Source organism: Lissotriton helveticus, chromosome 12 (assembly GCF_964261635.1).
Source record: "Lissotriton helveticus chromosome 12, aLisHel1.1, whole genome shotgun sequence".
Taxonomy (NCBI): domain Eukaryota; kingdom Metazoa; phylum Chordata; class Amphibia; order Caudata; family Salamandridae; genus Lissotriton; species Lissotriton helveticus.
In genome coordinates this window covers 807037156-807169903 of record NC_136073.1, presented here as the reverse complement: position 1 = coordinate 807169903, position 132748 = coordinate 807037156, and the positions used below count along the sequence as shown (strand labels likewise).

The window sequence follows — 132748 nt, the reverse complement described above, 5'->3', positions numbered from 1 at the left end:
AGCTTTTACAATAGGAAATCAAAGACACTAAGGCCATGAATATGGTTTCCGTAATTTGGAAATCTGTATACAAAGGCTCACTCTATGCAATGGGAGCCCTCCCTCCATCTTGGACTATCTGCGCACAGCTAACTCAGTCTCTTTAGATACTACCCCAGCCAGAAAGCCACTGATGGTTGTACTCCGGGCAGGTGCCGGGCGAATAGGGATTTGGCAGGGGTAGCCTTTCTTTTCCCTATAGTACGAGTGCTGCCCAAGTATAAAGCACTCTGGGAGAAGAAAACAAGAAGACTGTAAGGTTGGATCTGCAGTTATCAGATTCCTGCCACAGTCAACAAACCAATAGGGGCTAGTGGGCAACCTAGCCCAACTTTTCTCAGGCACTGCAGGCACCGCAAGTGATGTAATAGAGCTATATGGGTTGCAGCCTAAGAGAACTACGGAGGCCCCTTACACAGGAACTGAGAACCAGGCAGTGGCAATGACCAAGGTCCTGGCATGCTGGCTGAACAGCAATTCTAAGAGGCAATAGTTCAGAAAGGTTAAGGCGACTGAAGCAATGGCCTAAGATACCAAACAACTCCAAAACAGCCCTGCACATTACAGGTTAATGGGGGTGTTTTGTATTACTGCATCACTGTAACTGCATATGCAGTAGTAGCTTGATCACAAACCTCCATCCCCTGGACAAAGCAGATAGCTGCCGCCATCCCCCACAAGCCCCAGCCAAAAGCGTTGCACAGTGATATTGTCTGCTTCTTTTACTCTTGAGTAGCGATATTTCTGAGCCCCCAATGCAGTGGCAGGCACTGATTTGTCCTCTCGGTGTCTGGACCAGATCTGCCTTCAGGATCAGTGTAATAGGAGAAAGAAACTGAAATGAGACCCCTGCCACCAAAGCCTCACCTCTGGTAACCTAGCCTCCCAGCCCACAGCCATCCCGGCCACCATCCTGCTGCACGCCTCTTAATTCACCCGGCTCCCCAAGGAAATTGAGTGCAGTGATGGTTCATGAGCAACATGGTGAGCTGAGCAGCGCCTGCAGAGAGCCACACGCAGACCTGGGGTGCTTCAGAGACAGTCCCGTATGTTATGTAGGAAAGTGAGTTTCTGTTGCAGTAACCCACCCACTTTTTGCTAGAATACTGATGCACTTTTTCTTGGGGTGTCCTGGGTCCCTGCCAATCAGGTTCCCAGGGACTGTGTTCTTTCCCCAAAACTAACACAATTGGCATCTCTGGCCATAGGTCAGCCCCTGGTAAATGGTACCACAGGTACCCAGGGCACTGTGACCAGGGAAGATCTCTGAGTGCTGCAGCACCTATTGTGCCACCCTTAGAGGCCCTGTACCTTTACACACACACACTGCCTTTGCAGGCTGCGTGTTTTGGTGCAGAACAAAGTGAAGAGTCAACATGGTACACCTCCCTGTGTCCCTGGCCTACAAACCACTGCCCTGGCATAGATATGTCACCCCTCTAGCTGGGTGCCCTACACCAGTGGTGAGGGTACTGGTACATGAGCCTTGTACGCCTACAGTGTATAAGCCCATTCTTAGACGACATTGTAAGTGCAGTGCTGCCATTAAGAGTATATGGTGCTGGGAGTTTGTCATTACGAACTCCACAGCACCATAATGGCTACACTGAAAACTGAGAAGTTTGGTACCAAACTTCTCAGCACATTAAACCCACACTGATGCCAGTGTGGGATTTAATGAAAAATGCACACAGAGGGCATCTCAGAGATGCCCCCTGAAAACTAACCCACCACTAGTGTCCAGGCTGAGTGGCTGCTTTCAGCTGCCACCACCAGACATGTTTCTGGACCCCTGTGTCGAGAGCCTGCTGCTCTCTGGGGCCTGAAACAATGCACATCCTGGGACAAAGTGCCAAGCCTCCTCCCCCAGGATGGGCAGGGTTCACAAAGGGGAAGCTTCAAAGGCATGCCACCTTTGTGAGCCTCCCCAGACCATTTTCTGCTTTCAGCAACTGGTCTCCACTGGCTCTACCCCGAATTTGGGCAGGAGAATCGGTGGGAAAAACAAGTGAGGGAGAGAGGTGTGCCCACCTCTGCCAACTCCACCCCTCAGATGGGGGAGGTGAGGTGAAGCACAACTCCGAGTCCAGGCCATCTTGAGAACGGGGGGACCCAACCAACCAGGGACAGGCTCCTGCCCTCCTCCCACTGGAGGGTGGCACAATAGGGGGTGAACCCACCCAAGGGAAGGGACCCATTGGTCCCTGCCCTTTACCTACCTGTAACGCCCCTAAATCACCCTGAACCTTGCTTCCTCAGATCTAGAAACGACAAGAATGAAAATAAGAAGGACCAAAGAGCTATGCAGAGCTAACGAGGACAACGCCCACTGACCTGGCCCCAGCCCTACAGGCCTGTCTCCCCTTGAACCTGGTCCTGTGAAACCCCGGTGTGTCCTGCAGCCAGCTACCTCAAAAACCCCAGAGGACCTGCCTGCCTGCCTTCACTTCCAAGGACTGCTTCTCCCGTGAACGCCGGATTTGTTCAATTGCAACCTCTGGCAGCAGCCGGAAACCACTAATCCAGCCCACTCTGCACCCGCCGAACCCGGCCAGAGCTTGAGTGGAAAAACACCCCTAGGAGGTCACCCCTGCGATCCTGAACCAAGATCCGGCGACCCCTGACCTGCCTCAAGCCTCTAGCCGACGCCTACAGCCTAAATCCAGAAGGCCCCCCCTAACCACGACCAGGAGCTGGTAAGAAGATCCGACCCCAACAGGCACCCCTGCACCAGACGCCCCATGGCCTTGTGTGCCCCAACCAACGGTGCCTAACCAACCCTTAACTTCCCAACGTACCTCTCGAAGTGGTGATCGACCCAGAAGTCCTTTGTTTCACTGCCTGCAGTGCTTTTGCAAACAGGAGTTTCTCCATTGGAAACCACAGGGTGCCCGACGTCGAAACAGCACTCTGCACCCGGCAGCCTCAGTGCCAATGAGAGTGCACCTTTTGTGCTACTTTGTTTCTCCATGTGCCAGGACCTAAACTCTAGGAGCTTTGCTCCCACTGTCCTGTGGCCTGCTCGTTAGCAGCCACCAACCGGAGGCCCCCTACCCCCCACTGGATAACATTGGGCCTCAACACTGGGCACCCGGCTGCCCTAGTGCCGCTGAGGGTGAAACAACAGTGTATCACTGACCCTGGTGGACCCCTGAGTCTAACCCCAGAACCTTAACTACCACAGTCGATAACTTACATGTGAACCGATAACCTGTTTTTCCTCCATAGGATAAAATTGACAATTTTCTTCCAAAAAGTTTTTAAGTGTGGAGTTGTAAAATCTAAAAATATTCTTTAAAAATCGCACGAATACCCAAAAACGTATTTACTTACCTGTTTGCAGGAAATGTCTCTGTGCTGAATCAAGGTATCCAGCACTGAGTTAGAAAAATAACTTAAAAAGTAACTTATCTGTAATTTACTGAAAAGGCCTATTCATTTCAATGTACTGTATTTGCCAAGTATTGCAACTTACAGCATCTCCTGTAAATCAAACAAAGTACAATTCCTATTGCATTTTCAAACTGTTCTACATTCAGCAACTTATTACTGTAAAGTAGTTAATGCTTACCTGTGCCAAGCTTGCTTGGTTCTAAATGAAAAAAAAACAGTATATTTTAACCTTTTCGATGCTGATGACGGAACCGCTCCGTCATCAGCCGCGGTGGCGCTGTGCTGATTACGGAGCGGTTCCGTCATGGCCCGCCCGACGCGCCTGCGTGGCGCTGACTTTCGCGGCTGCGCGGCGTGTTCTTTTGAGCGGGCGGGGCCATGACGGAACCGCTCCGTCATGAGCACAGCTCAACCGAGGCTGGTGACAGAGCGGTTCCGTCACCAGCATGGGCGCGCTGCGCGGCCCCCCCACCCCCTTAGCGCTGCGGCGGAATAGCCGCCGCAGCGAAGGTGTTAAAACAATTGGCCTAGAGTTCAGTTCTTGAGTGTGTGAATTCATTTGCTGACTGAGTGTATACATCAAATGCTTAACACTGTCCTCTGGTACTGCCTTACTTCTCGACCAATCTACCACAAATAGAGAATAAGGTTCTATCTAACTCTAACCTCTGCCTACCTCTTGGGTCACCTGGACTCTATACACACTATACCTCATTTTGGTGTAGTTATATAGAGCCAGTTTCCTACACCGTAGTCCTGCAACAGCCTCCTGTGAAGTTTTCAGAGCAGTTCCTGAGCTCGTTTCCCAGCCCTTGACCAGAGCAGGAAACCCGACACAGAGGAGCGAGACAGCATGGCTGTGGCGTATTGGCAACTTGGCAGCAACTGGCCTGTGGGCTGGCACGAGCTCAGCAGCCTGGTCATAGTTTGGGAATCCTCATAAAAATATAATGCCATATACTCTGAAAGTTGAATTCCTTAAAAGTTTGCAGGTGACAACAGGCTGCATTTTACAAGTATTCATAACAGTCAAAGCTAAGACATTCACAATATATCTCACAGAAGCTGAGGAAAGCTGCTCTCCACCGACTGCGTCTGTGCATGCAGCAACCTGTTCATACATACACAATTAGTAAATCCTCAGAATCTCAAGGGAAAATGCCAGCCCTAGTGGGCAGTTCACCCAATTGTTCATGACCACATGTTTTCACGATCTCGGCCTTCGTCAGGACCTGGGAGAGCTGAAACGCTGTGAATCGAAGGGTGAACCACATAAAGGAGTGCTGAGGTTTTTCCATGCGATTCTAATGATTTATTGTGTGTGTTTGCGTATACAAGAGAAAGAATATCATGATTTAGTAAATAAGTTGCAATTGAAAACAAAATTGTGTTGTGATGAATTCTGACAAAGGTGGCAATATAGTGCTATAGGGGAAAGCGGTTTACATGGCAGCAGCATAATGCCAACTTAATGAAGCAATGTGTTACTGTTTAGTCGCAAGGCAAGCTATGGAAGGTTCATGACCTAAAGATGTATTCTAAACTGCAACAGTGGAGCGATCAGGATCTCCTTAGTCGGGAGGAATATCGTTTTTGTAAAGAAAGATCATCCTGTCACACTGGTGTTTATTTGATACCAAAAACACAAAAATAAAGTTAATCCCCCATGGCGCCTGATCATTTCTGCAATTGACAGCTGTTTGGAAAATGTGTCCAGATACATTGACCACTTTTTGAATGAGAAGGTTAAGAGCCTTCTGTCTTAGGTACAGGACACAGGTGATTTTCTAAAAAGGGTATATGACCTCCTGTGGGATGAAGATTACATCCTGCTTACAGTAGATGTCACCTCACTGTACACGAGCAGTCGTTACACAGATGGTATGCAAGCGGTTAGTCATTTCCTAGGCACCAGACCTTTGAAATATTGGCAGCGTACTAAAATGCTGCTAGCAATGATTGAGCTGTCTTTGGCGCTCAGGTAGGAACTGCTCAGCTCACCATGCTGCTCACGAACCATCACTGTGCTCAACTTCCTTGGGGAGCGGGGTGAATTAAGAGGCATGCAGCAGGACGGTGACCTGCACCCATCACGGCCAAGTGCCCCTGTTTTCTGGCGGTTTCCTACATAGTGGGACAATTACCCCATTCTACTCTGTTCATAAGTATTCATCTAGGGGCAGGGACACTGCAGTCCTACGGGTGTGTTCTCTGGTGTCATTCCCCTAGTTGGGTACTGAGTGCTCGCCCCACGCTTTGTTTTCATGTAACCACACAACATGCGCTGCTCTGTGGACTACTTTCTAAGTGGTCGTGTGCGGGTATAACTCAGTGGTCAGACGACAGCCTCGCATGAGGCTAGTTGGATGGATAAACTAGCGTGTTATTTTGGAGCGTTTACTTGTTTACGTGGTGGTTTGGCCGAGTGGAAGCGGTCATCGCTACCGCTACGTGCATTCAGCAGTGTTTGTGTTGCTCGCTGCAGCGCTGTTTGTGCGGGGCCCGGTAAGAGGACCCCGTGATGGAACGCTCGCGCGCCTCTGAGGGGCCGCGAGGCAGCTTACTGCTGAGCTCTAGAGCAGGTAGCATGCGCTGCGCACAAGGCACTACAGTGGGTGCAGCTGTGGGTGCAGGGCTTTGGCTGAGTCTCTCTGCCTCAGTACACTGGTGAGGCTCGTCGTGCAGGGAACGGCCCTGATCGGATACCACTGCACCGAGCTGCAGCGAGGTCTTGCCTTGCAGCGCCGAAAGCAAGGGCATGCCCTTCCCGCAGGTCACCGAGCCAGAAGGTTGCTGCCAGGCCAGCTCCGAGGTTAGCGCTCTCTAGTGGACACCGTGCCCCACACCTGCTCAGGTGGCACTCTCTTGACACTCCTGGGCATCTATCTCGGAAAGGTCCACTCTTTTAATGGTTTGTATTGTGGTTATTTTGCTATAAGGTGCATTAGCCGTGGAAGTCTGGGGGGGTGTGGGTTTACATTATCCGAGCCTCGGCGGCCCCTACAGCGCTTTCCCCATAACAAATGACCTTTCGGCTCTAGAAGCGATGAGAATTTCTTGATAGGCAGACGGCCCAGATGGGATCAGTCAGCTTTTAAGAGTTGTTTAGGGTTAAGGAGCAGGATGTTACTGGAATGTAAGGGAACTGCCAGTCCATCTACGCATGTCGTGAAGCACATGGCTTTCTCAGTGTAGGTTGTTTGCTTCTGCACGCTACCACCCCCCACTGCCCCACCCCACTACTTGTGACAAACACCAGAGTCTATTACTTAGACTTTCCTTAAAGAAAGGTTGCACTCCCTGCCCCAAGTCCTGCAAAACGCAGAGTAGTTCTCCGTTCTACAGGCGTAGAAATCTAACCCGTCAGCACACATTCTCCAACATCTTCACCCTAGAAAGAAGGCTAAAAGATTACACACTTCTCGCAGCCAAGTATGGGATGGATCATATTAAACACTCGACATAAAAGGCACGTGCATCACTTCTCTGCCAGTTAACACGGCATTAACGTACTTTTGTTTTTCACAAATGAGGATATAAAGTGATGACCAACATCCACACTTTTTTTGTTCGTTATTTGCTAATGGAATGCATCTTAGTTTTTACAACTTGAATTGTTTTATAGTGGATTAAGACTATCACAATATTGAATACGTTACCAGTTCATTAACCATAACATCGCAGATGAGGCTTCTCTAACATTAAAGAAATTAGAAACATGGCTTGTCACTCGTCTGAAGAAAATTACATATTTATATGTATTTGTGCCCCACGCGCTACCCTCTCACCATCTGCCATGTTGAATAAAAACCCCTGCATTACTTCACATTCAGAGGCCTTATTTCTCTGTCACCAGGCCCCTCCATGCCAGACCCTGAAAAAGGCACACGTTACATTTCTCTGCAGCACATTTGATATTTTTTGAGCAGTCACAGACAAGAGCCCAGCCCGGGGTGTCTTAACAGTGTCAAACAAGGGTCGACCTGATAAAGCTGCATTCCGGCCCCGAGCAGGAGCCGAGCAGAAGCCCATCTGCAGAGATAAGGCCCAGTTTTGCTGTCGGCTCTCAGAGATAAGTGGGGCCCATGTCAAGGGAAACCTCCAAGACAGTTACACAAGGGGTGGACAGGAAGGGCCAAACCAACTGCTAGTATGAAGCAGCAACACTTCTACAGATGAGAGCAATCTGCATGCTGCCCCGAGCTAGAGATAAGACCAGACATGCTAAGTCACTCTGACACACAGGGCCCTCACTAACCAACAGAAAGGAAACAGCCCTCGTGGAAGGGTCTGATAAAGTTACACAAACAGGCAGTGCGAGTTTTAGCTGACCTTGCAACCCCCTCTCTGCACCCACCCACCTATGACTCATTACAGTGAACGCCTACATGCTCATATCTTTTTCTTACCTTCTGCTTGGAGGGCTCCTCCCTATGTATGCAAAGAATGTATAAATATTGTACTCTGTGAATAAAGCCCAGAACTCTCCTGTGCCCGCTTGGCGCTGGAGCTCTCCCTTAACTCGAGTTAATGCAATAAAGCCCATTGACTCTAATACCACGGACTCTGCTCCTCATTTATGCTTGACCCTTTTGATATTTATTTATTTATAGAAATTATGATAGTGTAAATAATTTATATACGACAATCTGGCGCCCGAACAGGGACGCATCCCCTTCCCCACGCGCCGGCGATGTAGGTCCGGCCCCTGCCCCCTTCTACAGCCTAGACGGACTTCAAGTGTACACGCCAGCGGGACTTCCCGCCAACTCCCTCGGGCCCACGGAGGAGGCGGACTGCGACCAGACATCCACACGAGGCGGTGAGGAACATTGCGGAGCGTCCTGACCCAGAGCCCAACCCGTGAGAGAGCCGAGTCCGAGGTCTTCAGAGGTCCGCCATTCCTGCGCAAGCGTCAAGCGTCCGATGACCAGGTCTTCAAGTTCTGCTTCCCGGTGAGTACCACTGAGAACGCATAAAGACGGGTTCATTTAATGAACACGGTAAAGACGTGTCTCCTTCACGAGACCGGTATGGTTGTACTGTATTCCAGTACATAAGTATATGTTGTATATGTTTTGAGTTTGAAATTGTTTTAGTTAGGTTCCAGCATGCCGTTGTTTTCAAAATTGCGTAAAATAGGCACTAAAAAGGGAATATTAGAAGAGGCAGTTAATGTCCCGCCAAGAGATACTCCCGGCCATTTTATGTATAACAAACATGGCATCAGCGCTATTCTCTATTTAGACCTCTGGGTAGATTACACAAAGGATCTAGAGACGGTGCATAGATGGCCTGCGACCGGCACATGGGATTCAGAATGTATTATGAGAGTAGAGGAACAACTATGGAAAAGGAAGTCGAGGCCCTCGCAGAAAGAGGCCATTGAATTATGGCGCAAAGAGGCTAATAGGAGGGCCCTGAAAGAACTTAACAAAGCCGAGAAAAGCAGGCAAATGTCAGAACAGGCAAAAGAAAAGGAGTTACTAGAAGAGGGTGAACAGGTTCGAGTGGAACAAATGAATAGGGAAAGAAATGCTCTTGTTGCTGGTATCTACCCTGTACTCTCAGAGGAGATTGCAGAGGAAGTTCCCCAAAATGTACCCCTTAAAATTAAACCAACGGCACCAGAGGCGTTCCTTTCCGCCTACCTAGCAGAGCCACCCCCAGCCTACATAGACGCACCATTTCCCCCGCTCCCACCAGAGGCCGCGCCCCAGCCAGTCCAAGACCAACAACAGGCTTCCGGGGGTGCGGAAGGGGGGGGGGGATAAGGAAATAAAGGATGACGTCGAACTCCCTAGATGTATATATGATTTGCAGCCAGGTATTACTGGTCCAATGCGCGCCATATCAATACGAGTAAGGCAAGCCATCGCAGAGCTAGATGGACTGCCTGATATGAATACACATTTAGATGCCTTGTATGAGTTCATCAGAACAGGACAGAACCATGAATGCGTAGCTCAAGCTATGGAAAATAGAAAAGTAAAAGCTAAGAACAACATCCTCCGCTTTATTATCAACTGTCTGATCAGGGAACTTGATGAGGGTGATGGGGACGTGGAGGCTAGTTTAATAGAGTGGAGCGACAGCATCAATGACGGTAAACATGATAAGGTAGCGCAGACAGAAGCAATGACTAACAAGATTAAAAAGAAAATACTAGCAATACGCAACGCTGAGAAGGAAGGCAGGGATAGTGTGTCAGAGGAAGGGGATAACAACGAGGCGGCAGACAAAATGAATTTTCGGGGCGTAGCACGGCACTGTAATGGCGCCAAACACCATCGACCTCAGAAAACAAGGGTTAACCAGGAAACATACATCTCTCCTGAGGATTTGTTTCAAACAACTGAAAAGGCCCTAGACCATTGGATGGACGACGAGCCACCCCTCACGCCACATGAGAGGGAGTTGGCTCGGTCGGCCACCCAGTGGGTGTCCCAACATCATGTATATAATCCCGACATAGTGGCCCAGATGTTCCTGAGCCTCCCAGCACTCGAACAACGCCTGGCCAGCATCTATATGGTCCAACACTTGATCACGTTGTATGAGAGCCAATATCACCACCCTGGCAAATTATATAAAATACTGGAAAAGGTAATACTAGATAGATGGATGAAACAGGGCCCAGAACTGATTAACACCATTTTAGACTTGCGTCTCCAATATGAACAATTCCTGTCCGCCTCAATGACACCCGATCCTCGCCCCAGAGGACAGTACCCTCTGCGAGAGGTCCACCCCATAAGAAAACAAGATGGCTCTGTCCAGCGGGTATATGTCTATACCCCTCTCACCAAGCTAGAAATACTGGAAATGAAGAGGTTGTTACCTTCCCATGATAAAGACCCGGGGGGGTTTCACAGAGAAATAAAAGATATACTCCGTATAGGAGACTATACTTACCCTGATATCCTAAGGTTACTAAAGGTCTTGATACCAGCAGGCATTTACGAGAAACTTAAAGAGAAAGACTGGGATGTGGGAGATAAAACTTTGAAATGGGCAGAGTTGCAAGCTGAAGATGCAGGTAGGGCCCCGGGGGATGGCCTTGGTGACAAAATTAAGGAGCTCCCTGAACTCCTTATACAAATTTTACCAAGACTATTGACGACCAAAAAGGAAGACTGGGATGCAATTTCAGCATGTAAACAGAAACCAGAGGAAGACACGAGCGATTACTACACTAGGTTGGAGAAATGCTTTGCTGTCAACAGTGGTTTAAAACACAGTAGTGAGGCCTATCCCCACCTTTTTGTGACCAAACTGGTAGATAACGCCCTTCCTCAGATTAGAAATAGAGTGCTGAAGGTTGAGAGTACTTGGCAAGCAAATAGCCCCTCGCAAATGTTACAGATGTTGCAATACCACCAAAATAGAATAAGGGAAGAGCAAGAACAAGAAAAGAAGCGCATGAAGGATACAAAAATGAAGATGCTAGTTGCCCAAACAGTACCTGCAAACACGAACAAGAATGGTACCGCACCCACTAAAGGGACCTGCAATTATTGTAAACAACAGGGTCACTTTGTAAGGGAATGCCCTGTCCTAAAGCACAATATAGCCACAGGTAAAACAAAGGAACGGCCCTATACACCCAGACAGCACAACACTCAACAGACCCAAGCCCCCACCCTGCAGCAGGTCCAGACACCCGCTGCCGCTACACCTCAAATGTATCAGTACACGCAGTCAGACTACCTAGAATACCAATCTTTTTCATGAAACAGCCTCGAGAGGGAAGACTGCTTGCCCCTTATCCCAGTTCCTGTGGACCAAGAGGGTCCTTATGTACATGCTCGTTTGCTGGGGCAAGATAGAAAGTTTCTGATTGACACAGGGGCAAGCAGGACTACCATCAGTCATGACGAGGTCCCAGGGGCACCTCTCTCGGGCTCACAGAATATATCCCTGGGATTTTCTGGAAAGCCAATTGTCAACAAAGTATCAGAACCACTCTCTTTAGGGGTGGGTCCACTGACACGCACCACAGACCTACTACTCACTAAAACATGTCCAGAAAATTTACTAGGTATAAAGACCCTAAAAAAACTGGGAGCAGTTATCTGTTGGTCACCAGAAGGAGTAAGACTGTTTTTGCGTGATTTCAAAGGGCATTTCACGGTTAGAGATTTTGATCTCAGACTTCAGGATGTCCCACAGTATCTATGGGCACAAGGTTCGACTGACGTAGGTTACATGGATATAACACCACACGAGGTCACTCTTAAGGAAGGAGTAGTCCTACCCCGAATACGACAGTACAGGATTCCACCTGAGGCTGAAACAGCCTTATTAAAAATAATTCAAGAACTCATTGAACAGGGGGTGGTGGTGGAGACAGACTCGAATGTGTGTAACCCCCCCGTCCTCCCTGTTCTTAAACGCACAGACCCTCAAGCACCCCCAGTTTACAGACTAGTAGTTGACCTTCGAGAACTGAACAAATGTGTGGTCCCACAATACCCAGTGGTCCCAGACATTTCCTCATTATTTACTGCCATTGATTCTGAGGCAACATTTTTCACGGTCATTGACCTGAAGAATGCATTCTTCAGCATTCCAATACATCCTGACAGTCAATATCTTTTCGGATTCAGTTTAAAAGGACGCAGCTTTAAATTTACAAGAGCTCCCCAAGGCTTTACAGAAAGCCCAAGTGTTTACAGTCAGGCATTAAAGAGACAACTTGACAGTATTGGTATGCCTACTAACACAGCATTAATACAGTACGTGGATGACATTCTCATCACAGCAAGATCAGAAACTGACTGTGAAAAGGCTTCCCTCACGGTCCTTCATTTTCTGGCGGACAAGGGGCACAAGGTGTCCCCTTCAAAGTTACAGTTCTGTGAACAGCAAGTGGCTTACTTGGGGCACTTGCTGTCCAAGGAGGGTAGGCAGCTGACACAAGAACAAATTAAATTGATTTCCAACATTCCACAACCCAAAACACAGAAAGAAGTACGTGCATTCATTGGCCTTACTTCCTATTGCAGACAATGGATTCCCCAGTATGCCCACATAGTCAAGCAACTCATACAATTGACTACATTGGAGGCGGCCACCTCTAACGTCCTCCCTTGGACATCAGAGCACACTCTAGCATTTGAGGAACTAAAACGGGCATTATGTCAAGCGCCAGTTTTAGCCACTCCTGATTACAAGAAACACTTCACCCTGTTCGTAACAGAGCGGGATGGAACAGCACTATCTGTTCTCACACAAGACCAAGCAGGGAAACACAAGCCATGTGCTTATTTTTCTAGTGCACTGGACCCTGTAGCACAGGCTCTGCCAGCATGCTTGAAATCTGTGGCGGCCACAGCTTTGGCCATAAGACAAAGTGACTCGATAGTGCTGGGACACTCTCTGACAGTACAAGTACCACACGCAGTGGAAGTTCTCCTGAATAGGACACAGACGCAACACCTGACTGTAGCAAGATTGACAGGATACGAGCTGACACTATTTCAACCCCACATAGAGATTAGAAGATGTAACATACTCAACCCTGCCACTCTTTTACCCTCAAGCACAGATGACGCCACACCCCATGACTGTGTGGAAGTAATAAATGTAGTGACGAAGCCAAGACAAGACTTGACAGATGTTGCACTCCCAGACCCTGACATAACGTTTTATGTAGGTGGATCATGCATGAGAACAGGGGCAGGAGAATTAGTGGCAGCATACGCCGTAACTACTGACCATGAGATCATAGAGACACAAAGAATAGATATCCTGTCAGCACAAGCAGCAGAGCTCATTGCTTTGACGCAAGCCTGTAAACGAGCAAAACAGTTAAGGGTTAACATCTACACTGATTCACAATATGCGTTTGGGGTAGTTCATGACTTTGGGGTACTATGGAGGGAGAGAGGTTTTCTGACCTCACACAGGGCCAAGATACAGCATGGCCCTCTCATACAGGCCTTGTTAGAAGCAATACACCTACCTACAGCCATAGCGATCCTGAAATGCAAAGCACACACCAAGGCCACAGATGTCATTTCCCAAGGTAATGACCTGGCAGACCGAACTGCTAAACAGACAGCTCAGACTCCAATTGACATAACAAACTCACAGGTATTACCACTGACAAGGACTATGACAGTCAGGGATCCCTCCAAAGATGTACAAGATATACAGACCCATGCCACTCCAGATGAAATAAAGAAATGGATTGAACAAGGAGGGGTCCAGACTCACCAGGGTTGGATGACTAAAAACAAAAAGACATGGTTCCTCCCAGACTCTATGGTACAGGTGATAATAGAGACAGCACATAGCCCGGCACACTTGGGAGAGAAGGGAATGTTGGATGGCCTGCAGAATATCTGGTTTAACAAACACTTGCGAGCGGCAGCAAAGCAGAAAGTGAAGACTTGCATGATTTGTTGCCAATTCAACCCTGGAAAAGGCATCTCAGTGGAACAGGGTGGATTTCATCCCCCTGATCACCCTTTTGAGGTTCTCCAAATGGATTATATCCAAATGGACAGATGTAGAGGTCACAAGTACGTCCTGGTAGTGGTGTGTGCCCTAACCAGATGGACAGAAGCTTACCCAGTCCCAGATTATACTGCAGTTACAACAGCCAAACAGTTAGTGAGGGAGTTCTTCCCTAGATACGGGTTGCCACATGTCATTTACTCAGACAATGGCCAGCCCTTCTCCTCTGAGCTCATGAAACAGGTGTCCCTTCTGTTGGGTTATACCTGGAAGTTCCATTGTGTAAGGCATCCCCAAGCAGCAGGTCTAGTAGAGAGACATAACCAGACCCTCAAAACAAAATTAGCTAAAGTATGTGCAGAAAAGGGCGTGGATTGGATGGCAGCCTTACCGGTTGCCCTCTTTTACATGCGCATGGTAGCTCATTCTAGAACCGGCCTATCCCCATATGAGGTGGTCTTTGGAAGACCGCCGAATATGTGGGGTACACCAATGCCTAAAAGAATAACTGATGTTGACAGTACTATGCTCACAGATTACCTGGCTTCCTTGATGTCTGCACTACTCTCTTGCCGTTCGCAGGTTGCCGCTGCCTTCCCTGACAACACCCAGGTCGAGGACCATGCCATAGCCCCAGGGGACTGGGTGCCGGTAAGGAATTTCGACCGGACGAGCCCTCTGGACCCCAGGTGGAAGGCACCAAAATTAGTCCTGCTGACGACGAGGACGGCCATCAAAGTCGAGGGAAGAAAAGGGTGGCTGCATGCCAGTCACTGTAAAAAATACTTTGGGACTACCGGAACATTTGCTAAAAACAAAGACAGTACAGACTTTGAGCCCCCCTTTTTGGAAAAGACTCCCCAGCAAGAGTACACTTCCAAACTGAGATCTAGAAGGTCAGTCGACGTTTGATTGTCTAAGTCCACTCGGTGGTGAAGCGGTTGAACATGATGTCTGACTTGAATAAACTAGTGAACAGTAAAGAAAAAAGGACTAATATGAGAAAGAAATACTGCAAGCTATTACACAGCAGATGTATAGTGTCTCTGATTATTGTACTTTTTATGAGCATTGTGGTAATAAGTATTGGCTGGTTCTTACATGTTCTCTATCCACCTGCTGTCTCACAGAACGCCACCATAGTACACTCACATGTTGAGCTCCCAGTACACTTAGAGAACAGAAGAAATGAATTTAAGAACAATACTTTCATCACCCTTTTACAACAACATCAACTGGCCATAAACACATCCAACAGCTGGGTGTGCGGTCTTCCCCATACAGTTGCCAAAGGCATGCCTTTCATCACTCTCCCTTTTTCTTATGAAGGCTCTTGTACAGGTTGGTGGGAAACAAACAAAGCTTCCTATATGGCCAATACGGATACAAAAGAGCAGTCTCAGCTCAGATATCACCTATACATTTTATGTTGGCGAGGTGAAAAGAACAGGGCATGTGGTACCCCACTAGAGCAGGAAGCCTATGCTGACCACGGTAACAGATCTAATAAGTTATATTATCAGTATATGGACAGGAGAAAAAGATCCGTTTCACCTGTTTTTGTGGCATCAACGAAAGCCCCTTTTTGTGTCCAAAGTAAAGGAAAGATACGTATGGGTGATAGCATCTGCAATCACACAGTCAATTTGAATGGAACAAACAATACACGGCTTATAGCCGCACAGGGCACCTACTTCATATGTGGGGATAAAGGTTATACATGGCTCCCACAGGGCTGGTCCGGCACTTGTTACATTGCTTTTCTCCTCCCCCCCCCTACACTGCCCCTGCGGACTATCATGAAATTGAGCCTCTGACTGTCTATAACAGACGGCGAAGGGGGGTCATAGATACAGAAGATACAGCAGGGCAGGAGGCGGGAGACTTCTTTGCCGGAGTCATTCCATTTTGGGGTCCCATGGTAAACAGCAGGAACATCCGCCACCTCACACGAGTGGTGCAAAACACGATAGATGCAACGGCAGGTGCCCTCTCTAATCTCACAGCCGAGGTGGTCGCGGACAGACTCATGACCCTACAAAATCGCATTGTTTTAGACATCGTTCTGGCTGACCGTGGTGGTGTATGCAGATTGATCTCCACGAGTTGTTGTGTGTTTATTCCAAATAACGCACCTACGGTATACCAAGCCATTGCCAAGCTACACAAGATGTCAAGTCAGCTAGACATGGATAAAGGAGAATGATCCTTAAGCAGCTGGTGGTGGGCATTAGTATCAACATGGGGATGGAAAGTGTTGACTGTAGTAGGATCAATACTGTTTATCATCTTCAGTTGTTGCCTCTGCTTCCAATGCGGCCCGGCCATCTGCGGTCTGTGCGCCACTGCCTGCATTCCCCGTCCACATGTGCAAAGCAGAAAAAATGAAAAGATCATGTTGCAAGAACACATTAACGGCCTGATGAAAATAGAGGTGTATTAGAGGGGTGCGCTTGGGGACAAGGAGGGAATGAAGAAAATTACATATTTATATGTATTTGTGCCCCACGCGCTACCCTCTCACCATCTGCCATGTTGAATAAAAACCCCTGCATTACTTCACATTCAGAGGCCTTATTTCTCTGTCACCAGGCCCCTCCATGCCAGACCCTGAAAAAGGCACACGTTACATTTCTCTGCAGCACATTAGATATTTTTTGAGCAGTCACGGACAAGAGGCCCAGCCCGGGGTGTCTTAACAGTGTCAAACAAGGGTCGACCTGATAAAGCTGCATTCCGGCCCCGAGCAGGAGCCGAGCAGAAGCCCATCTGCAGAGATAAGGCCCAGTTTTGCTGTAAGTGGGGCCCATGTCAAGGGAAACCTCCAAGACAGTTACACAAGGGGTGGACAGGAAGGGCCAAACCAACTGCTAGTATGAAGCAGCAACACTTCTACAGATGCGAGCAATCTGCATGCTGCCCCGAGCTAGAGATAAGACCAGACATGCTAAGTCACTCTGACACACAGGGCCCTCCCTAACCAACAGAAAGGAAACAGCCCTCGTGGAAGGGTCTGATAAAGTTACACAAACAGGCAGTGCGAGTTTTAGCTGACCTTGCAACCCCCTCTATGCACCCACCCACCTATGACTCATTACAGTGAACGCCTACATGCTCATATCTTTTTCTTTCCTTCTGCTTGGAGGGCTCCTCCCTATGTATGCAAAGAATGTATAAATATTGTACTCTGTGAATAAAGCCCAGAACTCTCCTGTGCCCGCTTGGCGCTGGAGCTCTCCCTTAACTCGAGTTAATGCAATAAAGTCCATTGACTCTAATACCACGGACTCTGCTCCTCATTTATGCTTGACCCTTTTGATATTTATTTATTTATAGAAATTATGATAGTGTAAATAATTTATTTACGACACGTTGCTAAAGACACTGTCTCAAAAGAGAGCTATATAATCATCCTTCACACATGCAGAATAATTGTAATAAAAGGCGAGACCTATCGCATTTTTAATGCTTGTTTTGTATCTCATCAAACAAGATACTTTGAGAATGAAATCCCCTTTATTGCCAGATGGTATATAAAGATTAACAATCATTGGCATAGCCAATAGTTCTCGCCTTTGGGACCTTATAAATGTTTAGCCAGAGATATTGACTTTGCCTATGTCTTTAAGCTCTTTCTCTCACTGTCTTTCTTTCTCACTGACCGATTCTTTCACTGACTGACTCTCTCACTGACTAATTGACTGACTGACTGTCCCTCTCTCTCTCACTGACTGACTCTCTCACTGACTCACACTCTCTCTGACTGACTCTCTCACTGACTGACTGACTCTCTCTCACTGACTGACTGACTCTCTCTCACTGACTGACTGACTTCTCTCTCACTGACTGACTGACTTCTCTCTCACTGACTGACTGACTATCTCACTGACTGACTCTCAGTGACTGTCAGTCTCTCTCTCACTGACTGACTCTCTCACCGACTGAGTGACTCTCTCACTGACTGACTGACTAGTCAGTGAACATGCAGAGGGGCGACTTTTGAAAGTATCTAAAGCAGTGTGTGGTAGCACCCTGTCATTTACGGACGGCACATTTTCCATTGAAATGGCCACTAACTTTGCACAGACATACAATTTTACTGATAAAACTATATAGCACACAAATGACAAAGTGTGTAAATCGGCTTTCTGTGAACATTTCTCATGTGCGCATCTCCAAATAAAGTGTCTTGATTTGATCCTATTAAAATCTGTTTCCACCACACTTCAGATTTACAAACAAGCATTGGCAAAGACAATAGGTCTTGGCAACCCAAGAGCTATTGGCATTCTCAATGTTTTTAGCCATGTGTTATGGAGTGGCTGTATGTGGTGTGGAGCTGAAATATGTGTAGTATAAATATGTGGCATTGTGTGGAGTGTAATTATGTTGTATGGTGTGGATTTATATGGAGTGGCATTGTGTGGCGTGGAATGTCATGCAGTGGAGTTGAATTATGTGACATGATGTGGAATGGATGTGTGTGGTGTGTTGCGGAATTATGTGGAGTGGAACAGAACTGCATGGAGTAGAATTCTGTGTTGTGGGATTGTGTGGCATTGAGTGGAATTATGTGGCATGGTGGTGTTCAGTATTTATGTGGAGTGTTGCTATGTGACTTGCTGTGGATTTATGTGGTGTGGAATTATGTGGAGTTATATGGTGTTGAGTGGAATTATGTGGTGTTGAATTGTGTGGACTGTAATTATGTGTTTTGGAGCAGAGTGGATATATGTGGAGTGTAATTATATGGCATGAAGTGTAATTATGTATGATGAAGTGGAATTATTTCTAGTGGAGTGTAATCATGTTGTTTGGAATAGAGTGGAATTATACAGTGTGGATCTGTGTATTGTGGAATTGCGTGACACTTATTTTTGTGGTGCAGAGCTGAATTATGTGGAGCTGAAGACTTGTCTTCACAGGACAGTGAGGGCCACAGTCTGCATCAGTAGGCTATATTGTCTAGTCATGTCTGCGGTGCTTAGGTTGCTATTGACTTGGAATGCAGGCAGCATATCTACTACTGCGCTGAGGGAGCCGTCTTCATATGAGGTGAGACCATTTTGTTTCTCTTTTCTGTCCTCTCATCCCCTGAAATTGCCTAAAATAGTGTGAATGCCATCCAGCAACTGTTGATGCCTCCCATGCAAGAGGTTGTGTTTCGGGTGGTTGGATTGGTCACTGCATTGAAGTTTCATTCAACGCATGCTCGGTGGGGGGGGGGGCATGGTGATTAAAGGCGGCTTGCTGAGTCCTCTGTATTTACCCAGCGAGTGGGTGGCCTTTCTGCAGCTCTTCTTTCTAGTAGCATGTTTATTAGAAACGTGCATCAGCATGAGGGCCAGAAATAGTCTTTCTATTCCTCCTGCTAGACCATGGCAGCAGCTTGTCTGCAGTGATGGTTTCTTGGATGTCCTTTAAATGACCAGCATCTGCAGGGGCAGCTATAAAACAAGAAACAAAATAGTTCGTCTGTAGAGGTTTTTCGATTTCCTGTCCAGAAATGGCACAAAGGTAGGTGGGGGAGTAAAGAAACATGAGCACGGGCAGGGGATAAAGAAAGACAGTCATTACAGCATGATCTATGGAGGGAAAGGGGCAGGTGGGAGGAGACTGGGGGGGTGAAAACACAAGCACTCCTGTGGAGTGCTCAAAGTCAAAGAAAAAAATAGCTCCTAAAACGGGAGCAGTGGATGGACACAAGTACTTGGTCCATACTCTAGGGGAGGGCCAAACCCAAGAAGGGGCAAGACACATGCATGCCATGGACAAATGGGAACAATGAATGAAATGAAATGAAATGAAATGAAATGAAATGAAAATATATTTATTGAGCGCGATTGCTGCCCGTGGGCGTCCAAGCGCTGGGTTGAGGCGGAAATGACGGGGAGGAGGAATTTAGAGCACAAAGGATTTAGCAAACAGTAGTGTCTTCAGGTTTTTCCGGAATACAAGCAGATTTGGGTTAGACCGGAGTGAGAGGGGGAGGCCATTCCAGAGCTTGGCGGTATTCAAAGAGAACAACCTTCCGCCAGACCTGGCTCTCTTCACTCTGGGAACAACAGCAAGGAAAGCTTCCATCGACCGAAGGTTCCTGTTTGGGTGGTAGGGGATAACAAGGTCGTTGTTAATGGCTGGGCCCGTTTTCCAGAAGGCGTGATGCGCCATGCATAGCGCCTTAAATGCCACTCTCTGTCTCACTGGCAGCCAGTGGAGACACTTCAGAGCAGGTCTGGCTGACTGGGTTCGCGGGATCTGCAGCAGGGTACGTGCTGCGCAGTTTTGTACAACCTGCAGTTTACGGAGGGTCATCTCGGGTGCCCCAACATATAGGGCATTGTTTGAGTCCAAACGGGACTGGATGAGGCCTTGTACCGCCACCTTTTTGGCCTCTAAAGGCAAAAGCGGGAGGATCTTCCTCAGGATTCTGAGAAGGCCAAAGCATGTGGCGGACAACTTAGTGGCCTGGGTGGAGAAGGACAGTTTGTTGTCCAGCCACACTCCTAGGCTTTTAACACTCTCCTTGGGGGTGGGGGGGGGGCCCAATGTGCGGGGCCACAAGGAGGTGAAAGGCACTGGTGAGGCTGGGCCTAGGAGCATGAGCTCCGTTTTTCTCCGTTCAGCTTTAGGGAAGAGTTGGTCATCCACCCCTTGACGTCCTCTAAGCATTTTAGCAGATCTACCGGGGATTGCCTGTTGTTCCCAGTGGCCAGCGAAACCACTAGCTGAGTGTCGTCGGCGTACGACACGATTTTAATGCCGTACGGTTCGACGACACCCGCCAGCGGCCTCATGTACACGTTAAACAACACAGGGCTCAGGGAAGAGCCCTGCGGTACTCCGCAGCTAAGAGGTTTCCTAGAGGACACTGTCTCGCCGTCGAAGATCTGAAAGGATCTCTCAGACAGAAAGGAATCAAACCACCTTAATGCGTCACCTGAAACTCCGATGTCATAGAGACGGTCCAGCAAGGTGGTATGGCTGACCGTATCGAAGGCGGCACTTAGATCAAGGAGGATCACTGCCACTGATCCCCCCCGATCCAGTACCCTTCGAGACTCTTCGGTGACCGCTAATAAGGCGGTTTCAGTGCCATGCTTCGGTCTGAAGCCTGTCTGGGATGTGTGTAGCAGAGAGTTGTTCTCTAGGAACTGAACCAGCTGGGCATTTATATACTTCTCTAGGACCTTGCTAGCCCAAGGGAGAAGTGAAATGGGGCGGTAGCTGGAGTGATCATCGGGGTCTAGGCTGGGTTTCTTCAACAGCGCCCGCACCATGGCTTGCTTCCAAGCTATGGGAACTGAGCATGCAGATATGGACGAGTTTAGAAGTTCCAGCATTACAGGCAGGGTGGCTTTGCTTGCCTGCATCAGGACTTCTGGAGGAGCAGGATCACATGGAGAGCCCGACTTAACTTGGCGTGCCACGCTGGCTAGGGTGTCGAGGTCCATAGGAGGGAAGTGCTCAAGGGAAGGCTGTTCTGGGTGAAGAGGCGATCTGGGGGGGGGTGGGACAGTCGCATCCCGATTTGTGGCTACCGTTGGGAATGTAGAGTAGATTTTTAGTACTTTATTATGAAAAAAATCCGCAAGCTCATTGCATTGGTCCCGGGTTTTATTCGGCGGGGATGCAGTGTTAGCACTGGTACATTGCTTTATTATATGGAAAATTTCCTTCGGCTTTGATTTAGCTTCAAGAATTTTAACTGAGTAGTAGGTTGCCTGAGCCGTCCTAATCCCTTCTCTGTAGGTTTTAATCGCCTCTTTGTAGGAAGCCTTTTTATCTGGGAGGAAGTCTAATCGCCAGGCTCTTTCTCGTTGCCTACAAAGGCGTTTTAGTTCTCTTAGGGAATCGGAGAACCAGGGAGCTGATTTCTGCATTTTCTTTGAAGAGGATCTGCGAAGAGGGAGGATCGAGTCTAGCGAGTGCGTGATCCAACCTACATAGTTTCCATTCCCCACATTGGGGTCTGGGCAGGGTGGCGGACGGGTGGAGTCCAGGTTGTGTAACCAGGGGTCCAAGGGGAGCTTTGTCCAATTCCTCCTAATAGTAACTTGGGGAGGTAGCTGAGGTGCTTTTTGTGTAACCCAGGTAAACGGGACCAAAAAGTGGTCCGACCATGGGAGGAGGATGGGTTGGTCAACCGTCAGATCGAAGCAGTTGCTAAATATAGGGTCCAGTAAATTGCCCTTTTCATGGGTCGGGGCTAGCACCAGCTGGGACAGTTGAAGAGCTCCGAGGTCATCTATTAACTCCTTAGCGATATGGTCTGAGGGGGAGTTAAAATGGAGATTTAGGTCCCCTAGGACCGTGTGGTTAGCAGAGGCCAGAATTCTTTCCGCTATAATCTCTGGAAGAGACCTATGGAACACTTTTGCTGGCTCGGGGGGGCGGTAAATCAAGGTGCCAGAAAAAGAGCTATTTGCATTAAACTCTATGCAGAATGCTATACTCTCGCACTCAGGGATAGTTTCTGTTGAGGTACGGCATCGGTACTGAGTCTTCAGTATGATCGCCAGACCTCCACCTCTCCCTTCCGGTCTGTCCAATCTGAAGATATGGTAACCTATGGGTAAGGCTAAAACCACATCTGGCTCAGATTGAGCAGTGAGCCACGTCTCTGTCAGAAAAACCGCATCTGGCTTTTGCTCCTCGAGCAACATGGCAATCTGAGTGCTATGTTTGGGTAAAGAGCGGCAGTTTAGTGCAAACATACGATATGTTTGTGCCCAAGGCGACGTGGAGATATTGCGGAAGGAGTGTTTGCAGGCCGGACATCGGGCGGGGAGCTCTGTAGGAGCATAGAAGTGGGTGCACTGGGCAACGGCTCTACTACCTATGCTATGTAAGACCGCCGAGTTATATGTCCTGTCCTGGGTAGTGTGGGAGCCAGGACTTGTGGCCCCTGGCCCCGTCTGGTCGGGGACGGGTGCAGACGGGCTTGCCTTAGGCGCGCCTTCGGCGCGCAAACGGCGCTCCCGCTGCGCTCGTCCGCTGCGCTTCCTCCAATGGCACATTTTTGTAGTGTGGGGAGGCGGGGGGGCGTGGCCAGAGAGGGGGCGTGGCCTCGTTGCACGCCGTCAATGGCGGCGGCCAGAGGGCGTTTTTGTGAGGCGAGGGAGGCGCTGCTCGTGATCAGCAGGCTCCGAGGTCAGTGTCAACATGGACTGAAGGTTTGGCTGCTTCAAGTAAAATACACAATTATTTACACATTCAAAGGTTTAAAATTTTAAAAGTGCTCGAGGAATACAACTCCCGGCTATCCGCCTCAGGAGTGGAAGTCTTACAAATGCGCTCTCATTCAGCGCTTTTAAGCTCGGCGGGGGGGCGTGGCCAGAGAGGGGGTGTGGCCTCGTTGCACGCCGTCAATGGCGGCGGCCAGAGGGCGTTTTTGTGAGGCGAGGGAGGCGCTGCTCGTGATCAGCAGGCTCCGAGGTCAGTGTCAACATGGACTGAAGGTTTGGCTGCTTCAAGTAAAATACACAATTATTTACACATTCAAAGGTTTAAAATTTTAAAAGTGCTCGAGGAATACAACTCCCGGCTATCCGCCTCAGGAGTGGAAGTCTTACAAATGCGCTCTCATTCAGCGCTTTTAAGCTCGGCGGGGGGGCGTGGCCAGAGAGGGGGCGTGGCCTCGTTGCACGCCGTCAATGGCGGCGGCCAGAGGGCGTTTTTGTGAGGCGAGGGAGGCGCTGCTCGTGATCAGCAGGCTCCGAGGTCAGTGTCAACATGGACTGAAGGTTTGGCTGCTTCAAGTAAAATACACAATTATTTACACATTCAAAGGTTTAAAATTTTAAAAGTGCTCGAGGAATACAACTCCCGGCTATCCGCCTCAGGAGTGGAAGTCTGAATAGGAGAGCAACGTTGAAGCGAACAAATGATAAGCCTATGGGAGTGTTATGCCCACTGCCACCGATTGTAAATAACATGTCTCGAAGAGACATTGCATGCACTGTCTAGCCAAGACCTAAAAAGAAAAGATGTGCTTCATTTTTGCTTTCCTACTAGCTGAATGCATACAGTTACTTCACAGGTATTTAGTTTTTGCTGTGTGTTGCAAAAAAAACAACAACAACATCCTACGGCCAGTTCTTTCACATTCCCGGTACTCCAGCAAGATTATCACATAATTCATTTTAAAACTCCTCTCACTTTGTAGTCGGAGAAAGAAAAGAAAATACTAATACCGCAGAAATGTGTCAGAAGGCACAACCTGACGTTTGACCTCCGTCTTTTAAGTGCTGGAATAAGCAACAAGATAAACACGGAATTTAATGGCATCTTTATTTTCTGCTCTGACTTTCCTGACCCACCACAAATTACCCACAGTTTGGGATACACTGTATTAGAGGCTAAATATAATGTAGTTGCTTATATTAGGTCTATGTGGCATGTTATTTAAACAACCAACCTCTTCAAGTATAAACTTTTTGAGCCAGATCTGCATTTCTGTCAGAACAGTTTTACTCACCACTGCAAGAAGATTAGCGAGTGGGAGATCAGTAGAGCACCTTTTAGAGAGTTCCTTATGGATTTGTGCTTCTATACAAACTACAACTGGATTATGAGTTAGTTTGGTATGGAAAACATCTTTGAGTCAATTGCTGATTTGATCAGAAGACAATGTTTTCTTCGTCTATTCAACAGGCTCTGTCCTTTTCATTACAAAGCAACCTGCCTAGCATGGACCGATTGACCTTCCATCACAGTCTAATCAATAATAGTCCTGCAAAAGTTTTTTTTATACTAAGCAACTAAGGACTCCATCAGAACATTGCCTGCACCATATAATTAAAAGCAGTGCAGTCATGTTTAGTCTGAGTCTCACTTTAATTAATCTGTTTTTTATAGGATGAGTAGTAAAAGTTAATTTTGGGTCAAATTTTTTCACTTTTGATCTTACCTCTAAAGGAATATTTAAAGCAGATAACATTAGGCTTTGTGAAAATATAGTAAATACATTAAATCAGAAACTAAATTGGGAAGAATGATGACACCAGGACATAAACCCTCAACATTTGGAACAAGCATTTGCAATGCTATAGGTCTCGCATTTACGAGAGTTTGAGCTATTGGCACTGTAAATGACAATGCCTTTTATATATGTGTTGATTTTAAAAACATAAATAAAAGGCATTGCTATTTACAATGCCAATGGCTTAAACTCTCACAAATGTGAGACCTATTGCATTGCAAATGCTTGTTTTTAAAGGCAAGCACAATGCAAGTGGTTCCAGAAAGGATAAGTGGTGTCTGCTGTGTGATATTGTTGCTCAGTATAATATTCAACACACTGCACGCGACATGTGCCAGCGATGGGGATCACCAGTTCCACTCCCACACCCACTGATTGAAGCACAGATTGGGTAAAAGACTGAGCTTACATCCGTGTTTGTGCACTTTGAGTGATGGACACTTCATATGTGTGCGCCTGGCGATCAGTTATTGAGCATACTCAGTTCTAAGCCAAAAGATAAGCATAAGTTATTTTTACAAATGTGCGCACAAATCCAGTGTGACTCAGACTCAAGCATCAATTTGAGAACGGAAATATAACATATGATAGTACCACCCCCGCTCTTTTATGACTGTAGCTATACCTGGCTTTAAGCAACACAAGGTCCCTGTCAGTGAAATCTGGCACGCAAAGCAAAAATAACCTAGGACAACAGTACAAAGCATTCGGTTTTAATCCACACACGTTAGTTAATGTCAGCGCTGCAATGTTTGCTTTGAGTAAAGAGCGGCTGCTGAGGGCTTCCTCCTCTTTGTGCCTTTGATTAAATGATGACTCCCCCATGCCCCCCCCCTGCTGCTCGGTCTTGGAGTATATTAACCATCAGGAGGTGGGGAAGTCCATTTCATGAGACCCACCTCCCTGTGATCAACCACAGGAAAACCTTTCCCATACTACAACTTCTCCAGCTGGACTCCTGCAGGGTTTCCAATGCAGGCAGCATGTTGGAGAACTCCCTCGTGATGGCGGATGGGCACCCCAAAGCGGGAACCCCGGTGAGCCCCAACTGCACCCCTGTGCCTTTGATGCCGCCGCTAACCGACACCAGGGACAAGTGGAGCAAAATGATGTATTTCCTGATGCCTGTAATTGGATTTGCTGTTGACTTGGGCAAATTCTGGAGGTTTGATCGCAATGTATGAAACAGTCCTTTTGAAAACATGTTATCGGGCCGTCCGAAAAACATATAGACAAAACTCTATAACAAGTTACAAATAACATGACAGCCGTTATGAGTCTTGAAGCTACCGCAAGGTTAAACAGCCAATACACACATGGTAAACAAGCACTGGCGTTGCCAATAGGTCTCGTAGTAGGAAAGTTGGAGCTATTGGTTTTGTAAATGACAAAGCCCTTTATGTTTTTAAAATGAAAACAAAAATAAAAGGCATTGTTATTTGCAATTGTAATAGCTCCAACTTTCCTACTGCGAGACCTATTGTGAGGGGGGGTGAGAGGGTGAGGGGGTGAGAGGGTGAGGGGGTGTGAGAGTGAGGGGGTGTGAGAGTGAGGGGGTGTGTGAGGGTGAGGGGGTATGTGGCGGTGTGAGGGGTGTGATGGTGAGGGGTGTGAGAGTGAGGGGGGTGTGTGAGGGGGTGTGGGTTCTGAGGGGCTTTGTATGTACATCCGTCTCATTACTAGTGCAAACACAAAAGTTTCACCTTTTTAAAGCACATGGATGGATGACAGCCAGCAACACATGATTGGGGGTAGGAGGAGTAGAGTGTGCGTGGGGGGGGGGGGACACACGACGTGAAGGGTGGAAGCAACAGGGTTGACCAGAAGCTACACGGATGGCATGTGTGGAAAGGGAAGAAGCAGAGGGCCTCATGCCCAGTAGTCCGAACAAGAAGTGTGTGTGTCAGTCGAACAAGTTTAAACAAGAAGGACTGGGCGAGAAGGGAGGGGGGGAATGGCAGCAGCAGATGAGCCTGATTAAAGCTGATGAAAAGGGAGGGGGAGGAGGGAGTGCGATGCGAGCAGCAGCAGGGAAGGGGCGGAGAGGAGGCTCTGATGGAGAGCGACGCAACCACGACCATAGAAGCCCTGCAATATAAAATAATGAATCACGGAAAGCAGGATGCAAGGCTGTGACTTTCAGTGTTTGAAAGTGAACTCTACAGTTCTGGGTGGGCAGCTCTGAAAATTACGAACAGGGTACATAAACACATGAATACCAATGGTGTGACTAAACGTACACGCCAACAACCCTTTGGCTGCAAGGGTGCACCCCGGAATTAACAGATATAAGATGTGAATAGAGCACCCTCCTCAAGTACTATACCCAATTATGCTCAAACAGTGATGCTCACAAAACACTAGACCCGTTTTTTCACTGCTGAAATCCTAAAATAATTCCCACAAGCATAGACTATTAGAGCGAAAGGGAGAAAGAACGCGAGCCAGTAAGACAAATTGGGAGAGTAAACAAACGATGCACGCTCTGTGCTGGGTGAGGGGAAGGGCCATTAGCCTGTAAGAACTCTGGGCGAGATCAAAGGAAGGGTGGGAGGGACATTGGCGAGCGAGGGGTGAGGGGGTGCAGCCTGGTGAGCTGAAGTGACAGCAGCGAAAACACAGATGCAAGATTTACAAAAGCCAAACATTATAACAATCTGGGAATACTCGTTCTCGAGTGCGTTGCAGCTATCACGGACTGCATTTGTGCTGAAAGAACTGTTCTACTATTGTTACACATAACACATGATTTACAAATATATCTGTATATTGTACATTGGTGGGCCACTTGCGAGATCAAAAGATGCTTTAAAGACGAGCAGCGAAATTGATTTATGCCCGGTTTCAGTAACATTCAGCTATTGCAGACACGAAAGTTAAAGTGCGGCTTTATATACAGACACAACATTGGTGGGCCACTTGCGAGATCAAAAGATGCTTTAAAGACGAGCAGCGAAATTGATTTATGCCCGGTTTCAGTAACATTCAGCTATTGCACCACTTAGGTGACAGGATAAAACAAGCAACACACCAAGCAGATGAGCACAAAGTAAAAGCGGCGCTGTTATTTAATAAAGGCCTAAGGGCATGTTGTGTCAGAGGTGGGAGGTGTCTGGAAGCGGCACTGTTACTAAATAAATCAAGGAGCACAGGCATGCTGTGACGGAGGTGTGAGAGGTCTGGCAGGGAACAGATGGCCTGGCCGTGAAGCAGGGGGCGGGGCAGCGCTGGGGAAGCCTGTGGGATGGTGATTGATGCCTTTGATGTGGGGAGGGAGGAGAGCCTTTTGCGAGCCTTGTGCAGGAGAAATGAACAGATGTCCGTGAGGTGTGGGAGGAGTGCCTGATGCACGTGCTTGTGTTTCACGTGAACTGAAAGAAAACCGCGGCTGAAAGCCCTTTGGTTTGACGAGGATTTTGCCGACTTGAATTCTCGCTCCCTCAATGCGCTTGCGCGCATTGTAGGTCACGAGACCTAAAAAAAGTGCTTACCCAATAATAAAGGAGACAGTGTAACGCCGCAAGGAAACGATCCAGTCCGGATGGGCCGTTCGAGAAGGAGACAGGGCGGTAACCAAAAAACCTCCTTTTCAATTGGAAGCCAGCGTTTAGCATAAACGCTGATGCGACCCAATGAAAATGATGGGCGGGGCTTAAACGGAACTTCCAGAAAATCCCAACTACAAGAAGCCTCGCAGAGCGAGCAGCGCATGTGCGCTGAAACGCTAGGTGAGACCTAACAAGAGTCCAAGACTTTAAACTATCTGAAACAGGTACCAGACACACTGTCACGGGCGTTGAACAGAATGCTGCAAAATGGCATGTAGTTTATTTATTTGGGGTTTTGCAGACGACCGGAATGCAACTGAACAAAGGGTAGTTTTATAGCACTTAGACAAAGCATTAACAAGTAGGGCAGACTGTAGCCGGTAGAGAAAGAGTGGGCCTTTGTGAGCTTACAAAATGCGTACAATGAACAGTTGTTTTTTGCAAAGACCCTAATAATGGGTTCCAGAGACCCGCACTACAAAAAAACAATGTAGGCTACTTGGTTAAAAAAGCAACAGTGCTAGGATTTGACGAGAAGTTTAGGGGGGCGTCCCTAGGCTGGAACTGGAGTTGCAAAGCCTTTGAAACTACTGAAGTCTGTAAGGAATTTTAGATTCTAAAGAACCACTAAAATACTGGCTTGGGAAGACTTTTTCTTTTTGACGACCCCCAAAACATTTGAACCCACACTTCAACTCAGTAAATTTACCTGTGATCCAGGAAATCACACAGAACATTAAGCAAACAGAAGAGCAAGAATTTAAACTTTTAGAAATCTATAAGCAGACAAGCAACCCAAAACTATATTGGGTGTCCTGGTTAGACCATCATATTATTTACTTTGTTATCCATCTAACAAAACAAGTTTAGAAGCGGTGGTGAACAAAACAATTGTGTCTGCTTAGCCCAGTCAAATGGATTAGATATGATGACACTAATCGCTCTTGGAGTGTAACTTTGGTTCCAAACATCCAACATGCCCATTACATTTACTGTAGCCTTCATTAAATTATGATTTACCAACCTCCCTACCAAATGTTACTCCAAATAAAAGTGTTATGGACACACCTCAACACTTGATATTTACATCTTCTCATGAAGCCCTCTTGTCTTTCAGGAAATGCCCGATTCAGTTATTGAGCATATGGAGAAACTATTTTTCAAAAGAGACATGCAAGAGGGACCAAACTACTGACCTACTGTGAAGTGGCAAAAAGATACTATTTTAGTCACTCTCTTTAAAATATTTCCCAGCATTGCAAATTTGGATTTCATTAATGCAGTTCCTAACGGCTCTCAAGTCGCTTGTAATAATGTCCATAAATGTTATCTGCAGATTATAAATAATGGACAGGGATTTGTTCTAGTAGTCTCTTGTCCTTTCATGGCATAATCTTAACTTGCTTTTGCCTGAAGTCTGTTATCTGTCTTCTCAATGAAAAAGCGGAAAATTATGTGAACTCTAAGCTCAGCTACCACTCCTTTGCACCATTACCTGCTTCAAATGATTAAATGCCATGTAGACAAGCATAGTCCAATTCTCAATTCTTTATTTAATCTATTCTTTAAATAAGGAGTAGAACAAGAAACAAGCATTGGAAATGCAATAGGTCTCGCAGCATTAGAGTTAGTGCTTTTAGAATTGTTTATGGTTTTTTTTTGTAAATCTTTAGCATTTTTGTTTCCTGTAGGCAATGCTAAAGAATTACAAAGAAAAAAAGCCATAAACAAATGTAAAAGCTCTAACTCAAATGCTCCGAGACCTATTGCACTGTGTGAGGGTGAGGGGTTGAGGGTGAGTGAGGGTGAGGGTGAGTGAGAGTGAGGGTGAGTGAGGGTGAGGGTGGGTGAGGGTGAGTGAGGGTGAGTGAGGGGTTGAGGGTGAGTGAGGGGTTGAGGGTGAGTGAGAGTGAGGGTGAGTGAGGGTGAGTGAGAGTGAGGGTGAGTGAGGGTGAGTGAGGGTGAGGGTGAGTGAGGGTCCTGACCAGACAGTGGATGTAGGTGGATAAGTAAATAGAGTGGAATCATAAAATGGGGAGCACAGTTGCTTTACGACTGGTTAGCATGAGTAAAGTGCACAGAATTTTACAGCCAGCAAAAACAGAGCAACAATCTGGAGTACACCACACAATAGATGGTTATTCCCTACATCGACCCTATAAGTATCAAACAAGTGATTAGTAGCACTATATGCATTAAAAAAAATACAGCAGTGCAGTGCGCTTTCTACAAGAATTTGTTTTGTAATTTCTTTTTAAAACAGCTTTTCCCTTCCACTCTGGAAATTTCTGACCAACAACCCATCGGACAAAATTTAAAAATTTACTTTTGAAGTTTGTATTCAGCACTATATGAACATGGGATGCTGGATATAGCACGCACAATGAAAATGGCTTAAAACTGTACATCAAATTTAACAAAATTTAACATGAACCTAGAATCTACCGAGGCTGTGCCTCAAAAAGGTGAAAAGTGACTTAGAAATAATGTGGGTGCGTGCAGACAGAACAAAGTCATATTCAGCGAATGCGCGGAAAACACAACAGAACGTACATCATGCACAAAGCTATCATGAATACATATTCGGATGCTTTGCGAACCAAACAGGACGCACAGTAAATTGTCAAAAAAGTCAGTACAAAGCTCAATTCCTTATCCATCGCAGACTAGTGAACCTGATTGAGCTAGCGCTATTAAGCAATAATGATGGTATTGCGCGCTATACAAATGCCAGTTACAAACTGGTCTCAAATGTACTTTCACACAGCTGAATGCGCATGGATGAGAAGAGTACTTCCAAAGCTCTAGGAGAGGCCTGGTAAGAACAAATTAAGAAGTCATTTACAGAAAGGTCATTTATGCATAGAAAAGCCTCCCAGAAGGAACTGTAGTGGTTACATCAGTAACAGAAAAAAAACAAGACAGACACAGGAGGTTAATCATAGCAAAACAACAAAAAAAGCAACCGCAATAGTAAAGAGGCCTGCATCTCCAAGTCGATTGTCAAAACCTGACTTCAGCTGCGAGGAAACCCCTCCACTCGATAGAACAGTCACCAAGTCAACAGGCATTGGAAAACCAATAGGCTTCACCGGTCAATGGCTTTACCTGAAGTTTTGGCATTGCTAAAGTCTTCCGCTGATGTTGTTCCTCCTTTGTCAAAAAAAGAAAAGAAAAACAAACAAGCTCTCGGCATTGCGTGGCGGGAGGGGGCGGGGGGAACGTCGAGGGCAGGCAGGATGACTCAGGGGAGGGGGCGGAGCGGGGCAGAGCGGCATGTGGGTGTGAAGAAGCCGGGCCTTTGAAGTGAAGCTAAGCTTCACTTCAAAGGTGTCGGAGGAATGCGGGCGGCTGTGCACGCGCTTTTAAGCTCAATGCACATGCGCATTGAGCTTAAAAGTCACGGGCACTGCAAGGAATCGCCACGATTCCTTGCAAGTTAGATAAAGAGTCGATGAGCCCCTATAGTCTCGCTTGCTCGATGCGCATGCGCATCGACAGGCGAGACCTAAAAAATAAGAAAAAAAGACGAAAATGTATGTGACTTCTCAATGGGGGAAAAAAATGTATCTTCACTTCAATTTCATATTTCTCATAGCATTTTAAACGTACTATTTAACCCATTAGCACTGAACAATCAGATTTAAGTACTCAAGGCATTCACACATTTCAAACAATGATTGAAAGCACTAGACAATATTGATTGGTAATGCCTTTATCGACAAATGATAATTGCACAACAAATCCATTTTTTTTCATTTTTCTTTTACTTTTTAGCTTCAAAAATAAAAATGAAATCTGATCAATGTTTTCATAAAAATAAAAAAAAGAAGTCTGAAATTTGGCCTTGGATATCACGGAGGGATTGTAAACTTTGCACTCCAACAGAATACAAACAGGACCCTTGACAACCTTAAGCACCCTAATGTACGGAGTAGAAATACTAAGGTAGGTGATAAACTCTGTCCCATTCTATGCCAATGTGGGCATAGCAGTACAAGAATGCCCACACTATTATTGGTGCCCAGGGCCACCCTTCAATGAAGAACTTCTCCCAGTATATCTTTCCTACATGCTCCCCTCCTAGAAATACTAGGTTGGTTAAAATCAGCATTGAAGTGGCAACTGCAGCTAGTGTTGCGTGGAACCGTCGCTGCATCTCTGGAGAAAGCTTCTGACAAACGGTGCTTCGGACAATAGCACAGGACAACAGTCTCCTGATGATATATTCTGTGTTGATACCAATCCAATTCAGTACGGCCCAGCACCAAAGATTTTGGTGCGCTCCATGCCAGTAGGTCACAAATGCGAAAGTAATGCCTGTGGATAACAACATCCCTCCATGGCCAGACTTTGAACCTCCCATTGGTATGTAAATGTATCTGATCAGAAACCTATGAAGTCCAACGTCAAAGGTTCTCCACATCTCAGTGAAACTGTACATTGTACTGACACAGCGTGGCAAAGGCTGAGGTCTCAGCCCGTCTATGCGTACAACAAGGGCAGGAAGGCCATAAAGAACCAGGTATTTCACATAGAAAAAGAGGACATGTGCTAAAGCCAAGCCCCCTAAAGCCCAGTGGGATGTAGTTCTCAAAAAGGCATCACTGGCGTACATCTCATGCATGTGCATGAGATGAATCATCAATTCTGCAAGCCACCACCACCAGAAAAGACGGAATGCACAAAGGATGCCAACACGCAGGTCAGTTTTTGGAGTGGAGGTCTTTTGCTTCTGCATCTCTTTACGGAATTCATCAAAGTTCATGATAGGCCCATTGTGGAACATGGGATAATAGAACATGTACAGCAGCAGCCATGCCAACGAATACCCACTCTCCTGATCTTTCTGCTGCCAGCAATACTCCAGACAGAAGCTAGTATAGAACAAACAGCGCACAGCCAGTGTGAACTGGAGCAGGTAATACTCATTCTCTGTTCTGTACCAAGCTCTGGTTTCTTCCTCAATTGCCTCAACCTGTAGAGTGGCGAGCAGAAGAAGAGAGCAGACCCAGGACAGCACAGGGATCCTAAGCTGGGCAACGGTGTAAGACACAAATATGTGGAGCAGGAGTAGTCCAAATCCATGGATCCCCAGGAGAAACCAGCAGGCAAACATGCCATAGATCATTAGGCACCAAGGTTGTAGAGCTCTCATGAAGAAACGGGATGCTAAGGACACCACAATGTGCCCAGTGAGAAAGACAAGTAACGGCACCCGAGCCCATCCTGTCCAGAAGCTCCACTCGAAATCCAAGGTATCCTTTTTAAGGCCCCAAAATAAAGTGCTCTCCTCAGAGTCAACACCATTGTCATATTCTAGAATGTACTCCTGAGACAATAAATAAACCTCATAAAAGGAGTAAATGTGGAAGCCCACAGAAACGAGAAAGTAGAAGTCCATTTCCCATTGTGGCAACAACATTCCCGGCAGCTTTTAATTCTAAAGTCTTTGTTCAGTGCCAACATATCACTTACCAATATGGAGCACCATGGTAAGTGTGTCTTTTATGTCTATGATCTCGATGTCCCATAGCTAATAAAAACAGTCTCTCGTTTAATGGCTTATCGTTCAATTTTTCATCCCTTCTTTCAGTGAGTCGTTATCCTTTGTCCGGGTCTTGTTTCTGACTCTAGTCTCTAAGCTTTTCTAAAGAATTAGAAGCCTTAGGCATCCGTATAACATCGTGTCAATGAAAGTCGTTGAAAGCCTTCTCACTTTCTTTTTTCCAAGACTGTTCCTCAAAATGGCATCCTATCCCGAGTCCGTCCTTTATTTCTCTGTCTTCAGCGCTATGCATCTTAAAATGGTTGTTCGCCGCAGTCTCTTTTTTATGTCTATTCAACCCAGGTCTCCTACTGTAGCTCGCTCAGCGTCACAATATCGAGCATCCTGTGCATTCCAGAGCGCGCCACGACCAGCAGAGTGAAAATTCGGTAGACTGGTTGAATGCCATTTCGTTAGGAGCGGGAAGGGCGAGAGGGACCTTAGACTGGAACGAATACATTCCTGCGTAGAGAAATATATGACCTAAATTAGGTAAGAAAACGATTGCACTATGGGGAGGCTTTTCTTTACTTTGTACTACCGGTTTACATAATAAGTATCAGAATTGTTTCACACACATTTATTCAGTCCATTGTGAAAACTAATTTACTTTTCCACACGCCTGTAGCCTGGAACGCAAGTCGAGTATATGTATTCCAAGATGTCTGCAGACGTACCCACCCCCATCTAACCCACATTGGTTACTACGATGCCATGTATAAGATGAAGGCCCCCACGCGGCGCTACGGAAGTTCCTCTGCGTGCTGACGTTCAGCGTACTACGTCGACCGTACTGCAGGATCCGGATTTTGCGCTTGTGTCGAAGACTGAAGATGTACGGGCGGGCTAACAGTAGCGGGTCCCAAGGAGGGTAAGAGCGGGGCGTATTGAAACGAAAAGTCCGAGGCAGGGTATGGGACCCCCTGAGGCGCCAGGGAGAGTGGCCCACCCAGGTGGAAGGGTTCCGTGACCTGATTGAGCCATACCCGAGTCAGTGTTCACTAGGGTCCGGACATAAGGGAAGGCAAACCCACGATGAGTTGGAGGAGTTTTGCGGTTGTGGTGTTGACTGAGGGAGTCGATCCTGAGTGGGCAGAGGAGATGTGTTCAAGATAATGTATCTGTAATTCCGGCAGAAGGGTGGTGGTGCCCACGGTCGTTTGAGAGTGGTCTAGTGGGCAATGTACGTTCCTCGGGGGCGGGTGTGGTTTAACTAAAGGTACGATGAAGGAAAAAACCCCGACAGCAACCTGGCACAACCAAACACCATAGTAATTTATTTTATAAGAGCTCACATTGCCTCTGTTTAAGTCTGATGCTAGCATTCAAGAAATATTTCAGTTGTGAAATGTTTTTTGTTTTCCTTAGAAGCTGTATTAGAAGTTACTGTGTCCCGGTTTTTGGAACGTAGGGAGACATTATGCCCATGAGTAACTGGTTGGTCGAAATGCGTTTGTAGACCAAAGGAAAAGGAGCCTCATTTATTGACTGGGACAAGCATTCTTACGCTATTGTTTTCTCCGGGTGGGGTACATTTTTATTTGACTGACCACCATACCTACCGTTGAGGGCTATTTGCAATGTAAGTATAGATATATATTTCAATGTTTAAAAATGCTTAAAGTGGGGACTTCCCTAGTTCTCGTAATTCTGAACCTGGCCCTTGTGCATTAAACATGTCCAATTCCTTCATGCCCATACACTTTTCAAACAATGTTTTCCGAAAGCTAGCACCAGATTTTGTAAAGATTTCTGAATCAGACCCCTCCATATTTGTCAAACGGCCCCCAATGTATGGTTTTATTCTTGTAGCTTTTATTTGGAAGTAACATTTCGAATAAAAATGTAACAAATCATCAGTAATCAGTACATAAAGATTCAGACTGCTATGTTGTTAAGAAACAAGGTTTAGATTTTGCAATATTAGCTACAGCTCTGTCGTTGAAAACTAGGATTACCTGCGTTAAGGTAAACTGTAGCTAGTTGGTCAGAAAATGCAGCTTCCAAAATGTCACAGAAAATGGAAAGGCTGTTTGGGTGAAGGCAACATGTTTTAACGGTGGCCTCATAGTGGATCTTTATTGTCAAGGGAGAGTACCTTTTTAACTTTTGTACAATTCAATCGAATACTTCTACTTTCCACCTTAATCCTCTGGCACACTCAAAACAGCTGGGCAGTATGTGACCCTGTCATGCTTTGTGTCCTGTGTGACTTGGCAGTAGTCGTGTAACCGCAAGTGTTAAGGTGCAGGCAGAAGGGCAACGCAAGCCAGCCTCATCTCTACAAGTATAATGTATTTTATTGTATTGCAACATTTGTATAGCGTTTACTCACCCCTACATGGCGGTATCTGGGTGCTTGCCTACATGGATAGCACACTACACTGTTGTAGGGTGTGTGGTTGAAAAGATGTTTTTGTTTTGATCCTGTGTGGGGAAGTTTTTCCAGGTTGTGTGTGAGGGCCATTGAGGTGCTGTAATTTTATGGAACAATTCGCTTGTCAGGGTGATGGGTGAAGGAGATGAGATAAGCACACCATTTATGTATTTAGGTCTCGCTTGAGCCAGCGCATGCGTTGCTCTGGCGAGACATTTAGTTAGTGGGCTTTTAAAAGTCCTACCATGTGTGGCGTACTGCGTGCGGTTATGTGCAGAGGCGCCATGTGGCTTTCCTCTCGCTTTGCCGCGTGTGCCTTGCTCTGGCTTGCTCGTCCCTCCCCCACCACACAGGCGAGCAAAATGAAACCATGTGCTACGCACCGCAATCACTTTCACGGCCGCGCGGTCAATGCTTGTTTACCTCTGTATACAAACAAAGGTGACTGAAGAATATGCTGGGGATGGCTGCCTTTGAACCCCGCAATCTCTCTTATCTGTGAATCGCTGTAGTAAAGACCAACATTAAGCGCGCTGTGTGTTTATTAGCTGGATGGCGGTCCTTCGATCTGTGGCGCTGTAGGCGTCTGTGACTGAAAGCTGCCATAACAAAAGATTAACGACAGCTGAAGGGTTAAACTACTTCCCTGTAGAAGTTTACTATTAACATGCAAATCCGGAAGTGACAAATGTTTGGAGTTGAAGACCATTACCGCATGCTGGAGTGTTTGTTCTCAATGTCCTTTTCCTTCCCTGGAGTTACTTTCCTTCTTATGTGAAACCGAGAATAACTGGAGTGGTAACGAAGACTCATTCTACTGAAACCGTAAAGTGTGCTGTTTTTCTACTGCCAGCAAACTATCATTGCGGTATAGCCTCGTGTACTTAAGTAGGACGTTATACAGCCACGTCCATCCATCAGGAGGCTTTCATTTCCGTAGCACTTGATGCCATTAGTCAGTTTTCGAAAATGTTGAATCCAAAACCATTTTTCTTCCCAAGATTATTATTTTAAAAACACGCACCTTTTTTCACGAAGGTTTAAGCAAAAACTAATTCACACGCAGTGCTTCCAAGTTTTAAAATGTAAATCTGTTCCCTCAAGATTATTGATTGTGCTTCACCTTTAAAGCCAACGTCGTTAACTCAGTCTGCATTATGGTTTGCTGCGCTTTTACATAGATATTTTGGAAACGCTGCAATAATGTTCTGGGAGGGGGAACCTGTATTACGCCAAGTTGCGTTGGGCAATAGAAATGCTTAATTCTAGTGTTTGCCTTCTAAATCATCACCTATTTTGGACCCTACGGTGAATGTGTCACAGGGGCACACAATGTTTGCCCCGGGGTGTCCAGATTAGAGTTTACTTTATGTGGTTCTGCAACCGTCAGCTCAGCTGTAAGCCAAGCCTCTTCATAATTCTCCCACTATGAACCGAGGTTTAATTTGATTTCGGAAAAACGTCCAGTCGCAGCGTAGGGAGTCAGTAAATGAAAGGAACCCTTGACTCAGTACCGAATTTAGTGCTGACCATTCAGCTGTCTGCACAGAGCTGCCCACTTTACTGACTATGGCATTGTTAATAGACGTGGTATTTGTAGGAGTGACATAATAAACAGTGGCGTCTTACTGTACAGCGCTAGGAAATACGCCTTTCCCTTCATGGGGCGATCTCATTAATCTTTGTCATATTAAGAGAGGGGTGCTTTTCATTTTTATCATGCGTTTTCCTTTGCTCCTATCTTGACCATCTGTATCTTAACCGGAAATGTTACCATTATGATTACTTGGAGTTCTTCTTTAATCCTCTGATTGGGTTGTCCCAGTTCACCAATTAGATCATAATTGGCCAGTTGTCATGTATATGAACCTTTGCTGTAAAGAAAGGAACCACAGGAGATGCCTATTTTCCACTCTTAGGAAAAATAGCCTCTCTCAATTAAACACCTCGCTGCGTCTCCCAAAGAGAACAAGCATTGGCATAGCCAATAGGTCTCGCTTTTGGGACCCTATAAGTATTTAGTTGTGCAGCACAATATCCTTGGTGCAACATCAACCGTTGCATGGCTAAACACTTATAAGGTCCCAAAGGCGAGACCTATTGGCTATGCCAATGCTTGTTTAGTCAGCTGGCAGGCTTGAGCAGCTCCGCAGGTCCCTTTTTGGTATTTCTTATGTTCATAGTCCACTTAGCTGTTACTGCACTAGGTTGTCCATTTTGAGATACTTTGTTTAAAGTTTATGATCCTGAGGGGGCATAGGTTAGAAGGAAAAGTGGTGTAGAGATCTGCTGGGATTTACGTTTTTCAATATTATCCCAAATCATTTGGGTATGCCAGGAAGTTCCTATAGAATGTAACTGGTCTGGACCTGTAGCAGGAGACTAAATTAGAGTTCTCTTTTGGACAGCAGTATGTGGTAGATAATTACTCTTGCCCCCATCCATTGTTGTTTTTAGCACCATGACACCTCAGTTTGCATCGAGCTGTATGCAAATCAGTCTTGGCCATGTTCCAATCGAAAGAGTCCAACCCAAACTTCCAGCCCAGATCTCCCCAGTTTTGCTCTGGTCATGTGCTGTTTAGTCGGTATAGCTTAGTTCCATGTTGGTCTGTATGTGTGTGTATATATATATATATATATATATATATATATATATATATATATATATATATATATATATATATATATATATATATATATATATATATATATATATATATATATATATATATATAATTGCGTGAAGTCAATGTAATACATATGCTCTATTTTACTGATAACATGAAGCCTGACTGCTGTTTTTAGGTGCAGGCAGAGCGCGCATGCGCTGCTCTGTGGGAGGCTTCTTTTGAGGGCTCAAAACTTCCTTGAGACTTCTCTGTGTGGGTCTGGCAACTCCTACACATTCCATTGGCCTTTGCGTGTGGCTTTCAATAACGAAAGCACGAAATTGGCCAAAGACGGGTGCATGTCCCATCTTTTCTCTAAACGTTCACTCCCACAGCGTTTGGGTCTCCGGGGCGAGCAGTGGCGCGCAGGCTGGCAGCTGCATTCCTCCCTTCTTATTGTGTATCATGTTACTAATTAAACAGAGCGCAGTCTTTCGGTTTCGCGGCTGCGCTTGTTTTTTTTAATTGTTTCCTGTCCGTCGACATTCTGTATTTATTATTCTACATACATTTAATTTATCGTTCTGAGATTTGTTCCGGGGCCTGTTTGGAATTAGATCGTATGATGCTGTGGTGAGTCCCGTGTTGTCGGGCGGCTGCCATGGGATCTGACCCGGTTCGGTAGTAATTGGAGCTGCCAGGTCAGTGCCTCCATATTGCCCACACAGTCGTCACGTCTCGCTGTTCGACTGAGCACACACGCCAACCGCTTGGACGTTTCCCCACAAGTAAGACGCCTTAATGATTATCCAGGCATTCCTCTAGTCCTGGTCCAAGGGAGTTGTCACTTTCACCGTGCAAACTCGATAACCTCCACTTTTACTTTAAATTTCCTCTCGGACTGCTTTGTCCTTGTGCTCTCCACGAACACCAGAGCGCTGCTAAAGGTGAAGAGTTTTTGGGTTCAGGTATTCATCACTCAAACTCTCCTAAGCGCCCCACCCCAGAACGCCGTTCTTTTTAGGATGTCTTCTATTGATGCCCACTCCCTTAGCAGATGGCAGCTACTATTACTTCCCCCTTGCTTTCAGTTCAGCCAAGCCCTGGTAAGGAGGTGGGTGCTGCTCTTTACCCCTCCCCCTTCTTTATGTAGCATGCTTGGCTGAGTTCATACCTAGGCTGTTTCCTGCCTGCAGCCAGCGAACCATATCTTCAGCCAGGCCTCTCTTCGGCAGAAATGTCCCCTGTTAAGCCAGACATCTGCCCAGCCTCGCCTCCATTTTAGTTAGACATTGGAATGGGGGAGTGCCCTAGCAGGTCTCTTACGTAAAGTGCCCGGTCTGCTAATAAGTATAATACCTGACCCTTACAGCTTCTTCACTCTTGTGGCCTGTACAAGCCCATACTGGCTTGATTGGCGGCTCACTCCCCCGTTCACTAGTGGCATGTGAAGCATCAGTAGATGTTGTAGCACCCCATATAATGTGCTGCATGGGCAAAACGTTAATAGGTCCCCAAGGCGAGACCTATTGGCTATGCCAGTGCTTGTTAATTTATATAAGAATATCTTAATTTTATTTATTATGTGAGTTCACTGATATCTAACAAGCTTCCTGGCTTGAAGAGAAAAACACTCCAGTATACTAGGGATAAAAATGTCATGTCAGGAGAGTGACCACGGCCATGCAGTTAATCAAAGGTTTTAGTCTCACCGGGTTATCATTGCTCTGCTGAAGGGGGTTGTAATTTCTACCCTTCTTAAGTTTGATTGCTGTTTGGTTCAAGGTTTTGGGTATGAGATATTTGGGAATGCCCCCTCCCATACAAGCCGCCTTGGTTTATGTGATCTGGGCGGTAATGAAGTTAGCTGATCGCACTGCACAGACAGGGGCATGCTGCTTCAGCAACAGGGCAATTCATCACATTGTTGCAGAATACTGCATGCCATAATTATACCTTTTGAAATCTGCGCATTGAGCTGTTGGTTGCCCATGAAAGTTCTGATTGGTCTAAGTGACATGACTGCATCGATAAGTTTACAATCACCTTTTCCCAGCAAAATTTTGGGCTCTCATGAAAGTGTACTAACTACAAGGAGGGTGATATGGCATCAGGTGGTTTTGCTGCTCACTCTTGACGGTTATGTTTATTCGTAGTGCAAATTATGATGGTGCTCCAGGTATGGGGAGACCACCCAATCCCCAGAGTTTGATCCCTATGGATCTGCCTTAGAAACAACTCAAAGCCAGAGTACACACATGCCAGTGACCGTTAGTAGCATACAACATAGATGCTCATAACAGTATTAATTTTGTTTGGCTTTTATTATCTTTGATGATCCAGCCAGCACATGTTTTGTCGTCTGGGGAAATGATCCCACAACTTCCTCAGGGCTGTCTTGATGCAATATAATTCCACTCGAGTATGGCCGTACTCGAGCCGAACAGGACGCGGATCGATGCGCTGCTCAGCTGTTCGTCGGGCCGCATTCAGTGCCCTTCGTTACCCTACCTGACGAAGTGGATCAGCGTGCGTGTAATTTAAGAAGACCGTGACCAAATATTTTCCTTGAACTTATTCACAAGAAATCACAGATAACGATTTAATATCTGCTACCTACTGGCTGGGGCGGAAGTACATCCGGCGTCGAGGTTTCATGAATTATATTGCCTCAAGACAGCCCTGAGGAAGTCGTAGGATAATCTCCCCTGACGAAACACGTGTTGACTGAATCCTGTTATGTTATGGTAACAGAAATTTCTAAAGCGCACGGTCACCGGGAGGTTTCATGGCGCTAATCTTGGGTAGTGTCGCCACAGTTCGGACTAAGCATAGGCTTGCTCAAACAACCAGGTCTTAAGAGCCTTTCTGAGCCCCAACAGGCTGTCGCAGCTCCTGATTGCCAGCGGTAAGGAGTTCCAGAATTTAGGGGCAAGGTAGGAGAACCTACACCCTCCCTGTTGTTTGAGTTTGATAGCCAGGGTAGTTAGTAGATGAAGATGAGCTGCCCGTAAGCTTCGACGACGGACATGCTTTACAATCATGCTGCTGATTAATTTAGAACTCTTACAGTACAAGGCATTAAAGGCTAAGCACCATGTCTTAAAAGCTGCACGTTGGGCCATCGGTAGCCAGTGGAGTTTTAACAGCCTGGGTCTGACAGATTGCTATTTAGGCTGTTACTAGATTAATCTTGCAGCCTGGTTCTGTATTGTTTGTAGGCGTTTGAGTAGAAACAATGGCAGACTGAGGTAAATAGAATTTGAGAAATCAAGGCGCGAAAGAACCAGAGCTATCACAACCTGTGTGAGGACTGAGTGGGTCAGCAAATGGGCGATCTTCCTAATTTTACGCAGTTGGAAAAAGCTGGTGGAGACCACTGCTCCCATTTGTCCTCTAAGTGATAGATCTGCATTTATGGTGACCCCATGGCTTTTCACAGAGTGGGAGGGAGTAGGGGGAGGGGAATCCTAGTTAGGTCGGCCAACAGTGCGTCCCCCAGAAGATCTCCTTCTTCCCAGGCACCACTTATTCAGTCTTGCCCGGGTTGAGTTTCAAGTGGTTAAGATCCATCCAGCGCTGAATGTGAAGCATAATAGTTAGAAATTCAACTGCAAAGTCAGGGGAATCCAATGGGAAGACGAGCTGAAGGTCGTCGGCGTAATTGAAAATGATTATCTTTCTATTTTTTTAATGAGTGAATCGGGGGCCTATGATGAAGTTTGAACAATAGTGGGGACAGGGACGAGCCCTTTGGGACCCCACATGTGGTGGCAAGCTTGGGGGCAGTGAAAGCGTCAAGTGTTCCTGCTTGAGTTCTGCCTGCAAGAAAAGATTTAATCCAGTTGTATACAGGCCCTCGTATGCCTGCCTGTTTGACACAGTTCATCAAGATGTTATGATCGACCGCGCCCAATGCGGCCGACCGATCCAGGAGCACCAAAGCTTGGGAGACACCCCTATCCGCATTTGCTGAGTGTACAGTACCGCAAGGATTACTGACTCAGTTGAGGGAGCGGGCAGAAAGCTAGCTTGGTTTGGCTCTAAGTATTCTGATTGTTCTATAAAATTGGAGAGGCACCTGGCCACGTCAGCCTCCAAGATCTTGGCCAGATAGGGGAGGAGGGATAAAGGACGATAGTTAGAGGGATTCAAGGGGTCAGCCCCTGTTTTTTAGGTTTCGCCTCGCCGAAAGCTGCGTAGCAGACTTTCGCAAGGCGAAAACTTTTGAGAATAATATGTTGCTTATTCCCGCCTCTGTCTTCCATTGGCTAGCTCCATAAATGGAGGCTAGCCATTGGAAGACCGAGGCGTCCGTCATTCACCGAGGCGATTCGTGGGCGTTCCTGGGATGTTTTTCTCATCCAGACCCTTTTAGGACGTCAGTGCGGCGGTGGGCGGGGTTTATTTTTTGGGTCGTCGAGGTTTCATTTGCTCATTCCGCGGCCGACCGCCACCGGAAGAAGTCCTGGTGAGTGCCCCCCTCCCGCTGTCCGTGTGCCCGTTCCTGCCCCCCCTCCCGGTGTCCTTATTCCCGTTCCCGCCCCACCCCCCCTCCCGCTGTCTGTGTGCCTGCCCGCCCCCCCCCCCCCCCCCCCAACCCAAGGAAAGCCCCCCCACCATGTACAGGCCAGTGGGGATTGAAACTCTACAACCCACCGATTATCCCCGCACGCCTCCCCGCAGCCTCTGGGCGCTATGCGGACGGCCAGGGAGGCCGAATAGATTATTCCTCTTGTAAAGACAGCAGCAGCAGCGGGTTCAGGCAGCCTGTAAAGGAGAAACAGGGTGAGATCCGGCGAGCGGGCATGGGGAGTGTGCCTCCCTGCCAGCCCCCCTCCGGCTGCTTACCATTGCTCCCTTCTGATCCTGTACAGCCGGGGTCCCGGGATGCTCGTTATCTCCAGGCTCCAAGCTGCCCCGTGCCCAGAGAAGGCCTCTCTTCCCCAGCCTGCCCCGGTCCGCGGTTGTTGAAAACTTTTTCGCTCTCTCCTGCTTTTCCTGTGCCTTGGAGAGCAGCGCAAGGAGCTGGGCAGCCAGAGGGAGGGAGGCGCATTCCACAGCAGGAAAATTTGGAGTATGATCAGGGCGAGTCCTGCTCGCAGTACTCCCGCCCTTCACGCGGGACACAGACGGGCCAAACCTCACACTCTGTGCGTCTCAGTCCTGGGGATGAGCCCAACACGCTCGTTCTCACCTGGCCCTGGATCTATGCACATTAGACAAAATGCGCCCCCTCCAGACCCCCCTCGCCTTAATGAACGTTACACCCCCGGCCACTTACCTTCCTTACTCACGGGCAGGGGAACTTTCTCTGCAGAACCGACATCCCACAAGTGCTAGATATGTAATGAGAGGGGTTCGGTGCTCCCACCCAAATTAGTGTCTTCCCCGGGGGTACACGGGCATCGGCAGCATGACTGACTGCTTCTGCCCTGCTTCTGGGGACAGACTGGCGCAGAGCACATAGCGCCTCACAACGGTGCATCTGTTGGCGCTGCAGGTACACAGACGCAGCTAGTCTCACAGTGCGGGCACAGAGCTGAGAGGACCAATATACATGTACATCTGGGCTCTAAAACCTGCAATGAGGCACCAGGGTTACGTGCACTGCAGATGCAAGAGCGGCTATCTGAGGCTGAGGGGTGTGTATGTATGTATATATATATATGTATGTATATATGTGTATATATGTGTATATATGTGTGTGTGTATATATGTATGTGTATATGTATGTGTATATGTATATATGTATATATGTATGTGTATATATGTGTGTGTGTATGTATGTATGTGTGTATATATATATATATATATATATATATATATATATATATATATATACTGATAGGCAGGGGTCCGGCCAAAATTAAATTAAACCAAGAAAACTTCCGCCGCTCACTCTTCCAACATGCGACCATTTGTGTTAATTTCTAGGTTGGCGTAGTTTGTATGTGCACGTGAAACTGGCAGTATATCCCTGGTAAACGCACAGCAGTATCCCACGCTGCCACGCGCCATCCCCAGTCAGAGACCCGGCAGGGTTATTGGGCCAGGGCTGGATCTCTCTGGAACAGCAAAGACAAGCCCAGCCCACCTTATCAGTGCCTATACTTCCAACCTTGAGTAGCGCCGCGCTTACTTGCCTTGCACTAAGTGAACAACTTACAATTAAATGTACCTGGCATGCGTTCACAGTGCCTGTGCCCTGCTGGAATATTCACGTGCGCTTTGGGAGCGCAGTTCACGCGGCGCTAAATAAAACTCACAATGTACACGCATAAAAAAGGTGGTGCTGTTTAAAGTACACACAAAATATACATGCAGAAGTGGTCGGTATGGGGGAAGACGAGTCTCCCATAAGAATACTGTCATAGCAGCACGGCCACAGTTCTAAACTGGGCAGCTAAAATTGGCTGAAATGCAAAACTAAATTTCACTTATTTCGTGATGTCCACGTGCAAAATTTAGCCGAGGTCCTCGAGCAGCTCCTTATAGAATTTCTCTGGCTAGAACAATCCCAATGAGCTCCACAGTGCTTTTTTGGTCAGCAAGCGCCTAGAAGCAGTCTAGAGGTTCTTAAAGTGCTGTGTGAGTAAACACTAAATGCAGTCAAGTATAATCAGAAACGAGGCCCTACGGATTTCAATGAGCTTTGATTGAGTAAAGTTGGGAGACAAGGGTGCACAGACAGATGTTGTTAGGTAGTTGAGGAGTCACTCACCAGCTCTTCTGTAGCGGGTGATAAATCCTTTCTTTGAATCCTAGCGCTTTACGTGGGGTTGCGCACCGGCCCTGCAGATGCGCCCCGCTCAGTTTTTAGGTTTCGCCTCGCTGAAAGCTGCGCAAGCAGACTTTCGCGCAAGGCGAAAACTTTAGTTTACCATTATGGACAAAAGTCCCGCCTCTCACTTCCATTGGCTAGCTCCATAAATGGAGGCTAGCCATTGGAAGTGAGATCTGTCAATCATGGTCCGAGGCGATTCGTGCGCGTTCCGGGGATGTTTTTCTCATCCTGCCCCTTTTAGCACGTCATGCGGCTGTGGGCGGATGTTATTTTTTTTTCCCGACACCATGTTTTGATCATTTGCCGGATCAATGTCAATGACTACAGAGTGACTAGGGAGTGCAGAGTGACTAGGGAGTGCAGAGTGACTAGGGAGTGCAGAGTGACTGCAGAGTGACTGCAGAGATTAAGCTAATGGCAATGTAAATGACAATGCCATTTATTTATCTGTTTTCAAAACCAACACATAAATACAAATTTTGTCATTTACAATGCCAATAGCTCTAATTTTTCCAAAGGCGAAACCATTGCATTGTAAATGCTTGTTTAAAAAGAGGGACTACCGTAGCGTTCTTGAAGGCGCTGGGTACCTTGCCCTGTGCGGGGGACTCGTTGAGGAAGGGGAGTACACTGTGAGGTAGGACGGAAAAGGTGTCCATCAGGACATAAGGTGGGCAACCATCCCTAGGAGACCCAGATTTAACACGGGTCATTAGGTCTGATAATATATTGGGACATATGACTGGGAGATATGTCCATGGTGGATAAGTTACTGGACATATCGTCCAGCGGTTCTGTACGGACGGTGGTGGGGATGCTTGCTTTGATGATGGAAATTTTGTCCAAGAAGAAGTTATTCAAGGAGGTACATAACTCTTGAGTGGGTGCTGGGCAATATTCTTTTGTCATAACACAGGTCGTTCACAATCGTGAAGATTTCCTTTGGTTTATTGTGAGCATTTAATATTCTAGCTGAGAAGTAGGCCGCTTTGGTTTCAAGTATGACTTTTTTATACTCTCTACGATCTAGCGAGAACTGCATTTTGTCTTCTATGGAGTATCTTCGCCTCCATTTTCTCTCTTTTTGACGGAGCTCGCGTTTTTAAATTTTATTTTTAGTTCGGTGGTAAACCATTTATGGGCGTCTGTCTGAGGGGCGGGCACGAGAAAATTTAGTAAGTGGAACATGTGCATTGCTTGCCGACAATAGCCAATCTGAGATGTTCTCTTCTATGGAATTGACATCAGGGTTAACAAGCATTTACAATGCAACGGTTTCGCCTTCGGAAAAGTTAGAGCTATTGGCATTGTATGACCAACTTTTTATTTATGTGTTGGTTTTGAAAACAGATAAATAAATGGCATTGTCATTTACAATGCCAATAGCTTACTCTGTCGCAAATGCGAGACGTATTGCATTTGCACACACACACACACCACACAAGAGCCCCCCACACACACCACACAAGAGCCCCCCCACACACACCACACAAGAGCCCCCCCACACACACCACACAAGAGCCCCCCCACACACACCACACAAGAGCCCCCCCACACACACCACACAAGAGCCCCCCCACACACACCACACAAGAGCCCCCCCACACACACCACACAAGAGCCCCCCCACACACACCACACAAGAGCCCCCCCACACACACCACACAAGAGCCCCCCCACACACACCACACAAGAGCCCCCCCACACACACCACACAAGAGCCCCCCCACACACACCACACAAGAGCCCCCCCACACACACCACACAAGAGCCCCCCCACACACACCACACAAGAGCCCCCCCACACACACCACACAAGAGCCCCCCCCACACACACCACACAAGAGCCCCCCCCACACACACCACACAAGAGCCCCCCCACACACACCACACAAGAGCCCCCCCACACACACCACACAAGAGCCCCCCCACACACACCACACAAGAGCCCCCCCACACACACCACACAAGAGCCCCCCCACACACACCACACAAGAGCCCCCCCACACACACCACACAAGAGCCCCCCCACACACACCACACAAGAGCCCCCCCCACACACACCACACAAGAGCCCCCCCCACACACACACCACACAAGAGCCCCCCCCACACACACCACACAAGAGCCCCCCCCACACACACACCACACAAGAGCCCCCCCACACACACACCACACAAGAGCCCCCCCCACACACACCACACAAGAGCCCCCCCCACACACACCACACAAGAGCCCCCCACACACACACACCACACAAGAGCCCCCACCACACACACCACACAAGAGCACCCCCCCCACACACACACCACACAAGAGCCCCCCCCACACACACACGCAAGAGCCCCACACACACTTGCAACTGCTATTATAATCAAATTAAATGCACGATCGTGTGTAACTTTTATGTGTTCATCGTGCAAAACCCTGCTGGCAAGCATTGTGTTGTGCATTAGAGAATGTCATGCAACAGGGTCAGATGCGCCAAAGGTACTCGAAACATTTGGAGAAACAACAGAACGAGTATGGTTTTCCGACAGACAGCAAGATATCTTCAATTAGCTCGAAGTGTATTTGTAACGAAACATCGTGTCAGAGTACAGAAAAACACATTTTATTGCATGTTATTATTCACATTCTGTTGCATGTTGTTATTCACAGCGGATCCAATGCAACAGTCAGCCAAAAGTGTATTTAAAAAAAATAAACTTGCACAACATCACAATGTAAAAAAAAGCTACACATCTTAAAGGACGGATTCGTTATGCCCTGGATTACAAACAATCTTCTATTAGTAGAGGTCTTGGCGTCTCGTCATTCTGATTTTCTGAAAAGGATATTTGAATTGGGGTATTTAAAGTGCTTTCTCGAGTCTACTGTTAAAAACGGACACCATAAGAAATTCAGACTAGGCCTGTAGTAAAGCTCCGACTCAAAAATTGCCCGCAAATGGAAAGCAAGAATGTTAATCAGGGTTACCACCGGATCATTTACTGAGTTGACATTCACTCCAGTGGTGCATATGGGTGGCCAAGAATATGACCAGGAAAAGAAACAAGTGGTAGTCAAGAGCAAGAGAGATCCACAGATTTACTGTGATGTTCGACTGTCTGTGGGAGTGAGGTGCTTATAGTTGTGCTTTTGTCAATATGGGCTCAAAAAGCCAGCTGGTATAGTGCTACAGGTCAAAATGCCAAATGTTCTTAAAATGCAATACATGACATGGAGACAGTACAGAGACAGTACGGAGACATTCTAGAGGTGAATTTTAGGAGGTAGGCCACAGATCAAACTAGCAGGCAATCTACAAAGGATAATTGTAATTACTGCTGCAGTCACATGTAGTTTGTTTATCCTACGGGCCCGGCCCCCTGCTGGCGTCCTGTAGAGAACCTTTGCACTCCTCTTCGTTTCACACTCAGCGTAGCTATTCATCTTTCCTCTCCACGTCTTCCAAAAACGATATTCGCCATGGTTCGGGCACTAATAATCTAATTTTAGTACAGGCTGCCCGGGTTGTTTATCATGTATTGCCTCTTTCAATAAACAGAATCCATCGAACACACTTTCTAGGAAGATATACGTGTCACACGCGCTGCTCAGACACGACGAGGATGCTGACGAGAGGGTGGGGGGGGGGTGGACTCTAAACCCGTACCATCTAAATTTTCCTCCTGCGACATTGGCCCCTCGGTTTGCGACATGCTGCTCTCCCGTCTAGAGCTCTCTCCTTCGGCAGCTTGTCTTGCTGCTCCTAGCACGACTTCTAAGTTCTTTTTGTGTGTGTCTGTTAACAAAGCTGCCTCTGTTATTGTCTGCACTGCAATTTACTGCTAAAGTGACGCGTGTCCAGGCTGTGACTTGATTGGCTCTTCATGGATTCCGCCTACCCGTGACGCGAAAACAGACGAGCGCAGCATGGCGGATCTGGGCAGTTCAAGGAAAAAATGGACCGGATTTCTTGATGTTTGTGACATAAAAGAGGACTGAAAATTTAACGACAGTGGACTATTGAAAAGTGTTTATTCGAGCATATTACACGAAATGTAGACACGGAAGCGGGATGGGGCGGGAAAGACGCGGACAGCGGGGGGGGAGGGGGGTGGCGGGAAATACACGGACAGCGGGAGGGGGGGAAGGAACGCACTCACCTGGACTTCTTCCGGCGGCCGTGGTCGGCATGAAATGAGGAAAACAAACAGCAAAAAACGAAACTCCGCCCACCGCCCAATGACGATGCGAAAAGGGTGGAGAGGGAAAAACATTGCCGGAACGCCCACCAGTCGCCTCGGGATTTGACGGACGCCTCTGTTTGCCAATGGCTAGCGTCCATTTATGGAGCTAGCCAATGGCAAACAGAGGCCGTCCGAACATACATACTGTTGACAAAAGTTTTCGATCTGGGAGGAGCACTTCGTGCTCCTTTCGCCAGGTCGAAACCTAAAAATAGGTAATGATCTAGCCAAAGTATTAACAAATTCCATCTTATCGAGGGTTCTCCACTTTCTTGTCATACCTCCCGCCACTGTGGGGGTCTTGATCTTGCAGTTGATAGTGGCTGTGAATTTTATCAAGTGGTGATCTGACCATATACATGGTGAGAATATGTGCACCAACAGTATAAGGTTATAGGACCAGATTTGGTCCAAGGTATGTCCCTTCACATGGGTAGGAGAGGATAAGTGCTGGACCAGGTTTGAGTTAGAAAGCAGTTCAGAGAGTTCTGCGGTATGTGGCCTGCCAAGGGCATTGTTGAACCAGTAGTTCAAGTAGCCAATTGGTAGAACCGTAGCATGGTTCATGACAAGGTTGGCCATTTGCTCACTTAGGGAGAGAGGGAAGGTAGGCATGGCCTGAGGGGGTCGATAAATAGGCACTAGTACAAGAGATCCCCGTGTTAGTGTTGAGTTTGATAACCATATTCTCTACCTCCGGGAGATCAAGGGAGGTCATGGTGATGAACTTGTGTTTTTTATATATCGTAGCGGCATCACCGCCACCCGTCTTCCCTAAGGGCCGATTGACGGATAAGATATAATAATCTGAGGGCAGTGCCGCTAAGATGTCTGGCGTAGAGTCCTGGGTTAACCAGGTTTCAGTAACCAAAAGGAAAATGTCTAGTTGGTGTTAGACCAGGGAGCGAGTGTTGAGATAAAGGATACGTAGGGCGATTTGGTTAACTATTGTGGGACCGGTGATAGAGGGATAATGGGGGAAGGTAAGGTGACATGGCCCATCTGAGTTTGAAGGATACCGTTAGCCAAGATATGGTTATAAACAACCGGGTCTAAGGGGGGGCACGATTGCGCTAGTGATCTTAGTGCCGTAGAAGAATATTTGGTGATTTGGCCATAGTTCCTGGGCGTGGACGGGTGTAGGCTGGCTTGCCTTTGGTGCGTATCCGCTGCGCTCCCGCTCACTGGCGGGCATTTATGCCTGGCCCTGCTTCTAGCTCCTCCTCCTTACGGCCAATTGGCTAAGGCCTAGGGGTGGAGAACTGGCTCAGCGTCAGGGGTATGGGAAGGATCAGCTGTAACAAATGTAAAAAGTAAGTTACTTTTCGGATTTCAATTTTAAAAAATAGCGACTTCAGGACATATAAACAATTTTAACAAAAAAGTGCTGTCAGGCAGAGGTCCGCGTGGAATTGATACTGTTATGAGCATCTATGTTGTATTCTGTTATTGTCCCTCGCATATGTGTGCTCGGGCTTTGAGTTGTCTCATGAAAGTGTGTGAAAGCCCCAGATACAAAATATTGAGGTAAACTAATTCAGACATGTCACAAGCCTCAACAAACCTTGTAACCTCACTGAGGATTCTTTTTAGATGGATTGGCTCTAAGAACAGCAGCAGTCTCTAGTTGTGTGTTTTGGACCCTAGAGCAAAATTTGTCTGCCAGGATTTTGTTCTTGTCCCACTAGATATGGGGGAGGGGGGGGGGGTGTGATCTCCACCAAATCGTTCTCAGGAGGTGCACAGTTGGTGCAGGACAACGGGGACGAACGTCTCCCTGTATTTAAATTAATCACCAAAAAGAACTTAATGTCCGCACTCGCTCAGTGTATAGATTAGGGTTTATTAGCGCAGAGACTTACAAACAGCCCCCTTCACCTACGCGTTTCGACCGCAGGTCTTGATCAGTGTTGCCACTAGTCCATCGACTAATTTTAATTTATATACCTTCCCACCCACCAGCATATAATGATGCATTCTGGGGGAGGTAGTTTCAAATATCAATTGGAAACAATATCGTATGTGCAATCTTAACTTTGTAACATTTTAAACTTATATTAGTCACTTTGTTTAGTCACATATTGGTTATACAGTATATTATATTTTGAAGTCTTCGTAATACGGTTAAAGTATAAGAAAATTCCTATCTCACCCTAGTATGGGTTTCAACCGATAAACAATAAACATAAATTCCTTTAAGTAAACATTTATGCTATAAATATTGCGATTAATACAGTGTAAGCTAAGTGCCATATACGATTTCAACAATAATCTGACCAATTTTTAGTTAATTGTCTGTTCGTAATGGGCTAAGTGCCCATGAAAATTATAAGTAAGTGAAACAAAGTCCTGGGGGTCATGGTTTTTACATCAGTCTTTTTACTTTTCTTTCTCCATTTTCTTCATTCTGTTTGCTCCTATGTTAATTACAGTTCCCTCAATTTAATAGTTCACAGGTGGACATACATCTCTTCGTCCATATTCAATCATATATATATATATATATATATATATATATATATATTCATATTCTCTGTACAGTGCTCCAGACCGATGATGGTGTTCCGTTCATGACGCACACCACCCCAACCCTACCAGCTCCATTGAACATGTGGACTAATTCTACTGTCTCTTTGTAGTTCTTCCATAGGCTGATTTAGCTTGGAGTCTGAATGCCATACATGGCTCACACCAAGCTTTTGTTGGAGCTCCGATAGCCCGGGTTATAGGTTTGTTTCAGTGTATGCTTAGAGCTGGTACTGCAGGGGTACATCTGTTTTTTTGTCATATTGCTGATATTTTAAATATTAATTACTTACTGCTACGTAAGTAAAGTGATCAACTATGAGAGGCTCCCTGGATGTCAACATGCACTTTTGCAAGTTATGAGCAAACCTCTGCAGCATGTTTGAGAGCTTTACCCGTGTTTTCTTTGAAATGTGTTCCAATTGCTTGATTTTAATACTTGTCTGCATACAGCCTTCATAATTGTGTGTGTGTATATATATATATTATATATATATATATATATATATATATATATATATAGTTGCCCCTGGGTGGGTATGCACTTACAGGTAGGAATTAAAGCCAACGCAAGGGCGCGAGCCGCGTACAGAGTCCTTTTCCTGCCGGACGTGTTTCGGGCCAACGCCCTCTTCAGTGGCAGACCATGTGACATGACGGCAAGCACCAGTAAATACCCACAGTAATTATACGCAGGTGTAACACCTGAGGCAATGCTTTCTGGGACTGGTGGTTTAGTAGAACCCAAGTGGTTCGCCGCCATTTACATGCAAAAAAGTATTAAAAGGATTGCAAATGTCTCCGCAGGCACCCCGCAAGTAAAAGGCACTTCCCGTACCACAGTAAGCTGCCCAAATGAGGTAGCTGTGGACCCGCCGTTTTAGGTCGGTAGTGCAAACCCGCGACCGGGCCGGCCGCTAACAAATGGAAGAAAGAGTTGCCCCTGGGTGGGTATGCACTTTTTTGCGTTGGCATTAATTCCTACCTGTTAGTTCATCCCACCCAGGGGCAACTCTTTCTCGAAGGGGTCACGAAGATCACCCCACTGCTGCCCAGCGGTTCCGGGTGTTTCATGTTGAACACGCAATGCGGAGCAACGTACCTTGTGGGGATCAGCGCAAGAAAAGCAGTGGGCTCGGGTTCGCCGCTCCAGTGACCCGATGGAAGATACTGTTTGAGGGGACTGGTTAGCGGCTTCCACTACGGAGAAAATACCAACTAAAGACTACAGGTACCAGAATGCCGAGTTGGCGGCACGCCGACCAAGGCAGAACACTTACCTGTTAATGAACAAAAAGAGAAACGGCCGCTCACTTCCCACATTGCAATTGCCAAGCCATGATTAAGGAAGACATTCTTTCGAAACGCGTAGGCACTAACTGGCAGACACTGTTTGTTGGCGAATCTTTGCACGCTACTGCTACCCTGCAATTAAAGGAAATAAGAAACGCTGCGAGGGTATCTTCATTTGCAGGGCAAATATAGTTGAAAATATATATATATATATATACATATACTGTGCAAGTCATAGTAAATGTGGCTCTGTAGACCATGTTACTTGTGAAAACTATACTGGTAAACGTACGTTCATCAACCAATTTCCTCGATTCAAAGGTCCAATTTAGATATTCCCATAGTATAGGCTTGGAGAGGAACACGGCTTGCTTCCTCAGTTTGCGTGTGGTGGTAACTTGAGCTTTCTCCTTTTGAATTTATCCTATTGTTTCCTGATCAAATACCAATGTTTTTAATTTTTTAACAGTTAAACATCACACAGCATAACCCATAGATGCAGTGTTATGCTGCTTTTCTCCGTGTTGTCTAAGGGCCATCATGACACACGACTTGCCCTGAAAATCATCATCGCTCTCAAATTGTTTTAGCCTCCATTGATTTTACTTGGCGCACTCTCCTAAAGAAATCTCTCACTCTTTGGATACTTCAAAGTTGCGATTAGCCACTGTTTACCTGCAGACCTCCATTCAGAGATCTGACTGCATTTTCCTACTTTTAATTGTTCCTCTATTTATTTCTGCTCTGATCCAGTGTCAAAGTTCTGGTAGTTAACTTTTTTTTATTTTGCAATTATCTTTTGAGTCGGTTAAACATTTCACTGGATGACTTAGAAGCTATATGAACGATAATATATTTTTACAATCTCTGGCATCCTTTTTCAGTCCACGCAGGATTTATATACAAAAAATAACTTCTGTACCATACCAAAAACGTATCCACTTAAATTGTGTTCTCTTGGATTAAAGACATTGACAAAGCTAATAGCTCTCACATCTCCGGGACCCATTGTCTTTTCCAAACCTGTTATTTCTGAAATGGGGGCGTGATGCACACTTTTCATTAGGATTTTTTTGTTCTGTTTATAATATTACTAGACGGTGACATACTTTGCTTAATCATATGTTCTCCATAGTAAATGTAAGGTTGGAAAAAACGATCTTGCACTTAAATTTTCTTGGATAAATGAGAGAGAAATTGGTGTCTATAGTCATCCTTTTTATGTCTTGCACAAGCTAGTGCAAGTGCTGTTTGTTGAGAGATGCACCGTAGGCTTACAGTGGGCTTAGCCTTAGAGCCTACCCACCTTTGGTTGGCTTTGTCACTTTCGATTTTTTCATAGTCCCCTCCTTCTGGTTTTGTCCATCCCCTGCAGAATGGACCAATTACTTGTGTCCTTTTGCTTCTTCCATTGCAGGCACTTTTTTCCGTTTTGGTTAATCACTCTGCAAGAGTGCATATATTTTCACCTGCCTCATTTGAATACTTTGTTCTTTCTCGTGGGGGGTTTCTCTTCTCGCCCTTCCTCCTCAGTTGCCGTTCTTGCTTGCTCCTGGTCCGCCCACCATCCACTCCCTTTCTTGCTCCTCATGTCTGTGTGCCTCCCCATCCCCGTCTGCCCCCCCCATCCCCGTCTGCCCTTCGTTGTCTGTTTCCTCGCCTACCATCTGTTGATCACATGTCCCTGGGCTGCCCACCCTCTCTTGGGCATATGCTTTTCAATGGTTTTCTGACCCATGCCCTTCTCTTTTGGCCTCCCCATCACCTGCCAGCTCACAACCCCAAACTCACTCCTGTTTTTGTTCCCAAAGCGAATTAGCGCTACATAAAAACAGCACAACTTTTTATATATGAATCTAGCTCAAAGTTGTACATTTAAAAAAAAAAAATGCTCGCCTTGTTTTGTAAATTCCTGTCTTGTGTTGACACATGCCTACCAAACGACGTGAGCTGCATCATAGTCTGTATGTGTGTGTACATATACATTTGTAACCAATTTCGGGTATGTAGCACAACAGCCGCTTTGCTGTACAACATGGCTAAATCACTGGGAAAGCCAATAGAGCTTATAGGCAAGACCAGTTGACTTTTACAATGCTTGGTTTTTTCATTATTTTTCCACTTTATCCTTATTGTTGAGTAGGTCAGTCTTTCTGATTGGGTAAAGAGCTGCAAGATCTGGTGGCAGTGCAAGTTACAAGAATGTCATTTCTGTAGTCTTTGGAACCCTGTTTACTGATGCAATGGTTTGTGCACTCTTTTACTGATGAAGACGTAATCCCTTTTGTGTTTTTTTTGTTTTTTCCAGGCGCCGCAGTAAGTGGGATATTCCTGGTGACTTTCCTTCATCCCAGTCCTATGCCAACACCATGGCACACAGCAACACTGCTACTATGTCTCAGGCTGGTAGTACTTTCCAAAATTTCCAAGGTTTATCTGGGAATCTTGGCTACCAGAATTCATCTGCTGGGAATGCTGGATACAGTTATCAAGGTTCATCTTCTGGCAGTATTGGACAATCCTTTTCTGGCAATATTGGATATCAGGGCTCATCAGCTGGGAATGCCCGCTACCAGGAATCACTTTCTCAGGATACAGGCAACAGAGATTCATCTTTTGTGAAGAAAGATTCTGACAATGTTTCTACACCTTCAGGGGCATTGGATGCCGCTGCTGCAGTGGCAAGGAAAATCAATGCCATGCTTGTAGCAAAGGGCAAGCTAGTACCCTCCCAAGCTGCTGATAAGGTAATTTTCCCCCATTTATTTTCCAGTAATGCAGAAATCATTGTATAACCACCTACCTTGCAGGCTTCTGAGATTCAGCCTGTATCGTGCATAACATCTATTGCATTGTTCTTCCAGGTTGAGGTCTGTTGGAGAATTTCATGCCTTACATACTTTTGCTGGTTACACCTGGTATAGTTTAAAAACTTAGTAGTGATCGCACAACATAACTCTTCCGATATAGGATCAAAACACCCATCCAACCACACACCTTATATGTTGTACCATGCTATTCATATAAGCAAGCACTTCAGCACCCCACATAGGCGAATTGGGTGCTATATAAAAGCTGCAGAACAATAGCTGGATGGACCTGGGAGGTGACAATTGTGTAATATAACTAGTGATATTAAAAGTGTATTAATGAATCTGCCTGGAGCTCGGGGCTTTCTTGTTACAGTTTTCAATTGGCCAGTTATATGGACACTCCAGCATATCGTGATTTCGGGGTCCACGAAATTTGCATACTATTTGTGAACTCCCATGATGCCTGCCTAGTTAAACTAACTTTCTGTGAAAAATGGCATTGTCCAGCATTTTCTCCCGGTTACATTTTTTACAGTTCCCCTGTTTCATTAGTGTAAAAAAAGATTCCTTGTCATTTGCTTTGATTAATTGGACGTCATTAAGTACCTCTGCGTTTTTAGGTGAAACCTTTGCACAGCCTCGAGAACACTTTCTTCTTTACTGGCAGCATTTTACTACTGCCTGCCTGGGGAGTCTGAGGACGGGGAGCAGTGATAAACATCAGTCATGATTTATAAACCGCAGCTAATCACCTGATGGGGTATTCAGGCCCTTGCAGGTCCCGGAAGCTTATTCGAACAGCCAGGTCTTGAGGGCCATTTGGAATTCTGGAAGTGACATGATAGTCTGGAGGTGTGTGGGGAGGCTGTTCCTTCTCCCACATCGCAGCAAAAATGTGGAACGTCCTCCACTTTGCTTCGATAGATGCGGGGAGCATGGGCAAGTGAAAGGAAGGCAGAGCATAGTTTTTGGGTGGTGTTTAACATAGGAGTGTCCTTGGTTGTGCAGGCCGTGGAGTTGCTTGATGTGGTATGATGTGGGTTTTTCGGGAAGGTCGAGAATGAGTCTTGCTCTGGCGTTCTGTAGGGTCTGAAGTCTCTGTAGGTGGTGTGCGCCCATTCCTACGTAGAGGTCACTGGCTGGTGATGAGGGCTTGTGTCACAGTGAGTCTTGTGTGTAGGGGTAGTCTTGAAAGCTGCCCTGTTGGCGGTGTCCATGCAAATACGCCATCTCCTCCAACTGTTTTCTGTCTAGTTTAGCTGTTCTGAGTTCTTAGGTGTACCAGCTGTCCTTTTTGGAGGATTTTCCCTGGATGTTGCTCTTGATGGGGACGATGTAGTTCGCACAATGGGTGATCCAGGCATTTAAGTTTTTTACTCGTTGTTCGAGGTTAATGTCGGTTGCAGGGTTGGATGTGTTGAGGCGTTCCTCCAGCTGGTCTCTGAGATTTTATTCTACCTTCAGTGGGGGACATTGGTCATCTTGTGGGTGTTGATGCGAGGGTTGGAGATGCTAAAGTGGACGATGAAGTGATCAGTCCATGTCAGTTCTGTGACTGCTCTATTTGAGACTTGCTGGAAGTGAACATTGGGTCCAGCGTGTGTCCTGCGATGTGTAGGGTCTTGGACGATCTGGGTCAATCCGAGGCTGCCCATACTGTCAAGATGTACAGTGTTTTTAGGTCTCGCGACCTATCAATGCGCATGCGCATTGAGCGGAGCGAGAATTCAAGTGCTCAAAATACTCGTGAAACCACGGGTTTTTCCATGCGGTTTTCTTCGAGTTCACGTGGCCACAGGCACGCGCTTTTGGGCCATAAACTTTCCCCCTCCCCAGCCAGCTTCCCCCAGGCCGTAGCAGCACTCCTCCCACACCTTTGAAGTGAAGCTTAGCTTCACTTCATAGGCCCCTGCTGCTTCACACCCTCATCCCGCTCTCCCCGCTCGGCCCCCTCCCCTGCCCGCCGTGTCGCATTTCTTGTTTTTATTGTTCTTCTCGGCCGTGTTTTTTTTAATTGTATTTTATTACTCAAGTTTTAATTATTCTTGTTTGTGACCTGTAATTTTGATGTTTTTGCTCAGTGAAATACACAAGCCTTCTAATTCTGTTCTTTTTTTTTTTTTTTTTTTTTTTATACGTAGGATGACAGATGTCATTACCCACAAATGTAGTCTCTTTGAAAACGATTTAAAAAATTTGGCAAACACACTTGTTACTTTGATTGCTGCGCTTCACTAACTGCATTATTTCCTGTCAAACACACACATTCATGTCAAATTTTTTTTTTTTTTTTTTTTTTTATTTTTTTTTTACAATAAGTGCATGTTGATGCTGAACCCCGCCCATGCCCTGTCATCACTGCCTAATGCCCAGGCATAGCAGCCAGAGCAGGGGTGGCATTTTTTTGTAGACATGGGGAGAGCCGACGCCGAGATTCAAACCCAGTTCCTCAGTCCCAAAGTCGGCAGCTCTGTAGGTTATGCCACATCTTCTCAGACCGCTAAGAAGTACTTTATTTACAGGCTGTGGGTGCTAAACACTGCGTTGTGATTCGGAATGGATGGGAGATTTCTCCTAAGTTGTTCATGGGTTGTAGCAGTAGGCGCCTAAACTGGGTCATGCCTACTTTCCTCTTTCCTTGATTTCTGCCCCAAAACTTTCACGCAGATGATCTTAGTGCAGTGCTTTTTAACTCCAGGTCTTATTGGTGTTTGGGTCTGTTTACCATTTCTGTTATACCTCTTGCATTAGATCACATGAATGCACAAGCTTAAAACATATAGTGGTTTCGGTGTTCAGGCACCGTCGCTCCCTTTGGTGGTTCGGTACAGAGGGTTCGTGAACGCTTCAGTGCTGACGGATACGTGCGCAGCTGTCAGCGCCCGGTCTGGCGCCATCTGGCTATCCTTTATGGCTTTCCTTTGCCGCAGGCTCACCTCCTGCCCCCCCTCTTAGTTAACAGCCCCTCCCCGGCCACAGAGCTCGTCTCGCGGCCGCGCATCTTGTTTTAGTCCCAAGGACACAACCTTGGAGTGTCTCATGTCTGCGAAGTTTCATAAGCCGTAACACAGTCTTCTTTTATGTCTGACTAGCTTATATTGGACACAGACGCTCTTTTGTTCTTATTTTTTCCATAAATGTAAGTGCTTAAATGTACCCCAGTAATGCTGAAGTGCCCCAGAATGGGCTCGGGCATTTTTTACCTGTTTCATGATGTCACAATATCGACCCCCCTTAATTAGTGATATATTTCGTGAACATAATACTAACTCGTGTCAAACGTAAGTGCAGATTTATTATTAACTCCGTCTTGACAATGTTTCGGCAGTCTGTATAATAGTATTGATGTAGGTTGGTATTTCGAACTCATTGTGGGACAACACCACCCAGCCCAGCCTGATCTAGTGAGAGGCTCTTTATGGACATTGATGGTATTGGTGGTAACTAAAACAGGAAGCTGTAAAGATCGCCCTTTCTTCGGCCTGAAAATTCGCTGGAGTGCTTACTATTCGCACTTCTCCAGTGCTAGTGTTATGGTCTCGCACCACACCAATTTTTCTTTAGTTCAAACGATGAAGCGACAGCCGCCGGTCCAGACAAGTATAAATAATAATCTCACAGATTTTAGAGCTAGTTCTTTTTTTGGTGCAACTGGCATAGCGCTCAATTGGCCATAAGACAGGCATCTCTGCGCTTTTGTTTGTTCGCCCCCCCACCCCTATCAGACTTGTTTCATTTCGCTAATGCTTGTTTAAAAAAAAATGCTCAATTGACATAGATGCAGCTACGTGCTTCCGTCAGTGCGGTGTCCTCCCCCACCATTACCTCATGTGTGATTGCGTTTGCCATGCACTACTTATATCTTGTTGATCTGGAGTCAAAGCACTCCTCTCTCGGTCCATCAGGCGGTTCAATAGGGACCTTTACTGACAAAACAAGCAACCACCAAGAGACATCACTGACGGGGCGGGGTGAGCTCGTTAGCCTGCAGACTGCGGAGATGCGTGCTGCCTTTCTTATGCAGCGTTTCTGTAATCTGTGATCTGTTTAGGATGGACTAGGATGAATACATTATTCTATGCGAGTTCTCTCCGGCAAATGCCCCTCGCCCTCCCCCAGCACAGAGCGTGCATCGCTTGTCTGTTTTTATGGCGTGTTCCTTCTTTGATTTTTCCCCTTCCTTATTTTCCTCTCGTCCCTTTGCATTTTCCTTTTGTTTGTTTCCCATTCTCCTTTTGCTCTAATTTCTTCTCCATTCCTTCTTTCATCTTTACCGATTTTGCTTTTATCTTTGGTGCCAATCGTGTGTATCAGATGCGTGGAAAATCGCTATTTTTAGGTCTCGCGACCTATCGGGCCTCTACCCCCGCCCCGCCCCCAACCGCCACTCGACCGACCTGCCCCATCTCTCATGTGTTCATTCACTCCTAACAAGCTGCTCGGCAGCCCCCCACTTGAAGAAAATTCCTCAAAAAGGACATTTATATTCCAGGTTTGCCGTGTATTTATGTGCATAAGCGCAAGTACCCCCACCTTGAGACGACTCCGAGGGGCCTAATTAATTTGTGCGCACATATCTCCTACCGACTGCCCACGGCGCATGATTGAGACTTGCACTTACAGGGGCCAGTAAACAACATGCACGTTGGCTAGCAGATTATAGCTGTAGTTCTGCATATATTTCAGGCCCGGGACATGGGCCGTATTCTAGTAATGCTCTTTACTTTTATTGGAAGGTTGGGGTGTGGAGGTGAGGTGCTCTGACAGGCGTCTTTCCTGAACAACAGGGAACTCATACCCGCATCCACCACCACCACCGCATCCACCACCACCACCGCATCCACCACCGCCGCATCCACCACCACCACCACCGCATCCACCACCACCACCGCATCCACCATCACCACCGTATCCACCATCACCACCGTATCCACCATCACCACCGTATCCACCATCACCACCGTATCCACCATCACCACCGCATCCACCATCACCACCGCATCCACCATCACCACCGCATCCACCTCCACCATGACATCCACCACCACCGCATCCACCACCACCACCACCCCATCCACCACTACATCCACCACCCCATCCACCACTACATCCACCACCCCATCCACCACTACCACCACCACCGCATCCACCACCACCGCATCCACCACCACCGCATCCACCACCACCGCATCCACCACCGCCGCATCCACCGCCGCCACACATTTAGGTTGCTGGGGAAGATTTAGTCCTTGAAGTTGACCACTAGGGGTACTATTAAGTCAGCAATGGTGTTGCTGAAGCTGGATCGTGGTCCAGGGGGTTGGTATGGGAGGGTCCCCTGGTTGTCCTGTTGTGAGCGTGGAGCTTGAAGTTGAGATGTTCCATTGGGGTAGTGGTGGTGGTGGTACACTATATGGTCTTTGTGGATGATGGCTTTTCCTCCTCCTGGCTTTTTGGTGTGGTCCTGGTGAGTGATTTTTGTTTTTATATATTCGTTGGGGATTGCTGTGGCAATGTGTGGGGGTGAGCCAGGTCTCGGCGAGGAAGAATATTTCGGGTGCTAGGGTGGTGATGTCCCATAATTCAGTGGGATGCTTGCATAGTGAGTGTTGAGAAGAGCGATGGCAAGTGTTTTTTTTGTTGTTGTTGTTCAGGTGGTGTCTGTTTCTCTAGAGCCCACAGGGGGTTTATTCAGTTCTGTTTCACCATGTGCGCGGGGGCAGGCATTTTGCATTAAGTGTTTTGGGCAGCTGTTTGGGAGGCAGGAGTGTTGTGACACATAGAATAGCTTTCATGGCAGATGGCTAGTGACTGAGTTAAGCCAAAGTTGTGAGTGCAGGTATCAGCCAGGAGGTGCCCTAGGGGCAGGAATGTGTCAGTCAGACTGGTGAGGCAGCGTTGCATGGAGTGGCAAGTGGTTCAGTGAAAGTCATTTAACAAGCGCTGGCAAAGCCAATAGGTCTAACTTACAAGACAAGTGCCATTGGCTTTGTAAATGCACAATGCCATGGCCCCTGCTGGCAGCAGCAGGTGTGTTTTTATTTTTTAACAAAAAAATTACTACTGACGGGAGGGATGATAGGCGTGTGGAAAGACGAGAATGGAGTGTAGGGTGGCAACACAGACTGCAAACATTTCACCTATCTGAGTGGGAAGACCTAGGCTTTATACCAAAATTCAGTGCGTACTATGTGCTCAGTCAGCTACTTTGTTTTGATGGGTCAGATTTAGCACATCGGATCACAAATTTAAGATTTAGCAATCCTAAGGACTACTAGCCTCAACTGTTTCAATTATATTTTGTCATCCGCTTTTGAGTTTTGGTTCTTCCATTATGGTTCAGGCAGCATTCACCTTTTGATTTCTGTGGAATCCACTATGTCGTTATTGGGAGCCAGACCACGGCCTAAGCAATTTCTAGTGTGCAGCTCAAAACCATACATAACTGAAAGTTGGTCTGTCACATACAGAAACTGCTAATTCATAAACAAAAAATATACAGAAAATCGCAATTTTAGTTTTAATGGGAAGGTGGGAGCTTTATAACATTCTTTAAGTTTAAGTTTTTCTTTTAAAAGAGGAAGTGTTGTGCCAGACTATACCATAGTACTAAAGTATTTTGCTGTGAAAGAATTTTAAAGATTTCCAATGTTGACACTAATTCTTCTGGTGAGGCCACCAGTCTTCCATACCTAATCCAGTTTGCTGTACTTGCGCTAAAATAGACAAAACAGAAAGCACGATTACGTAGTCATACTAGACCCAAACTGCACCTTCTGCTTTAGAAATATTTAATTTGTAAACCTGAGAGATCACCAGCATCCATGCCCTCGAATATCTCCGCCTTGCGTATTTTCATGGGCATTAGAATGAGTGCTATCGAAGTTGACCATAGTAACACCTAGTACACTGGTTCCCCCACTCGTCCAAGAACAAAATTACTAGCAAATTCATTGACCTGGGTCTGCTCCTGGCCATGCGGAGCTTCACAGCCCAGTGGAAGGCGAAACAGGGCCCTAGTATAGCTAAATGGAAAGCAGAATTCCTAAAGTGGGTCGAATGCGAGGGAGTAATTAGGTTACAAATAGCGAAGCGAACCTAGAGTGAAAAGGCCCTAGAACGTGCGAGAGCCTGGGAAGCGCTTGTTGTGGCACTTAAATCCCCCGAAGCGGAAGATGACGACGCATCTGTAGGAGGCCCTGGAGCAGCTATGGACTAATGCCTACGCAGCTCTAAGACCACTCTGATCTGTAGCCTCATGTTTAGTATTGGTGCTTCCCATGCGCCCCACAGAGATAGTAGTCTCATTGGTTTATTACAGATTGCACGTAACTGACACGCCTGGAAGGGGGGGGGGGGGGTTTAAAGGTTGGGGGGTTGGTAGGGGATAGGAAGTTTCACTGGTTGCAAATATTTGTTGTGATGACGGTATGCAATGCCCGAACAGTTGATATGGGCATCGCATGGTGCTCCAGTTATGACGTAAATAGCCTGCGTTGCACTGTGACCTTGATCCCTATTTGGGGTATGTAACCGAAAACCCCCTTGTTATTTCGGATGTACAAAAATCAATAAAAATTGTTTAAATAGACAATAGTAACACCTAGTACATTGGCACTATGACTTGCATGTTAGAGTGCAATCCAAGCCACCATTTGTCAGTCTGGTTTTCAAATTCTTTCTGCATGATAGATCCGATATTATGTAGTGTCTCTTAATGTTACAGTTGGGAAACCTCCTTCGATCCTGTTGGCTGTTATAGACAAGTATGGAGATCACCAATTTCTTCTCGCTTTTAGAAATATTGAACTTTTGTACGACTCTTTATTATTTCCTGGTGTTGGAGCTACTGCCCTCTCAAAAACTGGTAAACATTAATCTGGGAACGGGTTTAACATAAATTGATAGGTTATATGCATGGCTACAGCTTCCTTAACTGTTACGCTAGAGAGTAGCGGGCTGGTGAAAAACAAGTGAATCTGATTCAAAACTTTGTGTTCCATCTTGGGCTGCAGGCGGAAAGAATACATTGGTATTCTCTGGAGGTGAAATGTTTTTGTGAATATGTATTAAGCCATGTTTATTTTAAAGTGATTTCTCCTAAGTTGTTTTTATTAAACTTCATACCAGACTTTGACCTCTCCAGTGGTTCTTGCCAGTTGCTCGCTAAGAAACCTGAGAGTTCACTGGTGCACAGTTTGGTATTTCCATCCTATTGTCCATTACCCAGTCTCCCCATAGGCGGAAATCTAGAAATAAGCCTTTCTACTCCAATTTGCTTATTTGGTGGTTGAATGACTTGATTTCAATACAGCATGCACATTGACGTTTATGAATGTGGCATTTCTCCTGTGGAGCTCTTTTTCTTCCACATCATAATATATAGAGCAAAATATTTTTTGTAGCCTGACATGCACTTTGAATCTCAGACGGGATTCTTGCCTTTTGTGGTAAGTCAGCATTGCCATCAGCCAAGCTGCCTACAAAATGTGGCAACTTTTTCATGTGTAGAAATGGAATCACAGCTCTTGATAGTCCACAAATTAAAACACCATTTGATTTTTGTCGAGGTTGATCCCTCTTTTCTTATTACTGTAGTTATTCAGATTTTTTACCTTGTCCCCATGGTGTTTATTGCCTCTGTACTTGAATGTTGTGGCAGATAAATTGTCTTGCACCGTTAAGTTCACCCTAAAGTTATTGGGTGTTCCCTCAAAAAAAAATGACGTGTTCTCAAATGGGAACAATGTGCCTTGTTATCTTGTAATGCTCTAATCTAAAGAACTTTCTCTTGCAGTTTCTACCAGCTATGAAAGTCAAGGATGATTTGGTTGTAGCAGAGGTGGAAATCAATGACGTTCCTTTAAATTCGAGAAACCTGCTGACAAAGGGGCAAACCCAGGATGAGGTGTGAATGCAATTTATCTATTCCCATTAGATGTACTCCGTGTTTTTTTAAAGGACATGTTTAGACATTTTTTTTACCCTGCGTCCTTGAAGATTTTCCTTTTTCAGTACTATTCCATGTTAATTGAGCCTATTGGGTGATCATCTGAGTGATTAAAACACCTGAATGGTTTCATCTCGTGGGTAGTTCTTTATTTAAACAAGCAGGGTGTGCGGATAACCTAGAAGGAAAATGTGCTCACTTTTGACATTATTCAATTTGCTGTTTGCATGAAGCAGCTAGATCTAAGGGGTATTGGAACGTTTTAATAATCTATAAAGAATGGAACCAGAGTATGGAGCCTTACTATATAACAGTAGGATGGTCTCAAAGGTTCATTGGATTCAGTGCTTGCTCTGTGTGTCTAATTACTGGGCACAGGGTTCTGTTTGAAGCACATCTAACTCTGTTTTGAATCCACAAGAGATCTAGGACTCATAAGCCGTTTTTCGGGTAATGTTGCCTGTCATTTAAATTACAGGAGATCGTTTAAGTCGTGCTTGTTGTAATATTAATTGCTTGCCATTCTTTCAATGTTAGATTAATTTACTGCCATCAATTAAAGATGAGGATCCTTAACAAAACCGTTTGAAAATCTTCTTCACTGCAATTTTCAAACTGTAAAGCTTGATCACAGGAGATTTTGTTTTCAGGAAATTCTGTGAACGAATCTTGGTGTATTTCTTACAGATAAGTCGCTTAAGTGGAGCTGCTGTATCCACACGAGGCCGTTTCATGTCAAATGAGGAAAAATCCCTAATTGGAGCTGGGTAAGTGATTTTCTGTTTTTGTTATTATGGTGTAATTGTAGCAAAGTTTAAAAAGTAGGGTTGCTGTTTCATCATTCTTCTAAACCGGATTATTCTTGTGTCGCTTCTCGTCCTGTAAGCCTGTAATTTATTTATTTTGTTTGACGATAGGGAGCGCCCTCTGTATCTACATGTCCAAGGCCATTCGCGGGACCAGGTGGAGAGTAAGTACTGTTGGTGTTTTTGTCTTGTTCATCTTGTATTCTACTATTGAGATAATTTGATGTCGAATCTGTCAGTAGGAACACTATTTAATAGCAATTGAGATCACCGCCTTCAATCTGGAATTCTTACATTTGAGAGCATGTGGCAAGTTAGTAGCATGTGGGCCACCATTCCGTAGTCAATTTTGTAAGTTGTACTCTGCTGCTATTTTGCCTATGACATTTTGGTTGTATTGCACATAAGAGTATGCCTAGAGCAGGTGTCTCCAACCATTGGATCACAAGCTGCCAGTAGCTCCCAGATACGTTCAAAGTAATTCGTAGCTTTGTATTCATTTTTAAATGAGCACAGGGTCACATTTTCCTTTTACGGTTAAGGGGAGACTGTTTATTTTACATTTTTATCATCCGGTTGTAGATGGCAGGACCTGATAATGAGCAGTGCTGGAGACCGATTTCTGATCCAGACTGGGGCTGTCACAAATGTGAAGAACTGAGGCAGTGATGTATTTAACTCTTAAATAAAGTCCTTGTCAACTCAATATTGGAGCATGATAAAATTATGTTTCTGAATGCTTTTAAATGGGAGAAAAGTACAATGAAAATGTACTTTAAATAATTGTTATATCTACATCTTAATTATCTCCCATTATAAATTGTTACATTCACAAACTGGCATCTTGCTCCCAGTGGCCAGTAGACCCCCATGCCATATTTATAACAAAGTCATTTTTTTAAATGGGAGAAATTTTAAAGTGCACAAAATTGTTCCATGTTTTGAACTTCTTTGCAGCACATTTTTCTGCACTTCAAATTTCTCCCATTTAAAAAGAAATGGTTGGAGGTTTGTGTTATGCATGTAACTGTGCCATATATGGCGAAAGGTTTATCCTGAAGCACAAGAACATACGACGACACAGGCTCTGTCAGGCTCATACACCCATAGCCCATTCATACTCTCACATGTTCACACATCCCCAAAGACCACACGCTCTGACACACATGGCAGCCTTGTCATAGTGCCCCTTGTCAAAGTATTTTGTTCAAACCATGGTATCTGGTTTATGGACATTAGGCTTAAAGCCAATGAAGCTGGGCGTGGTGTTGTCTGGAAATGATGCATGGGTTATTTAGCCTTCAGTAGTTCACAATTTTTTTACAGAAATGGTTGAAGACCCCTGCCGTAGAATCACTGAAAAAAATGAAAATCTGCGACCTTTTACCCCTTCAAAAAAAATTGCTGTAGGATAATTATTTGCTGCATACTTTAACAATTCTCCTATCTTTGAAAAAAACTGTTTACGAAAGGTGCATAAAATGGGATTCACAGAGTAAAACCTAGGAGTAAAAGACAGCTTTTCGTACCTGTATTTGCCTCTTGTAACATTGTGTATATTTGAAGTCTAAAACAGTTAATTCATAAATTAGCAGGATCCAGAAAGAGTAGAATTATTCATATTCACCAATATGAAGCCCTCCTCCCTTCTTTATACATATGATGAGGGATTTTCTAGAAAAATCACTTCGTAGGCTATACCATTGTCCAGCCCTAATCAACATGCCCATACAATACATGGTCCGTTTTCGTGGGAAGAGGGTGGTGGTTTTTAAGGCAAGCTAGCCAACTGTTCCACAACCACCGCCCCCTTCTCCCATAAGGGGAGAGCCTCTGACCAATTTGAAGTGCCCCAATTCTCTTAAAAGTAACGCAGCATCAATAAAGTGAGCCTCCAATCAGTTCCAGAAGATCTGTTGCCAGTATCTTTATCGCCATTGGAGCTTGTTTTCTAGGTAAGGTAATAGATCAAGTCAGAAAAATAGGTGCCTGGCTTCCACCTCATCACAAATTTCTTCCTCCCTTTCTCCCATGAAACCTTTTCTCTCCACTCTGTCTGCTTGCTCATTATAACTCTACTTACTAAACATTGGCCACCTCGCTGTTTATTCTGTGTATGTCTATGCACGGGATGAATCGGTGCTGGTTAAACTGTTTCTTTTATCTCTTCGGTCATTGATGCAGCCAGGTTCTGCGCTCTTAGTCCATATACGCGGAGGTGTAACCCCCTTAGTATCTTTAAAGTTTGTGTCCCGGGCATCAGTTTGGTGACTACTACAATAACAAATGAGCTCCTGCACTCTTTTCCCCATCTCCAATATTTATCCCTCCTGGATTTTTGTCAAAACCCGTTCTTGATCTTGTTCTTTTTCTTGCACCCTATTAGTTAAACTCTACAGTGTGTATTACACTGCATGTTACCAGTTGTGTGGTTATTCATATGCACTGCGTTCATTGCATTATGGCTCACCATGCCAGGAGACACTGGGTGCCTCCCAGGTTGGATCAGTGAACCGTGGACTGATGAACCTTTCAGAAGCTTCAACGGTGTTCAGACATCTTGGTATCCAGCCATGCCGCCATGCCTCTTCTCAAGTTGAGAATATTTACACAATTATCACGAGTGAACGATATTTGGAATTAGATTTCATAAATGTGTAAATACTTATTATAGTTATAGATAGTATCCCCATCTTTTCTGTTGGCAGAAGTTTTTAGGTGTTAATAAATCTTGAATTAAAATGTTTGTCTCAAAATCATTGGACCAGAAATTGTTTTTGGTTTACAGTAGCTGATTGTATAGAGCAATTATACAAATTGTAATTTCAGTACTGAGTTTACCTCCGTATAATAGACACTGCAGAGAATTTCAGTGTAGCCTGCTTGTTGAGTTAAAATCTTTATAGGACTACAGTTCTTTAGAGAGCTGTAAATCTTGGTTCAAGTTAAGTAGCAAACTAAGTAATGCAACACTCCAGTAAATAATGCACTGCACATATGTACGTAACAATTCTATGTCTCAACAACTATTTCCCCAACTACGACTTGCCTAACGAGCTCGCAACCACAACCTCGTCTAAACCACAATTTTTTTTTTTAACCACGCATTCCTTTACCACGATTTTTCATGGTAAAGGAATGCGTGTTAAAAAAATGCTTTGAAACTAGTACCCCGATCCCCCCCCCCCACCCCGTAAAAACGAATTTCCCACACCCTAAAAGCAAACACGATCACCCACACACCCTATAAACTAACCCCAACCACTACAAACTAATCCCGAAGTCTCCCTACCCCTGTATATTTACTTCAAACACCCTGTCCTCTAAAAACGAATTCCTCCGCTCTAAAAATAAACATAATTACCCTCAAACCCTATTACTAAACCCCAACCCCTAAAATCTAACCCAAAACCCCCCACCACCCGAAAAGTAACCTCTCTTACCTGTCCCTTTGCGACGCTCCTCCGAACTCGCGATGGGAGGAAAGATTCGACAAAATTGCGCAGCTGCTGTCGGTTTCAGCTTTGTAGAGTATTAGAACCAGCCATTGTGTTTGGATGTAGCAGGCTGAACTGTTAGGCACAGTGGAGCTCAAAGGCGGGCAAAGCAGGATGCTTCACATCAGGCATTGTATTGGGGGCAGTGCAGATGGATACATACCAGACGTGCATGTAAGTAATTCCACACGGAAATAGTGCATGTGAGGTACACACGGAAATAGAGCAGGCCGGTTTATCCTTTACTACGACGCAAGCGGAACTCTGCCCTCCCCGAACACTAAACCGAACCAGCCTAACACGCACATGCATGGTTAAGGCTGAGTCGTTGTTCAGGCAAGTTGTTGTTACGCTTTCGTGACTCCGGACTCGTTGTTCCGGAGTCGTTGTTCAGGATGTTTCCCGTACGTAACATGGTACACCACCTGAAGGATTGACATGCATCTTTACATTGTTAGTATCAAGTAAAACCTGGGGGAAGGCTTCAAATCTATCTTCTGGGTTCATGGCAGATTACTATATGCAAATTTAACTTTTCATAATACAGAAACTCTACAGGAAAGCAATTCTTGGCCGGTAGATGATAGTTCACTTTACTTGTAGTTTTCAGTTACATACCCCCTCCTTTTCTTTATATTCTGTGTTTGCTGTCTGTGAGCGAGTTTTTGGTTTTGTCCAGAAGAGCAGCCTTTTTGTCTAACAACTGAAAAGACACTGGTTTTATCTATACCTATAATGTGCGTTATCTACACACATTGAGGAAAGTCACCGTTTTCCAGCAGCAGTTTGAATGGAGTTGATTGTGGATACTCGTTTGTCTTTTCTTTTTCAGAGTGTAGTTAATTTTTATTGCCTACTAACCACGTGCTGTGATGTGTGCTGCCTGTCAACGCTGCCAACATTTGTTCTGCCTTTATCATTGCATGAGCCAGCAGGGTCATTCTGATTTAGGGAGACCAGGGTTGCCTAGTACTCATCATAGACTGCAAAAAATACTCCCACTGTATGCTATTGACCATATTGGGAGTCCTCATCCTATGTGGTAGACTTGATATGTTATAATTTCGTACTAGTTTAAAAGAATAATTTGTCCATTATCACTTTTGTATGGTGGATAAGTAAGCTGAGTGGTGATAGGGAGTTGGTTCCTGGTACAGAAGTGTTTTTTTTAATCTAGTTCCCTGAGACCCATGCAGTTGCAAAGCCTCCACGATGCCCTTATCATGAAAACTCCTCTTTGCCCACATGACGTGAGCTTGTCCGTCATGGTCTTTCTTTGCGTACTTGTATTTGCAGTCCTCCATATGTAATGTAAAAACCCACTTAGTGAGGCTGAGTAACTGCCTTAAACAGGACGTTCGACTTTCAGCCCACTTGGGGAAAGTGGAGGTGAATGGAGTATGTTGTAGAACTCTTCAGTGCCTTAATTGTTTTATCATTCCTTTTATTGATGTTTGAGGCTCTGCTGAATGTATGCGAATGTTAAAGGTGTGTGTTTTTTGTATGTGAAAAAGATGGACCTTGTATCAGGATTTTCTCCTTTAGATTTTGTGAATAGATTTGCATTAATCAGAGTTTAATCATTGTACCACAGTCTGCTCGTCAATCAGAATGGTAATTGAAATAAAACGCAAGACAGGCTTGGTTAGTCCATCAAAAGTCGCCTTTGGCGGCACAATCTATCCATTTTTACAACCATTCAGTAACGTATTTTTATTCTGTGACGTTGTAAAGGATTGCCTTGCGGGGAAGCTCTATCCCTGCATTAAGTCTTTATTTATTCCCAACAGAAGCGGTAAACCTTATAAAAGAGATAATAACAAGCGGCATGATGAAGGCTGCAGCTGGAGGTGCCGTTTTTAATGGTGCGACCGTGACGGTGTATCATCAGTCTGCTCCCTCCTCTCACCTGCCCCAAACTGGCGGCCCGAAGCAATTCCAGTCCGGGGTAGGTAAAGTAAGAACAACAATCTTTTATTTATTTTTGATATGTTCATTTTTTGCACAGTGATTTCAGTAATAGCTTTGACATAGTTGTGTTTGCAGGACTGGGTTGGAGGCTTTGACAACTGATATTATTGTATATTAAGTAACATAGAAGTTATCGGGGCTCTTCAAAGCTTTAACTCTTTTCAAACTATCCACCTCTTCCTGTTGGTTGGTCTGCCCTGTCCAGGCCATGTCATCAAAACATTTATGGAAATGCTTTAGGATTTGACGTTAAATATCAGAATAAAATATGGTGCATTACATAATATGGCAGCAAAGCAAAGATGCATGATGAAATATTCCAGTATGTGGTATGGTGCAAGACTGTAAAAGGATTTTGCGTAAGCTTCTAAATCCTGAAAGGGAAGATTGTTTTAATTTGACTTTCTTTTCCTTCCGACCAACTATAGATGTATCTTACCAACAGTAAAATAGGCATATTTGTGGAACACAGTTACCCTGAATTATTTTGGGAGTGGTTCACTGATGCATAGCCTCTTAATGGTATCTAATATTGTATACGATTGCTGCAGGTAAGGAAAAAATCCTTGCGCTGGGTGCACCTGGATTTCTTTAGATTCCTTTTTTAGCTTCGCAGTTACTTTACTTTCTCTGAAATCAGGTTACTGCCGTTCTTTGAGCGCAGCCAATGTCTATTTGCACCGCCCTCAGGAAGGATCATACATTTTTAAGGCCCCTGAACCAGGATTTTTTCATGTCGATCTAATCCACTTAAATGGTAATAATATGAATGTGATTTAATAATTTGTTTGTGATCCCAAAAAATGTCATCCTTTTTTGGGCAAATGGCTATACCAGTGATTATTTTTTTAGTAGGTCGAAATAGTGTATTATCTGTTCTATTTTTTTGTTGTGCTCCATGTAGTATTTTTGTAGTATTTAAAGCAATACGTTTTGTTTGTGTGCTTATCGGAGGATAAAGAAGGCTGGGCCTGTATAGTTGGGTTCCGCTGATACCATCTTCCTAGAAAAAAAGGAAGCAGAGAGCAGTCCTGTCTAAAGAGCAGCCAAGGACTGACTGCACTGTCCGACAGTTATTCTGGCAAATTTCTGTTGTCATTGATTTCTTACGAGTGGGTGAGTCATGTCTTTGATTCTTATAATATGATTACTGTCTGCCTTTGCCAGATGCACTATGTGCAGGATAAACTGTTCATTGGCCTGGACCAAGCACCACCCTCCTTTAACGTGAAAGAGAAAGTGGAGGGGCCAAACTGCTCGTACCTGCAGCATATCCAGTTGGAGACGGGAGCCAAGGTTTTTCTGCGCGGAAGGGGCTCTGGCTGCATCGAACCTGCATCTGGCAGAGAAGCCTTTGAGCCGATGTACATTTACATAAGGTAATCGGAGATGCTCTAGGGTTTGCAGGGACTAAAGTACATTTACACTGCTCATCTATCCTCTCCCAATTGCATATTCTGCTTCTGCATTATTTCCATATTGTTAGACCTAAACAAAGCATTTTAACTTGTTTTAAGAATAAAGTAATCTTAGAAGCTGTTATGCAGAGATCTCTGAATGTTGGTCACTCTCCTTCTTTGACCATAAGGGATTGGTACAAACGTATTTTAACTATCAAAATTTGAGGCTCTTTTAAAGCCAGTGGGGCTGCAGGAACTGTGCTGTTTGGGACTTGACCACCTATGTGTGGCAGAGTAATTGAATGTGGTGTCACAGACCTTTTTCTCAATGGTAGTTCTACTTTTTGTCATGTTCCTCTGCAGCCATCCTAAACAAGAAGGGCTGACCACAGCGAAAAAACTCTGCGAGGATTTATTGCAAACTGTAAGTGATGGCACCTTAAATGTTCCACTCATTCAGTTCCTTAAAATAACAACCCATCAGTATCTTAAGTTCATTTTCCGACTTTTTGCATTGAACCACAGTGCATGTCCTTTTGGTCAAGTAGTCACTCTTGTTATAAGTAGGTTGGACATCTGCTGTAACACAGTTGACAGAATGCCTCAATCTGTCCCAATTGCATTTAAAACAATTGTGTTTGTGGCCAGGCAGTTTGGAACTGTATGTATGTTCAAGGTCTCCTGCTTGACTGAGTAGAACATGTGCCCCTGCCTTGATCTCTCACCACAAGCAGAAATTATTGTTCGAGGCATATGAGCTGCAGATACTACACTTGGCATTAGATCGCCACCTGGTGATGGGCTCGGATGATTGCATGTAGTTGTCGTCTTGGAAGAAGTCTTTGTAGTCACGAGATAGGTGACTCCTCCCTTGGACGATAGTGCGCATGGGCATCGGCTCCATCCTTGGATTGATTTTTTCCGCCACTGGGTTCGGATGAAAGATTTTCGCTCCGGCTAGAAATAGTCTTTTCAAGCACTTCGAAGTGCAAAAAACTTACAAAAAACGTATCAAACTACTTTCGATATCGACTAACATCGTTTCGACTCAATCAGCTCAATTCCGGTCATCGACGTGGGCCGTTGGGCCTATCCACGCCGTGAGGCCTACACCTCATGGAAAGGACGCCATTCAAGAGATGCCCCGGGTGTGGAGCAAAGTTTCCACACAGTGACCACCACGAGGTCTGCAACCTGTGCTCATCACCAGAACACGATGAATCCAGCTGTACAGCCTGCACATCCTTTCGATCCAAGAAAACCATCCGAGATCGGAGGGCCCGTCGACACGACATGCAGAGATCCGCTCCGGAACTGGTGGATATCTTCGAAGAGGAGGTTCCGCTCGTTCCCGAAGAAGATTCTAATTGATCTCCAAATCGTATCAGAGGCAGACGACTCCATACCATCGGGTCAGCGCATGAGTACTACTGCCCCTGCACCACACACAGCACCCAGATCGAAGGCAAAGGTCAACACTCCACCTCCGGGGCGTTGCGACCGAAAGACCCCTTTGACAGCCCTGCCATCGAGTCCGGCTCCGAAGAAAGTCATTAAGCCTTCCGGTAGCTCGGTACCGAGCAAGCCGCATGTGCCAATCCCACAAATTCCCTCGGCACCGAAAGAAGTCTCTGCTCCGAAACCGTCGATTTCTAAAGACAAAGATGTGAAGCCAGCGTCCGACGCCTCAAAGCCGGCGAGACCAGCTTCCACTCCGAAACCATCGTCTTCGGTGCCAAAACCGACAAGGCCTGATTCCGACGCGTCCAAGCCCTCGAAACCGCTTACGACACCGAAAGCAACACCTTCGGTGCGGAAAACTACGCCAAAGGACATTGTAACACCTCCTATGGCTAAAGACCGACAGCAACCCCGTCTGGAACCGAAAAAATCGGCGCCGACAAAGGTTCCACAAGGAGAAGACCTTTTTCAACCAGATCCTCTGCAAAAGAAGATCTACATTGACCCAAAGACAGGTCATGTATCCACTACACCACACAAGAAGAGGAAGGCAGATGCAACATCCACACCTGTAGTTCCTGCCAAGAAGGAGGACTCTGCCACATCTCCTATGCACCCTTCTTCTCCTGTACTTCCTTCTCCTTCATCCCCTGTTCCTCTTAACAATTCACCACAGAGATATCCTCCACATTCTCCTCCTTTATCTTCACACTCACCTCAAAATGATGATGAGTATAGTTTAGGGAGAGGGATAGACACAGATGAGCCTTTCCCATACCCTATAGATAATACAGACTGGGAGTACCCAAACCCACAGGATATGCCAAATATTCCTGACCCACAATCCTACCCATCAACACCTTCTCCCCCAGAAGATAACATTGGTTTTGGTCACCTGTTGAACAGAGCTGCTATTTACCATGGGGTCACTATGCATTCTGATGAAGCAGAGGAAGATTTTCTGTTAGACACATTAGAACCATCTCAAAGGTCTGTTCAAATTCTTCCCATGATTAAATGGGTCATCAAACATGCTCCAGAGATATTTAAAGACCCTGTACGTACTAGGATCCTAAACCCTAGAAACGAGAAAAAATATAGGCCTGCACCTGCAGATCCAGCCTACATTGTAGGACAACTACCATTAGATTCACTAGTTGTGTCAAATGCTAGGAAAAGGGCAAACTCACAAACTTCAGGTGAGGCACCCCCACCTGATAAAGAATCCAAGGTAATAGATGCTTCAGGCAAAAGAATAGCTGCGCAAGCTGCCAACATATGGCGCATAGCTAACACACAGGCCCTCCTTTCACGATATGATAGGGCTCATTATGATCAAATAGAGAATACCCAATTAGCATTTCACCCCCCCCCCCCCCCCCCCCCCTGTAAAATGTATTGCGAAATGATTAGCTAATTAAGTCACGTGAGCACCAGGTAGCAAATAATGAATCCTGTGCTAATGGAATGGGCTGAACTGAAAACAGCACATCTGCGTTACATGTCCTCTGTACTAAAGCCACCTGACGGGTTGTTTTCAAAAGCCTGTTTTATTAACAATACCACCACCGCCTCCAATACCACTACCCCCAATCCAATTACACTACCAATCTAATACCAGTACCATCACCACTACCATCACCAATACCACTACCACCACCAATCCAATACCACCACCAATCCAATACCACCACCAATCCAGTACCAGTTCCAATGCCACCACATCCACGCCTTTCGCTCACTAGTAATAGAAGGGGCACTGTACGAGGCCGGAGCAGCAGCCGAGACAACTTTGCCCTCCATGCCTGCCATGAAGCACAGACCACCCTGCACCAGGAGGTGAAGCCAGGGCCTTGTTACAGCTGGAGTGTTTATTAGGTTAAAGATAGCAATGACATTATGCAATGCCACACTGCACACTCAAATCACGGAGAGAGCAGGAAATAGCCCCCCCCCCTCCTGCTCTTCCACCTGAGCTGCGACCGTGTGATCAGAGCGAAAGCTGTTGGAGCGCTTAGTGTTTATAGCTCGGTTCATATGTAACTCTTACATCACACTTTGTGTCTGTAATTTACAACACTTACACCTTCTTCACTGCACTATTTATCACTACTTTGAGGACGTTGCAGGCCGGTTTCTTCCTCTGATATTTACAATCTAACGAGCGGTCAAGAGCTCCCTTTATTGCAATGCAATAGGTCTCTCATTTGCGAGAGTTCAAGCTATTAGTATTGTAAATGACAATGCCTTTTATTTGTTTTGAAACCCAAAACATAAATAAAAGGCATTGTCATTTACAATGCCAATAGCTCAAACTTGCATGAATGTGAGACCTATTGCACTGCAAATCCTTGTTCTTTCTGTTCTCTCTCTCCCTCTCCCCTTGTGCTGAAAACTGTGACTTCAAGTAACTGCTCTCTTGCAGCGTGAATCTTTCTGGATTCACTATGCTGTGCATTATTCCCCGGTCTTGTGGTTGGGTCCGGAATCGTAGTCTTTTCTTTGTTTTGTTTTTTGTAGCCCAGGTGGGCGTCGGCGTCACACCTCCTTGGGTGCATTTCCGGTGACGTCGGCATGCTTCCTGCGGAAGCTCCCACTCTTGGGCGCCATCTTCAGATTCTTTTTTTCCGCGGTCTGGTCTGGATCGTTCCCGTTTGGGCTCCAGACATTTTTGGAGAAAGAAGAAGGAAAATACAGAAATTGGAAAGAAAATTCATCTGAAGACTCCAGGAGACTTCATCGATCAAGAGCCAGCAAAGGAGAATTTATCGAGATCTTCGACTAACACGCGACCAGGGAGGCCCTGAGTGCTCGATGATGGACAACACGCCGTTCAAGTTCTGCCGTAACTGCCACCACAAGTACGCGCAGAAGGACCGGCACCCGGTTTGCAACCTTTGCCTACCGGTAGATCACGGAAGCCAGGACTGCAACGCCTGCTCCACCTTCGCCCCGAAGACCCTGCGTGTGAGAGCGAGCCAGAGGGTAGCGCACGCCACCCTCCAGGGGAAGGCCCCGACTCCATCCCTCTACGATCTGGGGATGTCCTCCGAGGAAGAGGACAACGCTGCCGCCGAAGACGACAGCTACATGGTCGTAGAGACCGATTACACCAAGACTTCTGATAAGGTAGGAGACTCTACGGCCCCTAAGACCCCGAGAGACTCTGAGTCTCGAAAAAACGAGGGCAAGGCCCCGAAAGCGCCGGCGCCAAAACACCTGGTGCCCGCGGCTACACACAGGCCCAGCGGATCCTCTGAGAAGGAGTCTCTGGCGCCGAGAGCTGTTGAACAGCAAAAGTCGTCAAATCGTCCCCGAAAAGGATCGATCGACGCAGAGGGAGAAGGACCCTAAAGCACCAACGCCGAACAGAGAACCGAAATCTGGTTCGGCGTCAAAGCCTCCAGCACCGAAAAACACGGCGCCGAGCCAACCGCCGAAAAGAGCGGCCGAACCATCCGACGCGGAACACGCAGCCGAGATGGAGAAAAAGAGAAGGCGCCTCGAGGCCGAATTGGAAAACATCTTGCAGTGTAAGAAAAGAATTCGACGCAAAGATGAAAACCTTCACGATTCCCCACAAGACCAAGCCACCAGTGGTGGTGGAGGTGGTCGAGGAGGAAGACGACGACGCCGAGGAACAAGACCCGGACGTCGAGGTGGTCGACGACCAGGAAGATGACGAGAGTCCCTACTATAGTTACAACTATGGGGAGGAAGAGGACAGCAGGACGGACGCCGAGTCGGCCCCCTCTGACTTACAGGAGGTGGATTTCCTAGATGTCGACACCGAAAGCCCAGAGGAGGCGGTCGACACATATCCCTCGAGGCCCTCGCCGCCGGACGACATCGGGGCCTACAACTCGGTGATAAAGTCTGCCGCAGCAGCATTCAGACTCAAGCTTGACGAAGAGAAGCAGAAAGCAGACTTCCTTCTAGAGACATTGCTCCCAACGCAAACAAGGAGCCAGTACCTACCAATGCTCGACAGCGTCTTGGCTCAGGGGAGGGAAGCATTCAAGGAACCCGCAACATGCAAGGCAGTCACTCCCAGAACAGAGAAGAAATAAAAGCATTCCTCAAAGTACCCACCCTACATTCAGGGCACGGTCTCTGCAGACTCCATTATCACGGCCACAGCAAGAAAGAGGGCTAACGTGCCCACTACTTCTGGACCACCACCGGATAAGGAGAGCAAGAGGATGGATCTGGTGGGCAGAGGGATCGAACGGAATGCCGCGACCCACTGGCGCATGGCTAATTCCAACGCCCTGATAAACAGGCACATGTACCAGATCATGGAGGAGCTGGGGCAGTTGGTGAAGGACCTGCCCCAGGATGCCAGGCAGAAGGCCGAAAAACTGGTTGAAGAAGGGAAGAACGCGGCAAATTCTTGCCTCAAGACGGCCCTGGACAGAGCAGACACCTCCAGCAGGCTCATGATGGGCGTCACTGAAAGAAGACACGCCTGGCTCAGGATTTCAGGTTTCAAACCCGAGGTGCAACACAGCATCCTGAACACACCGTTCAACGGCGATACGCTTTTCGGAACAACAGTTGGTGAGAAGCTCAGTCAACTAAAAAAGGATAACGAAACAGCAAGGTCCATGGGAGCATTGCAGTTCAGAGGCAACAAAAGGGGCACCCCGTCACGGAGGCCCGGCGGGAGAGGTGGAAACCAGCCAGGTACATCACACCAGGCTTTCCAACAAACGCACCAGGCAGACTCGCAGGCTCAGCAGGGTCAGCAGAAGCAGTCCCAACCAAGAGGCCAGTCTTTTCGAGGGAGAGGAAATGGACGTGGACAGAATAAAAGAGGGGGACAGCAGCCCGCCTCTAAGTGACTTCAAAAAACTCTGTGTGCCCGCCCACAGAAAAGATCCCAGGGGGCAGCATGTACAGAGGGGTCAAGACAAACTAGACACCTACGACCACATAACACCAGTGGGAGGAAGATTAAGATTTTGCCTCCAAGAATGGAGAGAAATCACATCAGACAAATGGATCCTCAACATCATCCAATTCGGATACTGCATAGAGTTGGAAGGGAGGCCAACAAGCAGAAAACCAAAAAGAAAACCACTAGCAAGCAAACAGCTAGAGCGTCTTCAGGAAGAAGCAAAGGAACTCCTGCAGAAGCAGGCCATAGAACGAGTACCCTTCAAGGAAAGAAACAAAGGAATATACTCAACGTACTTCCTGGTACCAAAAGTAGACGAGACAATGAGACTCATTCTGGACCTAAGGTTCCTGAACAAATTCATAAGAACGCAAAAATTCAAAATGACCTCCCTGCAAGAGGTGCTCCCGCAATTGCAGATCGGGGACTTCATGGTCACGATAGACCTCAAGGACGCCTACCTGCACATCCCAATGAACAGAAAGCACAAGCATATGCTCAGGTTCACCATCGGAGAAAGCCACTACCAGTTCACAACACTAGCCTTCGGGCAAAATCAGCACCAAGTGTCTTCACAAAGTGCCTCGCAGCAGTCGCAGTGCACCTACGAAGGCAAGGAATACACGTATACCCTTACCTGGACGACTGGCTGGTGAAAGCAAACTCATACCAGAAATGCAAGCAGCACGCACATACAGTGACGAGCATGCTCATAAGCCTGGGGTTCTCCATCCATTGGAAGAAATCCTCAATGGAGCCGGAACAAGTGAAGATCTTCCTGGGAGCACAGATCAACACCTTACAGGGCAAGGTGTTCCCCAGCGAGAAGAGGGCGAGGGCGCTGGTGAAAACTCTCCTCTACGGGAAGGGACAAGCTCGGACAGTGAGGACTGCGAGCAAGATCATGGGGATGATGGCATCATGCATCCACCTGGTACCAAATGTACGACTCCACATGAGACCCATTCAAGAATGGCTACAGGAGCAATGGTCACAAGCTCCAGGCAGTTGGGAGGATCTAGTGGTTGTAACGCACGCAGTGCAGAAGGAGATGACATGGTGGACCATGGAGAACATAACAAGGAGAAAGCCTCTAACGCCCCCAACGCCAACAGTGACCATCACCACAGACGCATCCCTGAAGGGATGGGGGGCTCACATGGAGGAGCTCAAGGTGAGGGGACTGTGGACGCCAGCAGATGCGACAAAGCACATCAATTACCTAGAATTGAAGACAATCTTCCTTGCACTGAAAGCTTTCCAAACAAGACTGTACAAGCACACGGTGTTGCTACAAACAGACAACACCACCGCGATGTTCTACATCAACAAGCAGGGTGGGACAGTCAGCCACGCTTTCAACGCTGGCGCAGGAGATATGGAGATGGGCCATCCCTCTCAAGATAGACCTGCTAGCCATACACCTACCAGGGAAGGACAACATACAGGCAGACTGGCTCAGCAGACAGACATCGGCATCCCACGAGTGGGAGCTCAATGCTCAAGAGACAAGGTGGCTGTTCGACAGATGGGGAACGCCATCAGTGGACCTGTTTGCCACACGCCGGAATGCAAAATGCCAAAACTTCGCGTCCAGACAGCCCGAGGAGGGGTCCCTGGGGAATGCCCTATGGATAGATTGGTCCAGGACATTTGCTTATGCTTTTCCCCCGATACCACTGATGCACAGAGTGCTAAGCAAGTGCAGAGCGAGCAACATGACCCTGATACTGGTCGCGCCACAGTGGGCCAGGCAGACATGGTACTCGCAGATCATGGAGATGACCGTGTGCACCCCACAGATTCGGCAATAGGAAAGACCTGCTCTCCATGCAGAACGGAGAGGTGCTACACTCAGAGCCAGAGAGCCTGAGCCTAGTAGCATGGCTCCTGAGGACATAGAGTTCGCACATTTGAGACTGCCAGAAAGCACCCTGAGGGTCCTTCGGGAGGCACGAAGGCCCAGCACTCGGAAGTGCTATGTTGCGAAATGGAAAAGATTCACAATGTGGTGCAGAAAAGAGACTTCACAAAAAATGAAGGACTCCACAGTGCTAAAGTACCTGACGCCCTTGCTGGAGAAGAACCTTAGCTCATCCTCATTAAGAGTTCACTTGGCAGCGATAGTCACCTACACAAGGGGAGAAACATGCAGGAGTTTCTTCACATCACAGGTGGTGAAGAGATTCCTGGAAGGAGCGAAAAGGATCGCACCACCCAAGCGGGTGCCGCCACCTGCATGGAACTTGAACATAGTCCTAACGGAACTCATGAAAGAGCCCTTTGAACCACTTCACAAGGCCTCCCTAAAGATGCTAACTATGATTGCAATAACGTCCTTACGCAGAGTAAGCGAGCTTCAGGCGCTGACGCTACAAGAACCCTACATACAAATACACAATGATAGGGTTGTGATGAGGACTGACCACACTTCATGCCGAAGGTCGTGTCCAAATTCCACATGAACCAGTCTATACAGATACCGAGTTTTTTCCAAAAACCAACCACTAGCGCAGAGCGAGCTCTGCACACCCTGGACGCCAGAAGGGCAGTCATGCACTACATTGAGAGGACGAAGGGACACAGGAAAACAAAACAGTTCTTTGTGTCATTCGCCAACAGTTTCATGGGCAAGGCAGTAACCAAAGAGACTATTGCACGATGGATCGCACAAACAATTCAACTCTGCCACAAACGTGCAGGACAAGAGCTAGCAGAGGGGACACGTGCCCACTCCACTAGGAAAAAGGGTGCTACAATAGCCTTCCTGGCTAACGCACCCATACAAGACATATGCCTGGCAGCAACATGGGCTTCGGTGCACACTTCCACGAAGCACTACTGTGTGGATATACAGATGAACAAGGAAGCACAAGTCGGACAAAAGGTGCTCCAGCACATATTCAATAACCAACGCTCATCTTCCACCCAGCCGCCACAGAAATGAGAAACCGCTACAAAATCTATGCACAGCATAGTGAATCCAGAAAGATTCACGCTGCAAAACGAATAGTTTTCTTACCTGTCGGTGTAGTTTTGCAGCTTGAAGATCTTTCTGGATTCACTAGCGAACCCACACACCTCCGCCAGAAAGATGAGGCTGGAGAGGGAAGAGGTGGTTAAAAAAAAAAAAAAAAGGACTTAAAAGTACAAGCGGTAAAATATCACCTAAATAGAACATTGCCATTACTTCGGAAACGAAAGAAACACGGAAAAAAAGAACCCGAAGATGGCGCCCAAGAGTGGGAGCTTCCGCAGGAAGCATGCCCATGTCACCGGAAATGCACCCAAGGAGGTGTGACGCCGACGCCCACCTGGGCTACAAAAAAAACAAAGAAAAGACTACGATTCCGGACCTAACCACAAGACCGTGGAAGAATGCACAGCATAGTGAATCCAGAAAGATCTTCAAGCTGCAAAACTACACCGACAGGTAAGAAAACTATTCGTAAACCCCCCCCCCCCCCCTTTTTCCTCTCCTTTGCTTCATTAATGCCTTTGTGAAATGGATAAAAAATAAAAGGAAATACCACTTTGTAGAAAATGTCGTCTTTTTCAGACCTGTTTCCCTTCCAAAGTGCAGCCTTGGGACAGAACATTTTCAAAGAAGACTTAGTGGCCAAATTGGTTTTATTCACACCCAAATACATAAGCACCGCTTATGAAGGGACCTATAGGGCCAGGCCAGTGGGAAGTTTTAGACCAAGGACGAGTCGCCCTGATTCAATCCTTGCTTTGAGCTGCATTTCTGAAACTAACTGGAACTCATGTATTCAGAAGCGTTATTTCCACCCTTAAACCAGTGTAATCTAGCGCCCTCCCAATGACCATTTGTGGCGTGGTCACATTACTGCTCCCTACCATGTCACACCTGTTCCCAAATAATGGTTGAAACACTGAATATTACGCTACACTCAGTGTTTTTCGCTGTCTTCCTGGACTCCATGAACCAAAAGTGAACTGTAGGTTGGATGAATGTACATTCTATCAGGAGCTTTTATTTGCCTTTGCAAACCGGATTGGAAGAATGTTTGTGAAGTAGCAAACTCTTACACATGTGTGCTTCATTTGGGAAACGTGTGCCAGTAATGACCTTTCCATCGTTTTCTTGAGACACTAATGACTTAAAAGGACGGATGCCCGAATTTACAGATTAAATGCTCCCCTTTTTTAGCAATGTTCCCAGATAACTTTATTTAAACTGGTGGCCACTCACCACCTTGTCCACTGGATTTTATTTGGTCCTTTTTTGACGAACTATAAGGCCAACTGTTGGGGTTCTATGAGTGCTCCCTTGGCGCCCATTGACCTTGATGCCCCTAATGCCAGCTGTGTGTGCCAAGTACAGTGACTGTTCTCTTACAGTCTGCTTGCCTGAAATGCACGTACTCCACTTTGAATTTATGACCCTGGGTAAACCTTCACGTACACCTAGTGCGCCATGAAGCTGTCGGTAGTGGGCAGAGTGGAGGTGGGCAAGAGGGGGCTGAAAAGGCACGGACAGTTGCGTGATTGCGGGGGAGGGTTGCGAAAATTCACGGAGTGCGGGCGGAGTGGAGGTGCGAACAAGCCTTTTAAATGGCAGAGGGGGGCAAGAGGAGGATGGAAAGGCACAGACAGAGGAGTGCGTGCAGGGGGGTGCTAAAATTCAGAGTGCTTGCGGGGGGGGGGGTGAAACTTAACGGACCAGGCACTACTACAAACAAAACGCTCACATGAAACAAACACATAATACAAAACGACAGAAGCTCACCAGGATTAGGAGCAAGCCCCCTAGGGGCAGTAGGGCCGCCCTCACTTCACCCAAAAAATGTATAATTGAAGGAGGCCGTGTCCCTCCGCAAGTAAACGATCCAATCCCGCAGGGCGTGGATCAAAGGAGACAGGGTGGCAACAATGAGGGTGTGACATGCCTTCAGTGCAATCATTGCACTGCCTTTGGCATAATTCGTAACGTCAAACGACGCGCATGAATCACAGCTGATGGTTGAGCTGGGCAAGGCTTCTGGAATCGTATCGATTTCAAGAAGCCTCGTATGACAAGGGCAGCGCATGCGCAGCCACGTCAGGCCGAGACCTAAGAAGAGGGCTAAAGAAACAGACCATTCCTGACCCAACCATCAGCAGAAATCCAGAAAGTCTTCAAGATGCAACATTCCCTACAGGAAAGTCATCTTTTCAGTGCTAGATTGGGCTCTTGTGGTAAATGGTTGACACCATGGGTACTGCCCAGTAACCACTCTAGATATAAATAGGCTTCAGGCCATCTGAGCTGGGTTTTCTTCCTCACCCTATGTCAGATGTCTTCAAACTTTTGGATGCCAAGACTCCCCTGTCAAAATTTTCAGGAGTAAGGACCCCCTCATTGCAAACATTTCTAAACCTATAGACGGGGCTACTGTCATTACGAGGACCTAATTATGCGGCAGGTTCGACCAAATTTTGTGGTAAGAAAATGTAACTAATGCTTTGTGATACCGCATATTTTGGTATAGTATTGCTTCATTATTTTGACATTTTTTACACTTTACACACAGTAACACTGAGGAAAGATTTCACCTAGTCAGTACCAGTTTATAACCAAAAAACCGCAATTAACAACAGAAAGATGTGTAGTCAACCTTTGTGAAGGGCCTTCACTCTGCAGGAATACATGTTGCCACATTAAAAGCTCACCTGGCCCTAGCCAGGAGCAGCAAGGGTCCGTTAAAACCCTGACTGTTTTGTGCAGAGTTGAGCAGTTTACCCACGCCTCTTTCCTCCCACTCCCTCACTTCCGTCCCTCTCTTCTCTCCTCTCCCAACCCCGGATCCCCCTCTTACTATGCAGGCCATTTGCTTTCACCCTGGTTTACAACTTCTGAGCTCTCCCTATTCAACCTCTCACTTCACGGTTAATCACCTCTTGCCATTCTGTCTTTTCACTGCCCTCGTCTCCAACAATCTCTTCCATTTATCTCATGGCCTCTCTGGCCCCGTCACCTCCTGTGCCCCTCAGCACTTCTCATTCCCCTCAAATCTCTCGTCCCTCTCCCCTGTTACCTCAGCACCCGCCGCAGTACTCCCTCTCTTCCCCTATCGCTGCCGTCGCATCAAATTCTCTTTTTACATCACAGATCATCTCTCCGCCATCTTCTCTCACAGTTTAACAGTAACCCTTCTCTGTGCCCTCACCTTTCGCTCACCTCTACTCTTGCATTTCTGCACATCCTTCGCCACTTCATATTTCTCCTCATCGATGACCTCTTAAACGGAATTCTCTTCCCTTGCTGTCCTCTATCATCCCGTCTCCTCTCACCCCTCCTCACCGAGCATACAGGTCGGTTTATAGTATAAACCGAACTGTATGCTCCTTTCGGCCTGTGCCAATCTTATTGTTCCCTAATTCAGGAAGGCACAAATTGTCGTTCTCGCTGTTTTGGTGCAGGCCGCACAGTTTTGGAACTTGCACCCTCCTTTGTTTCGCTCCACTAACAATCTATTCTCCTTTAGGGAGCTGTAAGAACCTGGCTCTACGCCCTGTAGGTTACTCCATTTGGTTGGTTCTCCTTCCCCTTCAGTGCGTTTCTCATTTGCCATTTTCGGGAGCAGATGGTTATTATCCCTAGGACACCTTTGGTAACAGTAGCACACTACAAATGGAATTAATAGGCTCCAGTGTGACCGGGAATGTGCGACTCCGTTCTATCACTCCACGACCTCCCTGGGGGTTGCGCCCCACAATTTGTATACCCCCTGGTGTAGAGCCATTACGAAGGTGGTCGCCTCGATTTTTTGAAACACACTAGTGAAATTTCTCTTAAAATAGGAATTGTGTAAGTGCCCCACACCCCTTGGGTCACACTGCAGCCAATTTGCGCACACAATATATAATCCTGATTTGTGCCTCGAAGACTGTGTGCTGAAAATGCACTGTGTTGTCCTGTTTTCCTACACTTCCTGGGAAGAGAGTAGGAAACCCCTTTTTTCCCCATTATTGACCTTGAGAATGTCAGGCTTGCTCACTATGTTCGCTTGTAGCAATTTGTACCTAGTATCAAAACCACCTGGGCAAGTTTGGGGTTCCCTGTCCATCACCGAGTACATTAAATCATACTGATGTACTAAATGACATTTAATAAAGGTAATAGATTTTAAACCTGAACATTCATGAAGCCCATCATGCCTTCGTGATGACGTCATTGGTTTAACAGGGAGACGAGTCGATTTGGCGTGCCTACATGACTAAAGAAGCAGAATAATGTTAGTATACGGTAGTAATATTATTGTCTAATAAATCTGGTTAGTACTCGCCCTCAGCTGAATGACTTCACTGTGCTCTCAAATGTGATGGCAACCAGGTAAAGTGATTTGCCCAAAATCACACAATCTGATCAAGCAAGGAAGCTGAGATTTTGATCCCAACTTCCAGACTCCAAAATTACACAAATCAGCCATTGTGTGGATATCTGCTTCTCGAAAATTAAACACCATAGACAAAGCTCTGGTTTTCTATTTCTGCGAGTAACTTTGCTCAGTGTTGTCAGTAAATTATATGTTGCATCAATATGATGCAAAAAATCTTTCTTAGGAAAAGGACAAAGTTAAGGGTAAAAGCAATCAAGCTGAACTATTTGGGAAGTGTCAACACCTCACTGAAAGCAACTATATACATTAGCATAGCAAGGACGTTTAAGAGATTCCACAGAGCTCTTACAAGCATTCACAGGGACGGGTGAAGCGCCGCCTGACTGTACAAAACTACCTCGGCTGCAGACCAACACGAAGGCACACTATCTGCGTTTAAACTCCCGGAGCAAGTAAAAGCAGTAAAGTATCCGTCGGGGCAGAGAGGAGTGTGGCACCTAATGCACATCGGTCAGCACTGCCTGACACTGGTTTCAAGAGTCTGCTGTCCATGTGGCCACTCACTGCCTGTTGCCTCGGACTTCTGTTGGACTATCAGCCTGATTTCTATGGTCTTTGACTTAGATACTTGGGGCCTTGCTTTCACCTACGCTATTTTCACGTATTTTACCCCTGTATTGATGCAGAAAGGAAGACCCCACCTGCATTTGGTAGGGGTGCACTTTCCAGAATGCGAAAAACTGCACTTCAGCAGAAAGGAAACTATATCTGTTGAACCGAAAAAAATGGACAACTGCAGAATTAAACACACCATGCACATTTGTGTGCAATCTACACATCTCAAGCATTGTCATTCCCAATTTAATGAACCGTCCTCCGCCACTCCCACGAACACCAGCTCAACCTACAATGACAAATTCCTCTGCACAAAAAAGTCTTATTGGTGTGATGGTCAAAAATATCAAAATCGCAAACTTTTGTTTCCGGTCATTCCTCACACGTCCTCTGAAAAGAAACCTCTCAACTACCAAAAGGTTAAAAAAAGGAGCGTATTCAAAGCTCAGAGTACAATGGTATACAGCAACACTGAATACACTGGGTGCTTCATGGAACACGACCACAGCAGCCTTGAGACAATTGACTTTTTATTTTCTGCAAAATCCTTCAGTGTGACAGGGAATGTGCGACCCCCTTTCTATCACTCCACGACCCCATGGGGGTTGCGCCCCACAGTTTGAAGACCCCTCTGGTCTCTCCTTGCTGATGTTCATTGAGAGGCCACCGGACCAGTAGCTTGGTTGTCGTTCCTCAGTTGGACAGTACTGTTGCCTGCATTGGGAGAGAGTGTATTGATGTGTTCACAGGGTATGCATTGTTGGAAGTTCTAATTGCTTGATAAGAGTTGGTAGCATAGCCAGAAATTCATTAAACATTAGGGCTTTTGACTCTGCCCATTATGAGGTGTAATTCACTTTTTTTTTTTTTGCATATCATTTTTCTCAAATACCATAGAGTAAAGGCTTAGTTTATACCAGTGTTATAAGTAGGCACCATCATAAATAGCAGATTAACCGTCCTCCATAACTTGTTCTATTTTGTGTAATGTTAAATTTACTATAAGGTTAACAATCATCTTTGTCTCTTGTAGGTACATACGGAGTACAACAAACACATAAATCAGATGACTGGGTCTATGAATATGACAGGTACAGAGTTAATGTTCTGTATATGTGTGTGGTTGCTAAGCTCGTTCACAACTGTATTTGCCAGCAGAGTATGAGGGAGTAATAATCACTATTTTATTTGAATTGTTCAGGTTGTGTTGGTTTCATAGATCAAGCAGTAACATTGCTGCAGTGCAGCAACGTTAAATTGCACCAATTCTTCATTTTACACTTTGCAACGCGCCACGTATTGCAATGCAAAAATATGTAAGTGCTGTTCAAACACTCTAGTCTGTCATTTTGTAAAAGATAGCGCTTCTCTCCCCAGGGTTTGGTTTGCCTTCAATGCACGGTGCCTCTCCTCAAACATCGTATTATCCATCTGACGATTACAACGTAGGTTACTCTCTTGGCTCACCACCTAATCAAGGGCAGGCCTCGTACGGTGGAATGGGCTCTGACGATCGGTTATTAGATCCCTCGATGGGAGCGCCCACGCAGTATCCAATGGTGCAGGCCAACAGTAGTCAGGTGAGATGCGAAGCATGTGGACATGTTTGATCTGTGCACAAATGGTAATAGTTCATACATTATCAAAGATACAGTTTAAAAATAATTGAAAATTCTTCAAGACGGTTGAATGACTTTTTTAGTGAAACAGGCTTGGTAGAGATGTCTCTTGTAAGATGTAGGGGTTCTTGTATGCTGGATCGTAAGCGTCTTATGTGTGGGAGTGTAAGTCCAGAGTGCACAATTTTACCTACCATATAATGCCATAGATTCAGCTGGGGTGTAACCTGTAGAGGTCATGTGGGATTCATTTTTAACGTATTGTGTGGGCGCAGATAGCCAACATGTCTGTAATGTATGTAATCCCTGATCTTTTTACTTCTCCTGACTGTTTTAATGTCGAATTAAATAACTGAAGTATGTATTTTGCATTGTTTGTTTCTATTCAAAGAAAATGATAACCGATTTTGCAGTAATATGGTTAGAGTTAAATTGAAAGACTAGCCAATCTCCGTTCAGGGTTCTTATAAAATTCACACTTTAGTCATGATCCCAAAACTTATTTCATGCTTTAAACTTGTGTATTCATGCCCTTTGTTTTAGTAGTTTTCTAACTGCTCGTAAGGAACTATTTGAGTACTTATAAACTATTTGAATAATTAGGTCTTGTTTTGACACCTGGATAGATCAAGAACTACTTGATTAGACTCCTGCAGATGTTGTGCTGTTATGGTGGGAACTTGGCAACTAGTATTTAAATCTTACTTTCCCCGTTACGCAGCGAATGGCTCCAAATTTCAGCTACATGGCATCTGATATGATGAAGTCATCTGAGACCGGGAGTCTGCAGTCCATGGCACAGAAGAGACGCTTCCGGGAGGAGCTCCCGAATGAGAGAAACTCTCGGCTGCTTGGCTACCAGGTGCGCCACACCAGCCCCTTATTTTTTTTTAAAGTGCTGTGTATCTTTCCAATCACTCCTGCAAAACTCAATTTCTTTTCTCAACATATATGAACATTATTAGAGAATACAAAACACCAGAAATATAGCCCACCCCCAAAATGTCATATGAGTTCAAGAAGAAAGCCTTTCTGTTGTGAACTCTTCACCTATGTAGTCTCCGAGCAGTGTTTGAAATACAGCTTCCATTAAGACCTTACTATATGAACACCTTACTTGTTGTTTTGCATGAAGAACATGGCTACATTGGGCGGTCCCCTTGTGGTACTGACCTTCACATTAATTTCTCAGCATTGCTAAGGCATGTGGACTACATTAACCAGAAGTGCCACTTTTCGACAGTCCTTACTGGCCTATCTCGTAGCATAATATGGGAATTCCTTTGACAGAAACATTGACCAGTACACAATCTACTTTCCCTTCAAAATCAGGGGATTTGGCCTCCATAAACATAAGCTACCTCTTCTTTATTGATCTCTGTGACAAGGCTTACACAGATGGACAACATAACGTATTGCATAACTGACTGTCTTTCTCTACTGATATGTTACATATAATAATCTCTTAGAGGATGTTTTTTTTATACTAAAACATTTGTTGCCTCTGTCCCCAGCTGCTCCTTATGTGTGCGTTGACAATAAAGAAACAATAAGGAACACTTCCATAGTGTACCTTGCAGTGGGAGCCCCAATTTAATGTTGTATGCCAAGTGATGAAAAGAGCATCCTTTGCAGTTCTCACTTGAGTCCTTATCCATTTCAGTGTTTTGGCATGCTACGACTGTCATTGAAATGACTGAATACATTTGTAATCTTCGTACTTTGGGAAAAATGACCACAATTACTTGGATTCCCTCTAATTAGGCATCAATTTGTTTATAAAGTCACTTGAGTGAACTGCATGAGGGTGCATATATTCACTCAAAGCAAAGTCCCTATTCTAGCTCCCAATGCATTTCTAAAACTCCCCTGCTACATCTTATTGCAGCTCAAAGTCCTGACAGGTCTGCTCCATTGTTAATGCGTGCTGTCTTGAGTAATTGGCAAAAAGACATCCCTTGACCTTGTGATCATGATGACTTTCAAATTGTCCAGAAACTATTCTGGTCTCTTTACCCTATTTTTAAAAATGTTGCATTCAGGCCGTCCACGATAGAAGTCCAGCAACTTTCCTTAATAAAATGGGAAACCGTCTTTATCCAAGCTAGCTACTGCCAAACCATATGGTGCTGATGTGGGTTTATTCAGCAGAGCATCAGTTCATTAATTGTCATTTGTAAGGTTCCAGGGCTCCCTCTGCCTCTGGTCTTAAACCATATAACTTACTCTACATTTAATGGGTATTATTGGAGATTTCACTGATCTCCCATTCAGTTTTGCATTCTCATATCCCCGCACTTGAATGGGTGTGGGTAAACCCCCAGCCAAGGCAGAATTGCTGCTAATGTTGTGTTGCGAGATGGTGCCACAGTGACGTTGAGGAGCTGGACCGTAAGTAATTATTGTAGAGTCGCTAATGCTAATGTGTGTTTTTCTGCTCATAGCATGGACCCATTCATATGACTAATTTAGGTACAGGCTTCCCAGACCAGCGAGGTGCCGACGGAGGTGGCAAGAAGAGAGGTGGTTCCCAGAGCAAAGAGAGAGAGAGGGACAGGTATGTTTAAGCATAATGAATTGACCCTTTGCTATAGTAAAGCAATCCAGTACACTATAAGACTCTCTGAAGTATAGGCAGTTTGAAGACTGTATTGATGGAGCTCACCTACCTGAGCACCAGTATTATAAATCAAGGTGTATCTTGCATTTGTTACTGACTCCTGTATCTTTGTTGAAGTGAGTTTGTTCAAAACTCTCAACACATCTGGTAACGTGGCTGCAAGAGCACCTCCTTACTTCATATGTATGTGGAAGCTGTCCCTATGTTTTGCTATGAAATATTCAGGTGAAATTCAAATTTTTTATTTTTTAATAGAAATACAAAAGCAGTCTACTCTTAGATAATGTAGTGTTTGGCCTCCCTGAAGGCCCAACGTTGGGACAGTGACTTGAGCCTTTGTGTGTATTACTTCTGTGGTTTCTTTTTGTCCATTTCAACAAGAAAATGTTTAAATATTGCAAAAATTGAAGGTGCCTCACTGAACTGTCATCCTATTTCTCATGCTGTAAGCAATCTATCATTTTCTGAAAATAATATATAGATAAAAGGGCTTTGTTACATTAATGGTTGGACATTTTTTTGGGCACATTTCTGTTGATTGTTGAACATGGAAGGCAAACCTAGCAAGCGGTTTACCATCCTCAACGCCGGCCGGGTAATACCTACTGTTTAGTGATGGTGCCAGAAACTGCTTCTACAGCTGTTTTAAAACTGACATAAATGGTGGAAAAAACATATTAATGTGAGAGTCCAGTGTGGTATAACTCCTCCAAACCATGTATATTCTCCCTTGCCACTTCCCTTTTAATGGTACATTGAGTTGGTAAAAACAAGGTTATTTTGCACTGATTTTATGATGTGGGTTCTAGCCCTGAAGGGCACTGTTCAAAGGAGCACATGACCACTGCTAGTACCGCCACCCTGCTGCTCCCTTCAAGATCGAGAACTTGCATTGGTTTTGCAGCATTAAACCTTTTCTGGATTCACATGCTGTGCATCTATTCTGCCCTCTAGTGATTGGGTCCAAAACTGTGTTTTTGTCCTTATGGCTTTTTTTGCAGACCACCATTTGGTGATAAAACTATCCCTTGTGGTGTCAGATGGCGCCCCAGACATTCCTATGTGTCGCCACCATCTTCAGATTATTTGTTCCGCTGAAGGCTCTGGAGGCATACCGGAGGAGTTCTGAAGAATCTTCAAGGCTCTGCAGAGACTAGAAAAGAAAAGAGCACCGAAAATCACTGTATGCCGCAAATACCATTGAAGTCTGTGAGAAGAGCAGTGCTACCCTCAAGGAGGGGGTACCTCTCATGATCATATGCTTGTATGGTATGATTGCATCTCTTTATTGCCATTGTACTGCACGTCGGACTTCACATGCGTCTGCTCCAAGAATGCTTATCGGAGCGGTGGCTACAGGTGAAGGCTCAAAGGAAGGATCTAATGCTGTTAAAAACCAAAGCTCAATGCAGTGGTGGAACAGCGACAATTTGCAACAGGGCAGGCCTTTTCTTTTACCAGGAGTGGACAACAAATTTGCAGACCTGCTCAGCAGGATGCAGCAACAAGTCCACAAGTGGGAACTGTACCTTCAAGAACTACTTCCAATGTTTGGGGTTTCCCAACTTAGACCTGTTCGCAACATCAGAAAACACAAAATGTCCAAGCTTCTTCTGTTTTCCACGTTCCAAGGGAAATGCACTATGGATGACCTGGTTAGGGATATTTGCCTACGCTTTTCCACCTCTCTTACTACTTGCATATGTGGTCAGTAAACCACAGCAAACTTCTCGCATTGATTCTAGTAGCTCCCACATGGGCCGGACAACCCTGGTTCACCATCTTCCTCGAGCTTGCTGTAGTTTGCCACCAGAAGCTCCCCAATAGGCCAGACCTTGTCACGAAACACCATGGAACCCTTAGACATCCTAAACACCTCGACCTAGATATTTGGCTTCTGAAATCCTAGCATTTGAGTACCTGTATATCTACCATGAGTGCATGCTTATACTCAGGGAGTCTCGTCAACCCACCACTTGAGCCAGTTAAGCTGCTGTTGCTAGGGTTCGAATTCCTTGATAGAAACAGAAGACCAGGCATTTGGCAAAGCAAAAACTGTTTGTTTGAACAGTTCGTCCAGCACAGTTACGTTCACGAGGTCTGAGGGACTGTCTCGATGTACATTGGGTTCGTGTGCATCTTAGATACAGTATTACAGCAAGCAGAAAGTGTCTGGCCTACCATATATGGTGAGGAATATTAGTTGCTGCCTTAGTCATAAATTAATGGTCCAATGGTTACTACACATGGGTCTTGCGTGGAAACAGTGGTGAATGTGTTTAGATGTCCGGCATGGAGGCGCGTCATCACTTCGTGTGCTAGGTCCTGATTGGCTATGTGTTCCTAACTTATGTGGCATCTGACTTCATGGTGTTTTCAGAAGCGCACATACCCTCCCTCAGGCTGTGCTTTATTGGTGGCAATCTCCACTGACCGTTGTAATGTTGTTGCACCCTATCTGTGGGATTGATCTAGAGTTTCCTGCCCATGTGTTTGCCTGCCAGATATGCACTCTCCCACCTGCTATGCACTCCCACCTGTGATTCAGCAATCCTGGGCCTAGGTCGCAGGGCCCGCCTGACTACATATTTGCATGTTGACGGTAGATGTGGACTTCAAGATGGGTGGTTCTATTAATAAGGACGATAGTTCATTTTTATTGAGCGCATCGATGTCGATATTAATGCTGCAACATGAACTACTACTGCCTTCTCAACTGCATCATTCCTTTAAAACCAAAAGTACGGGTATTTGTTAACTTTTTAACTTGCAACGTTCAAGACAGGCATATACATCTATTCATTATATATTTGGCTGCAGTAGCAGCAGAATACTTGCAAAACTGTATTTTTCTGGGTACCTGTAATTAGGGCTTTTTAACAAAGGGCTAATGAGTCATCCCTTCCAGACTACCTCCAATCCTTTCCTGGAATCTTAATATAGTCCTCGCAAGATTAACAGGGCTCCTCCCTTATGATCCCCTTCATTCTTCTGTTACAATTTCTGTCCTGGAAAGTGGCTTTCTCAGTCACTATTATCTTCCTTAGATGTGTGAGATTCAAGTGATAAATTTTTAAGAACTTTTTTTCAAAGTATGTTCAGAATCTGTAATCCTTAAGCCTAATCCAAAATTGAAATCATCTTTTCACCTTAACCAAACCATAGAACTTCCAATTTTCTTCCCATGTCCAACGACCGTAGCAGAGAGGGTGCTTCATACACTAGATGTTAAAAGAGCTCTTGTGTACTAGGTTGATGGGCCGCAACCATTTAGAACAAGCATTGGCATTGCCAATAGGTCTCGCTTGTGGGACCTTATAAGTATTTAGTTTTGCAGCACAATATCCTTGGTGCAACAAGGATATTGTGCTGCAGAACTAAATACTTATAAGGTCCCACAAGCGAGACCTATTGGCAATGTCAATGCTTGTTTTAGAATAAGGGTGTTTTACGGGCGCACCTATGCGGCCTTGAAAGATGAATTGCTTCGTGTAGTTTAATGTTAATTAAGTGGTAAAGTGTTTGACTGATATAACCAGAAATTCGTGTGGGACTCTGTTGTAATATTTACAACACTTAATTCAACCTACTAGCCTAACAAAGTCAGTACATGACGTGCCATTTTAGATGACAGGGAAGAACTGTAAGACTGCATAATGCGCTGCACCGATGTACACCATAACAAGTGTTTTTCAACCGAGTGCATGCAACGCGCACGCAGCCACTTTGCATTACCCTTCAATTGGGAATAAGATGTTAAAGAATGAAAAAAACCAGAAGACAGAAAGTCTGGTACGCTGTGAAGTGTCAGCTTGATGTACCAGCTGAGAAACGAAACCAGGCCATGATAATTAAGTGCTTGAAGATCGGCACTAAAGATAGTAATCTCTTCGTTCCCAGCATCAATGAGCTGCAAATAAGCAAACAGCATGACGCGAAAACTTTGTTTCATTCGTTAAAAAAACAAGGAGGGCGTGGGAGAATGGAGGGGGGAGTGAGAGCAGAGATCGGGGTGGAGGAACATGGAGAGAGACAACAATGAAAACATTAAAGCATGGCGCTCGTGAAAGGGCTTCATGCTGATATTGTATGTATGCGTGTAAATTAAATAAAGAAGCATTTGCAAAAAATTACTGGTGGCACGTAATGTAAAAAAATAAGAGTGTCAGGGAAACTGAACATTTAATTGTTGTTGATGGTCCCAAGGCAACAGCGTGAGCAAGGAAGTCACCACAGCTGCGGCTGGGAAACTGAAAGTACGGCCGGCCGGCCAGCCATAATTAATTAGTATGGGGAGGAGAAGCCGCAGAGCGCACGCTGGGCGAAGCCCTTTGATGTGCTCTGCGGCTGTGAATGCGCTTGCTTGTTTGCTCACGTGATTCATGTGAACTTAATGAAAACCGCAGCGCAAGAAGCCCTTGGTTTCACTAGGATTTCGAGCACTTGAATTCTCGCTCCGCTCGATGCGCTTGCGCGCATCGATAGGTCGCGAGACCTAAAAACTCTAATTGTTTGTGGCTTTTTCTAAACCACGTAGAGGGACTGCTATTTCAAAACACGAAATCGCTGACTGGCTAGTCAAGTGTATTCAGACCTATGCCAAAGCCAAGGACCACTCGCAACACCTCCAAATCCACATTCTACTCTCAAAAAAGCAGCTTCAATTACTGACATTTTTTAAAGCTGCTACTTTGTCCACAACACACACTTTTATTTAACACTACTGTGTGGACGTTCTAGTGAAACATGAGCCCCAGGTGGGACAAGTTGACTTGGGTATTCTTTTCCAATGTTCTGCAACATCCTCTGGTTAGCCATAGCCTTATTGGGGAACGGCTTTCTAGTCCATGTACAGCATGTGTATCTACAGCTACGCGTAACAAACAGAATGTTACTTGCCTTGTAGACCTCTGTTTGTGGCATGTAGTGCTGTAAATTCACATGTGCCACCCTCCTTCCCGGAAGCCCTTGGTTGTTGCAGTTACTGTGTGTTATTTACTTTTCTCTTTCTTAATGCATGAACATCTTTATGCGTCACTTTAATCTCTATCCTACACCTGCTGAGCGGGAGAACAAGAAAATCTAACTATGGAGTTGATGATCATGCACAATAATTCCTAAAGGAGGAGTCTATATCTCATAACTTAAAATACTACTTTGGGGGGGTTTGTAATCCTTTTTTTTTATTATCCTTGTGGGTACACAGTTGGTTTTAATTTTTTTTCTGAAACATCTTGAGAAAAATCATTCAAACATGGGTTCAGGATGTAAAATTTGTAACTTATCAATCTTTGTACTGAATAATCCCTAAAGCTACAGTTGATGTTTTTTTGCTATTGGAGGATTAAGAAGGTTGGGCCTATGAAGTAAGGCTCTGCTGATACTATCCTCCTAGAGAAAACGGAAGTACAGAACTGTCCAGTTTCAAGATGAGCTAGTGACGTATTACTGCTTCCCACATTTGTTCTAATCTGCTTATTGTTGTTCAGTTCTAGTGGAATTATGCATGATTGCTGGGTTGGCTTTGAATAGTCGATGAATTCGCTCAAAGTGATAATTGGGGAGATAGTAATTTAGCTTTCTACAGTGTTGTGTTCTTTGTAGGCAGCGTAGAATGGCATCTAGTAAGGATGATGGTACAGTACCCAAGCCATCATTCATTTCCCCTAAAGCACAGAGAGGTTAAAATAAAGCCCATCCGTTAAGAATAAAAAGGTATTTTGTAATTTTTACCTGATGCTGCCTATACTCTAGCCTGTACACTTTTATTTCCTTATTTGAGCTCCAGAGCCTCGAAGTGTGATCATCCCTAATGTCCTTTCAATAGGAATTTAAAATCCTTTTTTGCAGTTTGGTAATCAAACAAATATTGCCAGTACTGTATAAACCAAATTGCTGTCTGAAAGACCCCTTAATATATCATGGACAAAGTCAATTGGTTTCAAGTGTATGAGGTATTTTATTTATACTCCTTATGGGAAAGCAGAACATCATACACTATTCTAGCAGCTCTTGATGAGTAAAGTTGTAATGTCATCACAGACTGCAACTATCTGCATAGAAAGATAGAGAAGAATGGTCAAAGGAGTGTAGATTAGACCTATAGTGTGTTTACAGAGAATGTGAAGGTGCTTTGTGTGGTTGTGGCTTATTACTTGGACTTTAAGTTTTATTGCCCTCTGCCCCTCCACATACCATCATTTCTACGTACTTGAAAAGTTATGCTTCTATGTAAAATTCAGAAAGGTGACTAAGCTCTCTTGTAGGCTGTGGATGTATGAGTAAATAAGAGTTTTACATGTATGGTGAAATTAAATTGGGGTGAGCCTGTTCCATGCTTGGGTAGGCAGCCCGCTCTACGATTAAATCATGGCTGCCGTTTTTTTCAGGAACGTGATGTCTTCATCGATTCCACCTCTTATGGGCATAAAAACCGAACTCACAGAGAGAAATGGTTCCCGAACTTCGTCTGGGAGTCACGGTGAGCATAATTCCTACAGAATATGTCCTGTGAATGTCCAACTGTGAGCAGGTCTGCATCATCGTTTTCTTTTGGGGAGCTAGCTCCCGCAGATTGAATGTTGGATATTTAGTCCCTAAGATCAGATGATTGTTTGAGACTAAGCATATTCATTGTTCAGAATAGTTCTGTCCTGACATCGTATGCATCTTTCCATGTTGCAGGTCTAGAAATCCTTTAAAGGGTTGCAAGAGGCTACCATGTTTCTAAGTAAAATTATATATGGATACAGGAGGCTGTTACCTTGCCAGGTTTGGATATCACAGCCCTAGGCCACCATATAACACTACTGCCTTTCGCTCTTTACCGGTTCAGATCTCTCACTATTGAAGTAAGGTCTGTAATGGCTTTTTAAATTAATTTAACTGATTCTGATTGCTGGCAGGCCTGCTCTATAGCATTACATATGTCTAGCTAATCTACTGTTATTAGCTGGATACCTGACCTTAAGCTTGCTCGTTCCTGTATACTTCGTTAAGAGGGTTACAAACATGTGCCCCAAAATGCAAATGGTTGATTTGAAGGCCCTCTACATCCACTGCTGCCTCCCAGAAGAATGCACAAAAGTACGGCCTCATAGGTCAGTACTGGGTACTAGACGGTAATATAAATGGTAAGTGGCATACCCTCCAGTGTTTCCATATAGAAGAGCTATAGTCTGAGCAGGGCTCGTTTGGCACTCCTACCAAAATCGGCTGTCTTTCCTTGCCTGATACCTGACCCTTTGCACACCTGTAAGTTAGCTTTCCGTTGTTCAGCCATAGCATGATCCAAGGACAGAAAAAAAACGCTGTCCCGTTAGATCCAGGTTGGAGATTGGCAATACAGCAATTTTACTTGGGATGTTTATACTTAATGACTTACACACATAGGGGCATGTGCAACACCACTATTCCTTACCTAACTACCTCTCTCTGTAGGCACACCACCCCTCTTCATATCTGCTTGACAAGGGTCATACTCCTTGAGCTTTTCTCACCCCCACACACACACACCCCTCCTAAGGTGACATGTGCTCGGTGAAGCCCGGTTATCTGTGCTGCAGTAAAAGATTTACTTTTCCACCTTCCTCAGTATGGTTTGTTGTGTTGACTGACTTTAAGCAGTCATGAGTTGTCTTAACTTGGAGCTTTCCCTCCGAGAAGGAGTAGAAACCCTATCCAGTTAAGAGGAGCATACCAATGTTACATAAACACAGTGGAGCCCAGCATTAGAGGTGTGCTGGACAACAGAGCTCCTTCACCACTGGCAGGGCACATAGCACTTCCTATGAGGCACTGCACTGCAGAATAATTATTATAATAAGAGTATAATACACTATTGGGATGGTCACATATATAATCTCCCACATATCAAGATCAAGATGGATTCTTAGTTCGATAATTGAATGCTAAAAATTTCAAATGGCTACATGCCAACTGGAAAACTCTGCTTTCCCAAATGTGTCTGAAATATGTTTGCAGACCCTTTGGATTGAAGTGCTTTGGCCTTTTACACATTTGATCCATGGAGACAGGCAAGCAGTCTGTATTTTCTGTGTTTGAGCCTGGCCATCAATATTACATGCAGTTGCTTGTTTTACTAGTTAAATATCAGGGATGACCCAGAGGACAGAAAAGCCTTCACACTTGTTTAATATGTAGCATTTAATGTTGCCCTGTGACATCATGTTCTTAGCATGTGTGGCTGTATATGCACATGCTCATCATACTCCTGCTATCTAGTCTTGGGCCTGAACTGTTGCAGCTTGTTTTTGTTCGAAGAATTCTTTATAATCAACCTCTTCTAGTTGGTAATACGCAAGGCCACCAACTCTGTTGTTAGATTGCGAACTAGAACTTCTTAGTGTAGACACTCTTGGACAGAGAAATCGTTTCAGTTCCCCTCTGTCCACGGTCCAGATTTTGCCCTCTGACCCCCACATACATACATATTCATGTCCCCCAGACTCCCTCATGGTAGACCCACTGCTGTTCATGCGGCAGGCGACACTCCTCAGCCTGACAATGGTAAAAAGCGCATAGACTCTGCATCATCTCAGAGGGCAAAACCATCTCTAATTTGGCCATGCATTGTGTCCGTGACTCCTCTAGCACTGGAGCAAAGGGAGGAAAAACATCTATCATACTTATGCCAGGCACCTTATATCCGGGTTCAAGCCAGAATAACAGCATCTCATCAACCTACTGTTTGGAGAGCATCCCTTCTGTCCATAAAGTGATATGTTTTAGAAAATAAAAAAGGACACAGAACCCACCAAGGCTATGGGTGTGCTTAAGGCCTCAACAACTGGACTTATCTTTCAGAAGGCATGATACGGTGTTGGGGGTCCCAGGCCATCTCCATTGACCATACCCAGTCATACTAAAGGCAGCACCAAGCCTACCACCAACAAGGGGGGGAATTGTTTATCACTACGGTATCGACAGCCGCTCAGTGGTGTCGCCATAAACTTAAAAGTTGGTGAATGCGATTAGCAGGGGACCTACCTTCCTAACACTCAGGAGTATTGGCTCTGCACTCCTGCCGGCTTCGGGTTCTTACCCCGAGGGACACAGTTACGGTTGGTGTAACTTGGTTAGGGTATGGTTACTCATCTTCACGTGTATATTGAGCCACCCCTCAGTGAGTAGTAAAAATGGGTTTACCGGTCCTGAAGAAATGCCATGATCTTAGCCGCTAAAAGGCACGAAACATGTAGACACACACCCTTACTCAACATATGCCCGATAGGATTATTATCTCCTTTTCCTGCAGCACTGAAGGTTTTTTAAATCATAACATGGCACCCCCTAATTAAAGTTGGCACAGCTGGTTCAGTTATTTTTAGCTCCCATTCTCCCTGCACTCTACTCACCTTTATGTACACCACACATACACACCCTCTTCATCATCGGCCAAGATCACAGGTAAAAGATCTCTGGCAAAGAGCCCCCTCGCGGAGCCCATTGGGCATTGCAGCACCAGCCCAACGAGGTGCTGCCCGATGATGAAGCATGACATCCTTTGGGGTGTGCGAGGGCTCTGTCTCCTATTGGGAACACTCCCCGCATGTGCCCCTCTGGTTAGGACTGCACCTTCCTTCCCATTAAAGGAACAGCATAACTCCTGTTTTCACTGTCCTAAAGGCAGTCACTGCCAAAGTGTATCAAAGTGACCGTAGGTTTGCAGTAATTCAGCACCTACTGCCTCTTTTTCAGCCGCATCTCTTTCACGGAAAGATAATGCGAATCCTAGGGATGATTGCCTCTTGTATAGCCATAGTCCCCCCCTCCCTCCAGGCTTCGCATGCATCCACTACAAGATGTCCATCATCACAATGGTGAAGAGCAGAGTTTTGTTAGGAAGATCTAGTAATCATAAGGGCCAACCGGCATCTTTTCTACCATAGTAAAACAGCAACAACCTGTTGCAGTGAATGCCCTTTATTGATCTCATTCTGCAGGTGACCATTACCACAGATGCATCACTCTCCAGCTGGGTGTTGCATCTGTGGAACAGTACAGTTGAGGAAACTCATCAACGAGGTTTCCATATCAACCATTGAGAACTTTTAGTTCTTCAGCTAGCCCTGACAAGTTTCTGTACAATATTAAAGGCAAAATAGTCCTGGTGTGAACATCCAACATGACCCCATGTACTGTCACTACAAACGGGGCAGCACACAATCTTTGTCTGTATTGGTACTGTGGATAGGACATTGGGCGATTCACCACCGAATACACCTCCTAGTAAGAGTGCAACGATTTTTTTTTTGTAGACCCTCGCAGCAGAGAGTAACAAGTGTGGGAACCATACCCAGAAGTCCTACTCCAGTACCTCTGCCAGTAGGGGTGGGCCCAGAGATGGATCTATTTGCCTCTAGCTAAAACTTAAAATGCCCAACCTTTGCCAACAAGTTTCCACACGCCCCGTTCATAGGCATTGCTCCATGGATGAACTGATTAGAAATCTTTGCCTACACACTGTTCCTTCTCTACCGCTCTCCCGTACATAGTGAGGAAACTGCTGCAAACATCCCTGACCTGCTTGGGCCAGACAACCATGGTTCTCAACCCTTGTAGAGATGTCCATCCTCCCCACAAGAAGCTGGACCTTCTCGAGCAGAAAGAACTAAGGCAAAGTCAGACATGTTGACCCCTGACAGCTCAGCCAAGCAAATTGGCTACTGCGCTCCTGAGGATTCGGTTACCTTAACCTACCCCAAGAACACATGAACTTCTCAAAGAAGCCCGAAGAACAACTACACCTGCCTGCTATTCTGCTAAGTGGAAGAGGTTTTTCCACTACTACTTTTAACTGTATAGACCCACTTAACCCTTGGCTCAAGACATTGCTACTTGGCACATTTAAAAAAAAATACATTTCACAGCTACTCTCTACCTCGATGTGGCTACATCTAGCTGCTGTTGATACATGTATCTGAATAGATTTTAAAATTCCGGACATCAAAACTTTCATGGAAGGCCTTAGATAGTCATCCCACCAAGGGTACCACCTGCTCCAGCCTGCAATCATAATATTGTCCTCACCAGACTCATGGGACCTATTTTCAAACCACTGCACTCATGCCCTTTATAGTTCCTCTAATGGGACGTTGCATTTGTTGTAGCAATTGCGTCCCTCAGGCGGCTTACCACTGCTCAGGGAAGTTCTGCTTTACAGATGATGCAGAGCGTGTATCTCCAGCAACACAACCTATGAACGGAATAGTTTACTCTGTAAGCATATGTTCGTTGCATGTAGTGTAGATTCAAAGGCATCACCCACCTCCCCTGAAGCCAGCGCTTGGTACAGATCATAATTTCAAATCGTATGCATCTCATTTGCAGCACGAGCATGGTCACCATACTTTCGTCCTCACTACTTGCTCTCATCCTATGGCAAAAAATAATCTAACAATGGAGTTTGTGCCCATGTGTATTACCAGTTAAAGGAGGGGAGTTGCATGGTGCCCTGTGACTCCAAAGACTTCAAACAAAAAAGCTACAGCAGTCCGAGTTAACATTAGATGGTAGGGGTATGCAGAGACTGAATCTACAGCAACTACATGCAACAAACAGATGCTTAGAGGGTAAGTAATATATTCCTTCTGTTCACAAGAGTTACTGACAAATATAATTGCCTCATCTCATGAACCCTAAAGAGAATACTTGTGCGGGATGTGATGTTCTGTTCCCTGAACCCCATGACATCGACACAACACATTTTTTACATTCTGCTCTTGCAAGCGTCTTCAACCTAGTTTGTCATCTACAAAAAAGCCTAAAAGGTGACTGATTCATCTTTTACACCCACCTAATTGTTCTCTTTTGTTGTTCTGTGTTCTCTTTTTTTTTCTTCTTTCTCTGTTCTCTTACATGTGCCTGATGAATCGGTTTGCGGATGCTGATGCTGTTTCGTGCGACTTCCAACGTGGGGGCTGCCATTGATCCTGTGGGATCTTGAAACGGTGTCAAACTAACAATTTTACTATTAACTTCAATTTTCTTTTAACTTAATCGACCATTTGTGTGTGTTTGTTGGGGATGGGGTGTTTCTTTTTCTTTCTTTGTTCGCAGATTTTCCAAGTAAAAAGATGAAGACGTCTACAAAAGAAGGGGGATTGGTGGCATATGCTGGAGACTCTTCAGATGATGAAGAAGAACATGGTGGTCACAAAAAATCAAGTACATTTGGACAGAGCTGGAACTCTAGTCGACAATTTCCATCTACCATGCAGCCACGTGCCCAGCAACCGATGCCTTTCTGGATGGCACCATGACCCAACTGGCGACAAGCTGTCCAGAGCGAACTTTCAGTAGCAATAATGCAGCATGTAAAATTAATACTTTTTATTTAAACTTTAAAGAAAAACTATTTCTTACCTTCATACAATGTGAGGTGCAGTAATTTCTTTTGTTTCCATTTGTTTGATATTCTCCCAATGGACTTAGCCCCTATTTTTTGTCCAATTTTGAAGGTAAAGAAAAATGTATGAACGGCGTGTAGAAAAAAAAATGGACAGGGTGGTATGAGAGCAGGGATTGTTTTCAGCTAACACCTTTTATGCATATTTATCTTATTTCTTTTAGTCTTGGAACTACTGTTCCTGGCATTATTGCAATTAAAGAAATTGTATATGGAGCTGAAACGAGCACGGGCAATGTGCCACTGTCTGTCAAGTGTCCTTCATTAATGAAAGTCTGTTATGAAGAGCCAGTGAAAGGGTATAATAATGTATTTTTTTCTAATGGAAGGGCAATGTATTTAGTCTTGCACTTCTGTTTTTATTTTTTTTTATTACTGAAAGAATACTAAACCTGCCAAAATATTTTTCTTTTTTTCAAGGCTTTGACACACTGTCAAGATTCACACTTTTTTTTTAAGCTTGTTGCCCGAAAAATATTGCAGTGTCCAATAGAGTGATATACGTTTGAGCCTTACACCTTTACCTTGTTACTGTGGCACTTACCTGATAGTTATCCCTTGTGTCTAACGCCATGGCCAACAGAACTCTTATTGCCTCTTGCTAGATGACACTGTTTTTTTCCTTCATTTTTCCTTTCCAATTTGGCACTAACTTTCCAAGTGAAGTTTGGACAATTCTGATATTATATGACACTGTGTGTTAAGAATGTTAGCATGTTTTTTGTTTTTTTTGCTCCCTGTATTATGGGAGCGACATCCTGCCCCTTCACTTGATTATATTATTTAAGTTCATTCCACCATTTACAGGGAACTAATGTATTTGCTTGCAGCATATTTCGTGGCTACCTGTTCTTCCGGTTTCGTTTGATTTTACAGCCATGTCTTTGCATCAGTGCTTCTTGGGTGATGCTGGAACATTTGCCCTTTTCGGTTTTTGGAATTACCCATTTGACTGTCAACATCTGTACCACACTTTGGACTCTGGGAAATGAAAGTAGCATACAAATATTGCAGTATCTTGGTTAATAGACTATTTTCAAAAACCTAGAAACCTTGCAAAGAATTCTAACCTAACTGCATTTTTGTAAGGGACCTTTTTCTCCAATAGTTAAGGTTTTTTTGTACTGATAACTAAGCTGTGCAGTTACAAAGATTGAACTTTCCCAACCATTCTAACATACCCCGCACTTCAAAACAATCCTTCCCTTCTTTCTCAGTCTCAACACCCATGTCTGTGGTTTGTTTTCCGTTTGCCTGTACTATTCTATGTGGCAGACTTCAGGTGCTCTACTTTTAAGTTGTAGAGTTTTTTTTTTTGGTCTGGTCACCACAGATGCTGATGGTACACCTAGGCTTGAACTCCTAATAGATTGTGCTCCTTCCCTTTTTTTTTTTTTTTTTTTTTATGGATTCGTCTCTGGAGTAGCCTTCACCACAGGGAGGTTATTTGCAAAACATTTCTGTAGGCAGTACACGGACTATTCAAAAAAAAATTCTCAGCCAAGCTCCTAATCCCAAATGGCTAATTTTCTACAGTTGGCCAAGCATTGCTTGTCTGGGAAAGACTAGAGATCCATGGATGCCGCCTCCTTGGTGGGTAGGGTATGTAAGGAATGCATTTTCACTGTTAACTTTGTATCTCTTTCTTTTGTGTGGTAACAATTAAGTACATTCATAAGACAGTTGCTGACTTTGAGTGCAATAAAAGCAGAAAAGAAGGTGTGAGGTCAATCTCTTTAACAGTTAAGGCGTTGCATCTACCTTTTTTTTGTGTCCACAGTGTTAGTTTCTTCTGTTAAAGACCTGCAGATCTACCAGTACACTCACCCAGATATATTTTATTTTTTAATTATTGTGATTTTTACATTTGGTTTGGCTTATACATATTTTTCCTCATGTTAGGAGAAGAGCATCTTCCGTGGGTTTTAATCACAAACCTGGCTCAGTCTTTTGAAAGATGTGACCTGCTAAAGTGGTGGCCTAAACGGCAGCTTAGCTCTGATAATTGTTCCTCCTGCTTGGAAGCTGTAATGTTTAAAGCGCCGTGAACAAGAGTGCAGTTTTAGGATGTTGTACTTCTTTATACGATGTACAATTCACACTGGACTCATTTCTCACTTTCCCATACATTTAAATTCTCTATACCATTTTTGCCTTACAGACTGACCATACACTCCATAATTTAGTTGTTAGGCGGGAATTTAACTGTTATTTGGATCCTACAAATGCTTTTGTGTTCCTCAGGAGTTATTTTCCTCTCTTATGTAATTCTCTATCGGAGGGAACATGTTGAATACCTCAATTTCAGCAACTGATACCATACTTGAAATGCCATTTCCCCTCCACCCATTATATCCTCATACATTTAGCATTCATGCTGTGGATTTTTGACTGTAAAACTCACAGCATTTGTCTAAGATAAGGTGAGCATCTGGAGCTAGGCTCCCCTTTTTTTGTTGTGGTCTACATACCTTTACCTCTGTTACAGGTGCCATCAAATGGTACTGTGCACTTCAAAGTTTCTGATTGGAAGTAAGAATACATTTCTTATCCTATTTACTAGAGTACTCTTAAAACTGAGCCGTCACCACCGGAACAAATGTTCTTTGCATTCCTGAATGCAAATCTAAAAGTTCTTGAGAAAATGTGGGAGACAAGATGGGCCACACATTTTGTTGATACTCACAATTCAGTGTATTTGGGGTTTGTCTGTACAGGCTGAGCATGTTTTGAAAGCTTGGGAGGGTTGGGTGGCGGGGGGGAGAAACAGGTAACATTTCCTTTGAGTTGCTAGGCGACAGTTCAGACTTTGGTAATAAAGACTTCATCTTACCTGTATACTGATTGATTAATTATATTTGCTGAAGTGCAGTAAAAACCAACTAGAACAATCTGTTTTAACAGCCGCTTCATTTTTGCGAACCATTTGAAATATTTGAGTTTACATGTGAATATTCCCGAAAACATTTACTAGAGATTCCAGTCTTACACCAGTAGTTGTGCTGCTGGCATATGTGCTTTTCGAACTTGCTCACATTTCAGTAAATATTGCATTTGTATGAAATGATTTTGCTTGATATGTTGTACATTTCTCAAAACTGAATTTGTAAATAAATGTAATAATATTTTGCTGTATGTTTTTTATTCAATGGATGTAACTATGGTGGTCTTGGGCATCAGTTAATTTGTGCAGCACTAAAAATGACTTCCCTCTGTGTAGGTAGATCTTTAACTGAAGTGTCTATTGATACCCAATTCAAAGGATCCTCTAATCTTCCACAGCTTAGGTCAAAATAAAAACCAGGTGGAAGCAAAATGTAATTATTAGCTTTCTTTGGAAGATCTTCAAGAGTGGATGAGGCAACAAGAAAGGGGTGTGGGCATTGAGAATTTGATACAAAGAAATACAATGCATCTGTGTGCATTTTCCCAGAAACTGTATAGTTCTTTATGTTCATAGCTTGTGTGGGCATGGATAACATGCTCTGAATGCTCATATTAGTTTTGAGCCATATTTTTCTGCAAAGAAGTTTAGAGTTACAAGACTTATTCTGATTATATCTTCGGTCCACATGGTACAGCGGTGATAATGGCTCCATCTCAGTTTTTCTTCTGCCATTGTGTTAGGCTGTTGAAGTGCTAGTGATGGGACTGACTCATTCTTTCCCAGGTTCTTCTGGACCAGCCTTTGAGTCGTCTATTTCAGCAACTTTGAAAACAATGGCTGCTCATTCTGTAGACTGTCTGTGTATTTTTAGCAACAATTAGATGTAACACAATCGACATCTCACCTATCCGTTCTGATGTTTCTTTGCACTTTCACGTCATGTGCCAAAGAATGACTGTGGAGTTTTATGTAACAGATACCCTTCCAGTTTTGGTCTGAGACAGCGTCAAGTACCACTTGTTAGATCTTGTACAACTTTTGTCGATGGAGCAAGACATGGGCCCCCCTGCTGAGCCTTTCACTTAAAGAAAACTCTCCAGACCTAGGGGCCCATTTGCAGCAAGGTCAAACTAATTGTGCCTAGAGAGCCAGTTGCTTCATGCTTCTAGAAATGTTGATCAGCCCACATGAGCAACTGCCTCTTAAGCATACATTCTCACTCAACATAAGGGCTAGCTCAGTCAGCCAGACCCCAAACTAATCAATGTTAGATTGGCAACTAAGGACCTAGAGTTAAGGACTGGCTGGAAAAGGAGAGCTTGCTGAATTTGCACAAGATGGGCAGGCCCACTACATGTACCTGTTATGCAGCAATCGGGAAATGATTTGTCCATTACTGCTTTAATAAACACACATTTAGAGCCCCCTCAATATGTCTATACAAGATATTATTTATTACCTCCTATATCCTCAAAATGCTAGGTTTGCCTGTACTGTCATACGCCCACATTTTAGTGCAGTCATAGCATACATGCAGAACAGGGAATGTGAGTCCATTTTCAAAATCCAACCATAATTTATTTCCTTGTATGGCTTATGGGCCTAGTTTTTTTTAACCATTCCACTCCTGTAGTCTGCTGTTTTTAGTCGTGGAAGGTGACCACCTCAATATCAGTCACCTCACTCAGATGCAACAGTGAGTTACTAGCTTTAAGCATACAGGAATCTTTCAATCCAGTTACGTGGAAAGTTTATTCTTCGTACTAATCCTATGTTCCTATCAAAGGTAGTGACACTTTTTTCACATTATTCTTACCATTCAGCTGCCCTTTTTCCTGCACCATGAGTTTGGAGAGTGACGACTTTTCACAGTAGATTTTTAAAAGGGGTTAATGTATTGCACTAACAGGACCAAGGCCTTCCCTAAACAAGTTTTTTGTGGCTTTTCCTAACTTCACATGGAAACACCCTGTCTACTACCCTGGCATAGTGATCTGATTATCAAATGTGTAGAAACCTATGCCAAGCGTGCATTAGTTTGCCTCTTAGAGCACATTCCTTGTGAAACAAGCATTAGCAAAGCCAATATGTTTCGTGATTGCAGGAATTATTGACTTTGCCAATTTCTTTAACCATGTTGGAATGCAGTAGAGTGGTATGGTGTGGAGTAGAGTGGTATGGTGTGAAGTAGACTGTAGGCGTGTCAAGGGGGGGGGAAGAGCGTGCAGAGAGGGGGAGGAGAGCGTGCAGAGACCTTGATGTTGATATAGGAGATGGACTGAAAAAACATGCACTCATATGGAGTGCCTGAACACAAGAAAAAGAGCAGTGGAAGGTCACACACACACTTGGCCCATGCTACAGGGGAGGGACGAACAAGATCAGGAAATTACTGAATCTAACCAGTGTTATACAATGGGCTTACAGACCGCCCATAGCTTGTTAACAAACTGTCTTGCAGAGACTGGTCTAGGCAAAACGTTAAAAGGGGGGGGCTGCCATTTAGCCCCAAAACACTACTGTTCGGACATCTGAATCCTCCAGCTACAGTTGGCTAAGTTGTGTTAAGAATGCTAGCCACTGCTTTGGAGAGAAACTGCTTTACAGTCTGCCAAGCATGTGTAATAGCAGACAAGCATGCTATGAGTTGAAAATGTTAACCTGTAACCATTTGGTCGTAGTCTGTAATGCTTTATATTCACAAGTACCCACCCTTCTACATGGAAGCCAGTGATTATCACTTATGTTTGAGGCATGTGGGCTGCTGAATTCATATCTTAGCATAGATCGCCGCCTAGTGTTGGGTCCGGATGTTTGCACCTTGTTGTTTTGGAAGAGTCTTCGAAGTATCACGAGATAGGTGACTCCTCCCCTGGACTACAGTGCGCATGGGCATCTTCTCCATCTTCAGATTGTTTTTCTCCGCCATTGGGTTCGGATGCACTTCCACAACTCCAACTTCGGGACCGAAGTTTTTCAACTTTCGAAGTAAAAAAAACCGTATACTTGTGACGGTATTGTTTCTGCTCGGTATCCCTCGACTCGACAACCCTTTCCATCTATCTCTGGTAGTCGACGCGGGCCGTTGGGCCTTTTTGGCGCCACTTGGGCCTCCTGCCGTTGGAAAGGACCCCATTCAAAAGATGCCCACAATGTTGCTCCAAGTTTCCACATAGGCACCTGTTGCATACTGTATGCTTATCGCTATCTCCAGAGCACAACGAAGAAAACTGTCCAGCTTGTGGTCCGTTCCGGTTGAAGAAAACTATCCGGAACCGAAGAGCTACTCGATAAGAGATGCAGTGACAGGCACCAGAACCGGATAACATTTTCGGCGACTAACATGAACTCCTGAGAGGCAGCAGACTCCGACCTAGAGCTAGTCACAGTAGAAGACCAGTCCCGGACTCCGATGAAGATATCCCACCGGGGCAAACCTTGAGTACCAAAGCTCCTACCCTGCCTCCACCTCAGACAAGGCTCCGGTCAAAGCATCGCCTAAAAGCCTTAGCTGCGACCGACACACCGCTTCAGAAGCCCCACCTTCCGGCCCGGCTCCGAAGACCATACCAAAGCCTTCCGGTACCCCGGGACCGAGCAAAACACTTCCCAAAAAGGCTGTCGACTCAAAAACGGCCACAGAGCCGAGAACGGACGCCGACACCAAAAAAGTCGCCGATCCGAAAAAGGCTGTCCAGCCAAAGAAGGTCGTGGATCCGAAAAAGACCGTTGACCCAAAGAACTCTGTCGACCCAAAGGAGGGCGTTGATCCAAAGAAGGCCGTCGACCCGAAAAAGGTCATCGACCCAAAGGAAGTCGTCGATCCTAAGACTGCCGCAGAGCCGAAGAAGGCTGTCGACCCGAAAAATGCAGTCTAACCGAAAAAAGTTGCTGAGCCGAAAAAACACATTGAACCGAAAAAGGCAGTTGAGCCGAAAAAGACCGTCGAACTGAAGAAGGCCGTCGAGTCAAACAAGGACGTCTAGCTGAAAAACGCTCCACAGAAAAATAAAAACAAGCAAGCGACTGATCCAAAAACCTCAGCGCCAAAGCCACGGACAGTGGAAGTAGAACTTTTTCACCCTGATCCAGTGAGCCCAGACCAAAACAGACTGTATATAGAACCTGATACAGGACATATATCAGTTTACAATAAGAACAAGAGAAGACTGGACACTGCAGCACCTTCTCCTGTTCCTCCTAAGAAAAAGGACTTTGGGACATCCGCTTCTAGTCCTTTCACTCCTAACATGCCTTATGTTCCATATTTTCCTACACCTCCACACTATGATGATGTAGAAGACATGGGTGAAGATCCTCAACAGGACTTTATAGACCCTGATGATCAAGGAAACCAGGATAACAATCGGAATGACCCAAATGATACACAACCCATACCCGATACCTCGCCATACCCCACAAAGCAGTCTCCTACTGACGACACTGTCGCTTTTAACCAGCTAGTAGACAGAGCAGCTCAGTATCATGGCGTAAACATGCACACTGACCCTTTGGAGGCGGATTTCCTATTGAACAAGGGGAAGATGGCCGCAGGGGTAGAGAGCTCCGAAAGCGAGCTCCTGGCTCATGAAAATAATCACCTAATCTGAGCCCCCCAGCGATGCCCAGCACTAGGAATCAGCACCAGCACCAGGACCGGAATCTGCGGCGGAAAAGTGCAGCCTGTCCCGCTACTGGAAAGCAGAGATCTGCCGCCTGATCACCCTCATGGTGATCGGCGCTCCTCTGCCCTCCCGCGACCCCAGGACACTCACCCGCAGAGCAGCCGACCGCGTCCGGACTCTACAGCAATGCCAGCTCGAGGACAGCTGAGCATCAGAGTCCCGACCAACCTGGAAGACCTTAGTCCCTGCACCGGAGCCCAGGGAGTCTCCACCGACGCTGCCTTCCTCGCCTGTCTCCAAAATGGCGGCTCCTGATGACCTCGCCTGACCAGAGCCTTCCCCCAGAGCCGCGGCTTCCTCCATCCGAGGTTTTGAAAGTTATGAGGGCGCTAAACTACAGCCCCGACCACCACCACCAGCAGTGATTAATCTCTCCATACGGAGTACCAGGACTCCCAACGCGGTCGTCCCCCCGCCTGGCTTAAAAATGGCGGCCAAAGAGGACGTCGCCTGACCGGTGCCTACTCTGCAGCCACCTCTCTTAGTCACCGTGAGTACTGTCATTCTTTGGGGCACCTCCAAGCTTCAGCCCCGACCACCCCACTAAATATAGCCTCTTCTCCAGAGCCCCATGTTTACTGCCACCGCCGGCCCCGTGCCTGACTTTAAAATGGTGGCCAAAGAGGACGTCGCCTGACCAGAGCCTCCACCGGAACCACCTCTCCTCACACAGAGAGACACTGGTAGATACAGGGGGCGCCAATTAGAGGGGCAACTGGGTTGTCCGGCCTCATCATTCACAGGGAGCTACAGGGGCCCCTGCCCTATCTCCAGTGCGACCAGTTCTCGTGAACTTCCAACCGGGACACTTCAGGAAAACAATAGTAGGACTACATCAAGGAGATAATATTTTTTTTTTTTTTTTTTTTTTTTTTTTTTAGGTGAATGAAGAGAACAGCAAAGGAAGGGAAAGAGGGCCTTCCACCTAAGCAGAGGTCCTGGGTCTAACTGCCCGGCCCCCGACCATCACCTGCACGCTGTTGCGCAGAATAGCGGACCAGGAGGGCCTGCAATGCCCCACCTGACTTCTAACCACGTGTCCTACTGAACCGCACCTTCGATCTGTCGCCTGCCCTCCGGGCCACCCTAGCGCCACACCCCTACCTAATTAGGCTCCCCCTCCACCACACCCACGATGGCCCGGGACCAGCCCCCTTCTCCTCCATCAGCCCCACCTGCCCACCTTAAACCTCACAGCGGGAACTCCTTCACCATCATTTTCCCCCCACTCCTCTCTACTAAGTTGCGACGCACCTTCAAGCAGAAACTCATGCGCAATCACAAAGAAACCCTAATCACTGACATCTACCACTCGGCCTCCAATGGACCGACGAAGATGGACCTAATATTCCACACGGAAAGACCGGAATATTGGATCTCCACGATTAGATCGCGGATGTTTATCGCCAAAACAACTTCCACTCTCCACAGCTGCAAACTAACCGCGACTCTCCCATTTAGATCAGCCAGCAGAGGCTATATAACCGTGACCATCTTTACCAATGGCACGATCCTCATCCAAGCTAACAACGAGAACCTGGAAGTTTTCGACTCAATATTCCCCGCACTCAGGTCAGCCCTTCCCTCCCTCCCTATCCGTGCCCCCACGCCGCCTCCGACCACGACCACAACTAACAGAGAAGACCTCGATACTCCCTCCCGCAACCCTTATCCTGCCCGACAGGCCCCCCTTCCACCTGCAATACCTCACCCTCCATGCACAGCCACCCAACATCCACAGGACACTCAATCCCCCTCCTCTACCCCTTACTCCAACTACCTCACCTCCCCCAACATTAGGCTCCGACAGCCTCCTACAGCAATCACTCCCACGCCAACAGGCTGCCTCCAGACAACGAGCCTCTTCCCCTCGAGTCTCCCTACATCTCTCAATCCACCCCTGTCCAAACCCCCTCCTGTCCTCCTCCCCTCCGCCCCCTTGTCTAAACACCCACCTGACCGTCCCCTGAACACCCCCCCGTCCTTCACCCTGACCCCTATCTCCCAACCCACCCCCTCGAACCCTAACACTCTCGGGCCCACTGCGGATGCCCACATCCCCTTCCTTGAGTCCATATCAAAACGGCTCGCAGCCCTGGAAAACCAGGTCAACACTATCACCCATGGTTTATCAGAAATCATCTCCAACCTTGGTACAGTCTGTAACCCTTACAAACTCTCCCTCCGGACTACCCCCCACGTCAAAACGTCCACTATTTCCTCTCCCACTCCAGCGGGCTCAAATCACCCGACCTCCAGGCCGATCAGATCTGAAGCCCCTATGTCAGACAGGGAAGCAGCCTTACTAGCCGCCACTTATGACTACTCCACTACGGAGTCACCCAAATCCAAAATCCAAGTTATCACAGGCCACCGGAAAGACCTACCCATCGTCAAACCACAGAGATTACCAGTCCTCACCGCTATACCCAGAGAGACTAAAGATGGAACCACCAGCAATCAGGAGAAATTCACCAACTGCCTCCTAATCAATTGCAGATTGGCCTCACTACATGCAACGGACTTAGCCGAAGCCATCCTCACACATGACATTGACGTTGCGTTCCTCACGGAGACTTGGCTTACTAAGACATCCCTTCCCTGCCTAGACATGCTGGTTCCACCCGGTTTCTCCCTCATCTCTAAAGATAGGGTTAAACAACGAGGAGGTGGGGTCGCTATCATCCACAAGGACAGCTGGAGCATCACAGAAACCTCCTCCTTCGAGTACGACTCCTTTGAATGCCTATCCACCGTCATCAAGACAAAAGACAATGACTCTCTACTGTGCCACCTACTCTATCACCCCCCGGGCAGAAATAATGAGTTTGGAGAACAACTATCAAACCTGATTGCACAAGATGCACTTGGCGACTCCAAAAACGTAATTCTTGGTGATCTGAACATCCGATGGAATGAGACCCATAACCCTCTAATCAGATCGCTATCTAGCCTCCTTGATGAGAACAACCCCACCCAACACTGTACTGAGGAGACTCATTACAAAGGAGCCACACTGGATGCCATCATTGCCCAAAAGAATTCTATCACGGTCAACCACATAATACCAGTTGACTGGTCAGATCACCACATGATCTTATTCCACATCAATCACCCCATCATCTCACTTAAACCTCCACAAGACCCCCCTAAATGGTCGAGAAACCTCTCCCAAGTACCCCAAGACATCCTGGAAGGTCAATTAAGCGCACTTCTTCCAAACAACACACTGCACCTCTCGACCATCGACCTCGTCGACCGCTACAACTCGGGGGTAGTCTCCATACTTGACAATCTAGCTCCTCTAAAGCTCAAAAGAAGCCGAGCCACTCCATCCAGAACCTGGTTCACTGCGGACCTCAACGCAGAAAGAAGAAACCTGAGAACCAAAGAAAGAAAGTGGAGAAACAACCCAACCGCCATTCTCCGCCTCCAACTAAAATCAGCCCGCAGGAAGTACAACAACCATATCAAAAACAAGAAATCCAGCTTCTTCCGCGAGGCATTGGTCAAATCCAAAAACAGACCCAAAGAACTCTACAACATAATCAGACAAACAACAAAGCCCCTGCCCTCAACCCTAGAGGCTTCCAAAGAACTCTGTGACAACTTCGCCAACTTCTTCAACGACAAAGTCCAAAAAATCGAACTATCTCTAGACATCAACAACCCACACCCCCAGAAGAGCCACTCGGCCACCCTAGTGGCGCTCCCATCCAACCCCTTTCCCTCCCCCTGGCTAAGCTTTCGCCCCGTCCAAGAAACTGAGATAATTGCGCTGATCTCGACCTCCAAACCATCAGCACACATTTCAGACCCCATTCCCCCATCTTTAATCAAAAAAATGAAGCTTACCTTAGCGCCCATCTGGGGAAGAATCATAAACAGCTCCTTACAAAGCGGTGTGGTCCCCGATTGTCTAAAAATGGGACAAGTCACTCCCCTACTGAAAAAACCTGGTCTCGACTCAACTGACTTGAACAATTTCAGACCAATATCCAACCTCCCTTTACTCTCAAAAACACTTTAACGCTGTGTACTCCTGCAACTGACGCAACATCTGGACAACATCAATCTCCTGGACCCCCTCCAATCCGGCTTCAGACAAGGCCGCAGCACAGAAACCGCGATGCTGAACATCATAGACGACATCCATGGATCTCTTGACGCTGGTAAGTGCTGCCTCCTCATACTCCTGGATCTCTCAGCAGCGTTCGACACAGTGGACCACAAGCTCCTCATCATGACTCTTCAAGAAAGAGCCGGCCTTGGCGATGTAGTTCTCAAGTGGTTTTCCTCCTTCTTACATAACCGTACGCAATTAATAAAAATCAAGAACTTCACCTCCGATACCCAGCAAGTCAACAAGGGTGTCCCTCAAGGATCAGTGCTCTCCCCCCAGCTCTTTAACATCTACATGGAACCACTCTCCAAGTTACTCAGGAACGCCAACATCCACTTCCACCTCTATGCGGATGACACGCAGATTTACCTGGAAACCTCCTCTCTCAAAGACATCCACAGACTCAACGATGTCCTAAATGAAGTTCAAGTCTGGCTGACAAAGAATCACCTGAAACTCAACCCCGATAAGACAGAAACACTCCTCATCTCAAACAAAGAAGATAACCCTCAAATCACAGAGTGGCTAAAGTCGATCAATGCTCTCAAAGGTAACCTCACGCTAGCCGACTCCGTTAAATCCCTGGGCTTCACCCTAGACCCCAAACTAACCCTGACAAACCACATTAAGAACTCGGCGAAAAGCGCATTCTTCAACCTCAGACTTTTGAACAAAATTAAACCTTACATTCCCAACAAGGACCTCAAACTAGCCACGCAATCTCTAGTTCTATCAAGACTGAATTATGAGAACTCAATCCTAACAGGCATCCCCAAATCGCACCTGGCACCACTAAAAACAACACTTCACGCGGCAGCGAGAATGATCACAGGCTGCAAAAAATTTGATCACATCTCCCCGGCACTCAAAGAACTCGAATGGCTCCCTGCGGAAATGCGAAGTACCTTCAGAACGGCCTGCCTAACCCACAAGGCCCTACACACCGGCAAACCAGAATACCTGGCTAACAAGCTCAAAAAAGCAGGCCAAGCCAGAAATTTGAGAAGCTCTAACTCCCTGCTGCTCATCCTACCAAAAACCAGAAGGAAGAGAACTGCGGACTGCTCTTTCTCAGGAAATGCCCCCAAAATATGGAACGCCATCCCCCCGCACATCAGAACTCTACCATCCTATGCAGAATTCAAGAGCCAACTCAAATCCTTGTGCCTTATCCGCTCCCTCGGTTGTGGATAACTTGGAGCTGCAAAAGTCCCAGAATCCATTCGGTAATGTAGATTCCTGTACCAAGAAGCCCTGTTGTCCGAACTTTTCTTCTTTCCAAATTGTCACCCGCTGATTGCTTTTATTGGGTTTGTTTCATGTTGTTCTCTTTATCATTCCCTCTACTGTAAAGCGCTCTGATACCTTCGGGTCTGGTCAGCGCTATAGAAAACTTCTAAATAAAAATAAATAACAACTTCCCAACATCAAAGAAGAGTGTACGTATACTTCCTATGCTTAAGGAGTATTGAAGCATGCACCAGACCACTTTAAAGACCTAGCCAGGGCGCGTGTCCTCAATCCAAGAATTGAAAAATACAAAGCAGCCCCTACAGACCCCTCTTATATCAAGTCTCAGCTACCACTAGACTCTCTAGTTGTATCTAATGCTAGGAAAAGGGCAAATTCGCAAACAGGTGATGCCCCCTCCCCCCGACATGGAGTCAAATTTTAGAAGCAAGGCCAACTGGTCGCACACTGCTTGTCCTATCACCGTGTTGCCCCAAAGCATTGTGGTCCATGAAGTAAGCATCAGCGGGTGCGCCTCTGTCAGTCTTGAGCAAAAAAATCACTGTCTCGTTGGCCATCCCTGGACACGTGTTTCGAGGTTGTTACCTCTCGTCAGTAGGGAATAGGCATATATGTATGGGTGCTGCGTAGGCTGCCAAAAAAATATTCTCAGGTCCGGTACCACTCGTGGCACGCAGGTGCGTAACCCGGGCTCTCCAGCCCCACCAGCTCAAGGGAGCTTGAATATAAAAGAAAGTCCAATTGGTCGCACACTGCTTGTCCTAGCAGCGTGTTGCCCCAAAGCATTGTGGTCCATGAAGTAAGCATCAGCGGGTGCGCCTCTGCCAGAGTCTTGAGCAAAAAAATCACTGTCGCGATGGCCATCCCTGGACACGTGTTTCGAGATTGTTACCTCTCGTCAGCAGGGAATAGGCATATATGTAGGGGTGCTGCGTAGGCTGCCAAAAAAATATTCTCAGGTCCGGTACCACTCGTGGCACGCAGGTGCGTAACCTGGGCTCGTCAGCCCCACCAGCTCAAGAGAGCTTGAATATAAAAGAAAGTCCAATTGGCCGCACACTGCTTGTCCTATCAGCATGTTGCCCCAAAGCATTGTGGTCAATGAAGTAAGCATCAGCGGGTGCGCCTCTGCCAGAGTCTTGAGCAAAAAATCACTGTCGCGTTGGCCATCCCTGGACATGTGTTTCGAGGTTGTTACCTCTCGTCAGCAGGGAATAGGCATATATGTAGCCGACGGGCTCCTGGACGACGCACCTGTGTGCCGGTTCTGGCATCGAGGCCTTTGACGGTTGTTTGGCGGCCTTCTCTTCCATCCCTAACTATTTTCTCTACTGATGAGGGAAGTTATCCCGAAACCCGAGCCATGTCTCGGGCGATATCCAAAAACCCGGGACATGTATCGGGTCTAGAGATCATCAGTTCTACAAGTACCTACTTGCACCCACTGGGGTGAACCACTCAAGAACTCCATGTACCAGATTCCCGAGGGGCGATCCGGAGGAGGGGCTAGCGGTGTGCGCTCCATTGCGATTGCTTATACAAATTGGCTCCTTTGAGCTTTGAGCCGACGGGCTCCTGGACGACGCACCTGCTTGCCGGTTTTAGCATCGAGGCCTTTGACGGTTGTTTGGCGGCCTTCTCTTCCACCCCTAACTATTTTCTCTACTGATGAGGGAAGTTATCCCGAAACCCGAGCCATGTCTCGGGCGATATCCAAAAACCCGGGACATGTATCGGGTCTAGAGATCATCAGTTCTACAAGTACCTACTTGCACCCACTGGGGTGAACCACTCAACTCCATGTACCAGATAATTTCTATCACTGTAATGCTTGCTGCATACATGCTTATTCGTCTTGTACTATTACCTGTTGGGATACTGTTTATCTACTAGCAGTAGTAGCAGCACACCTCAGAAGACAACACATCCATGTGTTCCCCTACCTCGACGATTGGCTCATAAAAGCCAACTCATACGCACAGTGTGCCAGCCATACCTCACAGACAATCCAGCTACTACAGTCTAGGATTTTCCATAAATTACCCAAAATCACATCTGCAACTATAGATACCTCAGTGGCGAAGGCATATCCAAATCCTGCCAGGATAGCCAACATAGTCTCTCACTCGAAAATGTCTGCCACAACACTCCCTGCCAGCTCGAGTGTTCATGCAGCTTATAGGCATGATGGCCTCCTGCATATTCATTGTCCCTCATGCTCTGCTTCAAATGCGTCCCTTACAGGAATGCCTAGCACAGCAGTGGAACCAAGCTCAAGGACAACTAAAAGACCTAGTGTTGGTAGACGGTCGCACTTGCAACTCTCTGCAGTGGTGGAACCCACAAAACTTTTCCAAGGGGCGACTGTTCCAAGAGCCAGTTCCACAAGTAGTATTAACAGCGGACGCATCTCCGACGGGTTGGGGAGCCCATCTCCTTCAATACAAAGTCCAAGGTCTCTGGACAGTCAAACAAAAGACACTACATATAAACCACTTAGAGTTACTAGCAGTATTTCTAGCCATGAAAGCCTTTCAGAAATACTTGTGCAACAAGGCTGTGTTAATCCGGACGGACAACATAACAGCCATGTACTACATCCCAAAACGAGGGACACACTCTCTGCAGCTATCTCACCTAGCACAGAGCATATGGAAGTGGGCAATTCCACAAAACATTTACCTCCTGGCAGAGCACCTCCCAGGAATAGACAATCCGATAGCAGATCTACTAAGTCGCTGAAGTCTTAGAGTTCGGATATCTTAACTTGCCTCCAGACTGCATGAATATTATCAAGGAATCAAGGCGTCCCACTACCAGAGCATGCTACGCAGCTAAATGGAAAAGATTTGTAATTTATTGTAATAACCAAATCAATCCATTAGATGCCACCATCCAAAACTTAATCTGTTACCTGCTACATCTTCAAAGATGTAACCTAGCATACTCCTCCTTAAGGCTACACCTTGCTGCTATAGCAGCATATCTTCAAAACAGACAACATGTGTCCCTATTCAGAATACCACCTATCAAAACTTTTATGGAAGGACTTAAAAGAATTATCCCTCCAAGGCCTCCACCTTCTCAAGTCTGGAAATTAAACGTAGTACTTACCAGACTCATGGGACCCCCCTTCGAACCACTTCATTCATGTGAACTACAATTCTTAACATGGAAGGTGGCATTTTTAATTGCCATTACCTCCCTCAGGCGAGTGAGTGAGCTACAGGCACTAACCATTCAGGAACCTTTCATGCAAATACACCACAATAAGGTAGTGCTTAGTACAAACCCTAACTTTATGCCAAAAGTTATCTCCACTTTCCACATCAATCAGTCCATAGAATTGCCAGTTTTCTTTCAAAACCCGTAATCCGTGGCTGAAAGAGCTCTACACACACCAGACGTTAAAAGAGCTCTGCTAAATTACATTGACAGAACAAAATCATTTACATAAACAAAGCAACTATTTGTTGCTTTTTCACCACAACATAAGGGTAATCCCATTTTCAAGACCGGAATAGCCAGATGGATAGTTAAATGCATTCAAATATGCTATCAAAAGGCAAAGCGCACTTTAACAGTTCCCCCAAAAGCCCACTCAACGCGCAAAATGGGGGCATCCATGGCTTTCCTAGGAAATATTCCCTTAGAAGACATATGTAGGGCAGCTACATGGTCTACCATGCACACTTTCAGTAAACACTACTGTGTTGACGTGCAAGCTAAGCAACAAGCTGCTGCAGGCCAGGCTGTCCTTAAAACTCTTTTTCAAACCACTGCAGCTGATGCAGGCGACCACCGCTAGAGGAGAAACTGCTGTACAGTCTATGCTTAGATATGAATTCAGCAGCCCACATGCCTCGAACAGAAAATGCTACTTACCAGTATGCTTCTGTTCTTGGCATGTAGGGCTGCTGACATTCATATCGCCCACCCTCCTCCCCGGTGCCTGTCACAGCTGCAGGGTTATCTTCTTACATACATTTACATGGTCATCTCTTACTTTCCTATACTCCATCTTTGCCAGAATGGCGAAAAACAATCTGAAGATAGAGAAGATGCCCATGTTCACTGTAGTCTAGAGGAGGAGTCACCTATCTTGTGATACTTCGAAGACTCTTCCAAGACAACAAGGTGCAAACATCCGCACCCAACACTAGGCGGCAATCTATGCTAAGATATGAATGTCAGCAGCCCTACATGGCAAGAACAGATGCATACTGGTAAGTAGCATTTTCCTTTTTAGGTCTCGGCTAGCGAAGACTGCGCTTGCGCAGTCTCGCTCGCAAGATTTTATGTTTTTAGGTATGGGGGCTTGAACCCGCCCCTCTTCTCCATTGGCTGGCTTCCTAAACGGAGGCCAGCCATTGGAGGAGAGGGGCGTCACTACGTTTAAGCCCTGTCTTTTTCGGATTGTGGGGCGTTTTTTTTTGTGTTCTTTCTCGCCGTTACGTCATCCGTCACTCAACAAAACCCCCCCAGTCTGAAAAGGACGGGGCTTGTTTACTCCGTTACTAGTTTTGCTCGTATATGGTGCAGACAAACCTCCACATACCCGCCTCCACACTGAGTTTTATACCAGTTCCTTTGTTTGGATGTGAAATAACAAAATAAAAGTCGTGAGAACGTCGGGAACCAAACGAATAATGCGCGCGGCCGAACACTTCTGTGAGAAGACCGGGCGCGCGCATGTAAGACGTCACTGCCTTTAGTAATGTTTCGTCAAAGGTTTGAGAGAACGAGACAACCAAAGCCTATTTGCCCGTTTCCAAGATGGCACCCGCGTGCAGACATGGACCCGCCTTCGTGTGCAGTTTAAGATGCGCAGATGAATCTCCTGTCGTGCGCTCACAGAGGAGAAACCAAGCGCGGCCTCGGTTAGGGAGAGCCAAAGGCGAGCTACCCAATTGCGGTCCCCCACTGTCCTACCCGCTGGTCTCCCGCACATCCTGGACAGCATGGCCCCGGAGTGGAGCAGAGCGGCGCTGGAGTGAGTCTCATCCGTGCTCTGCCAGCGAGCCGCGGAGGGGCAGCACTCATGGCAGCCGCCATTGCCGAGCAGAACTACTCCTGGTGAATACTCGGGAGAGTGGAGGTTGTGGGCGAGGGACTGCCAAGGGCCAATAATGCAAGGGGTATGGAGACCAACTTGCACAGAGGGGATGCTGTCAGTGCTCGATGGATCTGGTCAAGTGACTCCCTTGAACATCTGGTTCCGTTGCTCGTACTAAATGCCCAATTATTTGTAGGTGCATCTGGGCCTTGAGCATACCAAGTAAATATGGGCCCGTGGCATCTTGGTGGGCCTGCGCAGTGTGGATGACAAGTAGCCCAGTTGGCCCCTTGGGGGCTGGTCAAGTGCAGTTGAAATGTTGATGACCTTAGCCTGCCAAATGCTGGCGTGCGAATGAGGACTGGGACACGGCATGTACAGGTGAACGTGTGTTTATGGGAATGCCAAGTGCAAATGGGTTAGACTAGACTAGAGCAAGGAAACATGTCAAACCCTTGTTAGCCTCTGTGGAGGACATTCCGAGTATTGCAGGCGCATGTGATCCTTTGGAAAAGAGAATTTAAAGTACAGAAGGCAGACTATGCCGTCTGTGTAGCATTGGTCACTATTCCATTTCAAATGCACTGATGGGTGCCAATTGAGGCAATGCCAAATAAGAGTCCTGGGGGCTCGAGAGGACTAAACCATGGCATTTTGCCGGTCTACTTGTAGGGGTCTGTAAGAACAAAGCTATGTAAAGAGTAGCTTCAAGGACATATAAGGCCAAATTCGTGTTTCTAGCATCGACTTTGTAAAAGATGGGCGACGTGGGATCTCTGCCTGCTTCTATTCTTTCCGTGAGCATGTGATGGATGGCGGCGTTGACGAGGTTTATATAATGGCACGTGTATCCCCACACACAACTTTAGGCTCTAAACAGGTGTCATGACTCGTATGACAGTAGTGTGCTTCTACCATATGATTTTTTAAAGATACATTTTCTACCTGACTAGTGCAGTGCTCTGGTGTAGCTGTCGAACCCACCACGCACCTATCTCACTACTTACAAGCGACCTGACACATTCTGCCTTTAGAGTCCGATAAATCTTGCGGTCATGGGTCAAGAACCATGTTGAGGTTTCTTGATGGCAGCTGGGTGGTATCTTTTCTTGTTTTGGGAGTCCTGTCTGCTGCTGCTCCTCTGGGTATCTTCTTAATGTTGTCTTACTCTAGAACAAATCCTTCTCATAATGAACACATTTTGTTTAGTGTTATGGGGATGTCAAAGCTCGTACAACACACAAATATGCGCCCCTTTTCTCCATTGGCTGGCCTCCTAAACAGCAGCCAGCCATTGGCGAAGAGGTCTCAGTGACGTCATTCTTTCCATTTAAGCCCTGTCTTTTTTTGATTGAGGTTGTGCTTGCTCTCCCTCGTTGTTGTGCTTGCTCTCCCTCGTTGTTGTGCTTGCTCTCCCTCGTTGTTGCGCTTGCTCTCCCTCGTTGTGCTTGCTCTCTGGCCCCCTTGTTGTTGTGCTTGCTCTCTGGCCCCCTTGTTGTTGTGCTTGCTCTCTGGCCCCCTTGTTGTTGTGCTTGCTCTCTGGCCCCCTTGTTGTTGTCCTTGCTCTCTGGCCCCCTCGTTGTTGTCCTTGCTCTCTGGCCCCCTCGTTGTTGTCCTTGCTCTCTGGCCCCCTCGTTGTTGTCCTTGCTCTCTGGCCCCCTCGTTGTTGTGCTTGCTCTCTGGCCCCCTCGTTGTTGTGCTTGCTCTCTGGCCCCCTCGTTGTTGTGCTTGCTCTCTGGCCCCCTCGTTGTTGTGCTTGCTCTCTGGCCCCCTCGTTGTTGTGCTTGCTCTCTGGCCCCCTCGTTGTTGTGCTTGCTCTCTGGCCCCCTCGTTGTTGTGCTTGCTCTCTGGCCCCCTCGTTGTTGTGCTTGCTCTCTGGCCCCCTCGTTGTTGTGCTTGCTCTCTGGCCCCCTCGTTGTTGTGCTTGCTCTCCGGCCCCCTAGTTGTTGTGCTTGCTTTCCTGCCCCCTCGTTGTGAGCGTTTTTTCTGGCCTCTGTTCCCTCGTTGTGAGCGTTTTTTCTGGCCTCTGTTCCCTGTGTGTGGCTGTGTGCGTGGGTGGCTGTGTGCGTGGGTGGCTGTGTGCGTGGGTGGCTGTGTGCGTGGGTGGCTCTGTGTGTGTGGGTGGCTCTGTGTGTGTGGGTGGCTCTGTGTGTGTGGGTGGCTCTGTGTGTGTGGGTGGCTCTGTGTGTGTGGGTGGATCTGTGTGTGTGGGTGGATCTGTGTGTGTGGGTGGATCTGTGTGTGTGGGTGGCTCTGTGTGTGTGGCTCTGTGTGGGTGCAAATGCAATAGGTCTCGCATTTGCGAGCGATTAAGCTATTGGCATTGTAAATGACAATGCCATTTATTTATGTTTTAAAAACAAAAACCTAAATAAAAATGTCATGAGCAATGCCAATAGCTCCAACTTTAACAATGCAGAGACCATTGCATTGTAAATGCTTGTTAATCTTTTATTTTTAAATCTTACCTTTGAAATGCATGGTACACTTGCCTTTAACACTCAATTCTTACTATTCACCCACTAGGTGTGTAGTGCCTATATTCCCAATAGGTTCTGTGCATTGGAATAATATATCCTATAGATTAGACGTAGGACTAGGGTTGACTAAGTCTCTATCGAATATACTCGACTTAATTGTGTGTGCCAGCTAGCTCAGAGGTCACTAGTAACTTTCTCGAATTCACAAGAAGGGATTAGTCTCTGACAACCGCATAAACATGACAACTTTGTTTCCCCAAGATAAAACGTATCTTCAGAGTTGTGGAAACAATAGATAGATATTTCACTCAGTCAATCGTGCATGCTTCGTTTCACTAGAGGCACAGAGAAAGTATCAAGATGGGCGCTTTCAATAAAAGGTTTTATTGAACAGTCTTCTTTCTCAAGCATAAGAAATGAACTGCTACAATCTTAACACAGTTTGTAAAATATACTGCGTACAGTATAAATAGTAGAATAAAATAATACTGTAAGAGCATTGTATGGTTCCTAAACCATATAGAAATACATACATAAATAACAGAAGCTAAAAAGTACTCAACTGGTGCTTCTAAAATACGCCTACCCCGGTGTACCTAACCTAACCTAACCTAAGCTTAGTACAGGGGAAGAAGTAAGTGAGGTGTAGCATGAATGTATTCTTTGCCAAGAATCTGCTCAAGATTTCTCTACGGGTCTAATCCGCTCCGTACCGTAGTTTAGAATGGAGAAGGTCGGTCTCGAGACTTGATTTCCCAACAACCCGCAAGGGTAGCTTGGAAACACTGGACCTGCATTTCTCGGCAGGAGAAAAGACAGCGTCTCAGTGCGTCTGCTGGAGGGTCGGCTTCCTTCGGCACTTGGTGTAGCAGGGCGTGTTGGGCAAGTAGATAGTCGAACTGCTCCAAACCACCCTGTGTTTGCTTGGGCGAGTGTGGGCATAATTATACCTTGAAGGTGCCGAGTTTGACGTAAAGGTGGACATAATAACGTCACCAAAGAGTCTCAGTTCTTTGAAAACTCCATGAGTTCTTGGACGAATCAATATTCAAGCAAGGGGAAGTCCCCGGCTGCTGAAGCTGAGTTTTCCAAGAAATCGTTGTGGATTTTCGGAACTAGTGGAAGTAGCCCTGCCGTATTTGGACTGCATGAGCTATGCCTAAATATGGTTATGATTTCTATGCCTATATAAGGATATGGTGATTTATACCTATATAAGGGCATGCAACTTACAATTGGGTCCTAAAATGATACATAACAGGTGAGACAACAATCTTAGATGGGGCTGTTGTCCTGGTGCATTGTAGTTCAGGGGAGAAATCGCACTAGTCTTGTGACACGAAACGTCTTCAAAGAAAAACAAGATGAGGATCACCAGGCTCTACACTAGATGGCATGATTGTGCTGAGCATGTGATTTTACAGTCCAACACACTACAAACAGTTGGTTACAGGGTAACATCTTCCTTCTCCAGCAACATGTCTCATAGATTCATTCATTATTTCCCATTGTGCCGGAAAGAACCAGAAGGCATGTAAGCAAATATAATTTCTCTTGCAAAGATTTAGATAGCACAACCACATCACGGAAGGAGTCTAAAATTCAATTAATGAAGTGCGCCACCTACAAAATGGTCATCCTCTTAAAGATTTCTGCTGCATGTCATGTGAGGAAAACCCCAAGAGAGTTTTTTGTACATAGAAATGGCCGAATATTGTATCAAAACATTTTCATCTGAAAGAACTTTGGTAACAAACACATATGATGGTAAGACTTTCTTTAGTTGTATCCTGTCACTCCAGGGCCGAAACAAGTAAGTTTGGCTACAACCCTGAGACTGCCCACCCCTCTTTCTCAGCTGTGTACCCTGGAAACCACAAAAGCCGAAGCTTGCTCTGTTACAGTAAATTTGTGAGTTTTCCAGCATGAATCTTTCTGGAGTCACATTTGCATCATTCTGCTAATGGTTGGGTCCAAAATTGGCTCTTATTGCCTTTTTTGGGGCTATTTAGTAACGTGCATCCTTGACGTTGACTGGTGTCTGCCCAGGAAGCTATATTGTGTGGTGGTCATCTCGTTATTCTATTTTATCTGCTGTTGGGTCTGGATACAGTGCACAATTTGAAAAACTGAAGAAAGCTATTGAACACCGAAGAAGATGGTGTTGTTTGCACCAAAGAACTGGGTTTCCACAATCCTTGCAGTCCATGAGATCCTCAAAAAATGCATTTGGGTTATTGAGCATACGCCATTCAGGTACTGCCCTAATTGCCACCTCAAGTTTCTGCAAAAAGATAGCCAACATGTTTGCAACAGGTGCCTACCCAAAGACCAGACGTCAGAGGGCTGCAATGCATGTGCCAAATTCAAACCAAATACCCTGAAAGTGAGGTAGAAGCTAAGGTGGACACATTACGCCATGACACAAGCACAGAAACACACCTCCAGGAAAGAGGAGCACTACAGCGATAATATTTCTGAGATGGCACAGCTGCAAGATTCAGAGACGGCTGATGTGGAGAATTGGCAGGCACTGGAGAAGCAAATGTCGAAAGATGGAAACCCAAGGTACCGGAGGGGAGATTAGGGATGGAGCGGAAGAAGCTGGACTACAGACGGAAGCATTCTCCCACTACTTCGGAGTTGGCGGGTGAAAAAAAGCCCAAGGGAAAACTCTGATCTAGGCAAAATGATACAGCAGAAGATCAAGAGCACATGAGGGGGAAATCAGCCAGAGAGGAGGATACTTCAGTACTGAAAAAGGCATCAGTGGCCGACACTGAAAAGAAAGCACTCTACATCTAATGTAGGAAAATGCGGCCTGAGGCTGAAATATAGGCTCCCATCAAGAGGAAGGAGTAGTTTGACCAATCCTTGAAGGGCTACAATATCACACTCTGGCCCCGAGGGCACACCAGCTGAGGTTAAGCAAAGATCTAGAATAGTTGCCACCTTGGCATCACCTGAGCCGGTGAAGGAGGAGAAATCCTTTGGACTTGAAGAACTTAATAGCTGCTCTGACATACAGGCATTTTTAAGGCAGGCACCCATATAGATTGGCACAATGTCAATGCCAACAAGCTGGAACAACAAACAAAGGAATGTTGAAAAGCTTCCTTCCATCACAGAGAAGGAGCCAATTCCTCCTGATGCTGCAAAGTGTGATGGACAGTGGAAAGTCGATCCTCAACGGACCAGTTATGTTAAAGGCTGTTATTCCATACATGGAGAGAAAATACAGACAGTACACACAGGACCCCACCTACATTAGGGAATCCGTGCCTGCTGACTGTATCATAGTCTCCATAGCCTGAAAGAGGGTCAACTTGATTGCATCAGTGGGCCAATCATCTGATAGGGTGAAGAAAGCAGGTAGACACCGTGGCAATTGACTATTACAAATTCCAATACCCTCCTGAACTGGTGTGCAGCATCTCCTAGACCAATATCAGAAAAGGGGAGCTCACTCATCCAGAATGAGGAAGATTGGTAACTCATGCCTGAAATCAGCCATGGTGGCTCCAACACTGTGAACCAGAGCCAAGGTTAAAAGATACTCTTAGATAAGGGTGTCCGGGTTCAAACAAGGGTCAAGTGGTGGTGATAAACATGCAGTTCATGGGAGAAGCGCTCTTTTGAACAGCTGTAGATGACTCCCTCCTAAGAATGAACAAGCATTGGCATAGCCAATAGGTCTCGCCTTTGGGATCTTTTAAGTTTTTAGTTATGTTTTATATTATTGTATGTGAAAGTTCTAATAAATGTGTCAAAACGTTCACATACAATAATATAAAACAACTAAAAAGTGAGAGATGTGGGCGCAGAGAGTAAAGGCAGGGGCTGTGGCATAGAGCTAAGCAGGCAGAAGGTACTGGAAACACGGGGTGAGAGCGGGGGGAAGGGGGCAGAGAGTAGAGACACGGTGCTATGGCATAGAGCCGGACAGGCAGAGGGCACCAGAAGCACGGGGTGAGAGCAGGGGCGGGGGCAGAGACTAGAGACAGGGTGCTGTGGCATAGAGCCAGACATGCATAGGGCAACGGAAGCAGGGGGTGAGAGGGGGGCAAAGAGTAGAGACAGGGAGTAAGCAGGGTGCTGTGGCATAGAGCCGGACATGCAGAGGGCACCGGAAGCGCGGTGCAAAGAGTAGAGACCGGGAGTAAGCAGGGTGCTGTGGCATAGACCCGGACATGCAGAGGGCACCGGAAGTACGGGGTGAGAGCAGGAGAGGGCAGCAAGCAGAGAAAGGGACGGGCAGCGGTAGGGTTCCAGGGACAGTGAGTAGGGTGCTGTGGCTTAGAGCCGTGCAGGCAGAGGGTACCGGAAGTAGGGTGTACAGAAGGATTGTGAGCGCTGTAACCCTAGAAAGTGTGTGCAGAGGCGTGAGGCACTATACTCCTGCCCAACAGAAGGATTGTGAGAGCTGACACCTGTGTTTCATCACTTCTACTACGGCACCTGAAAGTGATCAGAAAAGGTGACTTTCCGAAGCGCGAGCTCGGTTTTGCTAGCCACCGAGTAGGGAGGGGGCGGGAGCTGTCAGTCAAACCCCTGGACTCCACTTTCGGAAGATCCCATTCAATGCTCTTATGAGACAGTAGTTCAAATCTTGTTGCCTCTGCAATTTTCGGGACGACCTGGCCTGACTCTGGGGGTCAGGGTAATTACAGCTTTTAAACAAAGTTGCCTTTGAATTTCAAAAGTCTGTCTCTTTAACTGCAAAAGCACCAGTACGATCTACTCTTTAAATCGTCTCATTCGTCATTTTAAAACGTAAATGCCTCAATGAATAAACTAAAGTGCATTTTATACTCTTGCATTGGAAATGGCCTCTTCTCGGGGCACTCTCCCAGCATGTATACTATGTTTACGGTGCAGAGAAGAGAGGTAAAAGAAACTCGGGTTTCTACTAACAAACAGAGCAGCGGAAGCGTTTGATGTGCATCTGGAAGGAGGGCTCAGAAACCTGTGCAAGCTTGCAGTATATCACCGTAGATGGGGGCTGCAGCGGGAATGAGAGGCGGAGGGGCACTTAATGAGCCATGACGGCTTGAAGGCTTAATGAGATGAGAAATCCAGATGGTGGCTACGCGCGCTCACGCGCACATGCATGCAAGCTTTAAGCCAAGAAAAGCTTGTGGGTAGCACTTTTTTTTACCCCTTACTATAAGTCGAGCAAGCAGCGCATGCACTGCTCTAGGCTCGGCCTAAAGAGGAGGCTGACGCAGCTAAATCCATGGGTGCGCTGCAACTCTGGTGAGGAGGTGCTCCATGAATAAGAACTCAATGGGAAGGAGTTTCACAGCTATCAGCCTCCCACGCATCCTTTACTATGCAGAGACCTAGCCACAGTTCTCCATCACATTGACTGTATGCAGGTGACGGAGCCTGCCATTTCAATGGTGGGCATGAGGAGGAGGAACAGCACAGAGTGCAGCTGCACAGACCAGTATGTAACTCCTCAAACCACCCACACCTACGCATAGCACTAGTAGGGGTGCATAATTGGAAGACCACAGGGAATGGCAAATATCGTCTGTGACAAGTTGATACTCAAAGTAATCCAACACATATATTGTATAAAATTCTTAAAACCATTCTAGGGGGGCATGGCAGGGCGGTGTTTCTCTGCTCCTGCCCGTCGTCACCCGAAAACAGCACCTCCCGGAGTCCTGACGCGGCTCTGAGGGCGGAATCTGCTTCGGCTTGGTCCAAAGAAGCCCTGGGCACAGTTAGGCGTCCCGAGACCCGAAAATACTGATACAACCGCCACAGATTGTGGCCGGGAGCAGCCGGTGTCGCAGGCCGAGACGAGGAAAAATACAGATACGGGAGCCTTGAACGGATGGTGGTAGCAAGACCTTGAGACTGCGGCCCTGAACGCTCCCCATTAGTGAAGCAGACGTAGACACTGCTGAGAGAGACCGAGAAGGAGTGCCAGCCTGGTATCTGCGGCAGCAGGCACGGACCACACTGGGACTGCCCCCGGCTCACACAAAGAGGCCAACATGAGGTGCATGAACGATACCGGGCCGGTGGAGTAACCAAGCCAGGCCTGGACTTGAGCGCTGACACGCTGCTGTGCCGACGCAGGAGAAAGGCCAAACTTACCATGGCTCTGGCCCCCCCGAGGGGCAGTGACCCGCCAAATAGGGAACCATGGCTACGCGGCGGCAGGAACAAGTGAACGGCCTGCCGCACGGCACCCCGGTAGCAGCCACTGGATTGCAGCCCAGACGCTGGCCCACTCTTTGTGACTGCTCGACATCCAAGATGGAGGGGCGCTGCCGGTGAGAAGAAGACCCCATGTAGACATGAGCGTAGCCGCCATTAGAGGCAGCCGCTAAGAGTGGAGCCCTGCGAGAGTGGCCTGGCCAGGTCCGGGTATAGCTTGTGGGCACGCTGTACGGTTCCCTGCTTGACCCCTGGCTTTGGTCTGGAACTCCACCACTTTCTTGCTACCAGCCCGTGCCGGCTATCGGTGGCCATGTCTCGCCGCAGGGCACGGAGACACAAGGCTCTGAAAACGCGGACACGGCATGAGCTTCTCTGCGGTGAGTCCCAGGCTGTTGCATGAGAGTTCATTCCTCAGGCCTGAGGAGCAGTATAATAGTACCTAGCAGGGTGGTACACTCGGGCAACACATCAAAACAGAGGAGAGAGGCCTGAATAGAGGGCCGACTCGACATCACCCGGCCGCAGTCACCGGCAGCACTAGGGGCACACTCACTCTGGCCCCCATAAGCACGCAGCAGAGAACTTCCAGTGGTCACTCGAGACCGGTGAGAAGTGCACACACTCAAGCACGGCCCATTATGAACTGAGAACATGCAGTCTGAGCTGGGATTCTAAGCTTCTCTGGAGGGCTGAGAATTGCGGCCCCTGACACGTAGATAGAGGGGTCTGATTGCCACACGCCCGATTCCCTCAGAGGCCATCCTATGAGTCGGCCCGCACTCCTGCCTCCACCAGAGTGTTAAACTTCTGGGACTTGCGCGGCCTCTGACTCAGCTGAGCCCCCTCCACACTACCCACAGCGAGACTATGGCCTCCACTCGGGGAAAGAAAGATAAGACGTTGAAGGAATTATTCGCACTATCCCAGCGTGGAGCTATAATGGATCACCCACTCCCGGGCGAGCCCACCAATCCGCAGGCGGACGGGGCCACGGAGGAACCAGTAACACAGGCCTTCCTCGAATCCCTTTTAACGACTCTTCACGTGAACCTACAAACAGTTAAGTGAGATCTCACATCCTAAATTAAAGACATCCGAAGAGATATGGGTGAAATAGGGGGAAGTGCGTCGCAGCACTGGAAGAAGAGGGCGACAACAGGGACACTGAAATGACAGCCATACCCAGAGTGGAGCTATAATGGATCACCCTCTCCCGGGCGAGCCCACCAATTCGTAAGCGGACGGAGCTAGGGAGGAACCAGTGACACGGGCCTTCCTCGAATCCCTTTTCACGACTCTTCGCGTGGCCTGCAAACAGTTGAGCAAGACCTCACATCTGAAATTAAAGACATCCGAAGAGATGTGGCTGACATAGGGGAGTGCGCCACTGCACTGGAAGGCAAGGGCGACAACAGGGACCCTGAAATGACAGCCTTACAGCAGGAGGTCATCCGCATCCTTGAACAACAGGTGGACTTACAGACTCACCTCGAAAACCATTCTCGCAGACATAACATCAAGATCAGAGGGGTGTGATCCAATGAAGAGGCCAGTGACATCTTCAACTACATGAGGGATCTCTTCAATCATATCTTTGGCAACCCACCTAGCACAGACCTTAAAATAGACAGAGCACACAGAGTGGGCCCACCTCGCTCCGATAAAGCCCCACCGGCGGATATCTTGGTCTGTGTTCAAGACTTTTGCATGAAGGAGTAGATCCTCCACAAGGCCAGATCAATTCACTCAATCACTTTCAGGGATCAGACTCCGCTGTTGTATCAGGACCTTGCCGAGCTTACTCTACAGAAACGCAAAGTCTTTCGACCCATCACTATGCACCCCATCAGCGTGAC

At 46.1% G+C, this 132748-nt stretch overlaps 2 protein-coding genes and 2 non-coding genes across 6 annotated transcripts; 3 read left to right on the top strand and 1 right to left on the bottom strand.

Moving 5' to 3' along the window:
- Positions 1 to 32185: 32185 nt before the first annotated feature.
- Positions 32186 to 34183, bottom strand: HHAT (hedgehog acyltransferase). Its single transcript, XM_078671526.1, has one exon. The coding sequence runs from the start codon at positions 33851 to 33853 to the stop codon at positions 32372 to 32374; it is 1482 nt and encodes a 493-aa protein (XP_078527652.1). The 5' UTR covers positions 33854 to 34183; the 3' UTR covers positions 32186 to 32371.
- Positions 34184 to 34695: 512 nt separating this feature from the next.
- On the top strand, positions 34696 to 107362 carry KHDC4 (KH domain containing 4, pre-mRNA splicing factor). 3 transcript variants are annotated; one of them, XM_078669599.1, is made up of 14 exons: positions 34696 to 34847; positions 56114 to 56552; positions 65416 to 65526; positions 66256 to 66335; positions 66486 to 66538; positions 71662 to 71819; positions 73010 to 73221; positions 73606 to 73666; positions 88598 to 88655; positions 88942 to 89144; positions 89905 to 90045; positions 91628 to 91740; positions 98193 to 98284; positions 103885 to 107362. In XM_078669599.1, the coding sequence occupies exons 1-14, from the start codon at positions 34810 to 34812 to the stop codon at positions 104085 to 104087; spliced, it is 1962 nt and encodes a 653-aa protein (XP_078525725.1). In that variant the 5' UTR covers positions 34696 to 34809; the 3' UTR covers positions 104088 to 107362. The 3 variants fall into 3 exon arrangements, 2 of the variants coding, with proteins under 2 accessions (XP_078525725.1, XP_078525724.1); XR_013603585.1 differs by having other exon boundaries at positions 34698 to 34847; positions 71662 to 71828; positions 91656 to 91740; XM_078669598.1 differs by having other exon boundaries at positions 34698 to 34847; positions 71662 to 71828.
- On the top strand, positions 72790 to 72917 carry LOC144801112 (small Cajal body-specific RNA 4). The gene has a single exon (XR_013604988.1).
- LOC144801113 (small Cajal body-specific RNA 4) lies at positions 97139 to 97266 on the top strand. The gene has a single exon (XR_013604989.1).
- Positions 107363 to 132748: the final 25386 nt, after the last annotated feature.

Bases quoted from the DNA above. Each gene is read 5' to 3' on its own strand.
- HHAT (XM_078671526.1), bottom strand. From the start codon at position 33,853: ATGTTGTTGCCACAATGGGAAATGGACTTCTACTTTCTCGTTTCTGTG.
- KHDC4 (XM_078669598.1), top strand. From the start codon at position 34,810: ATGTACGGGCGGGCTAACAGTAGCGGGTCCCAAGGAGG. The intron at 88,656-88,941 runs GTACAGAGTTAA...TTCTCTCCCCAG, and splicing joins TGGGTCTATGAATATGACAG to GGTTTGGTTTGCCTTCAATG. The intron at 90,046-91,627 runs GTGCGCCACACC...TTCTGCTCATAG, and splicing joins CTCGGCTGCTTGGCTACCAG to CATGGACCCATTCATATGAC.